At 35.5% G+C, this 121,896-nt stretch overlaps 3 protein-coding genes across 4 annotated transcripts; 1 reads left to right on the forward strand and 2 right to left on the reverse strand.

The window, feature by feature from the left end:
- Positions 1-22,650: 22,650 nt before the first annotated feature.
- On the reverse strand, positions 22,651-66,118 carry spred2b (sprouty related EVH1 domain containing 2b). The gene is made up of 6 exons (XM_058795814.1): positions 65,678-66,118; positions 42,872-43,049; positions 42,478-42,646; positions 40,068-40,132; positions 29,118-29,258; positions 22,651-27,481 (listed from the first exon to the last, which is right to left on the reverse strand). Exons 1-6 carry the CDS (start codon positions 65,701-65,703, stop codon positions 26,819-26,821), a joined length of 1,242 nt encoding a protein of 413 aa, XP_058651797.1. The 5' UTR covers positions 65,704-66,118; the 3' UTR covers positions 22,651-26,818.
- Positions 66,119-68,738: 2,620 nt separating this feature from the next.
- actr2b (actin related protein 2b) lies at positions 68,739-87,872 on the reverse strand. The gene is made up of 9 exons (XM_058794902.1): positions 87,725-87,872; positions 84,679-84,789; positions 80,378-80,593; positions 78,481-78,553; positions 78,232-78,368; positions 77,278-77,427; positions 73,537-73,682; positions 73,207-73,339; positions 68,739-71,298 (listed from the first exon to the last, which is right to left on the reverse strand). The coding sequence occupies exons 1-9, from the start codon at positions 87,770-87,772 to the stop codon at positions 71,128-71,130; spliced, it is 1,185 nt and encodes a 394-aa protein (XP_058650885.1). The 5' UTR covers positions 87,773-87,872; the 3' UTR covers positions 68,739-71,127.
- Positions 87,873-88,943: 1,071 nt separating this feature from the next.
- Positions 88,944-107,047, forward strand: phf10 (PHD finger protein 10). 2 transcript variants are annotated; one of them, XM_058794900.1, is made up of 12 exons: positions 88,944-89,099; positions 89,484-89,590; positions 90,640-90,770; positions 90,944-91,027; positions 92,529-92,671; positions 93,192-93,341; positions 93,576-93,685; positions 93,848-93,998; positions 95,677-95,796; positions 101,453-101,561; positions 101,873-102,061; positions 106,784-107,047. In XM_058794900.1, exons 1-12 carry the CDS (start codon positions 89,031-89,033, stop codon positions 106,867-106,869), a joined length of 1,449 nt encoding a protein of 482 aa, XP_058650883.1. In that variant the 5' UTR covers positions 88,944-89,030; the 3' UTR covers positions 106,870-107,047. The 2 variants fall into 2 exon arrangements, with proteins under 2 accessions (XP_058650883.1, XP_058650884.1); XM_058794901.1 differs by lacking the exons at positions 101,453-101,561; positions 101,873-102,061; positions 106,784-107,047 and adding an exon at positions 95,882-98,023.
- Positions 107,048-121,896: the final 14,849 nt, after the last annotated feature.

Below are 121,896 nucleotides of genomic sequence, written 5' to 3' on the forward strand. Positions count from 1 at the left end.
TCATGTTAGAAAATATGTCCATTAATAATAAACAGTTGAAATATCACAAATATATATTTTTTAACAGAATTTGCATAGCATATGAGTAAATTTGACTTTTATCCTATTATCATGACACTACAACTAAACATCATGTGAAGCAATAGGACACCAATCCGGGTACAGTTGATACACTGTGTCTCAACCGTACCCCACTCGCACGTTTCTCTAGATTATGAAAAGACCTTGCATGGTACAATGTCATAAAATATGTCTATGTTTAGAGCACAGAGTCACGTTTGCAATGATATATGTTAGGTTTAACAATCATAAAAGAATAATGAGCTATTCATTGTGGAAGGACATGGTGAAATGAAAATGTCACCTTGGAAAAAAAAAACTTTGCCGATATCTTCGGAGTGGAAAGACACACACATTTCAAATTTCCCACGATCAAAGAGAACACTAATACACATGTGTGGAGCAAAAATCACAGCTCGGGGTTCTTGTGTACTTTTGCAAGTTATTTAAGATGTTTCAACTGTACACATGTCTCAAATGTACTCAGTCTACCGTACACTACAGAAACAGTAAGAAGCATTATGTAGCGCTGACCTGTTGACCTCAACGCTCACATTTCTGGCAAACTTCAGTATTAGTCTTTCCTAATCTCAGATATTGTTTGTGCTTCTAAAAAGTGCAAATTCTCACTAAACAACATTCCCCAAATGTACCTATGACACAGATATGTTCATATCACTTCAGCAAGCCAATGCCATCAATCATCAGAGCAGTAACTGCAGGCGACATTCACATGAGCCAATAATAGTATAATCATGGACAATGGGAACTAGTGAGGGCAGACCTGTTGATCAACTGGCAGGGCCGGATTATCCATAGACGGGATTGGGCGAGTGCCCTGGGGCACCAGCCAATAGGGGGGCACCAAGTGATTACGATAATGACAAGACCTTTAAAATATTTTTCATGTTTTGTATATATTATTTTGCTGGAAGAGATACAGATGCATAGAAAATGAACAGTTAATGATACAATATACAGAGAGAATATCAAATATATGCACGCATATAAAGAATTGCGATTGGGTCAGGTCCCAGTGTATTTGCCCCTCCCCAGTCAGAGTCGAGCATATTTATTCACAAATGGATAGGCAGCATCGACTTGGCGGTTGTGCGAAACGTAAATTTAAAAAAAGAAGAGAAAATATCATGACACATTGCCAGGGCTATACAGGGCGACTGAAAAGTAGCTACTGTGTGCGACTATCAAAACATATTTAGGAGCACCTGTGCGACTAACCCGATCAGCCAACCCATTCTCACTCCCAAGGCGTCAAAAACTGAAGCATGGTCAAACGCCTTCGCGTCACTATGAAGACGCCAAAGTGCCCCTAGGCGTCATTATATGACAAAATAGGAACTCCATTGCTTTCAATTGCTTGCTTTATGCGTCAGGTCAAGACGCTTATGGAAAATGACAATACGTTCTCCGCCGTTGTTTTCAGTTGTTTGTCTTAGTTTAATGGTTTGCATGCATTTGTAAAAATATAAATAATTTTATATACATTTATACTTTTATTGGAGCACCTTACCCACCCCTACCCTAAACCTACCCACTTCTGAACAACATAAAACACGTAACAGTTAACAGGCAAATGTAAGTTAAGTCACCGGTGTTTATTGCAAAACTGCCCATAAACAAGCAGTATAAAAGCATTACAAACAAGTCGTGCTGCATTCCAGGTCTTCTGAAGCCATACGAAGTCTTTATGAGAAGAAGAGAGCAAAACATAAGGTTTTAATCGCTGAAAATGACCCCGCTCCGTTAACGCTCACATCTCATTCAAAAGATACTCAAGTCCCGTAGCATGACGCAATTGGTCACGAGACACAGAAGAGCCAATAGCCTGTCAGAACAGCAAAACGCAATCGGTCACGAGACACACAAGAGCCAATAGCATTTCACAACCAAGGCTTCTTCTGGCGGCATTTTTGAATTCGCGCACAGACTGCATACGGGATGAGCTTAACGCGTCTACTCCTCTCACAAATCAAATGTTTTGCCTCGGAAGACTTGGAATATTAATATTTTTGAATAAATTATGACAGTAGTTGTATCTGCCTGTTATATCTTGTGTTTTATTGACAAATTTAGGGGCAGGGGTTGGGTTATGTGCTCATAATGTGTAAATAATGTAATATAAATAAAACTGTTGTGGCTGTTTACATTGAAAAATCACACCCCAACATATATGCAATAATGGCAATGTTATTACACAATATATAATTTAATTATGACGATAAAATTCCCAGTATGGCGTCGGCATATTGACGCTAAGGGTTTCCTATTTAAAGCAACGGAGGACCCTGCAAGTCGAAAAATGACGCTAAGGGGTACCTTGAGCGTCAAAAGCGACGCCAAGTGGTCCTGACCAAGCTTCAATATGTGACGAGTTGGGTGTGAGAATGGGTTGGATCAGCATAGGCTATTTGTGTTTGCGCTGAGAGGAGCTTCAAAGATTTCTACTTGCGTGTTTGTGCAGCGTTGAGTAATGTATCGCAGACATATGTTGATTCCTTGAATGCAATGTTAATCAGAATCCACTCACTGCTCAAAATACTTTTGTTCATTGCTGAGTTATGCACGCCACAAATGCTCTCGTTATAACAAACAAAGTGTAGATGGTGTAAATAAGAGATTCGTTGTGCAGTGTAGAGAGCTTCATTGATTATAATGGAGTTTTGTGAGATTGCTGAAGTGAGTAACAGCTTTTAAAGATTATTAAAGGTGTTTGTAAATGTGATATTAAATTAATACAACAGCTCAATAAACAATAAGTTATATAAAGTGATGTACATTGTATGACTTTTAACAATATTGCCTGATTTTGCTCTATTTAGTCAAGGAACATAGTTTCAAACAGTCACAGCCGAGCCGCTGCGTCTCCATTCAAACATAGCGGTGTTTCATTTATGAATGAACCTGCGTTTTTAAATGAGTCTAGTGAGTCAGTGATTCAATTACCCACTCATAAAGTGAGTCACTTGCTTCGTTCCTGAATGAATCAGCTGTTCAAACGAATCAGTGATTTACCGCCACCTGTTGGCAGTTTTATTTTTATGTTTAAAGTGTCCTTTCAGTTATTTAAATAATTTCAATCAAACAATAGTTCTATATTCAAAATGTTATATTTAAAACATTAATCTCACAACATTGTTATGAATTTAAAACATCCATGCCACCTCTGAGCCTCTCTAAATGTCTGTAAATTTACCTACATGCCACTTTTGTGTTCTTCTGTGCCACCTTTGTAGTGGAAACTAATTTTGTTAAATGATTTCTTTTGATTAGTAACTTATTCTTCTTATTCTACCTGTTCTTATGGAATTTTTTTTTATTATTAAAAAACGGGGGGCACTTCAAATGTGGTCACCCTAGGGCACTACACTGTGTTAATCCGGGCCTGTCAACTGGATAAATCACGTGTAGCATATTTCACTGAAAGCTAACACAACTTTAACCGCAGGCATCACAAGTTCAAAAAACTCCCTAAGGAGATGAAGAACGACTTTAATACATGATTAAGATCCTAAGATAATTTCCTGAATGAAAATGAAAATTCATTTTCTCACCATTATGTTGTTATAGACCTTGATGGACCTCTTTTCTTTGGGGAACACGAGATGATAAGGAGAATGTTCATGCTGCTCTTTTCCATACAATGAATGGTCACGTGACATGCAAAAAGCAATGATTTCATTTATAAATTTATTGACGATATTTAGAATAGCGTTGGGTAGGCTATATTTCCTATTATAAAACTGTGAAATTGTCTTCAAAAAATACCTTTATTATTGTTATTGTTGTTAATCGACAGTAGTAAAAGACACTTCAATGCCAGTTAAACTAGTGTGGTTTCCGAATAAGGAAAGACATTGAAAGCCAGATTTTGAACCTCATTAAATTCAAATTTCACTTTTATTAAAACGGCTTTTCAAGAAGACTTAAACTCTCCTTTGTGCTTTTTACAAATCGTCAATTTTCACAAATGTAGGATAAATGAAAAAACAGGCTACTGTTAACAAAGTGGAAATTTATTGGGAAGTCTCTGTCTCCCCCTATTGGCTTCAATTATTAATTTGCAACCCTCAAGAAAAATTAAGGTAATTCAGATTATTTTAACGTAATTTGAGTTGTGTATGAATATTTGACAGCAAAGGTCCTAATTTTACCTGTTTTGAGATATATCTCTCTCTCTCTGTCTCTCTCTCAAAAGGCAGCTTTAACGGTTTAAAACTCGACTGATTTGAACCCAAAAAGCTAGTGAATGGAGTCATTAATCATCGGGATGGGCCGGCTGTGTTAGTGGTGGGGGGCTGTGATTATGTGCTCTGTGTGCTTTCACTGGTTATTATGCTGCTGTAACAATCATCCTCTACAAACACATGGAGGTAAACCCAAAACACCACCGGAGAACTGTGTGAGAGAAGACTGGGACGCTCATTTGTGTGTGTGTGTGTGTGTGTAAATTAAAAACCTCACTTTCTTACACTCAGACACGTTGAGCTTTTTATACCATGTTTATTCATTCTGAAATGAAAAATAATAATGATAATATGGATGAAAGCTTGAATAAAATCAGCCTTTATTTACTGGCAGATTAGCAGCAGTCAGCTGTAAACAAGGTCAAGTTTCCCCTTGCCTCCATCTTTTTTCCAGTACATGAATCCCATGCACTGGTACCAAATTGAATTTCCACACCGCCTCTGCCAGTCGCTGGCAGCTCCATAAACACACTGAAGAGCATCAGGGGCAATTTATGCGCATTGAAATTGAGCTCTCTGAGGATGAGAGCAGCACCTTGTAATTGTCACAAACATTTGAGTGCGGTCAAGGTGACATCTTTGTTATGATCTGGCATCTTTTATTAGGCAAAACATCTTTACACTTTTAATACGATTTAAACCAGGTCATGTTTTATATTTTATATCATAATCATAATATCTGCCATATTTTGGTATATGAGAAATATTGTGCCAACATTAATCAAAGACTTGATCATAATGTTAATGCTGAACTACACAGCTACAATTACAGCCGCTGGGGGCTATTTTGCTTTTTTATATGATTGCATCAGCTGTCAGGAATAATATGCATTTGAAGCCAGTCTAAGTGGTAGCTATATTATAATTCTTTGAAGTTAGTATAGATTTTTTTTGGCGTAATTTATTTATTTATTTATTTTTTACTAGTAATACTAAATACTTAATACTTTACTACTAATAATAATGAATAATAATAATAAATAATTTGTAAAAAAAAAAAAAAAAAAAAGTAAAATGCTCAAATTAACCTGCAAATGTAGTTGCAAACGCAAGCTTATAGATTTCAGATTAATACAGGCCAAGGATGTTTTTGCTTTAGCTTGGGAAATTACTCAAGGAGCTTCCTCTTCTCAGTGGATTGAAGAAATGTCTTGTAATCTTGCAGTAATCCTGAAAAACTGACGTATAAATTTAGTAAAAGTAGATGTAATTAATAAGACAAGCACCCCCTTTAATTTTCACAAGCATATGTGAAATGTTAAATCATCACTGTGAACAAATTTATTATTTATTATCTTTATAAACATTAACAGATACTGTTCAGACAACTGTAACTTTAGTTTAAGTAATTGTATTTTTAAATTTTATTTATTTATATATTTTTAATGCTATTTTGTATGTGTAATTTATTAGTAATTGGGGGGGGGGCAACTTTTAACTCTTATCAAACAGATATCTTCCAATGGTTTAACATCACATTATGTAATTTCACCATAAAATACAGTGAAATGTATGATTTTTGCAAATGTAATGGTATTTACCTTACAATTTATGGTGAAAAAACACATTTCCTGAAGACCTACAGGTCACGTTGCATATGATTATATTTTATTTTTTATGCATTTTGTCTGTATGACCCCGTGCACCATCAATGGCCATGGTTTATGCATAGACCACTCACAATGAATTCTGAGGCTTCAATTGAACTACCTGTATAATTATGGTGGTTATCAGCATTTGTTATGGTTTAGCAAAAAAGTAGTAAATAATCATTATATCAACATTAATATATGGTTATAATTTATAATATGTATTTATTTATTTTGAATACACTCAATTTTAACAGGATATTCAACCTCATTGATATAAAGTTCATACCTCAAAATCAGCTTTTTGTTAAATGATCTCAGAGAACTGAACTGAGCATGTGCAGAATAATAATTTGTGAATGAAGCTTGTTGTGTGGCAGTTGTCTCAGAATCTGTTCCATGTAGCTCTGCTGTGAAATGTCACTTCACACACACGATAGGTCTATTGTGTTGTTTTACAGAAGCAGCATTCCACAGGACGTCAGAAACAGGCCCACAAGGGTGCATTAGAAAGTCCAAAGGTTAGCGCTGGTTTCAAAGGTTACTGTTACTGTTCGGCCCACTGCACCAGCGTAATGAAGTCCTCCTTCATGTGATAGCATGCTGTGTCTCCTGGCAGTTCCTCTCTCAAAGCTGCTTTCTTTTCTTCCTTCAAAAGGCCTAAACAAAAAATATGTCCTCTCTGACCCGAGAGTTGCCATGGGACCAGTCAAACTACATATTTCCAGCCGCTCTTCACTGCCCTGCGGGCGACTCGGAGTGTAATTATACATTAGACACACGGCGAGCCCCGAGTCCTCCAATGACAACAGCCTCAGTGTCATTTCATCACTCATGCCAAATGAATGTGTGGTTTGGTTTAACCGGCTCCTCTGTGGGTTTTTTTCTACATACTCTGCTGTGATTTAGCTTGACGTTTTGTTCGTAACAGCGTGGCAAAATATCGTATGTGGTTTCAAGTGGGCAAAAAAAAGTCAAATTGTCCTTCAGACATTCATACATAAAATCACATGGAAAATAATCCAATTATAATGTTGACAAGAACTACAATTACAGCCAGACTGAAATTCAATATAAAGATGATTAGATATCTCCCTTTGCCAGTGAGCGGAAAAATATTTTGTCATTCATTATGATAATAATGAAATGTAAATGCCATAATTATTGTTGTCAATATTTAATAGTTAATTACTTTGTCAAATGTGTGGTTATTGCTCAGATTTAAAGTTTGATTCTTTGAACACCAAAGTTCAGCACAGGGTGGCGCTAAAGGACATGGATTTATTTAAGGACACACTATTTTTATGTTTTGAGCTTTAAGAAACCTGTCAAAAACATAAACTGGACATATTCTGAAACCAATTTTGCATTATATGTTGCTTAAAGACAATGAAGCCTATTTTTCACTTTTTTCATGACAATGAAGCATATTCCACATTTGTAACATGGAAAAAAATATATATATTTGAATCGTACATGGCAGATTTTCATTGTAATATTGTTGCTAATTTAAATAAAATATATAATAAAGTTATCAGAATGTAATTAGAAAACAGAAACAACAGCAATAAGTATAAAACATTTTTTTTTTTTTTAAAATCCAGACATATTGCTTCAAATAAATCAATCCATTGGAATATATAAGTGAACATTTCATGAAATATATAAATAAAATGTAAAAATAAATAAATAAGCGAATTAATACATATAAATTATAAATGTTTATTTATATTATTTATTGAATTATGTATAATTATATATATATATATATATATAGATAGATAGATAGATAGATAGATAGATAGATATAGATATATATAAATATAATATTCTATATAAATATATTACATTTATAATTCCAAATATATACATATAGATTTATTTAATTACTTATTATATATATATATATAATATTATAATAATATATTTAAAATGGGCTTCATTGTATATACACTACGGTTAAAAGTTTTTAAAGACAATCTACATTTATTTAATCAGAAATACTTTAAAACAGTAATATTGTTAAATATTATTGCAATTTAAAATAACTGCTTTGTATTTTATCACTGAGGCTTTACAACTGACAAAAATATAACTTTTGCATTTTTTGTTATTAAAAAATGCCCAGTCCAGGTGAAAAAAGTAATGCAAAAGTAACGTAATGCATTACATTCCATAAAAAGTAACTAAGTAACTCATTTAGTTACTTTTTATGGAGTAACACAATATTGTAAGGCATTATTATCGATTATATGCATCATCGCTAAATAAAATTGTATATATGCATATCATACATTTTTCATTTCAAAGGGACCTACACTCTTGATCTTGAATAAAAAACTATTTTATGTTTTAAAAAGAAGAAGAAGAAGAAAGGCAAAGAATGCCCACTGCACATGGTATTAGATCTAAGATGTAGGGTTTGTGGAATAATTTGGGAAATAACAATTGGAAATGTCTGTGCTTCAGTTGATTGTGGACTCAGTCGGCACAGTTGAGGTTGGAGAGCAGCTCATTATTGAGTCTTTGATGTGGCATGAATTCCACACAGATGTTGCCCTGCTCTCCTGAGCAACAGCACAGACCTTCCCGACGACTGCAGGCCTCAAACCTTCCCAATAAACTAGCTTTCATTTGTCTAACATTTTCAGCATTTTTGGTTGCTGCATAATTACTTCTAATTTGTGTTATTTCATCGTTTTGACGACTTTAATATTACAACAATGTTGAAAATAGTAATAGTAAAGAATGAGGTGCGTCAAAACTTTAGTGATCTTTTCAAACTGACGATCAATTTGTTACATCTTAGAAAAAGAAAAAGATCAAGGCAAACTATAACGTATTTAAACATAAATATCATATCTTTTTAAAACTATGAGAAGAAACGAGATGAGAAGAAACAGTGTGGAGCTCAGCATGAAGTTTGAGATGAGAGGGAGAGAGGGGGCCGTAATTACACAGCAGACTGTCAAACACACCTCCCCCCGGCCTCAGGGGGTCAGCTTGTAAAGGAAGGAAGGAAGTCATTTTCAGAACAAAAACAGAAAAGGCCCCTGGAAAAAAAAGAGGCAGTTTGTGAAAAAGAAAACAAAGGCAGATGGACAAAGAATAAGGAAATGTAAATGTGGCATGGACTAGAGGAACCATCAGAGGAAGAGGCTCAATATCCGTGCCTGGAATAGAGATAGAGGGGAAACGTTTGCTTTATGGCCCACTGTCACACAATGCCTGCCTCCTGCCTGACCGACCGACTGACCACCAGCACACGGGTACAGCAGCCCCAACTCACCACAGCGGACGTCCTGATGGCACAACGAACAAGAAAACTTCAGAACTGTGAATAACAGTTACAACCAGCAAAACCACAAGCTACAAGTGAAATATATTTATATATTAATAAAATGATGATACATATAAATTATAATTATAAATAAAATATAATACATATAAATTATAAATACATAAATTAAATGTAATATATGTATGTATGTGTATGTATATATATATACACACACACACACACACACACACAGAGAGAGAGAATATAAAATTAAGTAAATAATTAAACCTTTAAATTGTACACTAGTATTTATAATAAAATTATGAATAAAATACATTTCAACTTATTTAAGTAATCTTTTCAATTTTAGAATCTTTTAAATGTTAACGTTTTAAATAATCTACAATTATGTGTTTTAAGTAAAAACTTTGAATAAAAAGATATTACACACACATATACATACATACAAATATAATATATATATATATAAAATATACATATATAAGTGACAAGGAGAACAAAATTACTGAAGTACCTACATTTACAATGAAATTAGAAAATATATAAATTATATAAAATTATTTTACTTTTTAAATAATATAAATAAATTAAATAAAGGTAAATAAATACATCTAAGTTATTTTATTGATTAAATTATTATACAATTTTTAATGACAAAAATAATCGACAATTATGTTTTAATATTTTAAATCGTAGTTTATGTACATTTATACATGGAATATATAGGAATTTTCTGACTATTTTAATGTTTTTCATGTGTGTGTGTGTGTGTGTGTGTGTGTGTGTATATATATACATACATAAAAAAAATTTGCAGGGTTATTATATAATGCAAACATAAAAATACATCACTTATACTAAAATAACAATATATGTATTTGTGCATCCGTAAATATGGACACATTCCTAAAAAGGCCATCATATCTTTCATTCCAGAGATGTCAAGATCAGTTGATTTTAGCTTTCCTGGTTCTGTATAAATATATCAGTAAACATTGGGTCAGAGAGGGTTTGTAACTGAGCTGTTCACAGCCACACTTGTGAAGAGTGTATTTGTAGAAGCTGATGATCGAGTACTGCAATCAAAAAAGACACAATGGATGCACATGTAAATACACACACGCTCCTGACTGCGCGAGAGCGCCTGCGCAGAGGACAGGGAGTATCATGTTCACATTTGTTTCAGATTTCAGCCATGTAAACAAAGGGAGGCAGGCAGACACGCTGGGGCCCGTTTAAATTAGGCCCCAATAAGATCTGTCAAATCCACAAACCCAGAGCCTCTCGCAAAGCCCAAATCGAATCAAAAGCAGCCCTTTGATGGTCTCCGAGTTTGGTCTCTATAACAATTATTTTTGTTTTAATAATCATTCCCTGGTTTTGGGCTGGAAGACACAGCAGAGCTTTGGTGGGAGGGAATGGAGTCCACACACACACACACACACACACACACACACACATACATTAAGGGAATAGGGAGCGAGCACTCAAATGCAGCAGGGTTTCTCCAGTCTCTTCTTGAGCCCAAGAATGATATCATGCATTCTAGAGAGTGTGGGAGCGAATTTAAGCTCCGTCCTTGATTTGCTCCACTCAGAATGAATGACCTGAGAGGCACATCCATTAGTGAAGAATGTGCTGCAGTCAAGTTGTGCTTTGGTTTAAAGGGGTCGTATCATGAGGAATCCAATCTGCCTTGATCTTCTGAGAAAAGAGTTTGTTGTTTAAAAACGTACTGAAACTTTCAGAACTAAAGACTTCCTCCCCTGTGGACAAAAATACCATGTTCTGATTTTTTCGAAGCAAAAACAACTACTGGGAAATCAGAAACTTGGTCCATGTAGTCATGGTGAGGTAATAAGGAGGAAGTAAGAAAAATGCTGTTATTTCTCAATGCCAAAACAACTAATGATTAAAGAAAAGTCCATCAGATCTTGTGCTGTCTCTGGCTGTGTGTAGCACCTAATGCTCTGCAGTCTGCGCCTCCATTCAAAGAATAGGAATCAAGTTTGTTTATAAGCAGCTTCATTCATTCATTCAGCTTCATTCATTCAGTCAGTCATTAATTCATTCAGTCAGTCATTAAGCAGCTGAAGTTGATTTCTAACAAGGTCCTGATTTCTCATCTTAACAGTTTTAGCAATTAATAATTCGCAAAATAAAGGTTCCAAAGCAGGTTTTTTGCAGTGATGCCACACTGTAAAAAAAAATGTTGAGCCAACTTAAAATTTTAAGGCAACCAGCTTCAGCAGATTTTTGAGTTTGCTCAACTTATTTTTGTGGGAGATTCTCAAATTTTTTTGTATAAACTTAAAACGACAAGTTGAGAAAACTCAAAAATCTGCTGAAGCTGGTTGCCTTAAATTTTAAGTTGTCTCAACTTTTTTTTTTTACAGTGCATGTAAGAATCACTGGGTTCCCCAAAGAACCTTTCAGTGAACTGTTCCTAAAGGAAACATTTGTTTTTTTTCTTAGCGTCACGTAGTGTTATTTTATTTTTTATTTATTTCATTTTTTTTAAGTGTACTATTTATTTTACAGTACATGCACTTACCGCTACTTACAGTTTACTGTAAGTAGAGGTAAAAAAAAAAAAAAAAACTCTTTCTCCTTATTTATTCCTTCCCTTGCTAGCTTGTACTTATTTAAACACTGCCTGAGACTTGGTGTTACAAGCACTTCGTCTGTCTGATTGCCTCTTCAAGATGAATCGCTTTATGTATTCCCCAAATTGTAAGTCGCTTTGGATAAAAGAGTCTGCAAAATGACTAAATGTAAATGTAAATGTAATACAAGGTAACTACATGGGTTAGGGTTTGTGGGTATTTTCAGGGTTAGTACCTAGTCATTACCTAGTTATTGTAATTACATAGTACATGCAGAATAGAACTGTAAAATAAAGTGCTATGTATTATATTTTTTTATTATTTGTTTTTATTTTTAGGTTTCATTTGTAGTTTTTATTTACCGTATTGTCCCGAATATAAGACGACCCTGATTATAAGACGACCCCCCTTTTTCCAGATGTACCTTTTGGAAAAAGGCTTTTTGAAAACCAAATCTTGTTTTTTTTTTTGTTTTTTTTCTCTCTGTAAAACACATTTATTCTTAAATTATTTTCAAATTGCATATTCTTCCAATTCTAATTTTTGTTTTGAAAGTATGGTAAATACTGGTAAAATGTACCAACAATGACATTGGAAAATGTTGATATACCATTGAAATAACAGGTAGCCCATCTGAATTATATAACAATTAGGCTATCCAACTCATAGTAGCCTACCAAAATGTTATTATCAGTAGACGTGAAATCTTATTGTAGTCTTCAAATCTGGGTACTGTCTTATGTTTTAAAATCACTTACAGAGGAAGTTTGGTCCCATCAGGCTAACATGACAGTCACGATCATGCTTCTGTAAGCTTTTCTTTTTCTTTTGTTTTCACTCGCGATCTTTACAACACACATTACATTACATATTTCATGGCACACTCGTTTTATGCGTTTTTGGCGCTACCTATTGTTGTGGGTGTATTATTGACATGTCAAAGTCTAGACCCTGAATATAAGACGAACGCGTTTTTTCAGATGTATTTCCAAGGAAAAAAACATCGTCTTATATTCGGGTCAATACGGTAGTTTTTTCAGTTTGTTGCTGTTTTAGTTCAGTTTTAGTTTTAATTTGTATTTATAGTTAATAATTTTAGTGATTCACCTTAAACATATTTCAGTTAGTTGCCAAGGCAAGATTTTTCATAGAATATTTAGATTTTATTTTACTTACGCTATATTTCATTAACAAATATGTTTTTAATAGTTTTAGATTTAGTTAAAAAATAATAATTCTGCTGTGAAGATCTGAAGAACTTTTCACTATAAATAACTTTCTGTGCAACAGAAATATTCCATAGATTTTTTTAAAAGTTTCTTCATGGAACCAAATGTGTATTTTGCAAAGATGTTGTGACTAAAATATGTGGCATATATAAAGAGAGATAAAAAAATAATATACATAATAAGTTATGTATATAAGGCCTCAATGGGGGGGGGAGCAATGATTAAAGAAATGACTTTGAAATTACAATCCTGATATCTAACTGCATCTAACAAAGAGAGAGTTTACAGAGGAAGAACTTATTAAGTCAGCACATGGAGTCCAGCTTTTCTCCCTTGGGCTGCAACTTTCATCAGGATCTGGACACTTTTCCCTTCCTGTCCATGGCAACAGACTGAGACGGGCCTCAGTAAACAAATCCAAAAGATCTCATTCAATAGCCGTTTCTGCAGCTCAGTGCACAGAAACAAAACACAACTGCCACAAAGTAACCTTATTCTGGGATGAACTTATAACTCGAGATGCTTAGCTGTGCAAACTTGCCATTGTGGGTGGTTGCCAGGGCATTGCTTAGGTGTTAGTAGAGCTTACTAGCACATAACCAAGTGGTTACGTATCAGAAAAGCTCTCAGAAACAAAGCGTATATGGTATTGTGATCACTAGATGTGTCTCGGGTCATGAAGGAGACAGCGTGTGACCTGGTGCCCACTGACAGTGATAAGAGAGGCAGACCGCGGCGGAGACAATGCCCGCTGTGGCTTTTCCTCAGCTGGCCGGTGTGGGAAAGCGCTCGCCCCTCCTCGTCCCGTCAGAGGATGTGGAGGCTCAAAGCTGTTATCTGCTCACAATAACATCCTGGTGCATGTACCACACTGTTCTGTCCAAGGGAAGTTGGACACAAATAAAAGACGGTACAATCAAGGACAGGGGTGGAGGGAGTGACAGTAAACACAAGAGCTATTTACTGAGGTCAAAGCAGGGAAATATTACTTCCAAAGTCTTCAGTATGCAGCCCAGACATGTTTAAAGAGTTTATATGAAACTGCAGAGAATAGGGTCAAACGAAAAAAGAAATAAGTATAATTTGCGCAGTAACATTTTCATAGCAAACAAGCACATGTCTATGTAATGTATTTTTCTGTAATGATCTACTGTTCAAAAGTTTAGGGTTGCTGTTTTTTTAATATATAAATTAATACTTTTATTTAGCAATGATGCATTAAATTGACCGAAACTGACAGTAAAGACACTTACAAATGATTTCTACTTTAGATAAGTGCTGTTGTTTTGAACTTTCTATTCATCAAAGAATTGTGAAAATAACGTATCAATGCAAAAAAAAAAAAAAAAATTAAGCAGCACAACTGTTTTTAACATTGATGATGATAATAGGAAATACTTCTTGAGGACCAAATCAGCATATTAGAGTGATTTCTGAAGAATGATATCATGTGACATTGAAACTAAACTTCAGCTTTGTCATCACAGAAATAAATTATATCATAAACTATATTCAAATATAAAACAGTTCTATTAAATTGTCTTAATATTTCACAATATTACTGTTTTGCAACATAAATGTAGCCTATGTGAGCAAAAAATCCTAGCGACCCCAAACATTCAAACAGTAGTGTGTGCAAATGCAAATGCAAATTTATATACTGTATATCACTACACTGTAAAAAGTGATGTTGACTTAACTTAAAAAAATTGAGGAAACCCGTTGCCTTAAAATTATTAAGTACATAATAATTTAAAAAAAACAAAAAAATAAGTGAACTTGACAATTCAATTAACTATTTTTTTTTTTAATTATCATTTACTTAAAAATTTTAAGGCAGGTTTCCTCAATTTTTTTAAGTTAAGTCAACTTATCACTTTTTACAGTGTACTGAAAACTATAGAAATTACAAAAATTCAAATTTAAACATCCAGAAGCACTGCTGTAAAGTCATTTTGAGGGAAAATAATGTTACAGTGCAAAAATCTTAAAGGCCCTAAAAAGGCTTGATTTTCTTCATTCAGAATATAATTTTTTATTTTTTATTCTTTTGATTTTGAGGTGAAATGTGGCATGAGATTCAGCCTGTGGGGAAGTCGTCCATGCAGTCGAGCTAGTGATTAGTGCGCTGCCTGATGGGTCTAGACAAGAACGGCTGTATCTGCACCTGAATGACTCTAAAAACAACACCTACAGCAGGAGACAAACAACAGGTGGAGAAACAAGCCCAAACAAGCAAACAGGAAAGAGCAGAAGCAGCTGTCTCACACTGCCTCCAGACAGGAAAGCTCAGAGCTCGCCACACTCCTCTTCAAACAGCACTGCGGCCTGACAAAAAACAGGAAGGCAGATTACTGCGGTTTGCAGGTCCACGGTAGCCTAAACGAATGATTCCACCAATAATTGCATTCACTCGTGTCATTCCAAACTCATAGGATGACTTCTGTAGATCACAAACAGAGAAATGTTAAAGAATATCCTGCTTTCTGCACATAATACAAGTGAATGGTGACCGGGTATCATAAAACTAGTTCACTATATGACTATACAGTCACTTTGTGTGGGGAAAAAATGTGATATTGACATTAAAAAAATGAGGTTGCCAGAACTTGACTATTAAAAGTAGCAATATTACAGTACAGTACAGTAGCAATATTTTACATTTTACAGAACTTACATATGTCGAATCACTAAATTGTGACCCAGGACTACAAAACCAGTCATAAGGGTCAATTTGTTGAAATTGAGATTCTGAAAGTTTAATAAATTAGTCATTCCACGAAACCGGTACGATTTGGACTTACACATTTTTAGATTTTTTACCCCAAAATATTACTTTTCTGAACACCCCACAGCATTAATGACATATTTAACTTCCTGAAAAACATATTTTCAGAGATCTATGTAAAAAAGTTACATAAAATCTCACACTTTTGCTATACTAAAGCCTGAAATTTAATTTTTTTGTGACAGCAACCTCATCATTTTTGATAAAAGAAGTGGGTTAACTTCAGAATTTGAACTAAAATCAGTATTCTTATGATTGCTTTGAACATTTCAGACTGAGTTCAACAAACATTAAATTACTTTTTCATAAACTTAAAAAAAACAATTAATAAAAATGTAGGTGTGACGGGGTTGAGACTAGGGTAACGGGGTTAAAGATGGCAACGGGGTTGAAGAGACAAATACAGTTTGCAGACTGCAGACTGACTAGGTCAACAAAATAAAACATATATAACTTGTGTGGCATTCAATATATGGCCCACACCTCTTTCAAGATCTCCACATGGAGATGGTGCTGAAGCACACAGGCTCTGGTTTTCCACCAACATACAAGTACAGTGCATCCGGTGCTTCACTTTTTCCACATTTAGTTATGTTACAAACTTGTTCCAAAATGGATTAAATTATTTTCCACAAAATTCTAAAAACAATACCCCATAATGATAATGTGAAAAAAGTTTTTTGAAATCTTTGCTAATTTATTAAAAATAAAAAAACGGGGGGGAAAAAATCACATGTACATAAGTACTCACAGCCTTTGCTATGACACTCAAAATAGAGCTCAGGTGCATCCTGTTTCCACTGATCATCCAACTTCATTGGAGTCCACCTGTGGTAAATTGAGTTGATTGGACATGATTTGGAAAGTCAAACACCTATATAAGGTCCCACAGGTAACAGTCCATGTCAGAGCACAAACCAAGCCATGAAGTCCAAGGAATTGTCTGTAGATCTATGGGACAGGATTGTATCGAGGCACAGATCTGGAGAAGGGTACAGAAAAATTTCTGTAGCATTGAAGGTTCACAGAAGCATGTAGTCTCTGTTAACCTTAATGGAAGAAGTTTGAAACAACCAGGACTCTTCCTAGAGCTGACCTCCTGGCAAAACTGAGCAATTGATGGAGAAGGGCCTTGGTTAGACTGGTGACCAAGAACCTGATCATCCTCCACCTCCATGATCATATGTGGAGATAGGAGAAACCTACAGAAGGACAATCATCACTGCAACACTCCACCGATCTGGGCTTTATGACAATGTGGCAGGACTCAATCCTCTCCTCAGTGAAGACACATGAAAACACACTTGGCATTTGCAAAAAAAGCACCTAAAGAACCCTCAGGCAAGATTTTCTGGTCTGATAAACCACAATTTCAAGCATCATGTTTGAAGGAAACCAGCTCTGCTCATCACCTGCAAAGTACCATCTGAAAAGTAAAGTGTGCTGCTGGAAACAGCCTCATGCTGTGGGGCTGTTTTTCAGCGACAGGGACTGAGGGACTCGTCAGAGTAGAAGAAAAGCTCAGTGCACCAAAATGTTGAGATAGCATTAATGATAATGATTCAGAATCTCAGACTGGGCAGAAGGTTCACCTTCCAACAGGACAACAACCCCAAGCACACAGCCAAGATAACAAAGGAGTGGCTACGGGACAACTCTGTGAATGTCCTTGAGTGGCAGCCAGAGCCCAGACTTGAACAACTCTGGAGAGATCTGAAAACCGACGCTCCCCATCCAACCTGATGGAGCTTGAGAGGTCTTGCAAAGGAGAATGGGAGAAACTGTCCAAAAATAGATGTGCCAAGCTTGTAGCATCATACTCAAAAAGACTTGAGGCTGTAATTGCTGCCAGAGGTGCTTCAACAAAGTACTGAGCAAAGGCTGTGAATACTTATGTACATGTGTTGTGTTTGGTTTTTTTGCTTTGTTTTTTTTTATAAATTAGCAAAGATTTCAAACAAACTTCGTTCATGTTGTCATTATGGGGTATTGTTCGTAGAAATTACTTAATACTGAGATGTGAAAATCTAGGCAGAACACACGTACACACACATAGCTTTGACATGAACATTACTACATTCAACATATGCATGTGATATAAGATTCTTGATCAAATATAATAATTCATTTAAATTACTGGATAACTTCAGAACCAAAGTGTTACAAACACAACCCCATCACAATCTCACAACCCCGTTATGATCAAATAAATAACGGGGTTGAGTGTGACGGGGTTATGATGTTTTGCTTAAAACGGCCCCTGCCCTAAATGTAGTGAATAACAGGAGAGCACATGGTATGCATGATATTAAGAAATCATGTATATTGTTAAAATAACAAAGATCGTTTTCACAAGTAGTTGTTTTCTATCTTTATTTGATGTAACTGGGTTGAGTCGTTAAGCTTGACAATCACAATATTAATAATGTTATAGTTATAAAAGAAGGTGGTAACTTGCCTATGTCTTCTCACAATGTTGTTCAGAAGAGTTATATGATGTCACTTCCTGTTAATGATGTCACATAAGGATCAGTTCATTATTTTTATGGGGGGAGAATGATTTGTGTAACGGGCTTGAGGGGTTACTGAGGTACGGAACTAAATAATATGATTTTATTGAATAATCATGAATTTACTTAGAAAAAAACATTACCAGCAAAAAAGCACAGATAGATATTTATGAGAATAGCAAAATGTATGGACTTTTTTCTAATTTTATTATTCATATCCCAAGTACACTTTCATAGAAAGCCATGAGGGACATGACAAAATAGGTGGTGTAAACTGAAAAAAACAAGATTATTTCTAATATATAGATAAAATGTATGTCATGTTTTTAAACCTTATTAAAGGAGACATTTCAATTAATACAAAAATATTCTAAAAATACATTTTGGTGACCCAATAGATAAAATACACTTAAAAAGGTCAGAGGGACTCAAATCGTACCGGTTTTGTGGAATGACTCAAATAAGCTTTCCATTGATGTATGGTTTGTTAGGACAATATTTAGTTGAGATACAACTATTTGAAAATCTGGAATCTGAGGGTGCAAAAAAAATCTAAATATTGAGAAAATCGCCTTTAAAGTTGTCCAAATGAAGTTTTGATAAATGCACGGTAGGAAATTTACAAAATATCTTCATGGAACATGATCTTTACTTAATATCCTAATGATTTTTGGCATAAAAGAAAAATTTATCATTTTGACCCATACAATGTATTTTTGGCTACTGCTACAAATATAGGCCTACCTGTGCTACTCAAGACTGGTTTTGTTCTCCAGGATCACAATTCTGTTTTTTACATTTATGATGTACTGACAACCTTAAAATCAGAGTTTAAAAGAGTTCACAAACAGCTTTCCCACAAGCTGAGGTAATATAGGCGCACAGTGTCCTTCACATAAACACAAAACACCATCATGGTAACACATGAAGCTAAAATATTGTGATAAATATTCATTAAACAACATGAGATGTAACACAATACCCCAATGTCCATAACTGATGAATAAACAGTTATTTCAACGAAAAACCATCAAACATGAGCTGTCACATGTGGAATAAATCTGAGAACATCAATTCTATGTAAATGTTCATTTTAAGATTACTTTTCTCTTGCTAAAACTGCACACTTAACAGTATTTTACTGTAAAGTGACATTAAATGTCTTGTTTTTCACCATATAAATGCCGTTCACACAGAACACGTTTTTCCTTTCTGCTCCACTTTTCCATTGTTAATCTGTGTAAACATGCGCTAGATGGATGTTTTCGACCGTTGCGCTAAAAATGCACCGTTCTAAAAACGCGACTGTTAAGCCCCGTTCACACCAAGAAGAACGATAACTATAACGATATTAGCGTCCACACGAGCGGACGATATCGTCTGTTTATTCTAAGCGCACGCGCGTCTGCCGCTTTAGATTCTCGAGCTCGTTATAGCAGGATGGATTCTGATTGGCTGTCAATGTTTGTATCGTTCATCAGCTGGAAAAAAAAAAATCGTTCTGAAAGTGATTCCAACGATATCGTTTCTTTATCGTTATAGTTGTGGACGGTGTGGACTCTGCTATTCTCTAATATTGAGAACGATTTTTAGAACTATCTCTTTATCGTTATCTTTATAGTTATCATGCTTGGTGTGAATTTATCATAAATAAATAAATTTAATAAATTTTTTTTAAAAAGCGTTATGTGTGGCCTACGTGCCCTTAGGGAACTTGCCATTAAACAATTACTGTCTGAAATTAACTAAAGTTAAAATAACGATCATTTTTACAGACTATTTTCATGATTGTTTTATGGTGCTTTTGCCATTTTGGAGTTGGTCAACATTTAAAGGGTTAGCTCACCCCCTTTAATTAATTTTTTAATTAATTAATTAATTTAGTTAGTTTACGTAAATTAACTATCCCTTTAAGCTCATTATATAGAATAAGCCACTACAATATTCTTCAAAAATTCACCTGTTGCCAGTGAAGGTTATAGAAGGTTACACTGGAGACATAATAGGTCAATGTAATAAGTAGTGCAACTATTTCAATAACTTTTTTAAAGTAACATAACTGATTGCATTTGATTGCTTTTAGATTACATTTCTAAATTTCTAATGAATGTTTTCAACTGTTAATCATTTTGAAACATTTACAGCAGGCAGGGTTAACCTTACAGTAGAACTCAACACTGATTATTGTCAAACTTTCAAAATCTTTCATCACTCAAATTTACATTTAAAAAAATGCAATTTTTATAAGCCACCACAAAATCAGACTTCAGCACCTCTTTTTACTTTGAGATCTCTGAGGTTAAAATATAGTTATATAGTTTAATAGTTATGATGCTGTTTTTGAAATCAAATCCTTGCAGCTACGACAGGAAACACTGGCATCTAACAATGCCTTGTAACTAAATTACGTAATTCCACTACATGTAACTAGTTACTCCCCAACACTGCATGTTACACAGAAGAAAGTTATTACATTTGAAATATGATGGCGAGAACTTTTTTTTAACTATAAACTAAATGAATGTTAAACTGTAAGCTGCAACATTTGCGATTCTTTCATACAGTAGAGGCTGAATCAGTGCATTTGGAACTTTATAGGGACCTCGTATCTTCATCAGAATTCCAAAAGCTGCAGTCAAAAGGGCCTTTAGCAGAGGTAAGGAATTGTTTCCTTTCTTTTAAAGCAAGAAAAAAGTGACCTCATTACGAGAAAATACATCTTAAATGTTTGCACATGTGGAGGCTGATGCTATTTGCAGTCACCAAGCAGCATAGCAGGCCAAGCCTTTGGGGACATTTCTCTCCCCCCTCTTTTCTTGCCAGATAATCGTCCATATGCTTTTTCAGAAACATCCTGAGCGAAACAGCTTAATGTTCTGTATGGCTTTCACATGTTTGAGCTGCTCAAAGACTTCTGGGTCCAGATGCAACCGTTGCAGTCACGTCCGGCTAGAAGCACATTAGGAGCCGCGTGCGGGAAGAGTGTCACGTGGTCCATCTGCAATTTTGATTGATTACAGCTTACCGAGGGCCAGTGACCATGCAGTTCATATGGGTGAACTGACGGCTAAAGGACACCAACATGTCACCGAGTTCAACAGGACACATAGGAGGCCAAAGCAGGGTTATCTGGTTAACAGCACATTTAATAAAATGTTTATATAATGTTTTATTTCAGCTAGTTGCATTTCTCATTTCAGTATTAACTTGATGTACTAAAATAACTAAAAACTGAAATAAAAAGTAATAAAAAAAACTTTATAGACATATTTAAAATAATAATAATAAAATGACAAAATCATACAACAAAATTACTTAAACTATGCCTTAATTAAAATGAAAAACTAACAATATATAAAAAATAAAAAATAATTCAAAATATTAATAACAATTACATAGACAAAAACTAACAAAAATGACAAATACTAATACTTCAACTAAAATTAAACCAGAAAAAGAGAAAATATAAAAACTAATTCAAAATATTAATAAAAACTATATAGACAAAAATGACAAAAACTACTAATACTTTAAAATTAAAACAGAAAATATAAAAATAAAACAAATTCAAAATATTAATAAAACTGTATAGACAAAATGGCAAAAATTATTAATACTTGAAAATCTAAAAACAAATTCAAAATATTAATAAAAACTATATTGACAAAAATGACAAAAGTTACTAATACTTTAAAATTAAAAAGAAAATATAAAAATAAAAACTAATTCAAAATATTAATAAAAACTATATAGACAAAAATGACAAAAAACTAATACTTTAAAATGAAAACAAAAACAGAAAATATAAACATAAAACTAATTCTAAATATTAATAAAAACTATATAGACAAAAATGACAAAAAAACTAATACTTTAACTAAAATGAAAACAAAAACAGAAAATATAAACATAAAACTAATTCTAAATATTAATAAAAACTATATAGACAAAAATGACAAAAAACTAATACTTTAACTAAACAAAAACAGAAAAAATTAAAAATATTAATAAAAACTATACAGTCAAAAATTACAAAAAGCACTAATTCTTTCAAATTAAAATGAAAACAGAAAATATAAAAATAAAAACTAAATCTAAATATTAATAAAAACTAACACAAATGACAAATATGACTTTAACTAAAATCAAAATGAAAACAAAAATATTTTAAATATTCAAAATATTGATTCAAACTATAATAGTATCTCTATGATACAAAAGTAAGTCTAAACCCAAACAAATTGATCAAATTAGCATTTTTAAGTGAACAATTGCTCGGCAAACAGCATGAATGTAGACAGGTTACTGGTTTCTTTCATTTTTATTGGGACCTATGACAAACATGTAGAACTGCACAGCGGCCAGGCCGTCATGTAGTTCCGATATGATCAACTGGTATTTACAAAGTACTTGCTTTTTTCCATCTTTTCCTAAAAGCAGGAGCTACATTGATCATACATGTTAGAAACGATTAAAAAAAATAGAAATAAAAATGTACATCATACACTTGATATAGATATTTTTGCTTTTTACAGAGGTAAAAATTTGCATTGTAAAAAACAAAACTAATCAATACAATAGGGTTTATTTCATTTTTTATCTTTTTCTGTTTCTTTTCTCGTTTTTAGTATACAAGGAGATAGATTAACATGATGCTTCAGGCACTTTTTAAACAGGTAAATGTGTGTCGCACCAGGACAGACGTTCATACTGAATGCTTTTGGTTAACTTTCCATTACCACAGATAGAAAAATAAAACGCAGCTCTTCTCTAAGCTCGGATGACAGCGGTATTGCAGAAGCTGACGTACTCAGATACAGAAAGGACACGTGGTGAATGAAGGACACAGTGACAGCTGACAAGCCCAGCTTCCTCCCCGCCACCCATCAGCGAGAGGACTCCAGTGAAGCGACAGGGGCGCGAGTTAGACACCTCCACACTAACCAACACTCGCAGACTAAAAGGTACAAACGTTGCCACCGGGGCAGCATCTTTTCAAAAGGTACTAAAATGTACCAATGATGTACCTTTAAGGTACTAAAATGCACTTTTTAGGGGGAAATAAGGTACAAAGTTGTACCTTTTTTCAAAAAAATACCGTCACAGTGACAGCTTTTGTACCTTTTTTTCTGAGAGTGAAACCACACAGCAGCACCTCACTCTTAAAAATAAAGGCTTTTACAACATCAACCTTTTTAAGTTCTACGGTTCTTTAGAAAAGTCCACATTGAATGTTTGTTTTTCATCGAAACCTGAACATTAGATATTTTGGAAAAGTTAAAACAAAGAAACAAGGGGAACATAGTAAGTGCAAGAGGCACTAAATCTTAAATGTTTCAACAAAATGTTCTTCTTATTCTGCACTGTAAAAAAAAATCCACCTATTTCAACATAAACTACATTAACTGACTTGAAAAAATCAAGTTGAATTTCATAGAACTTCATAAAAAAGTTGAAATTGCTCAACTTATTTTGATAATTAAGTAATGTAAAAACATAAGTTGCCATGAATTACTGATCATAATTGTTTTTTTACAGTGTACAGAATATGTAACGAAAAACATTTTATTCCTAGAAAAATACAAAATAGAAGCACTTCAAAAAAACACAAAACAGATGAAACAAAGACTGTTCGGAATTGAATACTAGCAGAATTGAATGTTAACTAAATATTATTTTGTATACAATGTAATTTTGTATACAGCACAGTAATTCACAGTAATTTTGCTGGATGCAATGTAATTCCACTATAATCACATTATTGACACATCACCTCATCACATTGCATGGTTAATTCAACAAATTTGTATTTTTTATAAATAATAATAATTAAATAAGCCATTTAAAAAAAAAAAAAAAATCAATCCAATTTTGTGTTAAATATATATTTATTTCCAATACGATCAAACGATGAGTCTAAAAAGAAATGCTAAAAATTGTGGCTGACTTTGTGTAAGCCTGTTCACATCAAGAATGCTGACTATAACTATAAAGTTTTAATAATCTTTAAAAATATGAGAGTAGCGAAGTTCACAATAGCCATAATGATAATGACACAGAGGAACAATATTGTTGGAATCTCTTTCAGAACCATTTTGTTCAGCTGAAGAGTGAAAGAAATATTGACAGCCAATCAGACTTTAAAGAGTGGACAATATAGTTATGATTTGTAATGTGAACAGGCCTTATTTATATTTTCATCCCTCACATTGAAAAAGGAAGGTCAAGTCAACCGCGTTCCATACAGCAAATTCTGGTGAATGTTGTTTGGACATATGCATACAAAAAAAATACAAATTGCATACTACATACTGCAGCAATAGTAAGAGTAGTATGCGATTCCGAACCGAATCTTTATACCAATAATGTGACATCAAGAACTTTTCTTTTTCAAGATCTCCAAAGAACCTTTAAAACGAAAAACGGTTCTGCAACGAACCATTAAAGAACCTTTATTTTTAAGAGTTTCACACTGTCATTTGAGAACACACCACACGGTTTTGAGGCTGAATGTTTACATAAGATGAAGAAGCATCTGACGCACATATACTGTACATTCTTTGACTGCTCACATACACTTTGAGTATCTATGAGAGCACTGCTTTGTCAGTGGATGATTTATTCAGACAAAGCATGAGCAGGGGAAGGTGACTGGCTGGTCATGAGGTCTTTCACAGGGCTGGGTGAGGTGATGGAGACGGACTCGACACATACGAGCCGCCTCGCCGATTGTACCATGCCATTTGACTCCCGCAATAACTGGAGCAATTTTGAATTTTTTTTGTTTTAAAGAAAGGCCTATCTATTGGGGTAGTTCTTTTTTTATACAATAGAAAAATATCTTTTCACTATTTTCTCTTCTTTGAGGAACTGCATTGATTCATTTGAATGTCCTCTCAAAAATTAAGGCGTTAAGTTATTGTTATGAAGAAACTGGAGATCGGTTTGGCAAACGTCCCTCTATAAAGCACCCTTAAAATCAAGCTTATTTTTCTGTTTCCTTTTGTTTTTCTTAGAGAACAGGACTGGAGCTGGAAACATCTTTGAGACAACAATTCCTTCCATTTTCTAGACAAATTATGAGCCATTTGTCAATAAGGGAAAAAATATAGCGCTTTAGTGTTTTCCCTCCGGAGAATATTTGAAATCACATAGACATAGAAATCATTTCATTAATTCATATTTTTGTCTTGTTTTCCAGTAAAATATCTCAACAGTCAACTAAAACAAACAAAAATTACATGAGAAGCAAAACTGAATAAGATATTATTTTGTATTGACTAGTTGACTGTTTGATTTTTTCCTTGTTTTAAGCATATATCTAATAAAACTGTGTGAGGTTTGTTTAAATCAATATAAATCTATAATAAATAAATAAAAATAAGGTAAAATTAAACCAAATTCAGGTTTATTTCTAAATTTTTTTTTTTTTAAAAAACAGTAATCTGTTGTGAGGATATTTAGATTATGTTTTTCAAGACAAAAATTATGATTAAAAAATTATTTTGAATTAGTTTTTTTGTTGCAGTGTAAGCGGCGTGGGCTCACTGGAAACTTCTCTTTCCCCATATGGCTGTGCTTTTTGCCCACAGTCTGATGACTTTTTTTCTCTATTTTTTTTCTCCCTTTGGCTGGTGATTCAATTGACCGCGAGAATAAATATGACAAAAATTAATCTTTGGATATCAAATATGCATCAGACTCAGAAGCCACCCTCGCATCCAAAAGAAGTCAACTCTAAGGAAAATGTCCCATGTCTGAAGCGCAGCTGTGGCTGTCGAAGGTGATTACAATAATTCGATTTGAAACATATACATATGAGTATACAGTATTTACATATACTCTGGATGCAGCTTATGTAAATTTGGCTTAAATATAATAACGACAATACTATGCTGTGATACAATGTTATCATTCCTTTACAACACGCACGCAGGCATCGACACACGCTCTCCCACAATCGCACTACAAACGGACGCTTACGACTACAGGTTTAGTGTCTCGAGCTAATCTCATTGTTATTGTTCTGAACGGTTAAAGGGCTTGGGATATAAATGCCAGTTTATGTACGGACCTGTTCAGGAAGAGTAAACAGCGAATTCCTCCCTTTGCTGGCCACGGCGAACGAACGCAAAACAGAGACGACTGCGCGCCGTAAAAAGACAAGCGATTCAAGTTCTTGAAAAGTCAAATCAGTGTAAAAAATATAAAGTACCTGCATAAGTAATGCATGACATGAGGGCTCCAGGAGAGCCGAGGAACTGAGAGAAACATCCACAACAAAGGGGAAAGAAAAGAACATACACATATATATACTTTCATATTTATAAAAACAACCAAAGGAGAACGTTTTCAACGCACCAACTGTTTTCTGGAGCCAGGAGAGAACGTAAAGTAAAGGACAGTGAAAGCGCCGTCCACTCCTGCCCTCCTCAGTGCTAGTGTTCCGAGGGGCGTGTTTAAGGTTCATTCAGCCGACGGCCTTATGCTTCCCTCCGCAGCAACTGCAGGCCACGCCGCAGCGGTGGCACATGTGGAGCGGTGGGTAGCAGCACAGACAGGGTGCCAACAGCGACAGACCCAGCAGGGCCGTCCAGCGAAGGCAGAAGCGTTCCTCGCTGGTGTCGCACGAGCACGGGTCCGAATACTCTCCCTCCGGGTCGGACATGCAGTGGTAAAGCATGCTGTCGGCGCACCACATGAAGCTGACCCGGTGGATGCAGGTCCGGATGGGGTCGGGGGCGTCGTGGCACTGCCCGCGCCGGTTCTCCTCGTGGTTGAACATGTCCCGGCAGTAGACGCAGCGCGATCGCTCTCCGTCCTCTTTCCTTCGCTTGCCCTTGAGCTTGAACGCCCGCGGCTGGGTGGCCACTACGCCCCCGTCGCCCCCGCAGTGGCTCTTGAGGTCGCACTGGCTGAAGTCAGAGCTGGGCACGTAGGGGTAGTTGTAGTCGTGCTTTAAGGGTTCGTTCTTAGCGATCTGAACGTACGAGTCCGAGTCCTCATGTTGGATGAACTTGTCCGGCACGGCGGCGTATCGGTAGTCCTCATAGCCTGTGATCAGCCAGCGCTCCCGGGGGTTGATTCGGACGATCTCCTCGTCCTCAAACGGGAAGGGGTTCCTGGAGAACTTCTGAGAGGCAAGAGAAAACAAGAGCACAGAAGTGATGACTGTGCCTGTAAGATCATATAATGCAGTTCTTTTTATTCTCTCACAATACTGAATTGTGTCACTTGTTTGAAAATGTAATTTAATTGTTTTATCTTTTACTCATTACGTAATCTGATTAGTGCTGTCAAACGATTAATCGCGATTAATCGCATCCAAAATAAAAGTTTTTTATTTATATTATATGTGCATACTGTGTATATTTATTATGTATATATAAATACACACACATACAGTATATATTTTGAAAATATTTCCATGTATATATTTCCATTAATATAATTTATATTATATATAAATATTTTAAATGTATAAACATATTTTTCTTAAATATATACATGCATGTGTGTGTATTTATATATACATAATATACACAGTGCACACACATATATTATGTAAACAAAAACGTTTATTTTGGATGCGATTAATCGTGATTAATCAGTGTGAGTGAGTCTGAATCACACACTACCACACTTTCAAGTTCTTCCAAACGCAGACTTGTGCGCTTCGTTTCTAGGAGATGAGTGACATGAAAACAATGTGTAAACAATATGTGTATCTAAAATTGGCTCAAAATATCAAACGTGTTTATATCCTCTGACTGGATGGGATTAAAGTCTGAATCTTTGCCCTTCATTCACTACATGATTTTCTGCGAAACTCCGACTATTAGCAACTAGTGTTGATTTATCCAGACTGTAAATTGGTGCAAAAGATCTAGTCATGTCGTTGTATTCTAGCCTTTAATAATATTATTTAAATATAAATAATTTTATATTGTGTATCAGGTTTTTTTTTGCATTCATTAATCTAGATTAGGAATCAAAGTTTTGGCCCACCAGTACAATTTTTATTACAATTCTGTCTTTTTGTGTCTGCACTGAAACTGAGAATTCTCCAGTTGGAAATAGTTTAATACTTGTAGTGTTTATAGTATTTATATATATATATATTTTAATCTTCGGTTTTTGTTTTTTAAAATGTAAAAATAAAATATGACTTGTATATGGATGCAACTTTTTTTTTTTTTTTACTTCTCAATGACACAGTTTTGACTGGTGGAGACATATTTTGAGGTATGGATTATTTTCTGAAAAATGTAGTCATGTTGTGAGGTACTTGCCCCAATGAATTCATCTCTTTACCATTACACTGTATTACTAAACCCTGACTACACAGATGTACTGTAATTATTTTGTTTTCTTCAATAAATAAGAAGTATATAAGATATTGAATAATTATCTTTTTGACTTTGCTGAATTGTCGAATTTGTGAAAAAGATAATACATTTTATAATTATAAATGAGATTATTGCTCAGATTTCTTAATGTCAGGATTCTTTGATGATTAGAAAGTTCAAAAGAACATTTGAAATATAAATCTTTAGTAACAATATAAATGTATTTACCATCACTTTTGATCAATTTATTACATCCTTGCTGAATAAAAGTATCAATTTCTTAAAAAAAAAAAAAAATCTCAAAACTTTGACCTATGACATTTGAGTATCCCTGATCTAGATGACTTATGAATATGCATTAATTCATGCAAATATTGACTAGGCTCCAGCAGCTCCTAGATATGCCTCCACCTGACGCACCTGATCTAGGCTGTAGCGCTCAGGCGGCCGGTACTGCAGAATGCAGCGATGTGGATGAGGCTCGTAGAAGGTGGAGGTGGCCACTAGCTGTGTAGTGAGCTCCTTCTTCTGAGATGAGTTTGAGGAGCTGTCGGTGGCAGTCTGAACAAAAAAAGATACAAAAGACAAACTCAGTCTCAAACGACCTACAGACATTTACAAATGAAGAACCATCATCTCCAAAAACATCAGAACAAAAGGAAGAGTTGGAAACAGTACATGCACTGTCCAGGAAATTTTAAGACAAAAAGACAATCCCGATCACAGACAGGTGTTTTGCCGAGTAAATGCAGTTTTCCATGACGTCATGGGTGCCTGGCATTGATTCACAGCTACACATTAATACACCACACACAAAGCCATACACTGCACATAAACACACACGCAGACGTCAGTGCAGTCAATCCGACGTGACGTGGCTCAACTTCAGTGTGCAATTAAACAAAAAAAAATCAGGCCTCAGGCCGCAGGATCTGTAAAAACCTCTGAAGTCTCCCTGTTATTAGAGGAACTCAAAATGATTCCAGCATGCTGGGATATAGGCCATCACACACAAAACCAACAGCTCTGGTCCATAACATCACCAGAGAGACCTACAGAACACCTCAGTGCTTGTGCTAAACATATCAAAATCAAGATATTCTCATGCTACTGAGGGAAAAAAAGTCACTCTGAAGTGCACCGATTCAGTCTATGATGAGTGACAAAACTGCATCGAATGTATAATATATTTCGCATGGTGTAGAATTGCTCCTATAGGAGTAAAGCTGAAACTCTGAAACAGTCTGTCAAAAGAGGTCAATGGAAATGTATGAAAACGTATGAAAAGAGACGCAGGATTTCAGCTCTCTGTCTGAATGAGCTCCAGCAAAAAGTTTCCAGCCTAGTCGTTAAACACAAAACATAAGAATGGTGCAGACAGACAGCTGCCTGCGGAGGTGGACTAAATAGACAGACAGAACGACAGACAGACAGGCAGGCAGGGCGGCTGGGCGGATGGGAAGTGATTAGTGGCTGAGAGTCTGGACGTGATCCTTCCTTTGGCTGAACCGGATGCCTTCAACAACCACCTGCCAGGTGGAGTGTGAGCACAAACACACACACACACACACACACACACACACTTCCAGCTTTAAAAAGATATTTGTGGTTAGAAGAGCGTAAATATCACTAAAAGAAACTTGTTGGAATAGTGAGAGATTGACAGATAAAAAGCGTAAATGTTGGTTGTTTGTGGATTTCTGTTAGTTTTGAGGTGCTAGTGTACTCCGAAAGGTTGACAAAACTCACTTTTAGCAGATGTACACATTTGAAATTGTTTTCAATTGATTTTATTTTAATAATGAACAATAAAAATACATGATATTGCTTTTGACTAGCAACAGCATCACAGGGCTGCGATATACCTAAACTCTGGTTTATAAAGCCATTCATGTGGTCTGTAGAATCCATCCACTGTTAGATCACTGGCATCAGATAATGTTGTGCCACTCAAACTGAGTTTTCCATGTTTGAGGCTAAACTCCAGCTGGGCGAGAGGAACAGGAGTCTCCGGTGGCTGGCCATGTCCCTGCACCCTGACCCGAGCTCTCTCTCTCTTTCTGTCCGAATCCAGCCTGGCCAGGCCTTGGTTTCCCCTTCATACAAAGACCTCAGAACTGCTGGCCAAAAATAATACAGGCGTCCCTCAAAGCACTGCCAAGAAAGCCTGAGCCGACATGACTTAAAAATACGTTTAGGAGGATAGCTGGGGCCGGACTGCTGGAGATAATTAAAAACACAGACCCTTTCAGATGTTTACACTGCAGGTCTAAAAAACTCTGGGCCAAAGTACTCAAGCAGTATGAGGCCAAAATAGATATAAAAAACTAGTGAGCTGCCTCGCTGTCTACCGCCTACATAGGCAGCTTTCTTCTGAGGCAGCATCATAACCAAATCAAGCCTAAAGACCTAGGTTCTGTCTGGACCACTATCGTCAACTGGTGGAGAGCCGCAATAACCGCCTCTGTAACAGAACAGAACCAAGATAAATGTATTGCAGAGATCATTTATGTTCAATAATTAATGTACACATTTTATAATTTTGCCTGAGGGCCGAATCCTGACTGGACAAGAGGAGGAGTTGGGGATGGAGGAGGGGTCATTAGCTATTGAGCAACGTGAAAGCTGCTGATAATCCTGAAGGACCTTACATAGAAATGCTGAGATAGGCGTCGTATCCTATAGGTAGACGTGGATCAGCTGAGAGTCAGTTGATGCAAGCTTGACTAACATGACCTGCCAGAATTGACGCTATGCTTGATTATACTACAGTTTCCATATTCTGCTCCAACAGTTAGTCTGTTTATTCCAATAGAGTTTGCTGTTAGCATGTTGCTAACCAAATAGTGAGGCACTCTTATGAGCACAAAATACATAACACACAAATATTTGGTAAAACAGTCAATGTAATTGGATTGAAATATTTTATCAATACTTGCCAGAATTGAATAGAACATATATTACTTAAGAAATTTTGCTTGCTTCGTCTGCCATCTTGAATTTTTTCCCTTTGACTTGACACAATGCATTATTGAATTACCTGCCTTAAAATTTAGGCAAAAAAGGCCCAAGTTAAAAAGCTAAACGCGTAAATGGACTATATTTTGAAAGGTTACACATACGACTGGGTGTGTACACGTAGCCTTTCAAAATATAGTCCATTTGCGCGTTTCGCGTTTCGTTTTCCTCATACTGCTTGGATTTTTTCCCTTTGACTTGACACAATGCATTATTGAATTACCTGCCTTAAAATTTTGGCAAAAAAGGCCCAAGTTAAAAAGCTAAACGCGCAAATGGACTATATTTTGAAAGGTTACACATACGACTGGGTGTGTACACGTAGCCTTTCAAAATATAGTCCATTTGCGCGTTTCGTTTTCTACTGTGAAACAAAGGCCCAGACCAGTCTTGCCACCTTGTGGAACAACTGATTAGTGCAAAGCCAAGTCAATGCACATGTGCGACCTGCATGCACAAAGTATAGTCCATTTGAGGTGTACGCGAACGCAGGTGGTCGACACATGCGCGCTAGACAGCTTCATCTTTGTCCAGCGTCTGCTCTATTATTCTGCTCAAGATATGACCGATGAAAATGTTTTCGTATGTTTTTAAACTAAAGTTGCTGCTATCACATAACCCTCTCAAACAAGCGCTTGTCAATGCAACCATCTGTTGTTGTTGCAGTTTCCACTTTTTAATTGTTGTTCTGTCTCTTTAGTTTCGTTTTCCACTGTGAAACAATGACTCGGGCCAGTGTTGCCACTTTGTGGAAGAACTGATTAGTGCAAAACCAAGTCAAAGCGCATGTGCGACCTGCGGGTAAACAGTATGCACAGTTACAAAAATCGAACGGTGTGCATACTATTTTGGTGATGACATTTGCGTCACACACACTGTACGCGAACCCTTGAAACATAAGCATACCTTGGGCTTCAGTAGGCAGCATTATCATTAAATATGCTTTTTCAAAGTGTTTTCATGACAGAAACATGTCTATGATGCCGTAAAATGCTGACTCTTTAGGCAGCTCACTAGTTTTTGAAACAGAGCACCAAAAATGTACCAAAAATGGCACACTTAAGTAAATCACCAACCCCCACCACAAAATCAGCAGTCTTATCGAAAAGCTCTAATGTGTGTGGCGTAGCGCAGATAACAAGAGAGTTCAAAGGCACATGTGGCCCAACTCTGATTCAAAGGCATACCTTCCCAGCAGCAGAGCCGATGCCGGCCCGTTAATGACACACAATCAGTGGCGCAGTGGGGGAGGGCGGAGAGATAATGAGAGGGGGGCAAAAGCTTTGGGAACCTGAAATCTTTTAGGTAATTTCACAAATGGGCCCCCTTCATTAAGTCCTAGGCTGGCCACCCTGTGGCACGAAACCACACCAGACCAATCCAAAATGGGCCAGCCAGAACTGTGTGAGCAATAAACCGGCTATAACCGGACATAGCTTAATGTGGCCCCATAGGACCTGCTGAGAGAGAACCAGCATGAAGAGCACAAAAAATAGAAGCAGCGGTCAAAACCAGACCCATACACAGTCCACAACTCAGTACAGAGGTCAGTAACAGTAATGTAAGCCATCAACAACATATTGAAAAGACCAAGGACTACATAAGCAACAACAAAAACTGACTTTTAGTAAAGACAGTATTAAGGAAAGCTAATATTGTCTATTTTTATTTTTTGAAGGAAACGAGTTGTCTTTGTTCAAGCAAAATTTGCTACATTGATGCAAAGGTGTCATAGAAGGTTGCCTGGATATTGAAAGAAGGTTGCTAAGAAGTTCTGAGTGTTTTTAGCATGATGATATGTGGTTGTAGGGCTTTCTGGTTTGTTGTGAGCCCACCCCCAAGTGTACTTCGGTCTTTGCATGAACGCTAGGGTGTCTTCTGTGCATTACGTTTCTTTTTTGCATGCTATCACATGGAGTACACTTTGAAAGGCTATGTGTTCGACTGTATGGTAAGGCCGGGCTCAGACTACGGGAGTTTTAGACTGATTTATCCCTGAATTACTCCTCCTGACAATCTGAGAAAACATCTTGTCCAAGACCTTGGTTGGTTCTGATGTTTGGCCAATTTTCGACTGAATCTAAAGTCTCCCGATCAGCTCTCAGACACATTGGGGCCACCCCGATAATATCAAACATTATCGGGGTGGCTCCAATGTGTCTGAGAGCTAATCAGGAGGATTTTAAATCAGAATGATTACGACTCTGATTACATCAGTACTTTCACAGTAGCCAATGAGAGACAAGTCTATAAGGAGACAGAGTTGAACAAGTGAAGTTTTGAAACCGCAACCGTAAAACAAGCTGCCGTATAGGTCTGTTGGACAATGGAGATGGAGGAATGGCTTGTGGAAGTATGACAACAGTACGACTGCCTGTATAACGTATGCACCACAATAGTACAGACAAAGAGAAGAGCTTGGGAGAAATCGCTTCAGTTTTTAACATAACGGGTGAGTTTAGAAAGCTGTTAGCACTATAAGTTAACGTGCTGATGGTGTTGCTAATCAATGGTAAACATTTTTGCCCTTGGATCTAATGTTAGCTAGCATACTACGCTTAACAGATATTAAAATTGGCATATAAATCTCACCTCCAGTTCCCACTGAAGAGCAGAGATCACATGAGGTGGCATGATAATCTTAATATCTTGTAGTGTGTAAAAAGCCACAATTTTTGAGAGTTTTGAGAGATGACAATCTGTAAAGATTCTCTTTATGTGCGTGATGCAACCAGATTTTATCAAGAAGTTGAAGCACAAACTGGTGTGACATCATGTTGAACAAAATCCAGCCAAATAGTTTAAACAGTGAACTATGGCATGAGTAAATGGAGACCTTTAAGGTCTTCAGATAGCTGTTTGCCGAGCCAGAGGAACGTGTCTTGAGGGCTGCATGCTTTACAGGTTAGCAGTTAGCATTTTAGGTCTGAGGATTTGCTGTCCATCAAAAGCTTTCCTACTGCTCAGGTCAACTGCAAGCAATCAGATTTGATCGCTCCAAACGCCTGGCTATACAGTAAGCGTGTGCTCAGCTACGTGCATGACCGATGCTATCTGGAAAGGGTTTTTATATTCTCAATAGGGCTTCAAACCACTGACAACAAGGTTTTTATGGTGTTTTCAGCTGTAATTCTTCAATAAGACAATCCAGGGAGTGAAAAATGTGCTGGAACTAATTGAGTTCCAAGTCAAATTGCCTGTAATTAGCCACCTTGAGTCTGAGGCAGGCGGCCCGGAGGGTGGAAGGGCACCGGTACCTTTTCCACTGCTGTGATTAGAGCTGCGAGCCTTTGCGTACACATACTCCACACACAGATGCCCAGTGCTGCTAAGGACCGGAGAGGATAACGGAATAAAGCTTCTCTACCTCTTGCATAAAGGAGCATTGATTCTTTCCACCTTATTTTTTTCCCTCTTCCCAGAACTGTTAGTCTTCCACATCCCACTTCCTCTGAGCATCCTCCAGGGCCCTGGCTGGGAGCTCTCTATACAGCAAAGCCTTATCCTGCCTAACTGCTGCACAGGAAGTTGTTTTTTGTCATTTATATATTTCCCCCACACACACACACACACACACACACACACACAACCAAAATAGTCTGGAACTCTACCTTACTCTATTAAAGTGTACAGTAAAGCGTCTATTCTTGCATTCTGGAAGTCAGACACACACCTGAAACAAACGAACAGCTCAAATAACTAAACTAAAAATGAATTTAGCACATGTAACAACACTATAAGTCATACTATATCTTTATGAAAAGATTTGTACACTAAACATATTGTCATGACAAACTTGCTTGACAAGACTGTATTAGTGGTTTGGACATTAACTATTTCCTTTTGTGCTCAACAGAAGAAAGAAAGTCATTTATTTTAAATGTGTTTTGTTGTGTGTTTTGGTCATTTTTATATATATATGTATTATTATTAGTAAATATACCTATACATTTATATGCTACGTATAGCATAAAGTTCTTTGCTATTAAGCTAACAAATGAACATTATGATGACTGTTCAGATTAGCGGTCCATCAAAAACTACCTTTGCCTCATCATTCTTTCTTACTGATTTGACCAGTTCCATTCTGTGTGTAAAATGATGAGTACACCCAAGATTGCCTAAAAAATCCCAAACAAAACATTCATTGCTCTTCATAACTGATGACTCATCATAGCCATTTTGACATTTTTGAGCATCATCAGGGAGCGCTGCTTGTATCATGGTGTAGGGCGATGCTGTGATAGGTTTATGTCAGCATTATGACCTCTGGAGCTCGTGAATCACTTAGTGCTCACTACTCTTACACAGTCCATCAATGTAAGTACACAGTAAGGCCCAATCCCAATTCTATTTTATACCCCTCCGCCTACCCTTTCCCCTTGTCCCTTGAAACAGGGTGCCAAGGGGTAGGGGTGAAAATATTCCCCCAAGAATTGGGACACCACTACTATACTGTCACACGTGATCATACGTCGTCTAGCTCCTACAATACACACACCTATACTGGTGTGCATTAGAGAATTTAATTACCGTTCTATATTAATGTGCTGCTTACTGACACGCACGCACACACACATCGGAGATCGCACAGCTCACATCCAAGAGCAAAGAAACTTGTCAACGCTGCCCCACGACTTTTATTAATAACAGTTTAAATATTGAATCGCTACATTATATTTTCCAGCAACGAGAGGATAAAATCGCTGTTTTTGAAGTAACATTAAACTCACTCATTGTAAAAAGAAACGCACACGCACAGATGCCCATACACTCCTCTCTCTCTCTCTCTCTCTCTCAATATTTGAGAAAAAATAGCGATTTCTAATTATTGGGGGAACCAGCCCCTCAATGTCTATGGTGGTTATTGCCCTGATCAGACATGGAAATATGTTGTGCAGTCAGTAATGATATGACGTTAGGAAACTTTAGCGATTTTTTGCAAACATTTCTTTGACTGTAAATATGAACTCACGATTGAATGTAACATAAAACAAATGATTACTTTTTATTAAAATCTTTATTAATGCCAATAATGCTTACATTTATGTGTCTTTTTGTTCGCTCGGGCAGCCATGTTGCCGCTGCAGCCGGTTTACGCTGAGATGATTCATACCCCTTCGTTTGTAGTGTGGTCCTGAAAAATCTTCGTTTGAAGGGCTATCTGGCCTTTCCCCTTACCCCTACCCCTCCAACCAAAAGAGAATTGAGACACCCCTACCCCTTCACGTGAAAAGTGAAAAGTTGAAAACATGAAAAGTTCACTGGAAAGGGGAAGGGCAATTCAAAGGGGAAGAAAGTTCAAGCATATATAATACAATAAATAAATAGAAAATTAATGTGTTTACAAATAATAATTAATAGGAAATCATGATGTGAAAAAAATAATAAAATACACTTCTGGAAAGTATTCTGATTTTTTTCTTTCATTCTTTTGTTCATTTTCTTTTCTTTTTGTGAAATAACAGTTATTATAGTTACGTTGGCGCATAAAAAAATTATTAAATATTCTTCCTTTAGTAAATTCAGAGAAGAATCTTTTTTATTTTTTTTTGAATTCTCTAATTTACTAAGTTCTGCTTCTTGGATCAGCTAGAAAAATATATCAGAAACTTGCTTTCTCAAGCACACATAATACAATAAATAAACAGAAAAGTAATGCGTTTAAAAAGTATTCTGTCTAATGCTGTTTAATACATCCAGTATCCAGTACTTTTGTTCATTTTCTTTTCTTTTCTTTTGGTGAAATACAATGAATCAATACTGCAATCATTTCTATGACATTTGATGCTATATTATAAATGTAATACTGTGTTGTATATGTGTGTATAGTTACATTGGTGCATAAAATTAAAATAATAAAATACTTAGATGCAACTTTAAATATAACACCAGTATGTTGGCTTTCTCAAACACGTACAATAAAATAAATAAATATAAGTCATGTGTTTAAAAATAATTTATATAAAACCATGAGGTGTAAAAGTATTCTTTTTTCCCCACATTATCTCTTTATTTCTATTTATTTTCCAGTAAAATAAAATGAATCAATACAGCAATAATTTCTATTTAATGCTGTATTATAAATATAATAATGTGTATTATATATGTATTGGTGCAAATCTATGTGTGTGCATTGGTGCATAAAAATTGAATATTCTTCCTTTCATGATTAAAAATGACTTCTTTAAAAGTTTTGAATCTGCTTGGTTACTTTGGCGGTTTGAAATGAAAATGAGCTTTCTGATCAGTTCTAGACTGAGGTGTTGCGTGAGGACAAGCATCCCAAAACCAGGCGTCTCAAAGCGACACACCCTGCTAAATGCCCAGCGTTCAGAGACGCAGAGCAAGTCCTTTCCCTGATCTGAATGAGCTAAAATGAGCTGAGGTTAAGTATAGGTTAGCTCACGAGGAACCATCAGGAGGAATGCACATCCCAGCAGAGGAACAACTCCCCTCGACATAATCGCCCCGAGCTGTAAATCCAGACCCGCATTTCTGCTGTCTGCGGCCACTTGCCTCACACGGCAATATATGGAAAGGTCATCATCAACACCAGCCCCCGTCCCAACAACTCTGTGCCAATGACCTCACGTGAAAGTGCACGTCCACTCGCTTCACAACGCGCGTGTGTCCTGAAAAACAGGTAGGTTTTAAAAAGAAACTGCTCGGCAGTAAATCTAGTTCTGTTTTCCGAACGCAGGGACGCACCCAACAGCACGAGAAGAGCATAAATTCCAGGACGGAAAGAAGCGTTGGATTAAGTTTCCTTTCAAGCTCGGGGTCCTTGGCTTAGCAGTCTACCCTTTTGGCCTGAAAGCGAGACAGACAGCGAGTGAAAGAGGAGCCATGAGGCTTCCCCTGTGCATGCCCCCCTCCTTCCACCCTGGGCGGCAGTAAATCAGGATGGCAGTTAGCTAGGAAGCAGCTGCTAATGATAGTTTTACTGGGGAGAGCAGGAAGTCATCTCCTGACCCCGCCTGCTGCTCCTGGTCTCCTGTGACTGTGACAAAAGGACAGTAAGTGGGCAAAAGCCAAGCGTCGGCACAGCCTGCTCTGAAAGCGCCACAGGAAAGCTGCCTGTGCTGCTATCGCATCCACCATCTTCAAAAAACAAAGGCCCGTCTCTTCCACGGCAGCCTCGGCGGGGGAAAAAATATCACAAGGACTCGGCCTTTTCTGGAACACTTCGCACACACTCAAACCAAACCCGCAGACATGAAAGCTGAAGGGAAGAGGAAGTTACTAAATATTGCTTTCAAAATGTACGTGCCCTTAGAGCGCCAAACTACACACACACCCCATATGTTTGGGTGAAAATCATGAAACGTCAAGAACGTGTCTGGGTCATAAGGTAAAAAAAAAACCAAGATATCGTGGCCATATTCATTCCAACAACGCATAAAATATACATAAAATAAAGATTACTGGAGCAAGAAAATATTCAATGTGTTACTTGTCATTTCTTTGTGATTGCTTTAGAAATTCATTAACAATTTCTAAATGAAATTGTTACTACACCAATTTTTCTTTCAGTGTACAGTTGTCAAATCATGGCCTAGTTGTGCAAATTTTTCCCTGAATCTAGGTAAATTTTAAATTAAACTAAACTAACATGAGGGAACAAATGAGTATAATGTGGCCATTATTTAACTGAAACAAAGGAACAAATAAAAAAGTGATAATAATAATAAAAGCACGTAGCCACAAATTAATATATTTATTGTTTTCCTCCGCATGTCATGTGCAGGGCTCCATAATATTTTACTCAAAAGAAAGAAATAAGAAATTATATTTAACTGAAAAAAGGAAGCACATTTTAGGACATTTATTTTTTTAATTTAATAACTTTGTCCTCAAACCTATTATATTAATTAGTTTTTATATTTCAAATGTGTTTTAAATTGTATTTGAATATATTTATATATTTAAAATGTCACTTAAATTATCGTTATTGCTGAAGTATTTACCCATTATATTTGTATCCGTTGCACTCCCTCTAATATATGTTCAATCAATCAATCAATCAATCAATCAATCAATAGCCTAAATATATTATGGTAAAACAGTAAAAACTGTTGTATTACTAAAATGAAAACCTAAATAGAATAATGGGAATTTCAATAAATGTCTGGACACATTATGATAATAAAAACATGAGGGATAAAATCAAATGTAATTTAAAAAAATCTAAATATAATTTATTTTTTCTATTAATTTTGGGTGCTGTGGGAATTTTTGTTGTTTGTTTGTTTTTTATGGGATTCGTTCACCTGTATGTAGGAAAGTATATGTCAATGGTTGATAAAATAATGATGCATTAAATAATGGTAATAAAACAAAGGCTCTTACTGTGAACACATCATCATCCCCAAGTTCAGCCTCATTCTGGAGTGTTGAAGAGGAAGTCGTGGAACCTAAAATAAAATACACAAACAGGAGACATGAGCTGACAGACCTTTACATATCCTGTCAGTTAATGGTGGTATTTGAGGTTGGAGAAAGAAACTGAAAAAGAGACAGTGACAGTGAAAGATTGATTGATGGATGAAACACAACTCTATCCAGATGTCCTAGAGTGCATCACTGGCAACACATTACCAACATACGTCCTCTCTACCCTTCACATAGGTGCTTATACTTCATTTACAGTCCTGCAGCACACTTAAGACTACAAAATACGTATTTGCATTTGCTATTCTGAAAAACACAGTGCTTCTGAAATAGTAAACGTAGTTTGGTGGTATGCTGTTGTAAACATGCCTGTTTGCTTTAAATATTTTTATTTTGTTGTTTTTCTAGCTAATACAACAGCGTTCTTAGACTTTATACTGACACCTACTGGTGTGGATGCAGCATCACGTACACACCTTTTCGGTTACTGACGCAATTGACCTATCGGTAAGCCCCTCCCCTCGAACGCAGACTAGCCAATTGCAGTCAAGTATCAGTTGCACGGGGAGCGGAACTCGGACATCTTTAGGTTTCAGCGCCATAGAGAAACATTGGCAGATCCGAAGCTCGCATTAGTTTTATGGGGTTTATGCTTCAAAAATGGAAAAACGATGTGCCTGGGGTACTTGTAACACTGATTCCAGGTATGCTGAGAGGATGGGCGATATAACTTATTTTATTACATTTCCTGAATCCAAACAAAACAGAGCAAAATGTCCCTAAGTATTCAACCCCAATACAAATGAAGACAAAAACGTTCATTTTCTGGTTGTCATACACTCATTAAGTTACAATTTTCATCTGCTCAAGCAGAACGTTAATGTTATCTTATGCTTTAGCGAGGTATCTCTGGCTAAAACTAGCTAACGTTAAAGTTAGTGAGTCCATGCTAATGTACAACCTAAATAGCGGACTGTTCTCGCGTCTTGTACAGTGTAGGTCAAAAACACATAAACGAAGGTCTACATTTCAGTGCCTCTCCATATTAACTGGTTAACTGTACATTAATTTAATCGTACTCTGTGATAAATGAACAGTGTTGATCCGCGATCGTGATGACCGACCGTAATATGAGACTTCTTCCGCTTGCATTGTGATCTGTAAACCCTCGCTTCGAGTTACCCACCGTATTTATTTTTAAATATTTTATAAATCCCAACATGGAATATTTAATTCCCATTTGGTGGCCTTCTGCATCCAAAATTGTGCAAAAACATTGTGGGACAAGGTTTTCACACTGTAGCTTTCATTGTAAGACAACTCCGTTTGTTTGTCCAAGGGAGCAACAGTAACTAAGGGGGGCGGGGCTTACCGATAGGTCAATTGTGGACATACAAATCATACTTATTATGCTTAATTTATTCCACAAACAAAAGTGTCTAATAACTAGAGCTGGGAACCGAATTTTATTGATTCCACTTCTTAGCGATTCCCAGTTTAGATTCCAATAAGGCATTAAAAAAAATGAAATCAAACATTTAGATATCAAACATATGTATGCTGTCTTTCTGCAAAACATTCTGTTGCAGCTGAATACCATGAACAAAATTCAACAGCCTACAGCACAAAAACCAGCAGCCTAAAGAACACCTACACAATAAATTTTGCCTATGGTTTTAACAAAAACATAACACAAAATAAATACAACTAAACAAAGTTCAGGAACAGAAAGTGAAATCAAACGTAATCAAATGTAAAATAACACTACATAGTTTTCTTGTTACAAATAAAATATAGATTAACCCTTGTTACGTTTTCTAGTCAAGATCAGTGAGATATTTCTTTTTCTTTTGTTCTTTGATTAACATTAATGACAGACAGTAGCGGTATTATTAGGCTGCTGTCACTTTAAGACCTAATGCACAGAGCCAATATACTGTTACATGTGTGTTTTTTCTAAACTGTCTATGTCAACTTAAAACAAAACAAGGATATTTCGAATGGTTTAAAATCATATTAAAGTGCACACACAAATTGATAAGCGGATTCAAAATGTGTGTGTCTTATCAAATCCTCGGTTCTTGGAATTTTGGAACCAGTTCTAAAGTAGAACCAGTTCTAGATACCCAACCCTAAAAATAATAAGGGGCGAAATTAAGTAAGTAGTTAGTCAGCAGGTCATGTGATCTCAAGATAGCTGCCACCATGAAGGGGAGACCCCACTTATATGACTGGAGTCTTCAACTTATTTGACTGTGTAGAATTTTAAAGAAACTTTTTTGTGGAGTGAAAAGATACGTATATATAAAAATATCTATTGCACTTTTAAGCCAGGATTCATGTGTTTTTTTGCTTTAAATGTTCTCACCCTCCGTTATGTCCTCCAAGGCTTTGCGCACACCTCTGTCAAAGGCACGGGCATCGGCGGGGCTCTGGAACGTCAGGCCGCATTTTTTGTTGTCGACCTTCCAGTGGTGGAAAGTGGGCGTGGCCTTGGTGTAGATCAGATCTTTCCTCACGAAACATTCCAAAATCACCTGCCAGCCAAAACAAGTGAGACATATCAGAGACGCACAGCCTGCCTCTGCTCTGCTCTGCTAGAGGTCACTGCCTGAGAAAAGTCTTGCAAATCACGTAACAAATGGATTTGTAACCAGATTTGTCTTGGAAAAGAACCCAGCATGCAAAACTCTCCGGGTTGTAAATCAGCTTGAATTCCTAAAAGCCCCTGGGGAGGAAGATTGTGAATATTCGTGCCACACCTGCTTGTCTTTGAGGCGCTCGCCGTGGATGAGGAAGTCGCTGCGGCCGGTCAGCTCAGCAGGCATCACCTTACAGACGCCCACCCTGCTGAGGCCCCCACCTTCCTGTGCCAGCCATCCCCCACTCGAGTCATCTCGGGTCATGACCACTGCTTTGACGCGCACAATGTAACTATCACTGAGAGAGAGAGAGCGAGAGAGAGAGAGAAAGTTTAATTTTTGAAAGACACATGAGTGGGACATAATCCAAACTAGGGCTGGGCCATATTTCTAACATTTGCTATGTATCTGCAAAAATTTTGCTGGTGATAAAACAATACACTGTAAAAATCATGAACATTTTAATGCTATTTATTACCATAATGTTTCTTAAAGACTAGTTTTAAGATGTTTTTCTCTTTTAAAGGGGTAGCTCACCCAAAAATGAAAATTCTGTGATCATTTATGCACCCTCAGGTTGTTGCAAACATGAATTTCTTTCAGCTGTTGAGCACAAAATAAGACATTCTGAAGAATGTTGGTAAGCATTGGCGGTAGCCATTGACTTTCATAGTATGGAAAAAAATACTATGGAAGTCAATGGCTACCAGCAACTGTTTGCTAACCAACATTCTTCAGAATATCTTCTTTTGTGTTCAACAAAAGAAAGAAACTCATACAGGTTTGGAATAAGTGGGAGGTGAGTAAATAACAACATAATTTTCATTTTTGGATGAACTGCCCTTTTAATATTGTCTCTGATTTAAATTTCAGTAGCAGATAAATAACAAAGTAGTACACAATTTGTAAAATACTGTCTTTATGAACTGTTATGTTGGAATAAATATTCTTACTTATTCACAAATGAAAAACTGTCCTCAAAACATGCCTCGATTAATTTTAGCTCAGTGTTTTACTGTATTTTATCTCTCATTGTGAAATATTTTGGTAACACTTTACAATAAGGTTCATTAGTTAACTACATTAGTTAACATGAACTAATAATGAACTGCACTTATACAGCGTTTATTAATCTTTGTTAATGTTAATTTCAACATTTAATAATACATTATTAAAATCTTGTTAACATTAGTTAATGCACTGTGAGCTAACATGAACTAACAATGAACATCTGTATTTTTATTAACTAACGTTAGCGAAGATTAGTAAATACAGTAACAAATGTATTGCTCATGGTTAGTTCATGTTAGTTAATACATTAACTAATGTTTAACTAATGAACCTTATTGTAAAGTGTTACCAATATTTTTTATAATTTAAAATAACCGTTTTCTCTTTTAAAATAATTTAAAAATGAAATTTATTCCTGTGAAGTCAAAGCTGAATTAACAGCATCATTACTCCGGTCTTCAGTGTCACATGATGCTTCAGAAATCATTCGAATATGCTGACTTGATGCTCAAGAAACATTTATTATTATTATCAATGTTGAAAATATTTGTGACGCTTGATCATTTTGTGGAGTTACTTATTTCTCTGGTTTCTTTGATAAATTGAAAGTTCAAAAGAACAGCATTTGTATAAAACAGAAATCTTTTGCAACATTATGAATTGTTTTACTTTTGATCAATTTAATGCTTTCTTGCTGAAAAAAAAAACAGTATTAATGTCTTTCAAAAGTAAGCAAAAAAACTTTCTGACCCTAAACGTTTGAATGGTAGTGTAACTTCAATAAATAAACTTTTTTTTTTTTTTCATTTAATTACTGAAATACATTTTATTTCAATAAATAAAATATCATATTTTAGCCACACTGGCCAGCTGTACTCTAAATCCAGCTGTGTATTTTCCATTCATCTGCAGCTTTACACAGTGATGTCAGACATAGCAATGGGGAAATCAAGCATCAACACCTCGGGCCAAACAACACGTCCTGTCAGTAAGAACCTCACAATATTCACAGTGTTACACATGGCCAGAGGACAAGAAAGCAAAATTAAAATCTATTTAAAAAAAGTCATCCCTAGAGGCATCTGCACTCAGACTAGTCCAGAGCTCGAGCCAGGTTTACTTTCAAACTAACTCAACCGTTCTTCCTCTGTAATGCGGTGAAAGCCAGCAGTCAGCCTTATATGGTAACCTGAGCTGCCGTGTTCAATAATTAACCAGAGAAGGAGAGCGGACGGGCGAGGAGGTGAGGGCACGTCTCAAGACCAGAGAGCAACGAAATCAATAGCCTGAGCCAGAGGAAGGAAAGGGCCTCGTGTACGTGTGAACTCTCACACTCTACATTAAGCCCTCAAACTTCTGACTCACAAATAACCAGTAGGAAAGAAAAGTCACTTTTTAAGATCTCAAATGTTTCCCACGGGACAGCAGTGAGATGTAGAGCAAATGAAAACTTCTTAGCTCTCAGACACGTCTTCTCTAGGATTTCAGAAGAGATCTCAACAATGTCTCAAACTGTGCTCAGACAGATTCGACTGGGAGAAACCACAACACTCAATATAGTAAAGGCCTATCAGTTAAAAGAGCCAAACAGTAAATGCAGCATTACGCATGCACATTATTTGGAAGCAAAATTATTTTAAAAAAAATTTATCAGATAATGATTTGCCATGTTTTTGAAAAATAGACATTCAAATAGACTACGGGTTAGACAAAAAAACTGTGTGGCCATGATGGCCGCCAAGTGAACTGACTCGCCTTGAAGGAAATATGGCTCAGATTTGCCAAGTCTGCAAAAAAAAGTCCAAGTTTTCAGTATCAAATCAAACATTTCTTATTCAGTTCTTCACTGACCAAATGATCTGTGAAATGTTTCCACATCCATTTTATTATAACTCTACATTCACAAAAAAGAGGTTTATTCAATTATATTATTAGTATACATATTTTAAACTAAAAATAAGACTGTATACTACTTTTCTTTTTTTATTTCTTTATCATAGCTATGCTTAACAATATTATACTTGGTTTTAGTTATGCTGACATGTATACAGAAAAGAAAAATATTTGGCCTACACTTGTACTTAATCTTAATTGAGACATTCTTATTTACCCTCAAGTTGTGCCAAACCTGTATGAGTTTCTTTCTTCTGAATCTGAAAGAATATATGTGACCCTGGAGCACAAAACCAGTCTTAAGTCGCTGGGGTATATTTGTAGCAATAGCCAAAAATACATTGTATGGGTCAAAATTTTTCTTTTATGCCAAAAATCATTAGGATATTAAGTAAAGATCATGTTCCATGAAGATATTTTGTAAATTTCTTACCGTAAATATCTCAAAACTTAATTTTTGATTAGTAATATGCATTGCTAAGAACTTCATTTGGACAACTTTAAAGGTGATTTTCTCAATATTTAGATTTTTTTGTACCCTCAGATTCCAGATTTTCAAATAGTTGTATCTCAGCCAAATATTGTCCTAACAAACCATACATCAATGGAAAGCTTATTTATTCAGCTTTCAGATGATGTATAAATCTCAATTTCAAAAAAATTGACACTTAAGACTGGTTTTGTGGTCCAGGGTCACATATATTGAATAATCTTGGTAACCAAACAGTTGTTGGTACCCATTGACTAGTTTAGAAAAAATACAATGGAAGTCAATGGCTACCGTCAACAATTTGGTTACCAAAATTTTTCAATATATGTGTTCAACTGAAGAAATTTATAAAAAATAAGTAAGTTTAGAGTAAATAGTACATGGGTGGAATTGAATTGGATCTTTTTTTGCACACAGCTCTATTAACCTACACAGAAACAGATAAAACATTTGACTGATTTTACTGACAATTCTACCACAGTCTAAGTAAACAATAAGTATGATTGTTCAGTTCAACCAAAGAAATCTTACAACTTTTGAACAAGTAGCTTACTGAAAGTATAATATACAGATCACTTGTATTAGATCATAGTTAGAAAACTTAGATGTAAAGTAGTTGTGTACTCAAAGTCTATCATTGTTACACTTAAATTACACTTAAAAGTATACTTTTATAAACCAAAATGTGGGCCAGTTTAGTCACAATAAGTATTGGAATACTTAAAATTATACTATACTAGAACACTGATTTTAATATACTTACATAAAGTAAACTTAAAAAAACTTAAAATACTCTAACTGTAAGACAACCAATTAAATCATTTGTTTCTATTTTTATGACTTTTATGACTGAGTCTAAGAAAAAGCGAATGTTTAAATGAAACATCCTGAAACTAGAGCAACCTTTAAGCAATAAAACGCTCCTCTGGGATGCTTTGGAAAGTGCCTAGACCAATCCAAGCAGATTCTGTCTAATGAAAGGGAATACGACATGATCTACAAAACACAGAGCCATGGCATAGACTGCAGCAGCCATATGAGCGGGTATTACCATCATCCATTTGTAATTATTATACACAGTGACTGGCCCAGGGCATACGTAGATGTGGCTCCTCTAGTGGAAAGAAATAGAGAAATGCTGTCTGTGGGATTAGAATTAATGGGGGAGGAAGTCCTGTGGGAGCAGCACCGTCTAATGTACTTACACTAAGAGAGCCAGGCCAGGGGATTGTCTCTATGCCAGAGTCATTCAATATCAGCGGCTAATTAAAATCAAATCAAATGTAACTCCTAATAAAACTAGGTGTTTTTCATAATTGAACAAGCAGAGGGCTGGTGATTCCTCTCTAAGCTGCAGCTGTCGGTGCGGTCCTTCGTGTCCCGTCGGGTGTCTGGGGTGCTGGGGACCAAAAGGTGTCAAACTATACCTGAACAGACACATGGAGATTCTGTCCGATCAAAGCACACAGGGTGCGGATATGATATAGATTTGTAATCTTTCAAGAACTTGTCAAGGTCATATTTCACCTCAAAACCATAATAAAAATGTATGTATAATATAACAGCATTATTATTTTAAATAAGATTTTTAAATGAAACTTCTACTCTTATATTTTCAGTTTTCATTAAATTTTATATTTTCATTTTCATCTAAATTTTAGTTTAGATTTTTCATCTAATCCATATTTTATTTTATTTTAGATTTAGTTACACTGATATATCATATATATCAAATTAATATTTTTATTTTTATGACAATTAAACACATTTTTCCTTATTGTTGTAAAGCAAATAAATTAATTGGTAAGTATTTCTATATAATGTAATTCTTATTTAAATGTATGTATATATATATATATATAATTATAATATATATTAGTTATTTTATTGGGGGCTTAATTGACAATAATAATAATGGTCCTAAAAAAAATTACATTTTTATTTTAGGCAACATATAATTTATATTATATAAATAATTAGACCTAGAAATGTATAGCAAAAAAAAAATAAAATAAAAAACACCATAAAGATACTAAATTCTATCTTTTGCATAATATTTAATGATATTATGCAATAAATAATTAAAACCAACAAATAATTAAAACCAGAAAAAAAAAAAAAACAATAATCCAATAAAGAATTAAAACCAGAAAACAAATGACTATTAATCATTTACAGGGCTGGCGGTTTTAGAGCATGTCTGTTATGCCAAAATGTCCAATATCAGTCAGTTACTCTACTGGTGCATATATATTGATTAAAAGCATTGCTAATATTACCGATAAGCTCTCTCACGACAGATCTAAAAGAGGACGCATGATAAAACCTGGATGTTAAACGCAGAAAGGCGAGTGAAAATGTCACTGAAGTATGTGTGAGTGTTTATGTCTGTGTGTGTGAGAGAGTGAGTCATTCTATCCATCTGTGATGTGGAAATTTACAAAAAAAAAAAAAAAAACAGCCCTTTTTTCCTCATTTTCCCTCGTACAGTTTAAAAGATCACACCCCTTTACACTCCGGAGGGCACGACAGGGTGAATGGGTGAGATATATATTAGAAACGTAAGCGCAAATATGACTGATCATCAGTCTGAACATTTCATGCAAAAAGATACTGAAATTCTCTCTTTCATTTCTAACACACTCTTATTATAGTCAGTGAATGTAATAAGGATACGTGTGATTAAAATTAGAGACGGCTGTTTCCTTCCTGTGTGATGTCATCGTTGCTTCCTGTTGTTTATCTCCTTTGTCCTTCCAAGGACACTAGACATTTAAAACAGGAGACTTGCTTTTTTTTACTCACATCTTTGGCATTTTAAATCATAAACATATTTTAGAATTATTTGCATTACATATTCTTTCTGATATTTGATGCAGACAGAGACATCAAAATCATGCTTCAATATACTGAAAAAATCTGAGAACAACAAAATATTCCTGTGCTGTTTGAGCAATGGATTTCCATGGCCTTTCCAGTCATTCATGATTTATTAAAATCTTTCTACAGAGGAAGATTTCCAAATTTTTAGAACAAAACTTTCAGTCTGTTCCTCACACAAAGTTTCTGTTTGGCTTCAGAAGTGTTTTAGGTCTTTCTTGGAGATTGACAGACATGTCACTCTGAATGTCATCCAATAGAAAATATTAGCATTAAGATTCAAAATGACTTCTTTTGTTTTCCACAGAAAAATAACAGCATAAATTGTTTGGACAACTTCGATTCATTGGGAGAACATGCTTCTGTCTACATTACGATTCACTGCAGTTTCCAGTTAAAATAAACACTAGTGGCAGTAAAACACCATCAACTTTTAATCCTTTTCACATATATTATTAATACAAGGGCAGATTATTGATTAATAAAGACATATTTTTGCTCAGTTCCACAATAATGTTGTGACCTCAGGTTGTATGATTTATACACTAATACATTTTGACATTTGCATCACATAAGCAGGTCTATACGCATGAAGTAAACTTGCTCTGTAGCTCACCTGGTACAGCACTGCAACAGTCCCATGAAATAAGAGCTCAAAGACTCGTAGAAGCAAGCTAAAATGGCATAGTTGTGTTTTTATCTCACATTTGCTTTTGTTAACACTATCGATTAGATTTGGAGTAGCTGGTACATTATTTTCAAATGCAATTAACCTTTTAGCGCCACTCGCTGGACATTTCTTTTCTGAACTGCCACAACAATGTAATAAAATGCTGACAGATTCATGCTCATCTGTTTCATATAAAACTGAATACGCTTTTAGCACAACTCACTTTGAAAGCGTTGCAGAACATGCAAGAAGCATCATAACATCATTTTGCAGAAATGCGGCCACAGGCACGTTTTTCCACAGAGCCTGGGTTGGGTTTGGAACAATATGAGGGTGAGTAAATGATAACAGAATTTTATTTTCATTTTGGATGAATTATGTAATCAGACTGGTTTTTGTCTACACAAGTACTTCCAAAGAGCAAATAGACAAATAAACAAACTAAACTACAAAAAAACAGTCACTATTAAAAACTCCCTGACATTTCCATGGTCGAGGAAACCCAAAATATAACTCACATGATTCAAACACATCCGCAAATTTCACTCCATTCATGTTACGCAGTTGCTTTTACCAGTGATATGATCGTTAGCTGGTCATCTTTTCCAAGTAAATAACTGAGAATATTTAGCATGTCTCTTTAGCATGCTGGGACATCTACCATCTGGCTTTCTCAGGGGAAAAAATAGGGTCATAGAATTACAGGCATTTAATAGACACAATGTGAAGCGTGTGCGTACACACATATATAAACACACACACACAACAGAATGTACGAAGGCGGCGAAAGCCACGACTCCCTCTGCTCGCTGCCATCCCAGGCTGGAAGGTGTCTCAGTGCGGCCTCTCTCCCATCTGTGCGACAGTGGGAGTCAGGCCAGCGTCACACCCCGCCGTAAGCGGCCAAGAACCCACACAGGTGACACTCCATCAACCTGAGCACAACCATCTTCCTTGTTGCATCTCCATTCAACTGTGTCACAAGTGTTCATTCAATTGTTATGGTCTTTTATAAGGAATCATAATGGAAATAAAAAAGAAAAGAAACAACCCCATCTACTTTTATTGTGCTCTCAACCATGACAACAAGTGTCAGACTTGTATTTACTAATAACAATAAAGACTCTTCTTTGGGAGTGAAAATGTGTGGCAAAACTCTGATGGCTAAATAAAGGCAATGTTTCAATTCTGGTCCAACAGTTGCACTGATGCACATTATTTGCATTGCTAGACCCTATTTAGGGCAAATCTAACTCATCTGTTTGCAAATATTTTCAGTCAAAAATGTGTAAATAGTTAAAGAGTTTATTGTCAAAAAAAAAAAAGAGCTGATTGCCGTGCATTATTCTCCACATATAGAGCGATCTGAACCCTAAACATATTTTGTCAAAAAAGCCAGTATTGTCCACTTTCAAGGAATTGCGAGTTCACGTTTTACTGCAGAAGCCGACAAGCGCTCTTGTTGTTTGTGAACAGAAGCCGATAAATCCATTTTAGCGAATCAGAGCGCTGTATTCAGGTCAGGTGACAAGGCTACTTTCACTTTGAAAAGACGCGTGAGCTGAGAGGAGTTTCGTCAAAGCTGACTAAAAGTGATCGAGGATGGATAACTTCGATGAACTTGATGAACCTGTGATATCTTCTTCAGGGTGTAAAAGGAAAATAAAAGCTGAAACGTTTTCACGGAGCCTTGCAAAAGCAGCACGTTACTATAGTGAGGGAAAAGCTCTGTGTATTGCGTGTAATCACATCTATACAATCTATGATCACAACATAAACAATGTTTGTCAGGCATCTACATTGTCATTCGAGAAGATTACAACGAGTGTATTTTTAAACTCTAAAACATGAAATGTGGAGTTATCTGCTTTTGGCAAAAAAAAAGAAAAAAAGACTGTTGGAGTTATCTGCTTTAAGTGCTTTTGCTATAAAACAAACTTTTAATATGCAAAAAAAAAAAAATAATTTTCAGTGAACTTTAATTTTGTAAATTACAACCCAACTGCAGTTTGATTGATATTACTTGGACTGAGCGATAAAAAAAAAAAAAAAACATGATTTTTGAAAATAAATAAAAATGGAGTTATCGGTTTTTGCTAATTAACTCTTCAGTTAGTTCACTCAAAAATTGAAACTGTCATAATTTACTTGCCCTCATGTTGTTTCAATTAAGACTTTCATTCATCTTTGATGCAGATATGTTTAATGAAACCTGAGAGATTTCTGTCTCTCCACTGAAAGCCCATGCAACCAAAACTTGTATTGATCAATGTTTACATTTGAATAAAACCCTACATTGAATGTGTTTATCATATAAAGAGATCATGTCCCTTCAGAAGACTAGATTAACTGCTTGATTCATATGGATAATGTTTTTTATGAACTTTATGAAGCATCAAAGTTTTGATTGCATAGACTTTCAATGGAGGGACAGAAATCTCATTTCATTAAAAAGATCTTCATTTGTGTTTCAAAAATGTTTGGAATGACATGAGGCTGAGTAAATGATGACAGAAAGTTTAAGTGAACTAACTTTGAATTTCAGTCTGTTTCTCAAATGAAACTATTACATGACTTCTTAAAACTTGGATTATAGCACTTTTATGATACTTTCGTGGTTCTTGACAGCCACTGGTCACTGTGTGCTTTCATTGTATGGAAATGAGTGTTCAGCGTTCCTAAAGAAAGACATTTATACATCATTTGCTCACCCAACAACATGAGGGAGAGAATTTAAATTTTGGAGTGAACCAACAATTTAAATGAACGTTTAATATAACAAATTGTCTCACAAGGAGATTTTAGAAGATTCCCTGTGGTTTCCAAACAATGACACATTCTCCATTGCTTCAATAAACAGTTAGACTTTCCCCAAACTCACTTGTATTACGGTTAGTCCAGTCAGGCACTTCAAACTAAGTTTGAGCAGGTGCCACAAAAATTACACACTTCACCTTAAAATGGAAGTGAGAAAAGTACAAACCATAAATGACCTTGACACAAAACAACATAATGTATGTATATATTCCCAAATTAACCATATTAAAAGGTCATAGAGAACCACTGGGACTCTTTAGATGCCTTCTGAGAGCCAGAAGAAAACCCACTCAGGGTTTCCTCAAAGATAAAGGCCTACAAGTTCCAGTTTACAGAAGTAACAATGACAAAACTTTCAGCAGAATCACTGAATGGGTATTTTGGTGTACGTGCAGTTTGGCAGGCCACGGAGGAACTGGGGTGAAGTCAGGAGAGAGTGACGGATAGATGGATGTCTCACCATAGTTTAGTCTATTTGATTATCATCAGGGGGCACCGGCATCACAATAGGGCACAATGGTTTCCGCACAATGTGGAATTGTCCACGTTCTCAAGGCTTTAAATGATATGTCGCCACCTCTTCCCAGAGTCTCAATGAGATCAACAATGGACCACTCAGAGAATTATGACAGCATGGCTCCAAATTAATTCAATCTGCAATCTTCTCCTGTGCGGCCAAATATAGGGTCATATCTCCATGAGATGCTGGAAACATTACTCCCAAATAATTTCAATCAAAACAGCAAATATTAGGCTAATTATTATTCTTATTATTTATTCAAAACACACAATTGAACTTGATGGAGGGTACTATAAGCCTGTACCACTGAGAATGTTAAGATCGCCGTTTCCTTCCCTTCTTATAACAATTTACCTACGAAGTAGTTAAAACAGGTCAAATAAATTAAAGAAATCATTATGCTCCAATGACACAAATTGTGTGTTTGATTCTGGCTATCACAAAGGCCTGCTGGAATTTAACCATTTATATACAGCACATTTAAAGACAGAACACCATAAACACCGTTGCCAATGAGTGCACATCTATATTAATGTGCTAATATATTAATTCTAAACAGTGTATGGTGAATAACATGGTGGAAGAACAGCTTATTTCCATTATTATTATTATTATTTTTGATTTAATTAATAATATAGCCTATTAAATTATTTTTATTTATTATATTAAACACTATTAATAAATTCATAAAACTACTTATTGAATGTTGGTATCTCTTATCATATTGTTTCCATAAAAGCAATAAGTCACCCAATTAAAGGGATAGTCACCCAAAATTTGCTGTTAATTTACTCTCAGGCCATCAGAGATGTAGGAGACTTTTTCTTCAGTAGAACAGAACAGATTTTTAGCTAACATCATGGTCCTTGGTGATTCATAAAATGCATTTCACGTCATCATTATTGGATGCTATAATCATATAATTGCATATTCCTTACATTATTGCATGATTAACATATTGGGGAATCAGTTAATCGAAACAAACTGTCTGAAAGAATCAGTTTGTGGAAAATCATCTGACTGGGTTTCCTGTTTGTCTGAGGCTCTGGATTACAGGTAATAATGTTAAATAATGTTCATTTTTTTGCACAGACCGATCATTTCACTTCACAACATCAATATATCGCCAGGAGCCATGGGTATTAATTGTGTGTTCCTTGATATAATATTTTTTGACTCTCAAGTGCCAGTAGCTGCTGTCTTGCATTTTATGAATCACAAAGGACCACGTTTTCAGCTAAACATCATACTGTTCTACTCAAGAAAAAAAAAAGTCTCCTACATGTCGGATGACCTGAGGGTGAGCAAATTAACAACAAATTAGATTTTTCAGCATTTTTGTGTGAATCATCCCTTTAAGGACATGTGTTACCTTGATTTTACCAGCACTGTACTCCTTACCCACGCACTGGTGGTTAATGATTTGATATTGAACTGCCAAAATCTCCTATGCTAATCTTATTCATAAATCGAACATTTATGACTGAAGCTAGGTGTGTGAGACAAAAACTGATTCACAGGCACATCACAATTCTCTTTCAAATGATTCTGAATCAATTTACAAAAAAAAAAAATCAACCTGAAATTTTAAATGAATTGTTAATACTTCTGGGCATTGGAAAGCTTAGGATAAAATATTACAGGTACAAACAAGCGTCATGCAATGTACAATTCTGCAAAAATGCTACAACAGCATTATAAAGAAAACCAACAACAACTCAGTCCACATGACTCACAAGTTGATCATGCTTATGCACATCATAAACAATGACCAAATTTAAGGTGTCTCAGATGCGGCATATCATTTACATAGAGTGAAAGCGGCCTCTGATTTTATTAAAGATGCTTATTCTATTCCTATCAGCCAGTCAGCGCAGACATATTTCATACTAAATCTGTACGCAGATTTGCACCCGTTTCTGAAAAACTGAGATGCATTGAGCATCATTTTGGAATCAGACTACAACCGAAACCGAACCGTCGCCACATGGACCTCACTACCGCCACCTTTGCTGTTCAAAACAGCACCTTGTGTTTTTACGAACCTGCAAGGAAAGAAACAGCAGCACTGACAGACAAACGCAGAGCAAAAGGCCACTTGACAACAGAACAATCTGGAAAAACCTGCCTGGACCGGGCTTACCGGCTGCTCTCCGTCATCTTTGCGTATCTAGCGGCAGCGCTCACGGCATCGGCGGGGCGAGCGTCTCCCGGGCGTGCTCAGAAGGACGGAGACCGAGCATGTCTGCGTCCAGAAAGCAGGGAGAAAGCTCCAGCCTCCTCTTCACACACTGTATGATTCAGTCTCCTTGACAAACACTCGGAGTGCTGGAGTATGAGTCATCCGCAAGCAGCCATTTCTGCCTTGAGCCGGCGGCCTACAGCACAGCTTTCCCTCTCTCTCTCGCTCTCTCTCTTTCTCTCACGGTCTAACGTGCAGAGAATATAATCGCCTACACCTCCAGCTAAAGCTACGACCAACAACACCCACACATGCACAGGGTGTGGGCTCAACCGAACATGAACCAGTGCAGTTAGTTACTGTGCCCCTCTACATCAAACAACACACCTACACGCACGCCGAGAGCTGACTATACGCTGTGTAAACACCTACATCTTAACCATCAATCATCGGTGCTGGTCCTGAACGCTGTTGGAGGGGGTAGCATTGTTCAATCTAATGTAGGAGATGAACAAAAGAGAGCCGTCAATGGAGAAAGATGCTTTTTGAAGTCAGATGGTGCAGTTGTGGCATTTACTTACAGGGGTTAACAAGCTGAACCTTGACCCACTGGTTTCTCCATTAGAGGCCGTTCAAAAGCAGCCATGTTTTATGATTGAACATAAGCAATATATACATTGAGAAGTCACGTACAGTTGAATGAAGGCTATTTAGATGGATGGGATAGTTCACCTAAAATGACAATATTGTCATAATTTACTCACCAAAACATTCTTCAAAATATCTTCCCAGGTTAACTGTGATGCATTTTCCAAAGACAAATACAATGTGATACATTTAGAAAGTTCAAAATGTTCAAAAGAACATATTTTATTCGAAACACAACACTTTAGCACTTTTAATCAAATCTTGCTGACTCCAGACTTTTGAACAGCAGTGTATGGAGATGGAGGCCCTGCTCACCTGGATAAAATTAATATGACATATATTTGCTATTTTTGGAAAGATATATACAGCGAAAAGTGATTTTCTGCTCTTAAAATGAAGCAAAAAAAATATAATTTAATACAAAATAAAAAACAATATTTTCTGAAAACAAGCGATTTAATAAAAAGATGATAACAGATGCGTATGGAATCTCACATATGAAATGAAATGACATGGTTCCACTGAAAGAACGCTGCACTCCAACCAGTTTTGCCAGGTACTGTATATTGTCCTCTGGTGTTATTTTATCAACATTTAACATACTTTAGATGCTTGAACAGTTAAAATTGCAGATCATATTTTATATTTCTGATATATGTGGTCAGCATCATGGTGTGGAAAAACAATCCAATTATTTATTTTATTTAAAATAGGCCTATTAATGTTCAGATATATGATTTGACATCTTATCTTGTTGCTGCATTTCTTGCATTTACAGCACTTTTATTCCATTGGATGTTTTTTTCTTTTTTTTTATGATTATGTAACCAGAATTTGCTTTTCGCCAACATTACACCAGTATATGAAAGTTTTTAATTGTATCTATATGGATGGCTATTTTCTTTTAAAGCAGTCCTAATTCTGAATTGTTTCCAAATTTTTGATTGACAGCTTAATCGCTGGACCTTTTCTGCTGTCTGGACCACACTGCTTTTTGTAAAACCATTCGCAATGACTGTTGCATCATTACTTTATTTTATTGATGCTGATTTATTATTACAAATCTAATTATATGTATACAACCTAACCTTAAGCGAAACATGAAATCAAACTGGTTCATTGCTCTACATGTCAGTCAGACTGTCACTTCTTGTCCAAAATACGCTGCAATGTGGACTAGACTTTATGCCATAAGCTTGGCAATATAAGAATACTGTAAAACCGTCTTGAATAACCAGATAATATAAAGCGTAACAGACTTTGATGCATCCAGGAAAACCGTAAAGAACTGTCCATTGCATTATAGTTCTACTATGATACAATTTGGTGTAAATTGCATCATAGTTGTACAAGAGCAGAATGTGGACAGGAATACAGGCCGCCCTCGCTATCCAGTCCAGTGGTGCAGCGGACATTCAGTAGACATGTGAACACATGACATTTATCACATGAGTGTTGCAACACTCAGTGCAGTCAGTAGAGCTCTCACCCTCTCTCCCTCTCTCCCTCTCTCTCTAGGGCAAACACGTGAATTCTGGGGGATGGGACACAATCATGTAGACACTCTTATCAGCTAGTGAGCTGCGCTATGCTCTGCTTATGAATAAATGCCAGCTCAAACTTACAGGAAAATATGATAAAATAAGAAGAACCAAAAGTGTTTACCTGAAGTTTTGTTTGGTTATTCAAACAATTAGCCACTCCAGGTAGTGCATTAAAGTGATTTTACCAGGTGTGAGAAGTATATACAGTGGGTACAGAAAGTATTCAGACCCCCTTGGATTTTTCACTCTTTGTTATATTGCAGCCATTTGCTAAAATCATTTAAGTTCATTTTTTTTCCTCATTAATGTACACACAGCACCCCATATTGACAGAAAAACACAGAATTGTTGACATTTATGCAGATTTATTAAAAAAGAAAAACTGAAATATCACATGGTCCTAAGTATTCAGACCCTTTGCTGTGACACTCATATATTTAACTCAGGTGCTGTCCATTTCTTCTGATCGTCCTTGAGATGGTTCTACACCTTCATTTGAGTCCAGCTGTGTTTGATTATACTGATTGGACTTGATTAGGAAAGCCACACACCTGTCTATATAAGACCTTACAGCTCACAGTGCATGTCAGAGCAAATGAGAATCATGAGGTCAAAGGAACTGCCTGAAGAGCTCAGAGACAGAATTGTGGCAAGGCACAGATCTGGCCAAGGTTACAAAAAATTTCTGCTGCACTTAAGGTTCCTAAGAGCACAGTGGCCTCCATAATCCTTAAATGGAAGGCGTTTGGGACGACCAGAACCCTTCCTAGAGCTGGCCGTCCGGCCAAACTGAGCTATCGGGGAGAAGAGCCTTGGTGAGAGGTAAAGAAGAACCCAAAGATCACTGTGGCTGAGCTCCAGAGATGCAGTCGGGAGATGGGAGAAAGTTGTAGAAAGTCAACCATCACTGCAGCCCTCCACCAGTCGGGCTTTATGGCAGAGTGGCCCGACGGAAGCCTCTCCTCAGTGCAAGACACATGAAAGCCCGCATGGAGTTTGCTAAAAACACCTGAATAAGATTCTCTGGTCTGATGAGACCAAGATAGAACTTTTGGCCTTAATTCTAAGCGGTATGTGTGGAGAAAACCAGGCACTGCTCATCACCTGTCCAATACAGTCCCAACAGTGAAGCATGGTGGTGGCAGCATCATGCTGTGGGGTGTTTTTCAGCTGCAGGGACAGGACGACTGGTTGCAATCGAGGGAAAGATGAATGCGGCCAAGTACAGGGATATCCTGGACGAAAACCTTCTCCAGAGTGCTCAGGACCTCAGACTGGGCCAAGGTTTACCTTCCAACAAGACAATGACCCTAAGCACACAGCTAAAATAACGAAGAAGTGGCTTCACAACAACTCCGTGACTGTTCTTGAATGGCCCAGCCAGAGCCCTGACTTAAACCCAATTGAGCATCTCTGGAGAGACCTAAAATGGCTGTCCACCAACGCTTTACCATCCAACCTGACAGAACTGGAGAGGATCTGCAAGGAGGAATGGCAGAGGATCCCCAAATCCAGGTGTGAAAAACTTGTTGCATCTTTCCCAAAAAGACTCATGGCTGTATTAGATCAAAAGGGTGCTTCTACTAAATACTGAGCAAAGGGTCTGAATACTTAGGACCATGTGATATTTCAGTTGTTTTTTTGGTTTTTTTTAATAAATCTGCAAAAATGTCAACAATTCTGTGTTTTTCTGTCAATATGGGGTGCTGTGTGTACATTAATGAGGGGAAAAAATGAACAAATGATTTTAGCAAATGGCTGCAATATAACAAAGAGTGAAACATTTAAGGGGGTCTGAATACTTTCCGTACCCACTGTAAGTCCTACCTTATGTGGCTTATTGCATTTATAAAAGACACCAAAGTTCAACAAATGGTTTAAGAGAGCATGAATCAAAATTGACCTTATTTACTTGCTCAAAACCCGTTTCTGCTCTTATTTAGACATAGAAGTTTACACATCTCTGACAGCATTTGACACTAAAGAGAAAATATGAAGATGTGCCTGTTTTAACATTATTGACTCCCCACAGAATTGGTACTATGAATAACGTGAATGGGATTTGAAAACTGAGTGCAAGTGATTTTAATAACTTAAATTTAAGTCTGTTCCTCGCACAAAGAGCTCAGTGTCATTTTGTTTAAACACCGTATGCTTTCTTCATGCATGTTCTGAATACTCTAGTAAGACACAGGCAATCCAAGGCACACACATAAAAAGAAAAAAAAATTAAACATGCAAGAAATGAAAAGCAATTCTATAAATGTAGAGCAAAGTGTTTTCCGCCCCTTTTGGCAGGTGGGTTAAACAGTTGTACCAAACCTGATAAGGGCAGACTTACTTCCTTAGATAAGGTCTGTGTAACTCTGCCTGGCCCTACTTACAGCCATCTACAAAAGAGAGGGAAGAGGAAACAAGACTCTCTTTTTTAAAGCATGTCTATTTTGTACACCTCAGGCATTACAATGAAGGGATTTTTATCTTGAAAAGGCTATCAAATGAGGGAGTTTTGTGCAAATTCTGTGCATGTGTCACTGAAATTACATGCTTAAATTATTATTATTATTGCTAATGTAAATATCTAATAAGCTCAAGATGCTTATCTCACCCACAGATTCATGACTGCTCCATTGTCCTAAACTGTTTTGATGCATGTGTCAAAAGCAGAACTATTACCAATTTGACATGCCGTCTAAACATTTTTTAAAACCTCATGGCGCTAAATGCTGAATGCATTAAATTGATTAAAAGTGACAGTAAAGACTTTTATAATGTTACAAAAGATTTCAATTTCCAATAAATGCTGTCCTTTTGAACTTTCTATGCAGAAAAAATGCATCATGGTTTCCACAAACATACTAAGCAAGCAGCACAACTGTTTTCAACATTGGTAGTAGTAAGACAATCAGCATATTAGAATGATTTCTGTAGCAGAAGGATCATGTGACACAAACATTTAGACCATTAATGGCAGTGTCAAGTGGTGTAACCATCAAGAATGTGGCATAAACCAAGAAACAACAACAAAAAAAACATTTAATGTAGTGACATCCATAATCACTGCTTTTAAACATTTTAAATCAAAATGTTTAAGATAAAAAAATATCATTAATTTCTGCATCGAATGGTTATACCATCTGACAACCTGACAAAAAGTGATATTTATATAAGCTAATTAAAAGATTGCTATAGAGGTTATATGGTGGTTTTCAGTGTGAAATTTCTGAATAACATTTGCAATGTATTCTGAATAAATTAATAGATACTGACACAAAAACACACCTAAACATATGGTTACAAGCAGAATACAGTGCTATTCAGCCACAGATCTTAGTGTCATATCAACTACATCCTCAACCTGAGACGGGGGAAAACCAAGCCTGAAGGCCAGAAAGGACACAAAGAGCCCTAAATAATGGTGGCAAGTAATACCAAAGCTATTGTTCATGTCCAGGTGTCCCGTTGCATTTGATATTCAATTCGACTTGAATCACGATTTAGAGATAACAAACTCTCGGACTGGCGGTTGGACTAAGACTGGACTCTGACATTTGGCCGCTGCTATCTGCCGTCTTGGGAACGCGTTGGCAAAAGTCTCCTCGTTATCCGTCGGCTTATTTCTGAATGGCTGGTCACTGGGCTGTGGAAACGCACTGAATAAAAGGACTTGTGCAGTTGACTGGACTTCCAGTGGACACATGCGCATTTCCATATGAGAGCAGTGAAATTCACAAGACCTCATTTGGCTCTGCAATGCTTTTCGGGTGGAAGGGAGGGCTGATTGAATGAAAAAGAACAACAGGTTCAATAAAGCGCAGATAATGGCTTCCTGTCTGGGCCGTGACAGAAGAGCTATCTGTGTTCCCTTCTCAGCAGGACCACAGAGGGGTGAGAAGTTGACAACGCTTTCATTCTCCCGAGTACTGGGAGCTATGTTTGGACAGGCCGCTTTACAACGGCAGAGTGGCCTTCACAAATAAACCATCACATTTTACTACTTGGCTTGACCAAGAAAACATTTAAGGAAACAATCAAATAAAAAATTAACAGCCTGGAAGACTGGGCAGGAGCATTTGGCCCTTGTGTCTTTTCCACAGGATGTGAAACACATTCATAAGAAGCACTGGACGTCTGATAACGGGGAATAAGAAAAGCACTTCTTGAACTCTGAAATGGAAATCTGTCAGACTAAGCGGCAGCTGCAAAACTTACTTCACTACATTTCTGTGAAATTTTTGATGAGCTGATACACTTTACTTGTCCTGCACAATATTGTAAGAAAATGCGATAACTTGTGAAATAAAGTTTTAAGTGTGTAAAATCAATTTAAACGATATTTAAATATCTTTAAAAAACTTATATAATCAACATACATGCTTCAAATTCTTTTGGCGCTAAATCATTGACAGCAGCTGCGAGTGCCTTCGCCATTTCACTATGAAAGTGTCACGACGGTTTGTTGATCGTCTCGCATACGTCATCAGAGCACAAACACACACACACCTCAAGTAACAATCATATATTCTCTGCTAAATATATATTCTCAACTTAAAACTTTGACTTTTCGTACTTTCTGAAATACTAAAATCATTAAGTTAGCACTCTTAGTATTTGCAATATTAACCAAGTAACCGGAGTCGTCCACACACTGAAAAAAAAAAAAAGTAAATAGCCCAATCAAAAATTGTTCTTTGATTTTCTTTTCGCATGTGAAAAAAGTGAAAAGGTGCAAAGTGTGTTAAAAACAGACCAAAGAGCAAACGTTTCAGCTCATAGCTTTCTTCAGTGATTTTTTTTAATGCACATTTGCATTATTTCAATCATTTCGATATATTGAGAACCATGATTACCGCCTCTATGTGTTATAATGTACTGTTGCTTAAATCACATATTTAGAGTCTTAAGGAGAATTAAGTGGCCTTAACTACTATGTATTTACATTTAAATGAATCATTTGGTACAATGCACTTATTGTGTACATACATGTTTTTACATTGTACTTATATTTTTTAAAATACCTGCATGTAATTACATCAGGTAATTAATTTCTGTTGGCCCATCCCTTACACCTTAACCCACTCTTAAACCTACCCATACCACCAAACCTGTCCCTAACCTTACCCGTATCCCACCTCAATAGCAGCAGAAGTGTTTTGCAATACAATATGAACACAATAAGTACATTGTACTTATTTTCTGATGTAAGTACATAGTAATTAAGGCCACTTAATATAAAATGGGACTGAGAAAAAAACCAAAAAAAAACCTACTTAACTTATGCTGTCATGTGAAGCACATCCTTGCCAGCTTCAATATTCATGCATTAGTTACATAATCTGAGAATGACTCTTTGTACTACGGAGGAGGAAGGACCAAAACTTGTGTACTAGTGTTGTGAAATGCAAGTGTAGTGCATTTCATTGACCTTGACTAATGTTAACTCGTCTCTTTTTATTATCCTTTAATGTAGTGCAGGATGTGAGAAATGAGTGTGAATGTGACTGAGATCAACAAATAAACATATCTCTGTATCATGCTCCTGAAAAATCTAATTTCAACCATAATTACCATCGAAAACTCACTCCAAACACATAAACATCCCATAACAACAATCAATCAGTATAAATACACTTCCGGTTATAGTAGCTTTACAGTCAATCCTCGGTTTATAACACTTCAAAACACACAACCCGATCAGAATATAAGCAGATTTAGGTAAAGCTCTTTTTTCCAGACAAAAGCCAGGGAAAGCAATACAGTCCAACATCCTCTTAAAGGGAATTAAATGGCCAACATTACCAATATTTAATCAAATTAATAGAAAGAGAGACATAAGGCTGTAAAACTGCTGAGCTTGCCCTTGTAACATTGAGGACTCATCATTTTAAGGCATTAAGGTTAATTATTGCTGTAGATCAAGCGAGCATGTCAAAAATATAAGACAAGCTGGAAAGCTAGCTGTCATAATGACTTTTATTTTCTAAAATTATTTTCTAATTAGACTGTGTAATAGAAAGCGTATAAACAGAATGTAACAGACCAAGAAAACAAAGAATATGAATTGAAGAGTAACTGCAGGGATAATCATCCACAGTAATACACAAAGTAATACTTTTATTTACGGCACACACAGTCTGTGCCGAGGCTGTTTCTATGAGTCAGAGTGAAAACGAGGATCTGAAATCGATTTTTCCTGCACAGGGCAGGGGATTGGGAATGCTTGGGGTGACCTTTCTGAAAGTCATTTTGCACTGTTGTCTTCTACACTATTTACTGGCAGAGTCAAATGTTAGTTTGGGAACATTATTACTGAGATCAATACCATTGATATGACTGGACTGCCTGTGTTTGAGTGCTGCATCGCATTCATCCTATTGGGCAACGAGGCCCTAATCATGCTAGTCCCTAAATAACATGCATCATGGTAACTAGTTACTGCATTAAGTGCTTTTACTTATTGCAAAATTAAATTGAACTACGAAAGTGTGAGAAGCTTTAGGAATATTTCACTCATGTTATTTTATGTTTCGATGACAGCAGCCATAACAATTTTATTGTAGGCTCCCATTTTATAAAAAATGTCTTTAACTACTATGTACTTAAGTTTAATGATAAATAAATAATCTATTACTTATAATAACGATAATCATTGTTGTTGTTGTTGTTAGGTACAATGTGCTTACTGTGCTCACATTGTATTAAAAAACACTTTTGCTGATATTTAAGTGGGATATGGTTATATTAGGACAGGTTTATTGGCATGGTTAGGTTTATGGTTGGGTTAAGGGGTAGGGTCAACACATGCATGTATTATATATATATATATATATATATATATATATATGCTAGATATATAATAATAGCATGCACAACATAAGTGTATTGTATGAAATTATTGGTTTAAATGTTAGTATGTAGCATTTAGGGACACTTAATATAAAGTGGGCCACAACTGTAACTAGGCTTTTTGTTGAAAAATATGATCACCACTTTGGATAACTAATGACCTTACCATGTAAGAAACCTTACATTTCTGCTTATTATCGATAAACGTGAATAAACTCGTTATAAATGTTTATTTCTCGCTATTTTATTGTAGTAACAAGCACTGAAATAGCTGTTATCTCGGAGAAAATATTATAGTTACCATGGCAACCTTTCATAAAAGTACAGCGTAGCGTATAATACCTTAATGAGCGGTAATTAACTAGTAAACACGCTTGGTCACCAGCTGCAAAGCAACTCAGCTTTTGGTTGCACCTGTTTATTTATTTATTTAATAAGCACACTATTGACAAGCACGTGTAAAGTCGTGTTTTCGACGCACGCCGATCGCGGCTTATCGCCGAAGCGATCGCTGCAGTCATGAATGGAGCGGGCTGAAGGTTACAGCTTTTATGAATGAGCGCAAACAACAACTCCTCTGCCCTTCGCCCTTCCGTTTGACAAGAGCTGGCAGACTGACTCCGATTCATGCGAGAGGACACTATTGTTAACGTGTGACAGCAATTCTGTCACGGAAGGCCAGTATATTAGCAAATAAAGCTGAAGACATGACAAATACGTGGCCTGATAGAGCTAGCCCACCAAAAACAAAAACATGAGGCGTGGAGGCGAGTTAAAAACCTATTATTCGACGTAGGGAAGCATTAACATTCACTTTCACTAACCAATTTAACTGCCTAAACAGCAATGATTTCTCATACTTGTAACGCATTGTCAGCGAGCCAACGGTGTTTTTATGAATGAAGCACTATATGCAAATGAGAACGATTCAAAGCGCCTGACAAGAAGAAACAAATGGCGGATATATCCGAGCACTGCAACAGACTTTCCAGAACATAAACCATCTCGGTTTTTATGGCTAGCCAATGTTCAAGCAAGCTCGCTTGTTCAGAAAACAAACAAACAAAATGGCTCTGCTGCGCAAAACAACATGTGACGCGCAAACACAGAGGAATGTTCAAGGAAGGGCCTTTAAAACATCAAATCCCTTCACAAAATATTTCCGATCCACCCCACTCCATCTTCCTCCCTCCTCCTCCTTCGGACTATATCAGTGGGAAAGGGCCCAGTCCCCCTCCGCTGACAATACCACGCTATATTTCAACGTAAAATAGTTTAGCGAACTTTTCCAGCAAACTTTTCTTACACCGCAAAAGACGCGACATGTGGACAAACGTCCAGGACAAAGACAAACCCTCCAAAAAAAAAAAAAAAAAAAAAAAGAAGAAGAAGAAAAAAAAAAAGACATTATTTCCAGGTACTTACTCGTTTGGGTGTGTTTCTTCAATCATTTTTCTCGTTTCACCTACAAAAAAATCCCACAACGGGTGCACTCTGTTCGTTCGTCATTTTTATGCCACTCTTTTCCCAATAATCCCTCACATTTCGTTCGGCTATAGTGTGTCTTCTCGCTGCTCTCTCTCTCCTCTCCTCGTCTCCGTCTTCTTGATGGGTTTTCGTTTCTTTTTTTTCTTTTTTTTTCTTTTTCTTTTTCCAGTTGCTGCTGAAACCCTTGGAGGATCTTGGAATAAAAGCAGGCTAAATCAGATCCCCCGAATAATTTCCCACAGTTTGAGTGCTTCAGTGTATTTCCGAAAATCCCTTAGATGAAATATGCGTTGATGTTGCTGAGGGTGGCCCCAACGAGCCCCATCTCTGATTACTCCATGTTGGATTATTGTGCAGCGGCGGCGCGCGCGCGGGGGGAGGGGGGAGAGAGGGCGGAAGCGATGACGTCACGCCGCAGGACGGACGCCCTTTAAACCAGAGCGAGACTCGTTTTACAGATCACACCGTTTGGATCAAAATATGATCACAGGCTGCCTGAAGAGGTGTCAGATCGTGCGTATTGGCTAATTCTCACGCGCACACATTTTCTATCAAGAATCCGCCGTGCTTTATTTATTTATTGATTGATTTTTAAAGGAGACGGAATGCTACACTGACTGTCTTTAAAAGTTGCACAACAAAAACAAAATAAAACAAAGCAGAAACAAAGCAAAAACACAAACAAATAAAACTCAAGTAAAACGGTACAGTCCGTTTTTAAAATATATTTAGTACTGTGTCCTAGTTTTACATTCATGCATTTAGGTCTTTATTATTATTATTATCATTATTTGTATTTTTAATTGAGTGTATTTGTTCCATATTGCATTTGCTGTACAAATGTGCTGTAAAAGAGTTCATTTTGCATTTAAGAGCGATAAACAATGTCTTTATTGTTATGTCTCTCAAAGATTTAAAAAAAAAAAAAAAAAAAAATCACAGACTATTTTTCGTTGTCATTCAGCACTTTATTTTCACTCTAAGATTATTATTTGTGAATTTTGTGGTGGATTTCATATAAACAAGAATATATTTAGCAAACATAAACCCTGTTTTAATGTTATATATATATATATATATATATAAAACTTTGTAATTAATGATTAGGAATGAAAAAAGTATTTTTTTCCTTTCAGTTACTTTTTTATATTGTATTTATTTTTCTTTAATTATTATGATTTAAATAGAACTGGAACCTCAGTAAATTCTGTAATTTGATATGGATGTTCTTGGCTTCTTGATCTTCAGTAAAATTAATAAAAACTGTGTATCATAACATAAAAAGAAATTGTGTCTTTGGTCTTTCTTTTAGTGAATGGATATAAATATCAACTGTTGAAACATTTTCAAATAAACCATGCACAGTTATAGCAAAAACTTACATAAACTGCTTATTATCCATAACTTCTGATTCCAAATAATTTTGTTGAATCTCATATTAAAAAAAAAAGAAAGAAAAAAAAACATAATATATTTGGCAAACATAAACCCTGTTTTAATGTTTTTATAACTTTGTTATTAAGGATTAAGAATTACAAAAGTTTTTGTTTTTTTCCTTTCAGTTTTTTTATTTTATTTTTAATTAATTTTTGTATCATTATTATGATTTAAATGGAATTGGAACCCCAATAAATTCTGTAATTTGATATAGTTGTGCTTGGCTTCTTGATCTTCAGCAAAAATGAAAAAAGAAAAATCATTGTCTTTAGGTCTTTCTTTTAGTGAATGGATATAAATATAATTGAACTGTGAAACCTCCAAGTAAACCATGCACAGCTAGTTATAGAAGAAAAAAAGAAAAATAATAATAATAATAATAATTATACACTGGACATTATCCATGATTTCTGATTCCACATATTTCTGAATTTGCCTATTTTTCAGCACAGCTGTAGAAATAATTAATCTATTTTCATGTTTTTTCTTTTGTCCACCTTATGTGAGCATTGATCTCCAACGTTGCACAACAACAAAGGCTTTTTAAGTGCTACTTTAGTGCATCACTTCCTCTAAAAAGTGTAATCAGGGTCAAAGGTGGACAGCACAGACTCCTTATCTGTGTAACTTCTGACTCGGAGGGAAAGCTGAGGATTAGACATGCTTTGATCAAGGGACTGGAGAGGTATTTTGAGAACTGAGGACTACGGTCACCAGTGAGTGTCCAAATTCCTTACTGATCACTTTAAATCAGGGCTTCCTTAGAAGCATTCTTCACGAAATCACTTTACATGACACACTACACAACGACTTACAGAGAGAGCCGCCAGCACTGGCCCATAAGCAGCATTTGGAAGTCTTATCAAAGTATCTCAGATGCCATAAAGTAATCAGGAAGGTGCTTTTTCAGGCCATATATACACTTCGAAGCTTGAACACTCGACAATAGTTAACTACCTTGTTATCACGATCAACAATTACAGTGATTTTAGTCATACTTCAAGATAAGAACACCATTGTGATGCCTTCCACATGACCATGTGACATTTCACCACTGACAATCCCAAGCGCTCACTGGTGGCAAATGTTTGATCACCGGAAATCTGGTAAAATATTTACAGAAAGTTCAATTGTCCTCTTTTTGGATTTGAGTGTGGATTGGGGTAATAAAAAGTACAAATCACAGCAAAAAAATTATATATATATATATATATATATATATATATATATATATATATATATATATATATATATATATATATATATATATAGAAATAACATTATTTATTTAAATCAACAGTTATGCTGTGATCCAAAAAAAAAAAATGAATGAGACAGAAAAAGACCCACTTACATAAATTGTGCTTGGCACTGGATAAAAATATTTTAAAATATTTTAATATTTTAATATATGCATGAGACGATAAGAAGTTATCAATTATCAATGTTTTTGTTATGTACTATATGAATGTCCATAAACAATCGGTCCCAAACAATATAACCTAAATCTAACCTCATTTACATAAAAACAGCATTAGTCAAATAAAAGCAACTGTCTGACTGATATTGCAGAAGATTGTTTATTATTATTTTATTCTATGCCAGACACAGCACTGCAAGAGAAAATGAATAAAAAGTAAAAAAACAACAGCAATAATTACAATAACAAAGGGATTAATAGAATTCAAACAAATCCCATCTTCTTAATATATCATTTTTGATGTGTATATATGAGCAACATAAAACTTCAGTTTTAGCTGTTGAAACCAGTATGTTGAAGAATGCTAAAATAATTTTCAAATGCAGACCTTGCAGAAGACTGGCCTGCTTGATAAATACATAAGTAAAAATCCCACAGACTCTCAGTCCAAACTCTCAAAATGCTAAATAATAATAATAATAATAAAACACTTGTGAGTAACGCAAGCCCCTCTCGTTACTCTGGACGAACACACGACACACTGACAGACAGAAAGAGCAGAAAGGCTTCCCTCAGCTACAGGACTACAGCTCCATGGCAGAGAACAGAAAGAAAAAAAAAAGGATTTTGTTTCTGCCCTTACATTACACACTGATGATAACACGTTTGTGTCTCTGTCACCGGACTGACATACAGTATAACACATCCCATGGTGAACAGGGAGCGGCGAAGGATTCATTACAGCTTATAATAGTCAGCAGTAACACAGACGTGATGATGCTGCCTGTCATTAACATTCGCAAGCTTCGGTGTTAAATATTGCTCATCACTGATTGGGTCATTTCTGTCATGCAGTACTGTCACTCTGTTGTGTTTGTGTAAAAGTCATTTCAGACACTTAAATGTCATTCATTAAAAATGAATTATTCAGACAAATGACAGGAAACCTGCCTAACAGGTCAGAAAGAAAGAGCTAAAGTCAGCCTGCGCTCAGAAAGGGTTTCTGTCATTTTCTGTAGTTAAAACAGTTGACATGTTTCAGAGTGACAAGCCACAATGACAAAACATCACAGAATTCATTAAATTAACTGCTAATATTTAAAGATGCTTGTGGTGCTGGTTTCCTACCAAAATGATGCCACTTCCTAAATGGTGACGTCAGTAAGGAACTAGCGTTTTGTTAGTTCAGCAGATAATGAAAAAACTAAAATTAATATGAATTTAATCTTTAAAAAGAGTTTCAAATATTTTTCAAGACATACATTTATAATTTGTCATTTATAGTATACACTACTGTTCAAAAGTTTGTAAGATTGGTCACTAAGATTTATTTTCTTTCTTTTTTGAAAGAAATTAATACTTGTATATAGGACGCATTTTATTGATTAAAAGTGACAGTAAAGACTTCATCATTACGAAAACTAAACAAAACTTTCTATTTATCAAAGAATCCGGAAAAATCAAACCACCCTGTATCATGGTTTCCACAAAAAAAATAAAAAATAAAATTAAGCAGCAAAATGGTTTTCAACATTGATAATAATAATAAATGTTTCTTAAGCAGCAAATCAGCATATTAGAATGATTTCTGAAGGATAATGACATTGAAGACTGGAGTAATGATGCTGAAAATTCAGCTTTGCATCACAGGAATAAACTACATTTTAAAATATATTCAAACCGAAAACAGTTATTTTAAATTGTATTAATATTTCACAATTTTTAAAAAAATATTTTACTGCATCCCTGATTAAACAACTGCAGCCTTGGTGAGCAGAAAAGACTATTTATAAAATCTTAGTGACCCCAAACTTTTGAATGGTAGTATATATAATTATATATTAATGATATAAATTATATTTATATTCTACATTATATGAAGGGGACAAGAAAATGTACTGCAAAGCAGGAATGATCCGATCGCCACTAATGCTGTGTCGACAGCACACAAACACCACAAAACCAGTCATAAGAGTCAATTTTTTTCAAATTAATGAGCTTTCCATTGATGTATGGTTTGTTAGGCTCGGACAATATATGGCTGATACAACTATTTGAAAATCTGAGGGTGCAAAAAAAATCAAAATATTGAGAAAATCGCCTTTAAAGTTGTCCAAATGAAGTTCTTAGCAATGCATATTACTGATCAAAAATGAAGTTTTGATATATTTACAGTAGGAAATTTACAAAATATCTTCATGGAACATGATCTTTACTTAATATCCTAATGATTTTCGGCATAAAAGAAAAATTAATCATTTTGACCCATACGATGTATTGTTGGCTATTGCTACAAATATCCCAGAGCAACTTATGACTGGTTTTGTGCTCCAGGGTCACATGTGTCAGTGCAGTGACAGAGGGCCAAACACAACACAACAGAAAACCACCAGTACCCTTCATAATCCAAACCCATAAATCCACACCTGATGACATGATTCACTGGCAGAACAGGCTGAACAAAAGAGACGGGTGATGTAAAAGAGATGCCAGGGTCGTGGGATGTTTTTTCCGAGAAGCGCATCCGTGTTTATCTGACGGTGACGCCGAGCTTCTCCAGAATGCGCACACCCTTTTCCTGATACTCCTCCCGCGTCAGCCAGAAGTTGTCCTTGTCTTTCATGATGTCAGCCAGCACCGCCCCACCCAGAAACACCATGTGCTTGCGGCGGGGAGGGTCCTCGATCCGGATCTTGAATTTCTATGGAGGTATTAAATAGACAGCGTGACCAGAATTTCAGGGGAGTGGAACAGAACGGACACTGACCCACATAACAGCGAACGCTTTGAATGGATCTCTTTAATACACATAAAAAGCACACTGTCCGGTTGGGAATCGAGCGGCAAACCCAAATGGGAGAATAATGAGGTGTATGGTGTACGCGGAGCCCGTGTTCAGACCCTGAACGGGCTATAAACAGGTGGCTGAAAGGGTCTCATGGAGGCCTTCGTGTAAAGTCGATTGCTTTTTAATTTGCCTTAAACAGAGTTTGGGGAGAAGCAGACAGACACGCCGCTCGACCGTATCGGGCATGCCATCTGTAATTGATCATCTATATATAGTGGGCCGACATGCGGCCCACTCTGAGGCTCCCCAAAATGCTTTTCCAGGCCAGTGGCCAGGTTTTAAATGAGATGGAGCTCAGCTGGGCAGTCTGGGGCGTTCTGTGTAACCGAGGCTGTTTGGAGGTGTGATGCAGCCCCACCTGCTGGTGGACAGGAGGCATTACCACACATCTGAGTGTTTTTGAACCCTATAAAGCCTACTGTATCATATTTGATAAGCAAATTTCAAAGGTGGCTAAAAGCTGAAAAATCTGTAATCTACAACATACCTTGACAATATACACTTTTTTTTTTACAAGTAAAAGGCCTTTTAGTATAATTCTAAAGACTGGTTGTGGTTCGCATATCATTTAGCTGAGTAACTGTAAGAATAACCTTTATAGTGTTAGTAATATTTCACTATGAACATATTTACTGGACTGAAGAAACTTTTGATTAGATTATACATTATTTACATTTTTTATTAAAAATCAATTGTCATTGTATTGCACTGCATTATATGTTTTTCCTCACACTAAAACCTATAGATTTTTGATCATAAAACTAAGCATTTAAATATCATCTTACAATAACATATTATCTGGAGATAGAGTCAAACCAAAAATTATTCAGATACCTTCAACATTTCTCACATCATCACAGTTTATTCGCTATAGTTTAGAAAATGGAAATAAAATATGACAAGTATTCAGAGTTATATTGTGTCAGAACAAATTCATCTTGATAATATCATTTAACTTTGACAGAAAGGCATGTAATGAATCGGTTGAATAGCTGTCAGCTGTTAAATTTAAGTACACAATTAAATAATACCAATTTAGGTCAACCAATTAACAAGCAATGCTTAATTTTGTTCAGTCTGTGGTGTAAAAAGGGTTGCATTCTCAATAAAAGAAAAAACACTCAAGCAAAACATGGTCAGGTCAAAGTGTCTGAATAATTTTTGGTCCCAAAGTTTTATCAATTTTCTGGTAGTCCACTGTATGAAGAATTTTTGGGTATAATATGTCACAGTTTACTTTATTTTGCTATCCTCACTTAAATAAATGAACTATAGTGTCCTGCACCCACTAGACAAAAGATATAAAAAATTATATCTGGCATGTGAATAATTTTTGGTTTGACTGTAGAGAGAGAAAACTGACATTTATATGCATTTTATGTAAGTACTTTCATTGATTTACATGACAAGCTAAGAGAAGTTCCTACTTTTTAGCCATATAAATAACAGCAACTCCACTAAATTGCATATTTTTGCTCAATTTAGGCCTCTGAAGGTTTTTTTCCTCCTTCAGTATAATATGTGATACTCACCAAAAATACAGACTTATTTCAAACTTTTCTTTTAAGACATCTACTGTATATTGAACTATAAGTAATCCATCTTTACATTGATTTAAACACTGACTCTTTGCCACTTTCACAATGTTGCTAAATCATAGTGAATAATCACTATATCACACAGACCTACTTGGAAGAAGTTAAATCTTAGATGCAAATAGGCTATTTCTGTCTGCTGGGTGACACGTTTACACAAACTTACCGAGAGCTTGTCAACATCACCCTTCAGTACCCGCTCTAGATAAAGCTGTTTAAGTTCCCTTTCTAGTCGAGAGGGCAGACCAGGGTACATGGTGGATCCTCCTGACAGAACAATGTGTTTATAGAACTCGGACCTGAGGGACAGAGAGACAGAGAGAGAAGGGAAGCACAGATAAAAACACACAGTGAGCTTCATTGTTACTGGAGGGGTGAAGGGTGAAGTTACTGAAACGACAAGATGATCTTTAGATGATGCTTTGTTTATTTTAGTGTCACATAACTGTGTATTGTATACTGGAGGGCAACTGGTAGGTGTGGAATTAGAGCTCACCTGGTGTCAATGTCTGCCGCTTGAATGGTGTTGAAGAGAAGCTCAGCCACTCCGACCCCTTCCACGTTAATGAGGTGGGGCTGGAAGAGAGCTTCTGGGGCCTCGAAGCGCTCCCCTCCTACCTTAATAACCCGGCCGTCAGGGAGCTAGAGAACAGAGGATATGAAAAAGTTTAGGGCTTTAAATCAGTCACCCAATTCATAAATATAAAGAGTTTTACTGAACATTTAAATAGGGTTGCCAATACTTTAAAAAGTCACAATAAACTTGCTTTTTCTGCTCATATAAAAATGACTACTTCCTTAAAGATAACATTAGATGACATTTCCAATCCACCCCTATTTTTTTAATTAAATTGAGTATTAAATTCAGCAAGGTCAGTGTAAGAATTCATAAATGCATAGTACTTTTTAGTAAACATTGCTGGTTATTACCAGGTATTGTTATATTGGCATATAAATGAACAATATTATATATTATATATTTTTTCTTAAAGAAAACACCAAAAATTTAATTAATTCAACTTTCATGTTGTTGCAAAACTGCATGATTATTTTTTATAAAATAAAAATTAGTCCCTTATGCGCCCCAAGGATGCATTTATTTGATCAAAAATGCATTAAAAACAGTAATGTTATAAAATATTATTACAATAAAAATGTTTTCTGTGTGAATATAATTTAAAATGTAATTTATTTCTGAGATGTAAAGCAAAATTTTCAGCATCATTACTCCAGTCTTCAGTTTCACATGATCCTTCAGAAATCATTCTAATATTCTGATTTGCTGCTCAAGAAACATTTCTTCTTATTTTCAGATTTTCAACTATATAATTATTATTATTTTTTTTACAAATTGTTTTGTAACAATGTAAAAGTCTTTACAGTCACTTTGCTGAATAAAATGATTAATTTCTTTACTATTATCAGCGATGAAAACTGTGCTGCTTAATATTTTTATGGAAACTGTGGTGTGTATATATATATATATATATATATATATATATATATATATATATATATAAAACTATAAAATAAAATCTTTAATATATTTTAAATTATAAATAAAGCTTATCATTTTATGCATTTTGTGGAAAAATATGCAATTATATATACACACACACACACATACAGTCACGGCCAAAAATATCAGCAACCTTGGTAAATATGATCAAAGAATGCTGTGAAAATTTATCTGCATTATTAATCCTTTTGATCTTTTATTTAAAAAAATCATAAAAATCTAACCTTTCATTGGATAATAAGAATTTAAAATGGGGGGAAATATCATTATGAAATAAATGTTTTTCTCTAATACACATTGGCCACAATTAGCGGCACCCTTTTATTCAATACTTTTTGAAACCTCCATTTTCCAGTTTAACAGCTCTAAATGTTCTCCTATAATGCCTGATGAGGTTAGAGAACACCTGACAAGAGATCAGAGACCATTCCTTCATCCAGAATCACTCCAGACCCTTTAGATTCCCAGCTCCATGTTGGTGCTTCTTCTCTTCAGTTCACTCATTTACTACAGAGTTCAGGTCAGAGGACTGGAATGGCCAGCAGAAGCTTGGTTTTGTGCTCAGTGACCCATTTTTGTGTTGTTTCTGAGGTTTGTGTTTGGATTATTGTACGGTTGGAAGATCCAAACATGGTCCATTATAAGATTTCTAACAGAGTCAGTCACTTATTGATTTTTTATCTGTTGGTATTTGATAGAATTCATGATGCCATGTGTCTAAACAAGATGTCCAGGACCTCCAGCAGAAATATAGGCCCACAACATCAAAAATACAGCAGTATATTTCATTGTACACATGGGGTACTTTTTTTATCACTGTGTTCACCAAACCCATCTTGAGTGTTTTCTGCTAAAAAGCTCATTTTTTAGTTTCATCTGACCATAGAAGCCAGTCCCATTTGAAGTTCCAGTCGTGTCTGATAACTGAATATGCTGGAGTTTCTTCTTGGATGAGCGAGGAGAATTTTTCTTGAAAATCTCCCAAACAACATGGTGATGTAGGTGCTATTTGACAATTTTGTTTTAAGGTTTTCTGACCCCAAGACTCAACTATTTTCTGCAATTCTCCAGCTGTGGTCCTTGGAGAGTCTTTAGCCACTCAAACTCTCCTCCTCACCGTGCATTAGGATGATATAGACACACATCCTCTTCCAGGCAGTTTCGTAACATTTTATGTTGATTGGAAATTCTTAATTATTGCCCTGATGGTGGAAATGGGAATTTTCACTGTTCTAGCTCTTTTCTTAAAGCCACTTCACTAATTTGTGAAGCTCAATTATCTTTTGCTGCACATCAGAAATATATTCTTTGGTTTTTCTCATTGTGATGGATGATTAAGGGAATTTAGGCTTTGTTTTCCCTCCTGTTTATATTTCTGTGAAAAAGGAAGCCATGGCTGGATAATTTCATGTTCATAATCACCCTGGAGTGCTCAAAATTGTGAATATGTATGGGAACATACTTCAGAGATATTTTACTAGAATTTCTAGGGGTGCCAATAATTGTGTCCAACGTGTATTTGAGAAAAACATTTATTTCATAATGAGATTTTCCCCCATTTTCAATTCTTATTATCCAATGAAAGGTTAGATTTTTGTGAATTTTTTAAATAAAAGATCAAAAGGATTAACAATGCAGATGAATTTTCACAGCCTTCTTTGATCATATTTACCAAGGGTGCCGATATTCTTGGCCATGACAATATATATATATATATATTAGGATTCTCTGGTGAATTTAAAGCTTAAACTTTTTTTTTTTTAAACAAAACCTATTGTAACATTTGATTTATTTAATGCATCCTTGCTGAATAAAAGTATTAATTTCTTAGTGATTTGTGACTTCCATTAATAAACTGTCTACAGCAGCAACAGGACATCAGCAAGTATTTATGATTTATGATGATAAGTAACCTAACTGATAAATGCTGTGGTATATAATAACACCTCGTGTCAACATTTGTCTGGTTTCTTATCACATGTTAGACTGGCTGCACTGAGCAAAGTCTCAGGTCTGAAGGGTAACCCACAGCCGAGCATAACCCCGATGACTAATGAGAAAATGGCGACGGGTATATAAAGAGCCCATTGAGGAGCGTCCAGAGTTCGGCAACGCAGAGCTTCCCAGCTGGGGAAGGACTGTGGCCACGCAGGAAATGATGTTACATGCTGGTTAAGCAACTCCCGACACCACACAGCCTTCCTTGTTTCAAAACTTGCTCGTTTGAGTCTTTCTTTTTTAAAAGAAAAGGTTTAGAAAGGAAAATCGAAAGAAACACCACACCCATGCCTACAAACTAAGTGTAAAGAAGGAACTTTGCAGAAAGAACAAATTGTCAGCAACCGCTGCCCCCTTGAGGCCACGCTGCGTAATCACACATCCAGCAGCCAATCAGAATCCAGCAGAGTGTGGCGTCTCACAGACAGGATGTCAAAGTGTAGACTGAAGAATTTCCCTGCTGCTAAATCCAATCCAAAGAGCATATTACCATAGAAACGCAGAACACTTATGCGTCCCAGTGGGAAATTTGTGAAACCACATACTAAAAACCCCAGCCAGAAAAACTTCTGCCTCACATACTGTAGCATTTGAAGTGTAACTTTCGAACATCTCAGCAAGAAGGATACTTTCACCCCGCAGGCCGTTAACACCCTTTTAGAGCGCAAGCTTGTGTTAAAACGGTTCGTGAAATTCCTCCCAGTGTCACATAAAACTGACCGTGTAGGACTCCACCAGTACGGTGGTCTCCAGAGCAAGCTTCTGTTCCTGCTCGATGTTGTATCCCACGTAGCAGAGCTTCTCCTTCATCATGCGTACCGTCTCGAAGTCAGCTGAATGGTTGAAGGCGTAACCTCGCAGCAAGAGCAACTATGACAAAAAACGAAAAACATTTACTACATTTTAAGGAATAGAAGTCATGTTTTTTAGCATCTGAAATGTGCTGTGACTTAAAGAATTCAATCAACATTATGCATGCAACACATGCACAAAGCGTGCTGAACGAGAGAGGTACATGAGCCCAAGGTACAAGTTTATTCGTAAAGCTAGGCGGTAGTTTCAGATTTGCTTTAAAAAAAAAAAACGTTTAAGGCCATTGCACACTGAGTCCCAAATTTTCGCACGTTAAAAAATAAATACGAAAATAAAAAATAAATAAGAATGTTTTGGATGTTCATCCAAAACATTCTTATCTAGTAACTTATTAAAAACATATGTTTTCAAAAATGAACATAACTGCTTCAGAATTTGTGTTTTGGGTATGGATGTGTGCAATTTACATTTTAGAACAAAACGTAAAAGTATCATCAAGTTGTGTTTACCACAGGGTTTATTTTACGCATAAATTGAAAAACCCCATTATAAAACCCAATAGGAAAATTTCAAAAAGAGCCCGCGACGAATTACTCTTCCTGGTTAGTTCCCCCACTCTATATCATCTCATTTCATACCACAACCCTGCATTTTGCAATTTTAAACACAAAAATGTGGCCCCTAGGACTGAATAATACAAAAGGTTTGCTTTAATGTGTAAATAGGGCAATTTAGGGTAATGTGGGACATCTAAGGTCAGACGTGTCAAATGAGGAAATCAAAACGAAGTTAAATTAGGTACTTAACAATAGCATTATTTTAAGCAAGATGCTGAAGCATGTCAACTGAAATATTGTGTACCTTAATGAGATAGCGTGTAATGTCCCGTCCTGCAATATCCAGTCTCCTTGTAAGATGGGGCAGAGAGAAGCCCTCATACACAGGACAAATGTGGGTGACTCCATCGCCTGAATCCACCACCACCCCTGTCAACAGGCCTGGGTGCAGCACAACAGACAATATTGATACAATCACTGATGGTTGACACACTAGGTACAATAAAATGTTCACCAAATCAGCATGTTGAGGTTAAAACAGTGGATAACTCACCTTGAGCATAAAGCGTCAGAACAGCCTGGATGGCGATGTAAACACCTGCAAACTGGTATGTCTCAAACATGACCTAAAGGACAGTGGGACAAACACAAAGACAAATGAACGTAAGAAATATTAAGAAAAATCATTATAATAACACCAGACCCCTTATTAGCCCAGTTCAAAAAGAATTTCCTTTCTGAATAGTTCTGCTGCTCATCACAGATGTATGTATATCAGCTATTTTACAACATTGTCAAAAAACAAAGTGTTGTATTTCCACTGAATGTGTGAAACTTCATTCATACATCCACTATAGATAAATAGATGCAGTAAACGGTAAAACTATCTGAGCTACAAATCAGTGTAATGATTACAATACGTTCAAATAATATAATATGATAACAAACACCAGTTTGCAACATTAAGCAGCATAACAGAAATAACTAAAAATAACTGGAAGGCCCATACATTCAAGTTACTAACACCTGCACCTGCCCTTACATTAAAAATAAGGTGAATCCTTTTTGTTGTTGTTTTAGAGTCGCTGGTCTCAACTGAAGTGTTCAAATGAAGCAGCTGTTTTTGCAATAATGCTAAATGCATTTTTTTTTTTTATTATAAAAACCAGTCACACTAATAATAGTTAGTAAGGTAGTAGTTAAGTTTAGGTATTGGGTAGGATTAGAGATGTAGAATATGGTCATGCAGAATATGTGTTTTATGTGCTATATAGTTTGAACATAAGATTGTCATTTAAGCCAAAGAATCTGATGATAGTGAAGGGGGTGATGGTGCTATAGGTGGAGAGGCAGAGCTCCGAGCATCACCCGCTGCTGTAATGATGGGTGCTGGGATGAGCCCACTGCTGCAGCTAATTATACGTGCTGATGAACTGACTGCACTGCTGCTAGTCACCAGATCCTCCCATAAAACCAGCACTTCAACATCAAAAACAAACTTCTACCCACTATTTAAAATGACACTGTTAAACAATGAGGATTAAAAAGTCATGAGTTTTTGAAATGTTGAACAAAAAATAGACAAAAGGCTTTTTCCACACCACGTCTGAAGTGACAATGACAAAAACATAAAATACAGTACAATACAAGTTTCTGTAAGATTTTTTAAATGTTTTTGAAAAAAGTCTCTTATGCTTACCAAGGCTGCATTTATTTGATAAAAAAATAGAGTGAAAACAGTAACGTTGTGAAATATTACTACAATTTAAAATAACCGTTTTCTATTTGAATATATTTAAAAATGTAATTTATTCCTGTGATCATCATTACTCCAGTCTTCAGTGTCACATGACCCTTCAGAAATCATTCTAATACACTGATGTGCTGCTCAAGAATCATTTATTTATATCAATGTTAAAAACTGCTTAATAATTTTAGTGGAAACCGTGATACTGGATTCTTTGATGAATAGAATGTTCAAATAGAATGTTCAAAAGACCAGCAATTATTTGAAACAGAAATGTTTTGTAACAACGTCAAAAGTCACTAAATGCATCCTTGTTGAATAAAACTAGTTTTAGACTTTAAAAAAAATCTTACTGATCCCAAACTTTTGAATGGTAGTGTATATTCACAGTTTGTGGCATCAAAGCTGTCCAAACTATTGGGAGGCTAGGCCAAACTTGTGTCATACTAATTTCCAGATCAGATACTTGAATTACCTTTTGAATCTAGATAGATTTCACACTAAAAGAGGACATTTTGCACTACAGTAACAAGAAACTCATGCAAATCACCATTACGAACAGGAATTATAGCAATATAATACAAACTTAGGAGGGTAGGCTTTATTTGTCTTTATGGAAAGTAAAGAATTTTTTTTTTTTCTATTTGAATTACGTGGTGCAATGCGCCTTGGAGTGATTGACATGAATGGTCTGACTACACACCTCTATAATCTTCTCACGGTTCTTGGTCGGGTTCATGGGAGGTTCTGTGAGGAGGATCTTGCAGTTGCGTGAGTTGATATTGAGCTTCTCCGGACCGAAGGTGTAATCCCATAAGTGCTTCATGTCATCCCAGTTCCTGACGATGCCGTTCTCCATGGGATAGTTGACCTCCAGCATTGAGCGCAGCTCACTCGCTTCATCTCCCACCATCAGATCCTGAGCAATCACAGGTCACAGGTTAGAAAAACCACCTCACCTCATAGCTATGATGACGAAACCCAAGGTCAGTAGTATCCACCAAAAACATTTCAATGTGGCAGCCCAGCATCAGCATTTCCACAACAGATGCACGGCACAGGGAATCTCACGTCTCAGATTTGCCACAGTCCATCCACATTCTGTGCGCAGTTACAGTAGGAAGCCTCATGTTACGGCTCAAGCACAGTAAACACGGCCGCTGGGGTGAGATGAGTGTACGGACAGATGCTGCACCAGCATGCACAGAACAGCAGATCTCCATGCACAACGTGTTAGTCATTTTCATTCACAGGCTTCTCTGCTCACAGTTTTAGCATTGACTTCAAGACCCATTTACAATAAAGAGTCAAGACCGTAATTACAGCAGGTAAAATAAGTATTGAACACGTCACCATTTTTCGCAGTAAATATATGTGACCCTGGACCACAAAACCAGTCCTAAGTTGCTGGGGTATATTTGTAGCAATAGCCAAAAATACATTGTATGGGTCAAAATTGTCGATTTTTCTTTTATGCCAAAAATCATTAGGATATTAAGTAAAGATCATGTTCCACGAAGATATTTTGTAAATTTCTTACCGTAAATGTATCAAAACTTAATTTTTGATTAGTAATATGCATTGCAAAGAACTTCATTTGGACAAATTTAAAGGTGATTTTCTCAATATTTAGATTGTTTTGCACCCTCAGATTCCAGATTTTCAAATAGTTGTATCTCAGCCAAATATTGTCCTATCCTAACAAGCTTCAGCTTTCAGATGATTAATGAATCTCAATTTCGAAAAATTGACACTTAAGACTGGTTTTGTCATCCAGGGTCACATATTTCTAAAGGTGGTGTTGACATGGAATTTTCACCAGATGTCGGTAACAACCCAAGTAAACCTAATACTTTTTCCCTGTGTCATTCCATTTTATTACACATAACTTAATTTCTGAACTTATTTGTTTTAGTTTTTTTGTATGAATGGATTACTTGGGTTGTTACCGACATCTGGTGAAAATTTCAAGTCAACAGCACCTTTAGAAATATATTTACTGAGAAAAATGGTGAAGCGTTCAATACTTATTTTACCCGCTGTATATCGATAATTATAAAGTTTTAATAATCATTCTAATTATATGAGAATAGGGATACCCACATTACAACTATATCAATAACGACACAGAAGAACGATATAATTTGAATCACTTTTTTCCAGTTGATGAACGACAAAATCATTGACAGCCAATCAGAATCCACCTACATTTAAAGAGCTCATGCATTTAAAGCAGCAGACTACAAAACTGCAGAGTATTTTTGAAAATACACGTTTACAGATAGCAAACTGGGGCAAAAGTTGTGTAGTGTATTTCAGCCTTTAGTTTATTCTTTGGTAACAGTTATGCAAAAACGTCTAATATGAAGGACTGGATGTTAATTGTACAGATGATCACGGTGTGCACAAGTACTGTGTGTTCTTTGGCATGGTTACAGGATGTGTTTGGTAGTGCCATGTGTTTTCAATGGAGCCCTGCTGTCCTTCAATTTCATCTGTCTGACTAACTTCCTGGTACAGCACGGCTTCAGCAACATTTTGTTTATTTGAGAAGAAAATGCAGGCTTCTTGAAAAGAGTTTTGAAAGGAACTCTGTGTGTTAAACAATATCTTGTGAACACCAAAGCATCAGAATCTATTTAGGATTTCTTCTAGTTCCTCAAACATTATAGAGGCCAGAGGACCCTGAACAGACAGACACAAAGTGCAGAGACATCAACATTTCCCTGCATCTTAAGGCCAACTTCTGCTAAATCTATTTCGGACCGGAGGAGGAAATTAAGCTAAAATGTCTGGTGGTGATCTGAATAGTAGCCAAGTTCTGTGAAAAACATTTGCAGCTTTGAAACAGAAGACAAAGTGCAGTGTAAGAGCACTTTGAGCAATGCACTGTGGTGAATATTGGAGTATGAAAACAAATTATGGCAAGACCAAAAAAAAAACAACAACAACTAAATATTAGTGAGAAAGTCTGATTCATTCCCCATAGCATTTTAGATAAATCAATACACAAACAGAACAAGAAATACAACTAAGATTAGACATAGGGCTGGGTGATATAGCGAATACTAACATTTAAACTTAAGAAAAATAAACCGTATTTGAGCTAATTAGATTGATTCTGTCCAGATTAACTCAAACTGTCAGTTTTAGTGAACCAATTCAAAATGTTTTGTTTATCCATGGCATTTTATATATTAAAATTCTTAAATAAAAATATATTTAAGTAAATATTCCTGTGTGTTTGTTATTGTATAGTATTGCATAGGGGTGTAACGATAGGCGTATTCGTATTGAACCGTTCGGTACGAGGCTTTCGGTTCGGTACGCATTACAAACCGAACGATTCGTTGGACTAATCCTATTACGTTTGGAAAATAAAAGCTTAAAGTGTGTGAAATATCAGTGCCACTGCGCTCAACAACGCAGCCCAAATGACGTAACAGGCAACGTGCTGTCTGCACAGTGATAACCTCCCCTTGCTGGGGTGCGTCGACGATAGAGATATTGTTAAAAACATCAATTATTGGCAATCTTAAGAGGATTTGGCATTTCCAATTAATGTAGGCCTGTTACATTCTTATTTTTATTAGGCCTATTATTATTATTATGAAGTTACTTTTATTATTAAATTAAAAGTACAATTAATTTGCCCTGCAATAATTACCGCATAACTGACGCGTTGCGAGGATAAGATTATTTACTCCTCAATTAAAATGTTTTTAAAAATTCCTTATTTAAATTATAGTCCTATAATTAAAATATTAACACCGCAGTCATCAATAAAAATCAATGAAATAAAAAGCTTTTATTTCAAGCACCGACTTTCAAAAACAACCTGTTTAACACAAACTACGTTTCTATTCTTTTTTCAGTATTTCAGAGAAATATAAAGGCAATGAATGAAAACAGCTATAGGCTATACCGTTATCAGCATGTTGAAGTAGATTGGTTTCTCTGTCTCTGAGAGAATATGCGGCGTCAGATGCTGAAAGCTCCGTCATTACGTTTTTTATAGTGAATTGACTGAGATTAAGAAGTTCACCAGCATAAATCTTGCGCAAACGCGTGCTAGTGTGATATCCATTGGCTCACTTCATGGTTTAAAACAAGAAATATTTCCAACATTGCGACGTAACCAATTGCCCCGCCCCCCGTATCGAAAACATACCGAACCGTGACACCACTATGTCGTATCGAACCGAACCGTGAATTTTGTGAACCGTTACACCCCTAGTATTGTATGATGCATAAATAAATACATACTACAAAAGATGTTTGATTAAAATGATGGCTCCTGTTACTACACTCTCAGAAATAAAGGTACAAAAGCTGTCACTGGGGAGGTACATGTTTGTTCCTAAAGGGTCCCTTTTGGTACCTTAAAGGTACATATTAGTACTTAAAGTGTACATATTTGAACCTAATAGGTACAAAAGTGTACCTTTTGAAAAGGTACCACCCCAGTGACAGCTTTTGTACCTTTATTTCTGAGGGTGTGCAGAGAGAAAAAAAATAAAAAAACATTTTAAGCCATTTTATATGCCTATACTGAATATTGTGTATACTGTATATTATACTCTTTTGGCTATATCACCCAGCCCTGGTTATAAGGAATGAGATACTCAAAAAAAAAAAAAAGAAATCAAAGCTCAATAATAGGCGACTATATGAACACCTTTGAAATACTGCATGGTGCAACACACTCTCCTCAGCAGGCGATCAGTGTTAAACAAAACACACGTCAGGCTGCACTTACCATTTTTTTGTTATTCTACTTCATGTGAAGAACAAGAAGGAAAGAGCGTAAGTATAAAAAAGTTCAAACAGGAGAGAATGAAGGCTTACTTTAAAACAACTATGCTAAATAAGCTTCACAAATGAACTTTGATAACCCATCAATAGATAGAGTAGTATTATCTACCGTCAATAAAAAAATGCCACAACAAACTCAAAATGGATCATCTGAGCGGCCAGAAAGTCAAGGTTGAGTGCGGAGCTCACCTTAATCTCAATGTTGCCCACTTTAGCTGTGGAGCGGATGATGGGCCTGCCCACCAGTGCTGGGAAGATGTGTTCTGGGAAGTTGGATCCGGCATAGCCACACTTGACAAACTAAATGATTGAGAGGGAGAGAGAGAGAAGAGTAATGTGTAAAGTAATACTGTGTTCATCCTCTAATTCTTTAAACAGGAGAGTCAACAAGACAGCAAAACAAAACTTGATTTTTGACTCCATGTTGATAATTGGCCATGGTTATGGTTCGCTGGTGCAGAGGTTATTATACACTTTTTGACCAATGAATTTCCTTGACTTTTACAAGGGTTTATGATTACCAGATAAAAGTATAAATTAGTTTGCACTCACAAATAGCAATTTCTAGCTTATTAAATATTTTATAGATGAGCATAATTAGAAAAGCTCCTTATTTGGAGGTAGGGGAACTTCTCAATAACCCTGTAAGATAAACGTTAGCTAATTAACATGACTTTTCCATGCCTGGAAATCACACTTTGAACATTTTCTCACATTTACAAGTTTATTAATACACAGACGGGTTAGGCTATGTTTTATAAAATAACGATATAAAACAATAAAATACAGAAGTTAACATCACCCTGGTTTCCTTCAAGAAAAATCATAATAGATTTTTATTAGATTGTTCACAGATTTCTGGATTACCGCAGAAAATAACCTCTGTGACCAACAAAAGTTTATTATTCTTACAGATTTTGTGCACAGATCATAATTTTTCAAGACTGATTCTGATTGACGATTTTTTACAAGCAATTGGGGCTGATTCCAATACACGATTGCCATTTTTAAGCAAATTTATTTGTTGATTATTTGCTCTTTTAAGGTCGAACTGGCCTAAAACAATAAAATATCTATAGCCACTTAAATTAGAGATAACCACTGCATTTTAATCACAATCCAAACAAAGACGCTGCACACATTTAGCATGAGCGTCTATTCTCTCCTTCTTTTTCCCATCTTCACCTGTGTCCAGTGTCTGGCCTCTGTTATTGTCCTGCTTACAGATTTCATAATATTTCCACACGAATGGCATTTTAGTAAATGATTGCAATGCAGTTTGTGTGCAAGTTTGGAACAGATATCTGCCAAAATAAAACAAAAAATAACATCCAGCTCCTATTATTTGCCAGTCGACCAGTGCATCTGCATTGTCCCTCATGATAATCTTCACAAATGAACACAACTTTTATGAACTTTGAAGTCTAAATGCAATTGGCAGATGTAAAAAAGCTAAAATTATAAGCTAAAAAGAAATATAGGATGGTCATATGACTTCAGTATCACCACCACCACAAAGTATCCAACAGCTCTTTATTTCCAATCTAAACGTTGGAAAGTTTGAGATAGACTGCAAGAGCATGAGTATAAACGTAATAAGGTTATAAAGCAAAATAATGAGTAGATGAGTTTTCCTGCTCGACTGTAGTCTCATTTAGCAACTTGTTAGCAACTGCCTTTTTTAAGACAGTTATAAGTTTAAGTGTGGTAAAAAAAAAAAAAAAAAAAAATGAAAAAAATAAAATAAAGACGGGGAATTGCTGATGAATTTTATGCTGTAGTATAAAATGTGCAAATATCTTGGGCTTGTGTTAACCACAGACCTCATTTCAGGCCTACAGCGAGTTTCCGTGTTTTAGGTCTCATTTCTGTGGCATTCTGTAGTTAATTTAGTGGTATGTACATTTTTATAAATGTGTTTTTAATTGTTTGAAATATAGTTTCTTGACTTAATTCAGGCTCACCAGACTTGCTGCAACAACAAATCAATGTGAATGTAAAGAAGTGATTGATCTGTCTACTACTAAACAACTAACTTATTGAAAACATAACTATATTGTTTAAGATGTTAAACAGTGATTCTCCCTCTAAAGCTAGAGCCGTTGCCAACCAAGATATTCAGAACAGACTGGTTTCATCCTTCACCGACAGTACTTGCATCCCCAACAAATACTTGTTTGCATTAAACTCAATCAACTGTTTCTCATATTAGCATATTCCATAAATGGTCTGAAGGCTTTCGGGCTCATTTATTGGTCATTGGACAAGTAGAGACGCTTTTTCTGTGCAAGCTGTGGTTTTAACAGGTGACATCACTTCCTTCTGAGCCTGACTCATGGCTCTCTTTCATTGGCTGTGCTGACCTAAACAATTTTGCCATTTACTAAAAATATATATATATATATCACTAAATTATTTCCATATCCTAGAGTTAAAAACCTGCCCATGTCACCCACAAGCCAAACATGCCGTCAGGACACATGACCACGCCCCCAAATTCCAGGGCAAATGATATCAGGCATCGATTCTATTGTGTGTAATGACTTACTCTTATCATCTACGAAAATAGATCTTCGCCAACATTAGTGAAACTCGATTTACACACCTTTCCACCGAGACTAACTCTAACGGCGAGGTGAGGAAGCAACACCTCCCGGTGATTGCAATATGCAAAGCGTTATCAAAACAAGTGGATGATTTCATAACAGGCAGCATTCATAGATTAACTGTAACCATAGCGACGCAACATTCATTTTAATAGTCTATTTTGGTAGCTGAATGACTGGAGCAAGCTAGCAAGCTAAGACACTGCTAACTGCAGAACTTGCAACTCGGTATATGCGCATGCAACCGACCCATAAACGAAATATTTACTTGTGCCACTGTATTTATATTAACATAGCGATATATTAGGATCATATAACCAAAGCAAGCCACATTTATCAGGAACTGTGCTGTTAGCGTCTAATGCAGTCTGTGGGATAAATAAACGCTGGTTTTTAAATAGGATAAATATAGAATATAAATCACTTTAGAGTCGGATAACACACAGAGGTCTCAGCAGAGAAAAACATGAGGGCAGAATAAATGCAGCTGTCAGACATTCCTTACAGCTGCGCTAAGCTTTCGTGACTTCCTGTTAGGGTCTGTCTGTCTTACTCTGATTGAACTTTACTCAAAAGCTAAACGAGTCAGAAATAACGTTAAATGCCAGGTGTTAGAGTTGCAGACGTACCCCTGTTCCGTTATCACAAACCACCACCTTTCTTCCTTGGCTGTCCATCTTTCAAAGCCCCGGAGCCGTCAAAGGCAGCCCAACTTTCTGAACAAAGTGCTACAAGCACTCAGCAGTAGCAGGTTTCACTTCCTGTTCCAGACAGAAACCCTCGCGAAAGCCTGTTTTTTTTTTTTTTTTTTTTTTTGACAAGTCCCGCCTCCTGCGTTCGGATTGGCTGATAAGACTTCCAAGCCGTCTGCGATTGGACAGTTGGGGAGTCATTCATAGAGACTTCACTGCAGAGAACATATTTCCCGTAATCTGTCAATTATTTTCTATAATATTTTGTCATTAGTCGATAGTTTCAATAATTTGTAACTTCTAATCTAAATCTATCAACAGTTTCAATAATTTGTAACTTCTAATCTATAGATACAGTAAAAAAAAAAAAAATCTAGATATTTTTGAAAATCATGAATTGATCATCTTTATTGGTCATTCTATCTATTTGTTTTCTTTTTATTAATTAAATAATAACAAACAAACAAACAAACAAACAAACAAACAAACAAAAAAAGGCCTCTAACACTAGCTTTTTCTCTATTCTATGTATATATATATATATATATATATATATATATATATATATCCTTGCTACGTGTACTGTGTTGGGTGAACTGAGACTTGTCACTTGCACTTGCATATTATTGCTCTTTTGTTGATTTTGATTGCTTCCATTGTCCTCATTTGTAAGTCGCTTTGGATAAGCATCTTTTTAAAGCATCTGCTAAATGGCTAAATGTAAATGTAAGATATTAAAAATAATAATAATCTTAAATAATTCATCAGGATACTCCATGGCTTTAAGTAAAAGACATCACAAGAAGACATTACCAGACATTCATTCTTTCACTTCAAAACACATCAACAGTGTAACAAATGACACAAGGAAATAGAAGTGCAAACATAATTTATATATATATATATATATAAAAAACTTCAATGAAAGAAGAAAAACTGAATTTAAATTAAACCTTAATAATCATTAATAAATAAATAATTAATAAATCAATAAATAGTTACGTCTATTCAATGAATAATGCAAACGCATAACAAATATTTCCTATAATTTAAGTAGAATTGTTCCCATTAAAAGTGCATCTAATGTAAATAAGAAAGTGATTTAAATTAAATCTTGTTTTCAATATAAAATCTTTAAATTAATATATTATTACAGCGTGGTAACGTGTTGTGGTCGGAACGCTTCCTCGCGCTCCTAGTTTCCGGTCGGAACGTGACGCTCTTTCATCAGCGGAACATCAACATGGCAGCTGTGCTTTCACCGAGACCGTGCGATAGCAATCCTGCGACTCCTGGGACGCAGTCTGTGAAGGTTTGTGGGTGTTTAGGGTTACATCTTGTTGCACACACCACAGTTATAGCATTGTAGTATATAAGGCATACATCTGTGCAGTTACTGCGTCTATAACAGCGCGAATGTGAGCAACAGTCGTCTTTGTTTATTTACTATTAGCCTGCTAGCCGATGGAGCTAAATATGTAGATGAACAGACGATGCTCAGAGAAATGATGCTTTTAAAACAAATTAATGCATATGAACGGAACCCAGCTGTCTTCCTAGCTGTTTTTGGACAGATTTCAATGCCTCATAGTATGATTTTATGGGCTTCAGACCTAGGTAGCCCTTCTAAACATAATATCACTCAATCCAGATTGAAAAATCCCTGACAGAATCATATTTCTGACTCGTTAAACAGGATGACATTGAGGAGAACTCCAGTGATGGTAGTCAAGCCCCCAAGAGACGCAGGATGGGCTCAGGAGACAGTTCCAGGAGCTGTGACACATCCAACCATGAGCTGGGGTGAGAGCTCATTACACACCCTTTCTATTGTGCCATGCTGATCTGTAAATTCCTTTTAAGGCAAGACACCCAGGTAAATAGGGTATATCAGTATACTACCCCACATTAATTGGTTATATGCAAATGAGATATTATCCACACACACCTATATATATATATATATCCCATTTGCATAGCTTTTTACAGAGTGGATTGTGGATGTCTCTTTTTATCGCTTCGTAAATCTGAAAATACTGTCAACAGCCAGCATGAAAAGAAGAAAATATATAAAAAGCAATAAAATTGTGCAAAGTAAAGTGAAAACTCATTTTGGTAAGACTTTAGAATAGGGAACACTTATTCACTATTAACTATGACTTTTCCCTCAATAAATTTCTAATTTGCTGCTTATTAATAGTTAGTAAGGTAGTTGTTAAGTTTAGGTATTGGATAGGATTAGGGATGTAGAATAAGGTCATGTAGAATAAGGCATTAATATGTGCTTAATTACTACTAATAAATGGATAATATTGTAGTAATATGCATGCTAATAAGCAACTAGTTAAGAGACCCTAAAATAAAGTGTTACCCTCATTTTGAGAGAGTGCAATAAATAAATTATAAAGTGGAATAAAAGAAACACTTAATATCCCAAATCACGTTTTTCTTCCCACTAGTCTGAAACAACACCTTATGAAAAGCCAAACTGCCCAAAATCTCAAAATTGATAAGTGCTTGAGGGGAAAAAAGCTTTTGCCTGTAGTGTCTTGCCTTAAGATACGTTATCTAAAAATATTTCTTACTAGTCTTAAAACTTCATCTTATTTATTTGTATGTTTCATATATTTATTAATATTTATTATAAATATTCCTTTCCCATGACAACGGAATTATGTAGCTGTTTTTCCTTGAACCATCATTTTTCACTCATGTAGCTTCTAGTATTTCTATGAATGAATCCGCACCTGTCATCTGTTGATGGCTTTATTGACCGGCCAAAACTGTTTTTACTCTTCACTCTGACACATTGATGCTTTTACTGTGTATAGAGCCGTTCTGTTTCATTACAGACCCACATACTTTCCTGCTGAGAATCTGACTGAATACAAGTGGCCTCCGGATGACACAGGGGAGTATTATATGTTACAAGAACAAGTGAGCGAGTATTTGGGAGTCACGTCATTCAAACGGAAATATCCAGGTATGAACAATAAGTGCCTTGGCTGTCTGCAGGGAAAATTGAATTGAGAGGTTTTCACGTTATTGGTCAAATAGTGGTTATATTTTCAGATTCAGTTACTAGTGACAGAGATTAATTTTTGTATTGTACTTTCTGAATCCCTTGCCTTTTTTTTCTTTTCAACTTCATACCAGATTTGGAAAGAAGAGACCTGTCTCACAAAGAAAAACTTTATCTGAGAGAGCAAAATGTCATTACAGAAACACAGTGTACTTTGGGTAAGAATTCAGTTTTTCTCATTTCTGTTTCTTTTATATCATGAATGTATAAAAAATAAATAATAATAAAATAATAATTTTGTAAAATTGAAAACTTGTAATTCTTTATCCTTACCCTGAAAATAGGGGTGGGGCGATATGGAAAAATATATAACAATTCTTTTTGGAAATATCACGATTTTATTCTTTGTCGTGTTGGTTTTACTATTTTGCAAGTTTTCTGAGCATTATAGCCAAACTAATATCCCTGTTATAAAGACAAAGCCTTTCAAGGTAACAAAAAAAAAAAGAATGCCAGATATTGAGGCCAAAGTGGGCGAAGATAAAAAATCTTTGTCATTATTTTATCTGTTATTAAAAAATAAGAACAAAGATACACATAATAAACAAATAAATCAAACAGTGCTTTGTTTTCTGGTACTGTAGGTGTATTTAGCAGGAGCATTCAAGAAACTGAATGAACAAATATAAAAATAAAACACGATATAGACTGTTTCCTATAGCAAGTGTGTTAAAGTTCTTCAGTCAAGAGTAGTGTCTTCTGTCATAGTGTTTTATTTTTATACCATCATTTACTCAAAAGTTGTTTTAAACCTGAATGAGTTTCTTTCTTCTGCTGAACATAAATGCTATTTTGAAGAACGTGGAAAACCAAACAGTTGCTGGTCCCCAGTGACTTCCATAGTATTTTTTCCTGCTATCAAAGTCAATGTGGACCAGCAACTATTTGGTTACCCACATTCTTTAAAATATCTTCTTCTGTGTTCAGCACAAGAAAGAAATTAATAGAGGTTTGGGACAACATGTGAGTGAGTAAATAATGACAGAAATTAAATTTTAGGGTGAACTATCCTTTTAATTACAGTCGGCAGCATGTTTAGTACTGTCCCTTTAAGACCTGCACGCATCTAATATACAAGCACGCATCCATTTTTCTCTCAACTGTTTACTTTCATCTATATGTAAACCCTGTGTGTTTTGACAGTATTAGCGTAAAAGATAACTTAAATCAGGTGCTGTTTGACAGGCTTTTTAGTGTGCGTGCTTCAGGTGTATGCGCTCAGAAAAAGCGCAAGTCAGACCAGCGCATGAATGAAACATTTAACCGGCAAGGCTTTAAAGCACATGCAAATAATGTACTTTTGCGATTGCGAATAAGTGCAGTGTCCTGTGAGAGTAACTCTACCGCTGTATGTCGCGTTGTACAGTATCTTGAGACGGAGGCGCCAGAACTGTAACTGATAGAATGTGTGCAGATCGTGGAGACATTGTTATCGTCCACGATCTAAATCGTGATATCGCACACCCCTACCTGAAAATATCCGATGGAGTGTCAGTATACAAACTCAAATGGTTTACTTTTCCAACACTTTTATTAATTACTTTTCTGGTTTAATTCATAATTTGCTCCACTTGGCATTTCTGTAGCTTGATTTCTTGTAGTAGTTGTAATAAGACTAAATGCAAGATCCCTATACCAAAATTCCTCTCTTCTCCCCAGGTCTGACTGCTCTGCGCAGTGATGAAGTCATTGATTTGATGATTAAAGAGTATCCAGCCAAACATGCAGAGTACTCTGTCATACTCCAGGAGCGAGAGCGCCAGCGAATCACTAAGGAATACTCTGTGAGCACTCTTAGTGCGGTGAGTAACACACACTCTTTTATTTATTATAGAATGTATAGATTAATCTTATATTTATAATTATAATTTTTTTATTCAGCAAAGACACATTAAATTGATCAGAAGTGCTTTTTACAATTTTCTCAAAGAATCCTGAAAACAATACCACAGTTTGCATAAAATATTAAGCAGCACAGTAACGGTTGTTTTGAAAATTGATAATAATAATAAATGTTTCTTGAGCAGCAAATCAGCATATTAGAATGATTTCTGAAGGTTCATGTGACACTGAAGACTGAAGTAATGATGTGTAAAATTCAACTGCATCACAGGAATAAATTAAAATAAAAATGTTGATTATGTTTGAAAACAACATATGTAGTAATATTTATAGGTTTGAAAAAACTTGAGTATTTTTATAAAACAAATGCTTCAGTGATTTCTTCAAGTAAAGTCTGATATTTCCCTATATAATGATAAATCCTGGTTGTTCTTTGCTAAAAGTCTGTGAGTGCTAACGGACTGACTGTTTTCTTTTTAGCAAATGCAGCAACAGAATCCTCAAAAAGTTGAAGCCAGTAAAGTGCCCGAGTACATAAAGAAAGCAGCTAAAAAAGCTGCTGAATTCAACAGTAATTTCAACCGAGAGCGGATGGAGGAGAGGAGGGCTTATTTTGACCTTCAAACACATGTAAGATATACTCATATTCTTTAATCTGATAATCTGATTGGTGTGTAAAATGCATATAAAACTGCTTCACCACCCAGAAAACCCAGGGACCTTCCGAACAATAGCCTGGCAACACGCTAGCAATGACTCTAAACACCTAATCAATCACTAACAGACCTTAGCACTATATTTCATTTTGGCACAATTTTGAAAACATGTCTCATTGCTTGTTTGCGTTTTCTTTTTTACCTCTAGATTATTCAAGTACCTCAAGGAAGATACAAAGTCCTCCCTCCAGAGAGAACCAAGACCGGTCCATACCCAGTTGCCCTCATTCCTGGCCAGTTCCAGGAGTATTACAAAAGGTGACTTTTGTAATAAATTATTTAATTACAGCAAAGTCCTGCTGAGCTTCTGATTTTCCTGTTTATGATTTGCTGTAGCCACCAATGAACTTGAGAACGACGAACACCTTGAATTCGTTCAGCACTCTGACTGGGTTTTTCTTGCCTCGTCCATGTTTGTAGGTACTCTCCAAATGAGCTCCGCTACTTACCCTTGAACACCGCTCTATTCGAGCCTCCGCTGGACCCAGAGCTGCCTGCCCTGGACAGTGATGGTGATTCTGATGATGGAGAGGATGGTAAAGAGGACGGCAAAAAAAATAAAGGTTCCTCGGTAAGTTGACTTCATGTGAGTACCTGTTATTAATATAACTTCACAGTTATTTTTTATTTGTTTACTTTGTCTTTTACATTTGGACAACTGTAAAGCCAGATGTAAGGATATCAAATGCAATTTAGTAATTTTAATTTTAGTATTTACTTGATTTATTTATTTGTTGGAATAACATGCATGAATGACAAGGAAAGTGTATTAAGAAAGTACATGGGGTCCATTTTTATTTTATGTTCACTATAAAGTAACCCCAAAACAATGTTTGTAATACCTTCTGCTTTCGTAATCATTTCCAAAATCCAAAGTGATATTTAAAGAGAAAAAATTTAGGCTGGGACAGGTATTATTAGTGTTAGCTAAAACTATTAAAAGTCTTGGTAACACTTTATTTTAAGGACAAATTCTCATTATTAACTAGTTGCTTATTAGCATGCATATTTATAGCATGTTAGCTTTTTATTAGTACTTATAAAGCACAAATTAAATGCTTTATTCTGCATGACCATATTTTAGGTCCCTTAATCCCACCCCATACCTAAACTTAACAGCTACCTTACTAACTATTAATAAGCAGCAAATCAGGAGGTTATTGAGGCAAAAGTCATAGTTAATAGTGAGGACTGGTCCCCAAACTAAAGTGTGACCAAAAAACTTATTTTTATGGCAAACTTAAGTGCTAAAATTACTAAAACTGAAATAAAAAAATAAAGCTAAATTTAAATATATATATATATAACATTGAATTATTGACATTTTTGAACGATTATATTTTATGTAGGCCTATTTTCTTATTAACTAGTAAAACTACACATTCTGAACAATTCTATTTTTAAACAGTGGATTAGTTAGTTAGTATGCTACACTTCAAGAAAATCTGTAAAATAGGGCACAATGTACTGTGATAATTTGAAGGAATTTTCTGTGTTGATTTTTCACAGGTTTTTTAATGTCCTAGCAGAAAATTACCAGTACCTTTTCCATTTTTCTAAAATATTTTTAAACTGATCAGCAAGGTGTTATCATAAATGAATAATTATTATTGAACAATTGCAACTAACAACTTAATTCATGTCATATGTGTACTGCTAGACAATTTCCTCTTTTTTTTTTTTGTGTGTGTGTAATTCAGAGTAAAATGAGTGCCTCTTTATCATTTGAGTCACAGTTGCTAAAAGTTGCCAAATAAATTTTAAAAATGGCTGAATTTGTTGCTAGGTGCTTTTTGAAGAAAAAGTTGTTAGGGTAGTCTGAAAAGTTACTAAATATAGCAACAAAATTGCTACGTTGGCAACACTGCGCTAAACCCGGCAACGCATATACTTAAATATGCCAAAATAAAAGCTTGCTGATTTCAAGTTTGAAAATGATGAAAATTCATATTTATAAAAAGAAGTAAATATTAGCATTTAAAAAAAAAATTTACTATAAAATAATTGTATTTTTATTTAATACTCCCTAGATATAATAGTATTATCACACTTTATTATTTTGTTATTTTATTTTTTTTAAGAAAACAATAAATAAAGTGCAGTAATATTTTTAGTATTATTATTTTTATTATTTATAGTTCTATTTAATGGCTGAAAAACCTATGTGCACCCCTGATTATAAATAACATTGCAACTCACGGATAATAGGAAGTGTATTAAATGAATTTTTATTTCATGTGTACTTTCAGGACAGTTCATCAGGAAACACTTCGGATGGAGACAGCCAAGACAGCGGAATTCAATCCAAAGTCAAGAGCAAAGACGGCACTCCTCGCACCATCCAACACAAATCTGTCCCTGGGTACAAGGTAGAAGAAAAAAGCCCCTGATCTTTTTTTTTTTTAAATAACCCAACACCTCTCTTCTCCCCTTTTCGCCACCCCTCTTTTCCAGCACTTTCAGCAGAGAAGTCCTCTTTCTTCTGACTTGATCATCAGTCAGTACATAGTCCAAACACTCATGCACTCACTCACTCACACACACTCTCACTCAGACACACACACACATGCACACTCCCCCTGGTGGTCATAGATCGGGACTGCACGTGTCAATGGAACTTCCTTTCCCTTTGAAGAATGGCACCTATTTTTTCAGTGCCAGGAAACCCAGTGACAGTTCCTGTGTTCTGCACAGACCTTTGGAGCAATAAAGTTTTTTGTGTGGTACTGCCGTTAGTTTAGGGCTTTTTTTGCTGTGATGCACTTGTGAAGGTAAATACCCTTATAAAATGAACAGTACTTCATATAGCTTAAAATACCTCTATTTATCTCTCTACCTGCCTGCTTGCCTGTCAGTTAAACTGAAGGGCATGTGAGCAGTTTTATTTGGCTGCTAAACACTAAAAAAAAAAAAAAGTGCTAATAATCCATAGATATGAAACAATTGAAGAAATATTAAGGGTGCACTCAGTAATGAATAGGACTTTTGGAGAATGACTGATGCAGATTGCAGTCATGCCAGTCAAGTTATTTTATTCTGCGTTGAGCGGGTCTCCCCCTTATGGGTGCCGCAACGTTGAGATCACATGACCAGCTGGGTCTTGCAACCCAACCAAGTTACTAATAGCAATAAAAGAAGCACCAAGCACGTTTGCAGTGTTCAAGGCACATTTTCATTCACTTTTCCATTAAGCAGCAGTTCATAGTCACATTGACTGTAAGCCAAGCTCCAAATAGGATGGGAAAAAAAAATATGAATTAAAAAGGAATGAAATAAATTCACAAGTAATATATTTGTAAATGTCCAATTTGTTTATTTGTGAATTATTTTTATTTTTATTTTTTGAGACTCCTAACATATACATTGGTTTATTTTTTTGTGAAACTTTTTATATTTATTTGTGAATTAAAAAACATTTATCTGGAAATGCAAAACAATTCTGACCCCATTAAAACATCATAAAAGGACCATAGAAAGTTATGCCTTCATAAAACTTGAAATATAACTATACCAACTATTGTAAAATTTCATTAATGCACGCTTAGTCTTAAAGGGGTAGTTCACCCAAATTTCAACTGACTGACTTTTGTGAAGCACAAAAGAAGATATTTTGAAGAATGTTGGTTACAACAGTTTTGGTCACCTTGACTTCCATTGTGTGGATGAAAAATGTAAAGTCATACAGGTCCGGTGAACTATTCTTTGATATCGTTTAACTCTGCCTTTAACAGTTCAAGTAAATTTACTGAGTGCACTTTTAAAGTTAGCTTTATTTATCCTTTATTTGTCATGCTAGTGATGCATTACTCTCTTTCAGGCATGAAATGGTTATCAAACTATTGTTTGGTATAACATTGTCAAACCGAATATCAGTGGTTTTCTACACTGACTCTATGGGCACCTTAAATATGCTTGATATCTGTGTTTCCTTTGATTTAGTCTGATTAAATTGTGTAAGTTGCCTTTTTTTCTTGTCAAAATGCTTGCTGGATCAACAAAAGGTTTACCTTTACACATGACAAATTATCCACAACAAAACAAAATTTATACAAAGTGAATTACAACTAATAATAATTTGGTAGTGTTATAATGCAAGAAGTTATTTAGCAACTTTCCCACATATGCTTGCATTTTAAACTACATTTCTGCTTACTTAAATTATGCTTTGTGCAATAGTTGCATTGTTTCAATATTCTTGGTTGAAAAGGTTAATTTTTTTCTTGTAGAAGAAATGTTTGCATATTTTATTGGACTGTTTAAAGCAATTTTAAAATCCACCCCAGCTAAATGCTTAGTTCTTACTAGTTTCCCCTGTAGTTCTGTTATCTCAGGAAGTGTGAGCGGTGTAAACTCTCCTAGGCTATTTTCTGAATAGCACACTACTACGAGTATGCATAGTAAGTTTTCTGTTTGCATAGAGTACCCAAAACACCTGCTACATTTGTTAAAGAATACTGCCAGTACACTACAGTGCACACTGTATCCCACAATGCATTGCATTCTAACTGAAGTCTAAATTCTAGAATGAAATGGAACTTTTTTTTTTTTTTTACGTAAAATGGAATTTACCATTATTTTGCAAGATGAGAACTATACGGCACTCATATGTAACCGTATAAGGTCATGTGACAACAGTGTAGCATACTACTGGTCGAAATGATTTTTTGTTGAATGTTGCATACTGTTTGACTTTTTTTAAGCGATGAATAGGCAGTGTTCTGAACAGCCTCATTTATTTTCTCCTTTTAACAATTAGTTTGCCAGGATTAAAGGCATGTTCACACCAAGGACGATAACTAGCGAGACAACTATAATAATACATAAATATAACAAACTATATTAGCATCCACACGCCAGCGGACGATAACATTCAACTACAATTGGTTTAAATGCCCAAGCTTTTTATAGTCAGCTGGATGTCGATATTTTTTTATCATTCATCAGCTGGAATAAATCTTTCTGAATGTGCTTCCAGTGATATCGTTCTTCTCGTTATAGTTGTGGTACGGACTTACCTGATTGTCATAGGATTTGAACAAGTTATCGTCTTTGGAGTAAACAGTGTTTCAGGGTGCTTTCTTTAGCAGTTCATTATCCTGTGTTTATGGGTAGATATTGTGCCGATAATTAGTTGAATGTGGCCATGATATCAGTGAGGTGAGTGTGTTCTGGAAATTTGAAAGCACTAGTAACACTTGAAACAAAATGATAATGTTAATCTAATTTGAATGTGGTGTTTTAGTCCTAAATCACTGCAGCACGTATGAAAGCATTAATTTATTAAAAGGCGGTAGGTACAGCTTCTGTTGATCCTCTCACTGTACACTATGTTGGCTGATTTCCATCCTCCTTTTATGCAATCTCTCAAGTCTTGTTAAGAGTGTTTGTAGTTAAACAACATTAAATGTTCTTGTTTTTTTTTTTTGTTGTTATTTTTTGGATGTAATACTCTTAGTTCAGCTGGTGTTTTCCTACTGTGACAGAATGAAGGATTATGTCCTTCCGTTAACATAACCGTGAGCTTCACTAACATCTAAACGTGTCTTTAACCTGTAGCCTGGCCTGCCTCTTTACATTTTTAGTTTGTTTTTCCACAATGTTGTCACTGCTCTTTTCAGTTGAATGGTTTTTATGGTAGGGCCTTTGACATGTCAGTATTTAGAGTAACCTTTTGAATAAAGAGGTTTTAAAGAAATTAGACTGTAGAGAGATTTTTTTAATGGCTGTGAGCACTGAATGAAAGTGTAAGTAGCAAAACAAAATAGTTTTCTATTTTGTGTGCTATTTTGGTGGTGTGACCTTTTTATGCACTTATTTTAGTCTTTAAAATTGGCTTTTGCTGCCACCTATTTGATCAAAAGTTCGGGATCAGTAAGATTTTTGATGTTTTTTAAAAGAAGTTTCTTCTGCTCATCAAGGCTGTATCTATTTGATCAAAAATACAGAAAAAAAACTGTTATTTTGTGAAATATTATTGCAACTTAAAATAACAGTTTTCTATTTTAATACGAAGGATTCTCTGATTAATAAAAAGTTAAAAAGAACAGTATTTATTTAAAAAAGAAATTGTGTGTTACAATATACAATGCTATTCATAAGTTTGGGGTCGGTAAATTTTTTTTTATTTTCTTTTTTAAGAAATTAATACTTTTATTCAGGAGGGGTGTGTTAAATGAATAAAGTCACAGTAAAGACTTATGTTGTTAGAAAAGATATCCATTTTGAACAAATGCTGCTCTTTTTAACTTTTTCATCAAATAATCAAAGAAAAAAGTATCACCGGTTCCAAAAAACAATATTAAGCAGCACAACAGTTTCAACACTCATAATAAATCAGCATATTAGAATGATTTCTGAAGGATCGTGTGACACTGAAGACTGGAGTAATGATGCTGAAAATTCAGTGCTGCGTCACAGAAATAAATTCTATTTTAAAGTATATTAAACTAGGAAACCAATATTAGAAATTGCAACAAGATTTCACAATATTACAGTTTTTTCTGTATTTTTGATCGAATAAATACAGCCTTGATGAGCAGCAGAGACTCCCTTAAAAAACATTAAAAATCTTACTGATCCCAAACTTTTGAGCGGCAGTGTATGCGTGTAATAGTAGCTTTTTGTAGTTTCCTCTACCCAAAGTACATGAATTTTGAACAATGCAATATTCTCTGCCTTGCTAAATGTTTTCCTGTGTGTTTTTTTAATTTTAAGATTTTTAATTCAAATCGTCACTTTGTATGTCAGTCTTGATATAAATACTGTAAATTATATGCATTACTGTTCAAAAGTTTGGGGTCAGTAAGATGTTTTGAAAAGAGTCTCTTATGCTCACCAAAGCTGCATTTATTTAATAAAATAAATACATAAATGAAAAAAAAGTAATATTTTGAAAAATAATTACAATTTAATTAAGTTGTTTATTTAATAGCCATCACTCCAGTCTTCAGTATGATCAAAACATTTTTTTATTATCAATATTGAAAAAAGTTGTGCTGCTGAATATTTTTGTGAAAAACTGTCATGATTCTGATGAATAGAAAGTTCAAAAATATTTTCATTCTGTTATAAATGTATTTTACGATCACTTTTCATCAATTTAATGTATTCTTTCTCAATTATTAATTTCTTTAAAAAAAAAAAAAAAATCTTGCTGACCCCACACTTTTGAACGGTGGTGTTTTGTCCTGATATGTGAAACAGATTTTTTTTTATTTTAGTTTTTAGTTTTTTCTTGTGTATTTATACATTTAAATGCATTAAAGGTGCACTAAGTGATTTTTGCCAAACAGTGTTGATATTTGAAAGCACCAAAACAAACACGCCCATACCCCAATAGGACCCGCCCCTATTTTGATATCTCCGCCCCACACGTACGTACACAACCTTAGCATAACGACGATCGCGGAAACAAGCAAAGATGACACACAAGCATATTCAAACAAAAGCCAAAACGCAAAAGTTGTGTGAAACAAAGCAAAATCAACATTACTCACCTATCAAAAAGAAACAACGCAACCTCGGTGTCCGATTCGAGCCCTTCCTGCTCCTTGAGTTTCTCTCCAGCGCTAGAAAGCAGTTCCGATATTTACGCGGGTCCTACCTCTTGCCTGATCGTAACCCTTCTTTTTAATGTTTTGTTCCTCCGATATTTTCTTTTTTTAATCTTCCAGTTCTCTCTATCTATAGTCGATCTGCTAATATCTGTCCTGTACACTCAAATTGAGTGCTGTATTATTACAAGACACGCCCCTTACTGCTGATTGGCTGCAAGTGTGTTTTGGGACATGGTCCGACACTGCGGTCAAAAGCGTTTTTCAAAAATTGCTTAGTGCACCTTTAACTATTCGTAAAATTGAAATATTATACTATTTTAATACCTTTTAAGATCATGCATCCAGTTTACTCTAGTATGTTTACTAATTTAATTTTAAAAAACATAGTGGTTTTGATTCAAGCATACTATCACATGGTGTGTATGACCTTGGTTGCCATGGCGTTTATAGCGTTACTCTGCCCTTGCAGCCTAAGGTCATTCCCAATGCTATATGTGGCATATGTCAGAAGGGTAAGGAGGCCAACAAGAAAGGCAAACCAGAGGCTCTCATCCACTGCTCCCAGTGCCAGAACAGTGGTAAGTCCAAACTCACTCTTCCTAATGCAAGTATCTGTTTAGTTCCCAGTTTAGCTGGCATCTTTGAGATATGTTTAACTTCTAGCAATATCCTTATATAACCACACTGCTAGTCTTTATTCCCTCAAACATTTGTCTTCAGTGTAGTAGACGGTCAGCACTCCCAACTCAAACGGTTAACTGGAGGCTCTCTCTATTGTCTTAAAGAAACTGTGTTATGGTATCTCATTTCCTAAGTGTCAGGATTACTCTGGTATTTTATAACATTGCAAGTATAGCGGAGATGATGAGAGGCCTGGGTTTGTGCTCAGGTCACCCGTCCTGCTTGGACATGAGTGTGGATCTGGTGTCCCAGATCAAGATGTATCCCTGGCAGTGCATGGAGTGCAAGACGTGCACCGTGTGCGAGCAGCCGCACCATGAGGAGGAGATGATGTTCTGTGACAAGTGTGACCGAGGTTTCCACACCTTCTGTGTGGGCATGAACTCCATTCCTCTGGGTGAGTCTCCGACTTGCATTCTTTATCATAAATGTATATATGAATGAATAAATACAATATTGAGCTAATGGTATGGCAGAGGTGGACAAAGACACTGTTACTTGAGTGAAAGTGCAGATACTGCTGGTCAAATATTTCTCCATTACAAAGTTGAAAGTTGTAAAGACAGATTTGTACTTAAGTAAAGGTACAGAGGTACTTGCTTGTAAAAGTACTTAAAGGGATAGTTCACCCAAAAATGAAAATTCTGTCATTAATTACTCACCCTCGTGTCGTTCCAAACCTGTAAGACCGTTCATCTTCTGACCACAAATTAAGATATTTTTTATGAAATCCGAGAGCTTTCTGACCCGTAGCAAGGAGATCTGTAAAATAATCCATGTGACATCAGTGGTTCAATCGTAATTTTACGAAGCTACGAAATTACTTTTTGTGCACAAAAAAAAAAAAAAATAACGATTTTATTCAACAATTCGTCTCCTCTGCATTACCCTATAGCGCCATTTTGGAGAGTATCACATACGTAAACAATGTATGCTGTTCTGTGTCAGCCGCACTGTACGCGGATACGTTGTTTACGCTTTGATCTGAACAGAAACAGCGTATCCGTGCACATACATTGCATACGTTGTTTACGTATGTGATACTTTCCAAAATGGCGCTATAGGGTGACGCGGAGGAGACGAACTGTTGAATAAAGTCGTTATTTTTGTTTTCTTTGCGTACAAAAAGTATTCTCGTAACTTCATAAAATTACAGTTGAACCTCTGAAGTCATGTGGATTATTTTACTGATCTCCTTGCTACGTTTCTGAGCCTTGATCGTGTAAGGACCCTTGCTGTTTATGGAGGGTCAGAAAGCTCTCAGATTTCATCAAAAATTTCTTAATTTGTGTTCCGAAGATGAACGACGGTCTTACGGGTTTGGATCAGGGTGAGTAATTAATGACAGATTTTTCATTTTAGGGTGAACTATTCCTTTAAGTACCAAAAGTAAATTTCCTTTTTTATATCGGTGAAAAGTTTTATTATTGTTGTATGCAATTCTTGTAATACCTTATGCCTCTGAAGCAACTTACAATATATTACACCTACTGAATACACTTACTAGCCTGTAGTATCTTTGGAATAAAGAGCTTTTAGAATGTTAGTTAGAATGTTAGAGCTTTTTAAACTTATAGAAATGAAACAAGTGAGTTGACCACAAAAAAAAAAGTGTCGCCATTCATCCACATGTGAACTGAGTGGACAGTGAAATTGCTGTAAATACAGACTGACAAGTGAAAACAAAAAATCAAACCTGCTTTAAAACACAGCTGTCGCTGTATAACTTTACAACAGCAACACTGCTTTAACAAAAAAGCAAAACAACAAGATTTATTTGACATCATTGCTCTGGTGGTACTTTGATGTGCTGCTTCAAGTCGAAAACCTACAGTACTGTGTTTTGATAGAAGACGCACAACAGCTCTTCTGTGGCTTTATAGGTAATATTTTCATTTACACAATTTTGCAAAATCAGACGATATTGTGTCTAATACACACATGGTCAGAATTGTTGGTACCCTTGGTAAATATGATCAAAGAAGGCTGTAAAAATTAATCTGCATTGTTAATCCTTTTGATCTTTTATTAAAAAAATTCACAAAAATCTAACCTTTCATTGGATAATAAGAATTTAAAATGGGGGGAAATATCATTATGAAATAAATGTTTTTCTCTAATACACATTGGCCACAATTAATTTATTCAATACTTTTTGAAACCTCCATTTTCCAGTTTAACAGCTCTAAATGTTCTCCTATAATGCCTGATGAGGTTAGAGAACACCTGACAAGAGATCAGAGACCATTCCTTCATCCAGAATCACTCCAGACCCTTTAGATTCCCAGCTCCATGTTGGTGCTTCTTCTCTTCAGTTCACTCATTTTCTACAGAGTTCAGGTCAGAGGACTGGAATGGCCAGCAGAAGCTTGGTTTTGTGCTGAGTGACCCATTTTTGTGTTGTTTTTGAGATTTGTGTTTGGATTATTGTACGGTTGGAAGATCCAAACATGGTCCATTATAAGACTTCTAACAGAGTCAGTCACTTATTGATTTTTTTATCTGTTGGTATTTGATAGAATCCATGATGCCATGTATCTAAACAAGACGTCCAGGACCTCCAGCAGAAATATAGGCCCACAACATCAAAAATACAGCAGTATATTTCATTGTACACATGGGGTACTTTTTTTATCCCTGTGTTCACCAAACCCATCTTGAGTGTTTTCTGCTAAAAAGCTCATTTTTTAGTTTCATCTGACCATAGAAGCCAGTCCCATTTGAAGTTCCAGTCGTGTCTGATAACTGAATATGCTGGAGTTTGTTTTTGGATGAGCGAGGAGAATTTTTCTTGAAACCCTCTCAAACAACATGTGCTGATGTAGGTGCTGTTTGACAATTTTGTTTTAAGGTTTTCTGACCCCAAGACTCAACTATTTTCAGCAATTCTCCAGCTGTGGTCCTTGGAGAGTCTTTAGCCACTCAAACTCTCCTCCTCACCGTGCATTAGGATGATATAGACACGCGTCCTCTTCCAGGCAGTTTCGTAACATTTTATGTTGATTGGAAATTCTTAATTATTGCCCTGATGGTGGAAATGGGAATTTTCACTGTTCTAGCTCTTTTCTTAAAGCCACTTCACTAATTTGTGAAGCTCAATTATCTTTTGCTGCACATCAGAAATATATTCTTTGGTTTTTCTCATTGTGATGGATGATTAAGGGAATTTGGACTTTGTTTTCCCTCCTATTTATATTTCTGTGAAACAGGAAGCCATGGCTGGATAATTTCATGTTCATAATCACCCTGGAGTGCTCAAAATTGTGAATATGAATGGGAATATATTTCAGAGATATTTTACTAATAAGAATTTCTAGGGTTGCCGATAATTGTCCAACATGTATTTGAGAAAAACATTTATTTCATAATGATATTTCCCCTTATTTTAAATTCTTATTATCCAATGAAAGGTTAGATTTTTGTGATTTTTTTTTTTTTTTTATTTTATTTTATTTTTTTAAATAAAAGATGAAAAGGATTCATTTTCAGGTTTATTTTCAGAGCCTTCTTTGATCATATTTACCTAGGGTACCAATTCTGACCATGTGTGTATTTATCACAATATGTGACCCTGGACCACAAAACCAGTCTTAATGGGTCAAAAGTATAGATTTTTCTTTTATGCCAAAAATCATTAGTATATTAAGTAAAGATCATATTCCATGAAGATATTTTGTAAATTTACTGCTGTAAATATATCAAAACGTCATTTTTGATTAGTAATATGCATTGCTAAGAATTCATTTGGACAACTTTAAAGGGCGATTTTTCTCAATATTTTGATTATTTTTTTGCACCCTCAGATTCCAGATTTTCAAATAGTTGTATCTCAGCCAAATATTGTCCGATCCTAACAAACCATGCATCAATGGAAAGCTTATTTATTCAGATGTATAAATCTCAATTTCAAAAAATTGACCCTTATGACTGGTTTTGTGGTCCAGGGTCACATATCAACTTCTTATTATTGAATTGTTGTAAATAAATATCACATTTGCAACTGGTCAGTGTTCAAAAATTTCTGGGAAATCACTTCACATAACCCTTCAAGAATGATTACTGATAGACCGTCTGAAAAAAGTCACGTTTTAGAGAAGAAAAAATCGCCTGACTTTCAAAGCTGCTACAGTAATGGCTTTCTGCTTTGATGACCTTGATAGAAATGTAGTGGAGTGAAAAGTAAGATATTTGTCTTTCAAATGTAGTTAAGTTGAAGTCATACGTTTCCAGAAAAAAATAATACTCAAGTAAACTAAAGATACTTAAAAAGTGTTAAGTAATCAAGTAAATGTACTTCACTACTGTCCACCTCTTTATCATGGTAATCTGATGTTAAGCTGATGTTGAAATCGTACTTCACCTTCTTACCCCACAGACAGCAATCCGTGTAAGTGCAGGATGAGTTGTATTATGTTCCCAGAAGAGTAAAACTGTAATTACTAAAAGCATATACCTGCTTGGGTGCATTTTGTCAACGTATAGGACATACACTGACAAATATACTATTTTAAAAAATTGGGGTCATTACAGATATATGTATTTTAATGTTTTTGAAAAAAATCTCTTATGTTTGCCAAGGCTGCGTTTATTTGATCAAAAATACAGTAAAAATAGAATGATTCTGAAATGTATCAACTAAACTAAATTAACTGTTTTTACTTGAATATATTTTAAAATGTAACTTATTCCTTTGATGGTAAAGCTGAATTTTAAGCAGCCATTACTGATACATACTGATACATTATATACAATACAGTTACAAAATTTGAAAGTCATTATGATTAATTTAATGCACCCTTTTTTAAGGTTAATACTGTTAGTAAAGTTGACAGATCAGGACTGATAGCTATAAATGATGCTTAATGTAGCAGCTGTCGAGACTGAGACTGTCACCTTGAAACCCCAAAAAATGGCTTTTATTTTAAATATTTATTTATTAGGTGAGTGTTAAGTAGTTTTATTATTATAGACTTTTAAAAATATAATTTTATATTTTTGCTAGTGAGTGTGAGGGGGAAAATTGAAAATAAATTTGTCCCATCGAAGGAGATATTTTTGAACAGTTCTACCATATTTTATTTTTTTTAATTAATTTTTTCTTCTTTCCTCTCACTCACAGGTTGCTGGGTCTGTGATTTATGTAGCAAAGAGTTACCTACACCTCAGAAGAAAGGGACAACAAAAACACCAAAAAAAACTAAATAAGATCCAAACAGTGGACCAATTTTTTGACAACACTTTGGTATTAATTTTTCTATTATTTGATGTCCGTATGAGTTTTGTATGTTGCATTAAATTTTTGTAATTTTTTTTATACAATTATTTCCACTTTAGATAAGGGTTTTTGTATTGTTTAATTGTTTAAAATAAATTTAAAAACAGATTTTGTGTGTGTGTGTCTTACTGCTTTTGTTTTGGTCATATTAGGCATTGCTCACTCCAGAGTTTAATAGTTATTTCTTAGTGACAGTCATAATTCAGACCTGAAATGTCCCGCTGCAGTAATTATGTGGCGTCTCATGTATTTTTAACTGAGCAGCAGGAGGAGGCACAGCGTGTTTTAACTACACCATAACAACACAAGTCAGCCGTCTCAACTTTCCCTGTCTAGTGAATGGGACTGTATGTTTAGTGTTGTATTGTGTTGTGTAGCAGATGCCACGTGGAGGTCAATAGTGAACCAGCAGGTAACAGGTGTGTATGACGGCTGCTCTGCCACCTGATAGGTGTGTATGAGACACAAAGGACTGCTCCCTGGAAAAGAGACAATTGTGAAAGGCCCGTCACAAAGGATCCAGCTTTCCATTGAGCAGTCAGGGTCTGTTTTGACCGAGGCGCAGGTGATGTCTGACTGTTTGGAGTTGTTTGGTGTTGTGTAACTTGATCGGAACAGCATCAGGTAACGTTTCAAAAGCTATCTTTTCGAAAGAAAATGATATGCCAGCCTTAAAGAAAAGTAGTCGTATGCAACCAGGGATGGTGCATACCGTCTTCGGCTATTCTGATCTATTATAATACATTTTTACAGCATGTCCTATTAAATTTCAACTCAATGTCCATGTATATTATTGTGTGTCTTATTGGTGTCATAAAGCTTCAACCTTTGGATGAGTGTGTGCAGATATCTAATGACATATGTTTATCTATCTACCTACCTACATGCATACATATTACTGCATTAGACAAAATATCAAACTAATCCTATACACAACCAGGAAAAAAAAAAAAAAAAAAAGTTTGAGGTCGGTTCGATTTTAAATGGTTTTGAAAGTATCTTACGCTCACAAATGCTGCATTTATTTGTTAAAAAAAAAAAAAAAAAAGTTCTCTATTTTATAATATCGTAAGATGTAATGTATTCCTGTGATGCAAAACTGAGTTTTCAGCATCATTAATCCAGTCTTCAGTGTCACATGATCCTTCAGAAATCAATCTAATATGCTGATTTGCAGACAATAGTATATCAATATACAAATATTGTTATATAAAAAAGGAAATAGACTAGTAATAATTAAGCTAAGCCTAACTAAATGCACTTTTTTCGTCGGTTGGTGTTTAGCAAATTTCTTTATAAATACTACTTGGTTGGATATTTTATCTGATGCTATGGTATTGAGGCGGTGGTGGTGGTGTTTAAAGTGTCAAATATGTTTTACGTATTTTTGGCGAATCTGCGGTAGGGTTTAAAAGTAATAGTTGGATGACTATTTTAATGTAACATTTCAGGTGGGAGAGGAAACGGATGGATGCCACCTTTACTGCCTATCGCGGTGAGGTAATAGACCTTTAATACATCCATTTACAAATAATTGTACTGTTGAGGTGTTAGAGAGATTGAGAGTTACACCTGTGGGCTCCACACGAGGGCGCAGTTACTCTGTTTACATGTTAACATCAATAGAGCACGAGCGCTGGGTCATTTCAGGCACATTACATATAGCTTAACCTCTTGAGACCCAGAATTTTTTTTAAAGGAAAAATTTAGTATTTTTTATGTCATTACATTGTTTTGAGCATAAGAAAAAAATTAGAAAAAATTATATTTCATATGTTATGCCAGCTATGTCCTCGGTAGAGGACACCGGGACTCAATAATATATATTTTTTAATTAAATAAAATAAAAATAAAAAAGACACGAATGAACATGCATAGGCAAAAACAATTGATTATTATTAATTATTATTATTATTATTTTTTTTAAATCACCAATACACTTTTAGGTTTCAGGATTCATGTATATATTGATCTTCAACTGAGGACATGTATGCAATCAATGTCCTCTTTCTTATCGGAAACCCCAAAATCTTATTTGAAACCCCATAACATTTTCCTGGGATGCTCATTAATGACAAACAGTTTAAAAATTAGTCAGATTTAAATGATAATTACAAAATGTCATCATATTTCCATAAGAGTGTTTTATTTGATCACAACATTAATGTCAGCCATTTTTGAAGACCAAGGAGAGGGAGTGGTGATGGTGAAATATCCAAACATTTGGTATCTCTGAGAAGCCCTGAATGCTCTTTACAGGACATCCAGACTTTATTGTATGTATTGGATAAAATATTTTACTGGCCATTTCTAAAGACATTAATGATATTATTCACTTTTTTATCCTAATATTAAAAGCAGATATGAATTTTAAGTCATTTTGCTACTTTAGTTTGAGCAGATGTCGCCGTGTTTGCCTTTTTTTCTGGCTTCTAACATAAACCAAGCTTCATTAAGAAATAATCTTATTTCTTTTGGGGTTTTTTTTCTTTCTTTCTGTTTTCTTCAATGAAGCTTTAAACAAATCATGCTTCCTTGGTAATATTGTTTTAACTGTTTTATATCTTAAGTCCACAGTCTTTTGTAAAAATCTCTTTATGAAACAAAGCGGCGTAACAGCAGCTGCACAAGCAGTCATTAACATTTTTGGGGCATTATTTGTTTTGTCTCAATCTAAAACATCACATCCTGTTTAATAAAATTACAGGAATTTTTCAAAAGATATTAAAAAAAAAAGGTTGACACCCTTTGTGTAAGCTAACTGAATCTAAGCATTGGCTAACTCTGGTACTTCCAGCATGATAAAAACTGTCTGTGTGTCATGATGAATAATGAAGTTAAAGTGCCTGAGCATAGTATATTTCCGAAAATCCATTGTAGCCTTTTATATAAACACCTCCTTGAATTGCAACACAAGCATATTCATGTTAAAGAGTCACAGATGCGCTGCATGAGAGGAGCGACCCTCTCTTTCGGAGCTGGCAAACCTTTACATGATTCACAAATAGAGCTCTTTAACCCTCCACACAAATTCCCAGTGCAGTCGGTGGGTTTATAAGCAATTATGGCTTTAGGAATAGCCAAATCATGTAAAACCATCAGTCAAGCCATAATATCCTGTGGTCAAATATATTTTAAATGCTAAGACTTCAAAAGCAGAACAAATACCCAAATGCATTTGTGATTTATTGTTATAGCTCATGCTATAACCTATATTTTGCATAGCAGCTAGTTATTAACGTATGTAATAATTATTATTGGAAATGTTTGCTAAGGCCCATATGTTGAGATATGAATAAACCAGGAGAAGAATTGCTCAATAAAGTAGTTGTTTTTGTTTTCTTTGCACACAAAAAGTATTCTCGTAGTTTCATAACATTACGATTTGAACCAATTTGAACCAATTTAATGATGTCCTGACTAACTTTCTGGGCCTTGAATGTGGTAGTTGTCAGAGTGCTCTCAGATTTCATCAGAAATATCTTAATTTGTTTTCTTAGATGAACCAAAGGTCTTACAGGTTTGGAACGACATGAGAGTGAGTAATTAATGACAGCATTTTCATTTTTGAGTGAACTATCTCTTTAATTGCATGTTATTTGCATGTTAGTTGAACTTTATAGTGGTTTTGACATATGTAGGACTTGAATACATCTTTATATGTAAATTCATAATGAGTTCTATTGTCTGAAATATGGTTAAAGTGTACTGCTGTATATATGGACAAGTATGATAATCTGAATTTATTGCCATTTATGACAAATCTTATATGTCATGTTTTTACATTTATTTGTAATCACACATTTGTAAAAAAAAATTAAAATTATAATAATAGTAACAATTTACTTAAAATATATTAACTTTAAATGAATAACACACTACAGTTAAAATTATAATCATGTTACATGTACTTTAGTAAGTGAACACATCCTTAAAAGCATGACAAAAGATTAAAACATAATGATTTAAAAGATTCTTAAAAACTTTAAGTGTACTTAAGTGTTAAGAAACAGTCATGACAGTGTACTCTTTTTAAGTATGCTTAAGTAGCCTTTTATTTCATTAATAGTATATTATCTGCAATTATAATTTATCTGCAATTAGTTTTTTAAATGATCTCCAATTAGTTTTTAAAAATATTTTTTAAAGATTTGAAGTACACTACGAGTGCACATTCAATCAAATTAAGCGCACGCTTCTTTTACAAGAGGTGGCAGATCTGAATGTGAGCAATGTGTGTGTTTGACTTCTATAGTAAATTACTATTGAAGTCAATAGCTACCAGCAACTGTTTGGTTATACACATTCTTCAAAATATCTTCTTTTGTGCTGAACAGAAGAAAGAAACTCACACAGGTTTGGACCAACATGAGGCTGAGTAAATGATGACAGAATTTTCATTTTTGGGTGAACTATCCCTTTAAAACGTAAGAGCTACTGGGGTTACTCACCCTCTTGTACTGCTGTCTGACCTGTGTCCAGACAAATGAGTAGTGGTTGTATCGCCATATCGAGAATCAATATTTAAACAGCTTAACCACATGGAACCCCATTACAAGGTTTAAATGAACGGTCTTTAAACTCCTTGCATACTGAGGAGACAGCTGGCTAACAAATAACAAACACCCAAACTTTCCCCCGTTTTCTATTTCTTTGGCGCTAAAACTGCTGTAGCCACAAGACAGCAGTTAAGCAACGGAGAAACTCATTCATATTTGAGCAGAGGGCTTGTCGCTTGGGCACCTGCCTCACACCTGTTGCCCCGTCACAATAGAAATGATCAGTCTCTTTGCTTTTGGGTCATTGACCCTGAGGTCAGTTTGTGCTGTTAAAAGGTAACACCAAAAAGAATAAGCTAGTTATGTCCAGTTGTTGATGGAATTGAATAAAGGCTGTTTATTAGTTCTGTATGCATTTGGACTCTAACAATAATGCAGAGCAAACTCTCTAGGGAGCGATATTGGTCGGTGAGGAGTGATGTTGTTCATGAAGTGCAACGCCGGCTGTTGCTGTGGGCCAAAACAAGGACGTGAGATGTTAAACCTTAACTGGAAAAAGCTGGTTCAGATGCTTCTTCTAATAGGATGGCCAGTAGCTCCGTTCCAATAGGGTGCTACAGTCGGGTTCTGGAAGTAAAAAACTCCATTCATTTTCTCCATTGGGAAACTGATTTTGATCAATAGTGTATAAACTTTTAAAGACAGACCTGTTGTGAGCTCTGAGGTTGTTAATCAATGGTGAATGCTTTTGTAAATGCATCTGTTCAAATTATTTTAACTTAATTTTTTTAAATAATCATGTTAATCAGCACCCATGATGCTGTACAGAAAATTCCACCAATCAGTGAGCAAATCGCATCATTACATCATTACCAAAAGAGATCTTTAGCTCCGCCCACTCTCATGAAGCACTGTTAAAAAGTCATAATTGTGAGATATAAACTCGCAATTCTGAGAAATAAAGTCAGAATTACGATTTATAGTCACAATTGCGTGATTAAAAACTCGCAATTCTGACTTTTTTCTCGCAGTTGCAAGTTTATATCTCGCAATTCTGACTTTTCTGAATTCTGAAAAAAAGTCAGAATTCCGTGATACAAACTTGCAATTACGAGACATAAAGTCGCAATTCTGAATTGCGTCAGAATTGCGAGGGGAAAAAAGTCAGAATTGTGAGTTTATATCTCGCAGTTCTGACTTTATTTCTCACAATTGCGACTTTATGTCTCGTAATTGCGAGTTTGTATCACGGAATTCTGAGAAATAAAGTCAGAACTGCGAGATATAAACTCTATTCTGAGAACATATGCCCCAGAATTGTGAGATAAAAGTCGCAATAACCTTTTTTTTTTCTTTATTCAGTGGCGGAAACGGGCTTCCATAGGTTTGGCTTAAAACACTTTAATGAAGAAGAAAAATCCCTATGGGGAAAATTAAAGAAAAAAATAATAATTTTGAAAAAAAGCCCCCCCCCCCCTTAGTTACTGTTGCTATGTCTGACAAGTCATCGCGGAGCAAAGAGAAAACTGACAACACGCTGTCAGACAAGACAGATTACTGTCTGGTATGAAACAAAGTCTCAGCTTTCAAATTTTGTCATTTTTCAAGAAATTCACGCAATAAATACCGTTTTGTGGCTCTGTAATGTGTCGTGACAGATCACTGTAGCACCTCAGTTGAAGCAGGACATAAACTGATCATCTCTTCCTCTTTACTAGTTATAGCATGAAATAAACCTGAATGAACATCAGAAGGTATCTTGTTTCAACCATGGAAAGAGGTCACTATTTTTCAAGTTGACCTAATCTACTCTTCTGTCTGGTTTGTTTGTCGGACAAAATGGCAGATTTGGCTTTACAATTGGGCAGCTCACATGTCAATCAAGCTCTCTGTGAAGGGTCAATTGATAAAGTCACAATAATAAGCTCGCAATTCTGACTTTATTTCTTAGAATTGCAAGTTTATATAATTCTGACTTTATAACTTGCAATTACAAGTTTATATCATGCAGTTCTGAGAAAAAAGTCACAATTATCTTTTTGCTCTTTTCCAGTGGCAGAAATGGGCTTCCATAATGTTGTGATTCACCTTGGTTGGTTTGATTCATGGCTTAAAATGCTTTAATAAAGACTTTTTTAAAAATCCCTATGAGAAAAATCAATGGAAAAAATACTTCTGGAGCCAAGGCTGCTGAGAAAGTGGGCGGACACTAATGCACTCTATACCTAGTGAGCTCCCTATAGACAGTATTCTGAAGTTTCATTAGCGTGTTTCCTACATAAAGGCTGTGTTCAGAAGATATTTAAGAAACCTTTCAACACGCTCTTCTGTGTCAGCCGACGCGGAAGGGCATACGCATTTTGCGTCCAGCGATACTCTCCAAAATGGCGCTACGGTGACCTTATGGTACCAAATTGTTGAATAAAGTCGTGATTTTTGTTTTATTTCCATACAAAAAGTGTTCTTGTCGCTTCATAATGTTACGGTTGAACCACTGATGGCAGATGGACTATTCTGACGATGTTTTTCATACTTTTCTGGACCTTGACAGTGTAATTTACTTGGCAGTCAATGGGACAGTCACAAGCCTCCCGGTTTTTATCCAAAATATCTTAAATTGTTTTCCGAAGACAAACAAAGCTTTTACAGGTTTGGAACGACATGGGGGTAAGTGATTAATGACAAAATTTGGGGTGAAGTATCACTTTAATGTTTGGAAATGTAAACTGATATTTCCTACTGACACGCTACAGCAAAAGTTAGAAATAACTGACTTAAAAATATTTTTTTAGATGGTGAAAATACTAATGTTCTAGTAATTTTGGCCACCACTGTATATATATATATATATATATATATATATATATATGTGCGTGTGTGTGTATGCAAGTGAAATATATAATGTCTTTATATTGTATCTAACGTTTTTAAATAGTTTTAAATTTTTCTGTCATTTTTAATTGTCATTAGCAATGCTTAATGAGTTAGTAGTTATTTTCCTAATTAAAGCCATTAACCTTTGTCTGATTTTCAAATACTTTTTTGTACTTTACTTTTTTTTTCAAATCCAAGTTTGTAATTTTGTGATTTACCTCATGGCTGGTTGGTTTTGGTTAACGGCTTATAACTCTTTTAACAAAGACTTTTTTTTTAATCCCTATGGGAAAAATGAATGGAAACATACCTGACGTGGGTTGCGTTTTAAATCACTTTTGAGGCACAGACAGGATGTCTATGTAGGTAGTAGGCGATAGGTTTTGGAACAGAGCCCAGTTTTGGTTTTGGGTGTTTAACCAGCATATGGATACCTTACTTGAGCTCTTCTGCCAAGTTTATCCTTTAGAATACAAAGATTGTCATAATAATGTCATATCACATTTCAACTTCCCTAAAAGGTATGGATTCAAACACCTCACAGTTCTTAACTGAACGTCACAGCCTAACAGGTCCGTGCCCTGTGAGTGAAGACAACATATGGACAATGCCCTCCCTTCCTGTTTCAAGGGAATGTTGTTCTGGCTGGGTGGACTCCTGGGAAGGGGAGCGCTACCTTTGACCTCTGGGAGAACTCATTTACTCTGACCCACAGTGAGAAGATGATGGGATCTGCAGAAAAGGATGCAGCTAACCAGCTGTCTCTGGCAACACACCGCAGTCCTATAGGAGCCCAATGATGGAACGTTCCCCCTTCTGAGAGGAGCAAAAGAGCCACATCCATTATCACCCTTCCTACTTTTAACCCGTACCATTATACACTGTGATTCTCCACAAAAGTCCCGTCATTGATATGTTCGGCTCTAAAGGAAACATCTGAAGATCTGCAGGAAACTTTAACATGAAAAATTGCACCTTTTTCTGTTATTAAACATTCTAATCATGTTTGGGCCTAGGAATGGCCGGTTTGACTTTAAAATGTGTCAAAGATTTTTCAGAAAAAGTTAGTTGTTATTAATATTTATTATTATTATTATTTATGATTTATTTATTTTTTAATTGATTTTAATTTTTTTTTTTTAAATAGTAAAAAACCTGTGAATCAGGTTAACTCACCATATTCAAAAATCCATAAAAATGGTTTAACTTTGCATTTTATGTAATTTTATTTTAAATTACAGTAAAATATATGATTGATCGTAAGTATACACTGCTTTTCAAAAATTGGGGTCAGTAAGATTTTTAATGTTTTTGAAAGAAGTCTCTTCTCAACCAAAGCTAGAAACAAAAATACAGAAGAAACAAAAATAGTAAAATAATGAAATATCACAATTTCCTATTTTAATGCATTTGAAAAGAACAGCTTTTTTAAACAGACAAAAAAAATAGGAATCATTTGTAAAATTACTGTCACTTTAGATCAATTTAATGTATCTTTGCTCATTAGAAAAATAATAATAATTTCTTTCCAAAAAAATAAAAAAATCTTATTGACCCCAAACTTTTGAACAGTAGCAAAAATTGTCACCAAACTTTTGTTAGTAAACATATGAACGATTTTAATAGTCAGATATTCCCTAAAGTCCATGAATGGCACATCAAATATGATTATATTTTATTAAAATAATTTTGTTAGGAGTTATTCGTAATTAAATGAGATAAGAACTTATTCGCTGAATTAAACAAAAACAGTTATTACTACCGCATAAAATGTTAAATATATAAATCTTTCTTTCATTTTCACTTAATTTTCCAGTGAAAAAAACCAAAACAAACATATTTTGACAGTTACTATAATATAAAATGACTCTAGATAGAAGATTTTGCTTTCTTTGGAAGTACTCTTCCATCTTTGCATGTTTCCGTAGTATATCAAACGGCTTTTAATGCGGTAATGTTTCGCCCGTATGTCTTTAGCCCATGTTTTACTGCTCCCTTTTGCTCAGGCATGACAGCTGTGGGCCTGACATCACTTCCCAGCCCTTCATGTGCTGAAGATGTAATTCAAGTAGCCAGTATTTACAGACTCAGACTCGCATCTTGCTGGCCCGTCACCCGTCCTGTGAGATTTCACCCTGTCTGATGTGTCAATAGGAAAAGGTGTTTGTGGAAATTTGAACTGTTTATGTAGAGTTGTGCCAGAATGGTCCTCTTGTGTAAAGTATGCATGATATTGTTCGTCATGATTTATGAAAGTACGTCTTTGCCAGACGTTGCAGGAATAATAAATATTCATTGCAAACACTGCAAAGTAAATATTTAAAAGATAAAACATAACCTTATAAGGCATCTTTGAAAACAGTATTTTTTAGAAACAAACTGTATGGGAAGCAGTCTGAAATGTGATTAGGGAAGAAAATGCATAGATGCATCAAATGTATTTCCCTCCACAGTTCTACTACTTGAGTAGTAAAATGTTAAAGATTTTTGACTCTGATATGAAATTGTCTTTATTGTCAGTTTAACATCTTTTGGTACAGCCTTGCAGAATACAAAATATAAAAATATGTATATTTTAAATGTTTTGCTCAATTAAAAGAAAGGAAGAAGCATCTGTCAAGTGGAAACACTGAACCTTTGCACAAAAGCTCAGTGCACAAGGCACTTCAGTAACAGCAGACTTCACTGGATTCAGCTTGCTCTTTATGAACATACGTGAGAACAAATGTTTATACGCTCAATTTCATTTCACTTAAACACCAGATGTGATCACACAAAAGGCACAATCATCCATTTGTCTGCTGATTTTTGAATTAATTAATTTATTTATTTATGTTTTAATTTTCTAATTTTATTTAAGTATTTATTTGATTTAAGCAGCACAAACACATGCACACAATAGCATTCCTCATATGAACCACGCAGAAGACTAATAGAGTCAATATTCTACCACATAATTTATTTCCCTTACAGTAATTAATAAGGTACTTTTTAATTAGGACAGTTACTTTCTTTGTAGCTCTACTACTTTATAATGTCACAAAAGATTTCTATTTTAAATAAGCGCTGTTTTTTTTTAAACTTTCTATTCATCAAAGATGAAAAAATAATAATTATTGTTTCCACAAAAATATTAAGCAGTACCACTGTTTTCAACATGATAATAAGAAATGTTTCTTGAGCAGGAAATTAGCATAATATTAGGGGGTGTTTACACAACACCATTTCAACTGAAAATGGAACCGTTTTATGCATTTTGGCCATTCATTTACACAACAACGGCATTTTTGGGGGCCTGAAAAATCAAACTTTTGAAAATGGGTTTCAAAATGCTAATTTTTGAAAATGATACTGTTATTATCTCCATGTAAACTAAGAAAATGGTGAAACTGTGCTTGTGTGTATTACGTGTTCAGTCAATATGTATGTGGTCTATGGAAGGATGATGGGGTCAAAAGTCTTTAAACGGAGCGCATGAAATTTGACCGTGTCAATACGCAGTTTGTCCGTGGCAACGCTGCAATTTTGAACACAATTCTTTTGTGTGTGTAGACATGCACATTCCAGCCATGCTGAGGTATCAGTTTTGCTGTGTTTCTTTAGTCCATAAAGATGCACAGTTTTACCGTGTTAAGACTACAAATTTGAAATTGTCTCTCAGCACCTGTTCATTCTGGCCATGTCCAAAAGTGTAATACAGATTTACCTACTATATTAATATTTCCTTTAGTTTATTGTGACATTGCTTTACTGATAACTACTGTGCTAGAGTCTATTAATAAATGTTACCATGTAAATCAATGTAAATTACCTGAGAAAGAACGTTGAACTAGGCAATTAAAAAGGACAAGATAAATCATGACATATAACTGACGTCATGGCGTACCGTTGCATTATTCTTCATAAACAAATATAACGTCTGATATTTGCATATGTGCATACTAGTGTACTGTTACAACATCCTTCATGCATAAACATGATATGATGTTTTGTATATGTATATCCTAATGTACCATCGTGTCGCATATGCTAATTTAGTCTCAAATACTGCAACTTCATTGGCTGCTGTGCATGTTGTCGAGTTAATGTGGACAAACAGGGTCAAATTTTACACATTTAGTTTAAAGACTTTTGGCCCCGTCCACCTTCCATAGTATGCAGATGTGTAGTGTTTCTTTACAAAGTGACGACTACTTCTTCTTAGTTGACATTTTATGGCAGCTGGCGAAGCCGCTTTTGGTGCATATTCTGCCACCTACTGGGATGAAGTGTGAAGCATTGATGTTGAGGGGAAAACATACATATTCATTCTTAATTCCTGTTTATTAATTCTGTACCTTTTCGATATTTTAACAGTCCGCTGAACACTCTTGCATCTGTTTAGCAGATTCTTCAATGAAAGCTGAACTCCTATCATTCTAAGAGCAATTCTAAGACGAAATTCAATTAAATTCCCAAAACTTCCCCTCTCACGTACAGCTAATATCTGAATATTATATAGAAGTCGTCCTTTATTCTCACTGTCCCATTTCCCTTGCCAAATTTCATTTACAGCTCCTTTAATTAGCCCTTTTACTTCCAATTTATTCATTGGAACATTAAACTCAATTTCTGAGCGTTTTACTGCTTGTTTAGCTATTTGATCCACCACCTCATTTCCTTCTATGCCTACATGAGCGGCTACCCATAGATATTATTAGACTTCTTTGATGTAACCTAAACTGACTTTGTAATATATCAGATAAAATGTCATGCCTAGTTGAATATTTTCCAGTATTTAAGCTTGTTAGTGCTGAATAAGAGTCTGAACATACGACCACTTAAGGCAGATTTACTGTATCTCTTCCATCCATTGTAGAGCACATCGCCAACTACTGGCCTGTCATGCATAGTACATAATACATGCATAATACATGGCCTGGCATGCATGTTTTTAGTTGTTTTCACAGATCTGTGTGATCGATTTCTGAAAGATCATGTGGCACTAAAGACTGGAGTATTGATGCTGAAAATTCAGCTTTGCATCACAGGAATAAATTACATTTTAAAATATATTCAAATAGAACACAATTGTAATCATATTTCACAACATTACTGTTTACTTTTGGTCAAATAAATGTAGCCTTGATCAGCATCCTATTGAACCTTACCTTATCTACTTTACCCACATTTGCCTTTTCTTTTGTAACTTTCACACTCACACCATTTGCGATCCTCTCTTTTAATGATTCCACTCACACTGCAAACCTCAGGAAATATCTAAAAACAAACAGCAAACACTTACCAAAGAAAACACTTTCTACCATTTAGTGCAATTACCCAATTTACCTCGCAAACAGCAATCCATCTTTCTCAATCACAGGTGTCAGACGTAACAGACAGACTAAAACATACTCATTCACATTGTGTTCTCTTCAATTTTTCATCCTTTTGAATTCAAGAAACACACAAGCAAAATCCTGCAAAGTGAGTATGTGAACTCAGCCTGTGTATTTCTTTAAAGCAAACGATTATTAAAACATAATGATTTAAAATGTACTTTTTAAAGTAAAACGTTTAATTGTAACTTTAAACAAAGTGCTCTTTTTAAAAGTGTGTTAAAAACGTAGAAAGTGTACACTTATTTCAATAATATTATCTGCAAGTGCAGTTGTTGTTGTTTTTTTAAATAATAGATTTGAAGTATACATTAAATACAATTATGCGCATTTCTTTTTCACAGGGGTCAGCACAGCTGGAAAACTGTATTGACCAATCAGCACCCAGGATCTGTTTCATAACATATAAAAATACCTTTCTTTGCAGTGTGCTGGTAACAGTATCGGTATTACTCATATTATGAGAACTGATTCATCAAGTTCATAATGAACTCGGGCCATCTAATCCCCGGCACATTTACAAAGGGCTGCCAAAACAGGCAGGCTCCCAGGCCGCTGCATGGATTGTGAGGAGCCATAGACAAGAGCTGGAGACCCACTGGGAGAAGAGAAAACATTGGCTGGCCCTGTCTGACACCAGGGGTTAGGGGGTCAACCTCAGCCACTGTAGGCAGCTTAGAAGAGAGGCTGTCCCCTCTCCCCCCAGCACCATCATTTTGAAGAGCAGGCAGCTGGCAGGTGTCAGGAGTTACAAAGGGCCATCTGTGCGCGGAGAACTGTCCCCACCATTCCCTCGCCTGCTACTTCATTAAACTTTCCACTTTATAAAACCAGTGAGCTGGCTCCTCGAACTGACCAGAGAGTGGGACATGCTCCAAAACATGTTTTCTCCCAGCATGCCCCACTTTGTCAGGAACTCACACAACTTTTTTGTACTTTTTGTTCAGTTGAAAACTGCAACCTAGTTAAACATTTACTCATTTTTGTATATTATTTATATATTTAGGGTGCCAATTTAAAATGTTAATTTAGTGCAATTAATTATAAAGAGCAAGCAAAAGCACGCACATCGATCTCAAATGGGTGCTTGACTAAAAAACAAGTAGAAACATCCTTAAATTCAAAGTCGGCAACACCAAAGCTCCAAAAGTATCAAAAATTTATTTAAAAAAACTTTTGCATGGTGTTTGACATTTCGAGCGCACAGGCTCTTCATATTGCATTTGAAGGATGTTTGTTCAATTAATTATAGAAATTATTTAAATTAATAAAAAACATTGACCTGTAATGTAATTCTATATCTATCTAATTCTATATCTATCTGTATTGTAATTCTTTATCTATCTATCTATCTATCTATCTATCTATCTATCTATCTATTTATACTGTATGTATGTATGCATATATATACAGTTGATTGGGAAGGACAGTCATTGTTTAAACAGGGGACCTGATTGCTTTTTTCTGTAATCATATATTTATGTACGAATGATATTTTATGAAGTCATACAGAATGTGAGTATGTGAACTTTCAGAATCTGAAATCGGATTGGATTTATTCGGATTCGTGAAAATTCACTAAAAGTAATCTATTATTCAATAGACTAATTTTCCTTTTAGATATATCAAGACACACTTTGTAACTATTTTGTTTTGGAAAATTGGCTAGTTTTCACACGTTCTGATTATTTTCATGCAACCTACTTACATCCCACTGATGGTTACGTTTAAGGTTGAGGTTAGAGGTTGACTTTCATGCTTTTTATATTAATCAATAAGCACAAATGCTAATATGTCAATCAGATTATGAAGTTTAGGGTTCAGAACTTTCAGAATCTGAAATCAGATTGGATTAATTCAGATTATTAATATATTATCAAATAGAAAAATTGTCTTTTTAGATATGTCTTCAAGAAAAATGTAACTATGCTAGCAAAAGTTCCAGCAACATTATCTCTTTCTCTGATTCTGAACACTGACTGGGCGTGACACATGTAATGTCAACAACCTTCAGTGAATTGGTGCCAATTCATATGAATTCGTACAATCTTATTCATACTTTTTCATATGATCTACTTACGCCTACTGATGATTACATTTAGGGGTGGGATTCAGTGTGAAATTCAATGCTTTTTTCTAAAAATCGATCTATATATTTTAAGAATCATATTGTACGAATTCATTTGAAATATGAATATGTGAATCT

Source organism: Onychostoma macrolepis, chromosome 13 (assembly GCF_012432095.1).
Source record: "Onychostoma macrolepis isolate SWU-2019 chromosome 13, ASM1243209v1, whole genome shotgun sequence".
Classification (NCBI taxonomy): domain Eukaryota; kingdom Metazoa; phylum Chordata; class Actinopteri; order Cypriniformes; family Cyprinidae; genus Onychostoma; species Onychostoma macrolepis.

Bases quoted from the DNA above. Each gene is read 5' to 3' on its own strand.
- phf10 (XM_058794900.1), top strand. From the start codon at position 89,031: ATGGCAGCTGTGCTTTCACCGAGACCGTGCGATAGCAATCCTGCGACT. The intron at 91,028-92,528 runs GTAAGAATTCAG...TCTTCTCCCCAG, and splicing joins AGAAACACAGTGTACTTTGG to GTCTGACTGCTCTGCGCAGT. The intron at 93,342-93,575 runs GTAAGATATACT...TTTTACCTCTAG, and splicing joins ATTTTGACCTTCAAACACAT to ATTATTCAAGTACCTCAAGG.
- spred2b (XM_058795814.1), bottom strand. From the start codon at position 65,703: ATGATTGAAGAAACACACCCAAACGA. The intron at 42,647-42,871 runs GTGTGGCACGAA...TTTGGCTGGCAG, and splicing joins AGCGCCTCAAAGACAAGCAG to GTGATTTTGGAATGTTTCGT. The intron at 29,259-40,067 runs GTAAGAGCCTTT...TTTTTTGTTCAG, and splicing joins GGGATGATGATGTGTTCACA to ACTGCCACCGACAGCTCCTC.
- actr2b (XM_058794902.1), bottom strand. From the start codon at position 87,772: ATGGACAGCCAAGGAAGAAAGGTGGTGGTTTGTGATAACGGAACAGGG. The intron at 78,369-78,480 runs GTGAGTTATCCA...TGCTGCACCCAG, and splicing joins TCTGACGCTTTATGCTCAAG to GCCTGTTGACAGGGGTGGTG. The intron at 71,299-73,206 runs GTAAGTTTGTGT...ATACCTCCATAG, and splicing joins GTGATGTTGACAAGCTCTCG to AAATTCAAGATCCGGATCGA.